At 25.9% G+C, this 144,179-nt stretch overlaps 20 protein-coding genes across 27 annotated transcripts in view; 9 read left to right on the forward strand and 11 right to left on the reverse strand.

Moving 5' to 3' along the window:
* Bma-kri-1 (Uncharacterized protein) overlaps positions 1-5,297 on the forward strand; it is a gene marked incomplete at both ends in the record, with an annotated part of 9,085 nt that extends 3,788 nt beyond the window's left edge. Inside the window, 9 exons of the mRNA XM_043080808.1 lie at positions 1-91; positions 414-545; positions 729-845; positions 1,161-1,314; positions 1,520-1,680; positions 2,438-2,586; positions 3,495-3,702; positions 4,302-4,490; positions 5,247-5,297. The exon at positions 1-91 is cut by the window's left edge and continues 9 nt beyond it. Of these exons, the coding sequence (XP_042936742.1) occupies positions 1-91; positions 414-545; positions 729-845; positions 1,161-1,314; positions 1,520-1,680; positions 2,438-2,586; positions 3,495-3,702; positions 4,302-4,490; positions 5,247-5,297 (1,252 nt within the window). The remainder of the gene's footprint in view (positions 92-413; positions 546-728; positions 846-1,160; positions 1,315-1,519; positions 1,681-2,437; positions 2,587-3,494; positions 3,703-4,301; positions 4,491-5,246) is intronic.
* A 5,417-nt stretch (positions 5,298-10,714) lies between these two features.
* Positions 10,715-12,003, reverse strand: Bm12800 (Uncharacterized protein; the record flags this gene model as incomplete). Its single annotated transcript, XM_001892673.2, has 4 exons — positions 10,715-10,901; positions 11,036-11,237; positions 11,436-11,535; positions 11,728-12,003. The coding sequence occupies 4 exons, from the start codon at positions 12,001-12,003 to the stop codon at positions 10,715-10,717; spliced, it is 765 nt and encodes a 254-aa protein (XP_001892708.2).
* A 363-nt stretch (positions 12,004-12,366) lies between these two features.
* Positions 12,367-14,003, reverse strand: Bma-rpl-24.1 (60S ribosomal protein L24 (L30), putative; the record flags this gene model as incomplete). The annotated part of the gene is made up of 4 exons (XM_001892672.2): positions 12,367-12,447; positions 12,627-12,845; positions 13,202-13,303; positions 13,923-14,003. The coding sequence occupies 4 exons, from the start codon at positions 14,001-14,003 to the stop codon at positions 12,367-12,369; spliced, it is 483 nt and encodes a 160-aa protein (XP_001892707.1).
* A 1,163-nt stretch (positions 14,004-15,166) lies between these two features.
* On the reverse strand, positions 15,167-17,720 carry Bm12799 (Papain family cysteine protease containing protein; the record flags this gene model as incomplete). The annotated part of the gene is made up of 8 exons (XM_001892671.1): positions 15,167-15,266; positions 15,617-15,671; positions 15,834-16,065; positions 16,166-16,324; positions 16,479-16,631; positions 16,891-17,033; positions 17,226-17,308; positions 17,572-17,720. The coding sequence occupies 8 exons, from the start codon at positions 17,718-17,720 to the stop codon at positions 15,167-15,169; spliced, it is 1,074 nt and encodes a 357-aa protein (XP_001892706.1).
* A 1,918-nt stretch (positions 17,721-19,638) lies between these two features.
* On the reverse strand, positions 19,639-22,035 carry Bm12798 (Papain family cysteine protease containing protein; the record flags this gene model as incomplete). Of its 2 annotated transcripts, XM_043080810.1 has the most annotated exons (8): positions 19,639-19,738; positions 19,958-20,071; positions 20,192-20,430; positions 20,534-20,692; positions 20,900-21,058; positions 21,306-21,448; positions 21,639-21,721; positions 21,965-22,035. In XM_043080810.1, the coding sequence occupies 8 exons, from the start codon at positions 22,033-22,035 to the stop codon at positions 19,639-19,641; spliced, it is 1,068 nt and encodes a 355-aa protein (XP_042936744.1). The 2 variants fall into 2 exon arrangements, with proteins under 2 accessions (XP_042936744.1, XP_042936743.1); XM_043080809.1 differs by lacking the exon at positions 19,958-20,071.
* Positions 22,036-22,955: 920 nt separating this feature from the next.
* On the forward strand, positions 22,956-26,299 carry Bm12797 (cathepsin L-like cysteine proteinase, identical; the record flags this gene model as incomplete). 2 transcript variants are annotated; one of them, XM_043080811.1, is made up of 8 exons in its annotated part: positions 22,956-23,047; positions 23,267-23,352; positions 23,737-23,879; positions 23,999-24,151; positions 24,524-24,676; positions 25,203-25,425; positions 25,697-25,787; positions 26,203-26,299. In XM_043080811.1, the coding sequence occupies 8 exons, from the start codon at positions 22,956-22,958 to the stop codon at positions 26,297-26,299; spliced, it is 1,038 nt and encodes a 345-aa protein (XP_042936745.1). The 2 variants fall into 2 exon arrangements, with proteins under 2 accessions (XP_042936745.1, XP_042936746.1); XM_043080812.1 differs by lacking the exon at positions 25,697-25,787 and having other exon boundaries at positions 26,203-26,249.
* A 4,001-nt stretch (positions 26,300-30,300) lies between these two features.
* On the forward strand, positions 30,301-38,748 carry Bma-nars-1.6 (Uncharacterized protein; the record flags this gene model as incomplete). Its single annotated transcript, XM_043080813.1, has 15 exons — positions 30,301-30,368; positions 30,502-30,670; positions 30,844-31,024; positions 31,167-31,237; positions 31,373-31,523; positions 32,011-32,198; positions 32,275-32,408; positions 32,858-33,032; positions 33,382-33,543; positions 33,803-33,946; positions 34,066-34,227; positions 37,666-37,824; positions 37,928-38,162; positions 38,308-38,383; positions 38,649-38,748. 15 exons carry the CDS (start codon positions 30,301-30,303, stop codon positions 38,746-38,748), a joined length of 2,175 nt encoding a protein of 724 aa, XP_042936747.1.
* A 5,319-nt stretch (positions 38,749-44,067) lies between these two features.
* On the reverse strand, positions 44,068-48,031 carry Bma-nars-1.4 (Asparaginyl-tRNA synthetase, cytoplasmic, putative; the record flags this gene model as incomplete). The annotated part of the gene is made up of 11 exons (XM_001898658.2): positions 44,068-44,271; positions 44,392-44,535; positions 44,795-44,956; positions 45,306-45,480; positions 45,930-46,063; positions 46,140-46,327; positions 46,815-46,965; positions 47,101-47,171; positions 47,308-47,488; positions 47,662-47,830; positions 47,964-48,031. 11 exons carry the CDS (start codon positions 48,029-48,031, stop codon positions 44,068-44,070), a joined length of 1,647 nt encoding a protein of 548 aa, XP_001898693.2.
* A 4,000-nt stretch (positions 48,032-52,031) lies between these two features.
* Bm99 (Uncharacterized protein) lies at positions 52,032-55,115 on the reverse strand (the record flags this gene model as incomplete). Its single annotated transcript, XM_043080814.1, has 9 exons — positions 52,032-52,128; positions 52,637-52,745; positions 53,011-53,042; positions 53,229-53,467; positions 53,571-53,729; positions 53,893-54,051; positions 54,299-54,441; positions 54,641-54,723; positions 54,967-55,115. 9 exons carry the CDS (start codon positions 55,113-55,115, stop codon positions 52,032-52,034), a joined length of 1,170 nt encoding a protein of 389 aa, XP_042936748.1.
* An 842-nt stretch (positions 55,116-55,957) lies between these two features.
* Positions 55,958-59,356, forward strand: Bm748 (cathepsin L-like cysteine proteinase, identical; the record flags this gene model as incomplete). The annotated part of the gene is made up of 8 exons (XM_043080815.1): positions 55,958-56,049; positions 56,270-56,355; positions 56,740-56,882; positions 57,002-57,157; positions 57,555-57,698; positions 58,193-58,415; positions 58,658-58,748; positions 59,260-59,356. The coding sequence occupies 8 exons, from the start codon at positions 55,958-55,960 to the stop codon at positions 59,354-59,356; spliced, it is 1,032 nt and encodes a 343-aa protein (XP_042936749.1).
* Positions 59,357-63,357: 4,001 nt separating this feature from the next.
* Bma-nars-1.7 (Uncharacterized protein) lies at positions 63,358-67,327 on the forward strand (the record flags this gene model as incomplete). Its single annotated transcript, XM_043080816.1, has 11 exons — positions 63,358-63,425; positions 63,559-63,727; positions 63,902-64,082; positions 64,225-64,295; positions 64,431-64,581; positions 65,069-65,256; positions 65,333-65,466; positions 65,916-66,090; positions 66,440-66,601; positions 66,861-67,004; positions 67,124-67,327. 11 exons carry the CDS (start codon positions 63,358-63,360, stop codon positions 67,325-67,327), a joined length of 1,647 nt encoding a protein of 548 aa, XP_042936750.1.
* Positions 67,328-74,379: 7,052 nt separating this feature from the next.
* On the reverse strand, positions 74,380-77,455 carry Bm8172 (Papain family cysteine protease containing protein; the record flags this gene model as incomplete). Of its 2 annotated transcripts, XM_043080818.1 has the most annotated exons (8): positions 74,994-75,093; positions 75,360-75,435; positions 75,582-75,816; positions 75,920-76,078; positions 76,242-76,400; positions 76,648-76,790; positions 76,981-77,063; positions 77,307-77,455. In XM_043080818.1, 8 exons carry the CDS (start codon positions 77,453-77,455, stop codon positions 74,994-74,996), a joined length of 1,104 nt encoding a protein of 367 aa, XP_042936752.1. The 2 variants fall into 2 exon arrangements, with proteins under 2 accessions (XP_042936751.1, XP_042936752.1); XM_043080817.1 differs by lacking the exons at positions 74,994-75,093; positions 76,242-76,400; positions 76,648-76,790; positions 76,981-77,063; positions 77,307-77,455 and adding an exon at positions 74,380-74,476 and having other exon boundaries at positions 75,920-76,030.
* An 842-nt stretch (positions 77,456-78,297) lies between these two features.
* On the forward strand, positions 78,298-81,698 carry Bm8207 (Uncharacterized protein; the record flags this gene model as incomplete). Its single annotated transcript, XM_043080819.1, has 8 exons — positions 78,298-78,389; positions 78,610-78,695; positions 79,080-79,222; positions 79,342-79,497; positions 79,897-80,014; positions 80,535-80,756; positions 80,999-81,089; positions 81,602-81,698. The coding sequence occupies 8 exons, from the start codon at positions 78,298-78,300 to the stop codon at positions 81,696-81,698; spliced, it is 1,005 nt and encodes a 334-aa protein (XP_042936753.1).
* Positions 81,699-95,592: 13,894 nt separating this feature from the next.
* Bm13210 (MGC82645 protein, putative) lies at positions 95,593-96,863 on the forward strand (the record flags this gene model as incomplete). The annotated part of the gene is made up of 4 exons (XM_001891508.2): positions 95,593-95,652; positions 95,980-96,078; positions 96,443-96,539; positions 96,856-96,863. The coding sequence occupies 4 exons, from the start codon at positions 95,593-95,595 to the stop codon at positions 96,861-96,863; spliced, it is 264 nt and encodes an 87-aa protein (XP_001891543.2).
* Positions 96,864-98,552: 1,689 nt separating this feature from the next.
* On the reverse strand, positions 98,553-100,534 carry Bm6092 (Uncharacterized protein; the record flags this gene model as incomplete). Of its 3 annotated transcripts, XM_043080820.1 has the most annotated exons (4): positions 98,553-98,654; positions 99,295-99,437; positions 99,774-99,870; positions 100,148-100,210. In XM_043080820.1, the coding sequence occupies 4 exons, from the start codon at positions 100,208-100,210 to the stop codon at positions 98,553-98,555; spliced, it is 405 nt and encodes a 134-aa protein (XP_042936754.1). The 3 variants fall into 3 exon arrangements, with proteins under 3 accessions (XP_042936754.1, XP_042936755.1, XP_042936756.1); XM_043080821.1 differs by lacking the exon at positions 100,148-100,210 and having other exon boundaries at positions 99,783-99,930; XM_043080822.1 differs by lacking the exons at positions 98,553-98,654; positions 99,295-99,437 and adding an exon at positions 100,491-100,534 and having other exon boundaries at positions 99,757-99,870; positions 100,148-100,226.
* Positions 100,535-101,310: 776 nt separating this feature from the next.
* Bma-plin-1 (Uncharacterized protein) lies at positions 101,311-104,745 on the forward strand (the record flags this gene model as incomplete). 2 transcript variants are annotated; one of them, XM_043080823.1, is made up of 8 exons in its annotated part: positions 101,311-101,424; positions 101,583-101,721; positions 101,880-102,043; positions 102,826-102,891; positions 103,248-103,487; positions 103,851-104,054; positions 104,343-104,450; positions 104,623-104,745. In XM_043080823.1, 8 exons carry the CDS (start codon positions 101,311-101,313, stop codon positions 104,743-104,745), a joined length of 1,158 nt encoding a protein of 385 aa, XP_042936757.1. The 2 variants fall into 2 exon arrangements, with proteins under 2 accessions (XP_042936757.1, XP_042936758.1); XM_043080824.1 differs by lacking the exon at positions 101,311-101,424 and having other exon boundaries at positions 101,592-101,721.
* Positions 104,746-106,334: 1,589 nt separating this feature from the next.
* On the reverse strand, positions 106,335-107,167 carry Bm6263 (RIKEN cDNA 1110057H19, putative; the record flags this gene model as incomplete). Its single annotated transcript, XM_001891998.2, has 3 exons — positions 106,335-106,390; positions 106,759-106,861; positions 107,078-107,167. 3 exons carry the CDS (start codon positions 107,165-107,167, stop codon positions 106,335-106,337), a joined length of 249 nt encoding a protein of 82 aa, XP_001892033.1.
* A 1,155-nt stretch (positions 107,168-108,322) lies between these two features.
* Positions 108,323-111,771, reverse strand: Bma-maea-1 (erythroblast macrophage protein EMP, putative; the record flags this gene model as incomplete). Of its 2 annotated transcripts, XM_001891999.2 has the most annotated exons (9): positions 108,323-108,506; positions 108,905-109,065; positions 109,264-109,386; positions 109,812-109,894; positions 110,106-110,244; positions 110,390-110,560; positions 110,940-111,065; positions 111,433-111,635; positions 111,738-111,771. In XM_001891999.2, 9 exons carry the CDS (start codon positions 111,769-111,771, stop codon positions 108,323-108,325), a joined length of 1,224 nt encoding a protein of 407 aa, XP_001892034.2. The 2 variants fall into 2 exon arrangements, with proteins under 2 accessions (XP_001892034.2, XP_042936759.1); XM_043080825.1 differs by lacking the exon at positions 111,738-111,771 and having other exon boundaries at positions 111,433-111,561.
* A 9,322-nt stretch (positions 111,772-121,093) lies between these two features.
* Positions 121,094-131,318, reverse strand: Bm8405 (Uncharacterized protein; the record flags this gene model as incomplete). Its single annotated transcript, XM_043080826.1, has 16 exons — positions 121,094-121,229; positions 121,870-122,018; positions 122,321-122,484; positions 122,767-122,932; positions 123,655-123,820; positions 124,472-124,682; positions 124,971-125,079; positions 125,752-125,879; positions 126,028-126,202; positions 126,399-126,625; positions 126,765-126,879; positions 127,096-127,214; positions 127,809-128,036; positions 128,387-128,521; positions 128,699-129,115; positions 129,815-131,318. The coding sequence occupies 16 exons, from the start codon at positions 131,316-131,318 to the stop codon at positions 121,094-121,096; spliced, it is 4,149 nt and encodes a 1,382-aa protein (XP_042936760.1).
* A 6,838-nt stretch (positions 131,319-138,156) lies between these two features.
* Bma-suro-1 (Zinc carboxypeptidase family protein) overlaps positions 138,157-144,179 on the forward strand; it is a gene marked incomplete at both ends in the record, with an annotated part of 11,498 nt that continues 5,475 nt past the window's right edge. Inside the window, 3 exons of the mRNA XM_043080827.1 lie at positions 138,157-138,201; positions 138,996-139,132; positions 143,485-143,624. Of these exons, the coding sequence (XP_042936761.1) occupies positions 138,157-138,201; positions 138,996-139,132; positions 143,485-143,624 (322 nt within the window). The remainder of the gene's footprint in view (positions 138,202-138,995; positions 139,133-143,484; positions 143,625-144,179) is intronic.

A 144,179-nucleotide genomic window follows, 5' to 3' on the forward strand; every position in this document is an offset into this window, starting at 1 on the left:
GATACAAGGAATGACAGCAAATGAAAAAGATAATGCATCATGGACACCATTGCATTATTGCGTTTTTTATAATAATTTACGAGCAACAGAGGTATTGCTTATATATAAATTGGTTTTTGAAAATTTTACAATTATTTGAAAATTTGAAATTTTAAAGAAAAAACGAATTAAAATTTTTTTTTTTGTTGTAATCAATAATTTCATTATAAATAATATACTTTAGTTATATGAAATATTTTCCTAATGTTTATGAAAAATATGAAATTAGTTAGTTTTGGAAATGATATTAGTTTATAACAATAAGCTATAAGCATACATTGTAAAATAAAATTTTTATCTAATTCTTTTTGTATTTAAACTTTAATTTAATAAAAGAATTAAATAGCTAAATCATTAATCAATATTTTTTTTAGGTATTACTATTGCATCAAGGTACAGATGTTAATGCTTCAAATAAAGTTGGTTCAACAGCATTACATTTTGCAGCATTACAGGGAAATGTTTATATGGTTGAATTATTGCTTTCACATTCAAAAATTGACGTAGTACGTGATTATATTTATTACGTAACACGTACGTTATAACATTTAGTCATATATTGTATGCATTTATTTCTTCACTTTACTTTTTTGTTTAAACAATATTTTGAAATTTTATTTATATAACACATCTTAAAATATTAATACTGTATATCTTATTACTTATTTATTGATTGATTTTAATTTGAGGATGCAAAAGATAATAGTGGACGACGTCCCATAGATATTTGCGCATGTGTACCTAAATTAGAATATCAAAAAGTGGCAAAATTATTACTCAATTGGAAACGACTTAATAAAATACAAGTAATTCAGTTCAATTCAATTCAATTTTTCCATTCATTTTACTCGTTTAGTAATTTTGCATTTGAAATTTATCATTCATTTATTCATGATATTTATAATTGAAACTTATCATTTTATTATCATTAAGTTATCATACTATCACTCTATCATTTTCATTTACCATGCTATAATCATCATTTCATTATCATTAATTTATCATACTATCATTTTATCATTATGCATCTGTTGTGTTATCATTTCATTATTATTATTATCATTAAATGATATTTTGCATTTTTTTTTCCTTGTGCTTCCTTCGTCTTTTTGTTTTTCCAGGTGGAATTAATGGACGGTGGTAATGCTCAATTACTATTAAAACATGGCCAAGATACAACAGCTGAAGAATTGCATGCGGAAATGTGCAAAGAATTGAAATTTAATAGTGATAGTGGGAAATTATTTGCAATGTGGATTTGTTCAGATCGTTTAAGTAAATTTAATTAAATCAAAAAAACATCAAAAAAAAAAAATGCTTCAAAAAGTTTCTTTTAAATTTGCACAAACTTTCAACTTTTACAAATTAATCTCATCAATTATTATAAACAAAAAATGTGAAATTTCAAATCCAAACAATTTTTTTTTCTTTTATTTTTCTAATTCTATCACAAAAAAAAAAATGAAAATGAAAATTTCAGGTTTACAATTAAAAGCAGATCATAAACCTATGTTGCATATGAATAAATGGAAAAGTAAAATAGCAAAATTTGGAAATGAAATACTTCAATCAAACGATGATGATGCACCGAAAATTTTCTTCCGTCGTGATGCTCGTTTAACATTACAAAAGGAAAAAATGGTAAAAATGCTTTTTATTATTATTATTCAATTTTATTTAAATTAAATTTATCAAAATTAAAATATGCTAAAATTATGTATCTCAAATGGAATACATGAAATTTTTTTCTTGCCATATTTATAATAATTTCTTATAAATTTAATTTATTTTGCTATCATTTGTTTAAAAATACATTTTGATCATTTTTTAATAGCAAAAAAAAAAAAAAAAAGAAAAAAGGATTCTTATTTTACATTTATCAAGATATAAAATAAATATCTATTAAAGTTAAAATTACATTTAGAATATGCTATTATTAATTATCATATTATTATTGTTTTTTTTTTGATTATCGAGATATAAAATAAAAAAAATGTCTATTAAAGTTAAAATTATATTTAGAATATGCTATTATTAATTATTGTATTATTATTATCGTTTATTTTGATATATTAAAGTTAAAATAATAGACATAGGAGGTGTATGCATATTTTAAGAAATTAAAAGGAAATTTGTATAAACTATCACCAATTAAAATCTCATTAATTTAATATCTTAATTTATAGATTATTATTTTTTTTTTTAATAATATTTTATAATAAGTTGGAAAAATGAAAAAAAAAAAGAAGCTGTAGAAATTATATTAAGCTTTTTAAAATGAATTAATCTAAATAATGTAATATTAAGTAGAATAATCTAAATTAAATTAACTAGAATATTTATTTCATTATTTATTGATTATTATTATTTATTTATTTATTTATTTTGATATATTAAGGCGATATTAACACCAATGGCACTTTCACTACTGTACGAAGAATGCCGTTTGAATTATTTAAAAGGATTATATCCATGTTCCGATCATGACCTCACATCACTTGCTGCTATTATGTTACATATTATTTATGGTGTTAATATTCAATTAAAGTAAAACTTTTTAAATTAATAACAAGTTAATAATTCAAAATAATTTAATAATTTAACAATTTAATAATTAAAAAAAAAAACTTTTCTATGGTTTTAATTTTAAAAGAATTCATTTAATTCTATCAATGAATTAATTCTATTAAATGCATTTAATTCTATTAATAAATAGTTTGATGAAAAGTTTTCTAAAATTTTTTTTTTAAATATAAGTAGATAGGAAGAATCATTATATTACTATATAATATACTAATTCAGATATTTCTCTTATTTTTTTTATACAAGTAAAATATATAAAAAATGAACAAAAAAAAGTGGAAAATTTTGGTATAATTGATAAGTTTTGGTGATATACTGATAAGTTTTAATGGTGTATTAGTGATAAGTTTTGGTGATATATTAATGATGTATTTTAATGGTATATTAACGATAGAGATTTGGTGATATACTGATGAGTATTAAGGTTATATTATTGATAAGATTTAATGATATGTTAATGATAAGTTTTGGTGATATATTAATGATGTATTTTAATGGTATATTAACGATAGAGATTTGGTGATATACTGATGAGTATTAAGGTTATATTATTGATAAGATTTAATGATATGTTAATGATAAGTTTTGGTGATATATTAATGATGTATTTTAATGGTATATTAACGATAGAGATTTGGTGATATACTGATGAGTATTAAGGTTATATTATTGATAAGATTTAATGATATGTTAATGATAAGTTTTGGTGATATATTAATGATATGATCTATTAATGATAAGTTTTAGTGATATATTAACGGTAAGATTCGATGATATATTAATGATAAGTTTTAATCTTTAAATGTTTCTTTTTTTTTTCATATTTTTTTTTTTTCTAAATGACTTTTTTTAAATGATATATTAATTTATAGTGATCAAATGCTAGCATCTGTAATACCCATACATCGATTACCGACAACAGCAAATACACTAAAACAAATGCGTTCACGAATTGAATTTGAGCACCAAACACGAAAACGAACTAATTTAATTAAATTACAACAAGAATTTCTACAAATTTGTTGGCGTTTCAGCGTTTATGGTGCAACATTTTTTGATGCTATCGCTTTTATGAATAAGGTTGTTATGCTGGAATAATAAATAATTATTTAAAGTTTTTAATTTTTAAAAATTATACAATACTGTTTTTTTTTTTAAACTTAGATATTTTATTTATTAAATAAGAATAATTTGAATATTTCAATATGAGATAATAGTATAATAGATGAAGAAATCACTTATTAATACCTACTCTTTATTAATTTTCATGTCAAAAAAAAATAAAAGTTGTTAAGTTAACAATATTTTTTGATTCATATGCATGTAAGTACTTTACGCACACTTATATTTACATAATTAATTTACTATATTAAGTAATTTGTAAAAAAAAAAAAAAAAAAGAGGTCACAAAATATTAATAATAATTAAGAATAAATAGTTGTAAACATTTCTTACCACAATAGCTATTTACTTTAAAACAATAATTTTTACATTTCCTTTTACTATTATTAATTATTATTAAATCAGAAGTTTTGTAATTTCTTTTTCCTATTATTATTATTAATTGTTATTAGATTTAAAGAAGTAAATGATATTTTTGATTTTTTGATATTTCTTTCTCGTTTCGTTATTTATAATTATTAATTAATTAATTAACTAATTAATACTATTATTTGCAGCCAGTGAAACTTAGTGTACCTGTACATGCCGGTGTAAATGATTATGGTTTACATTTGATCAATGCTCAGACGAAAAATCTCTTCCAGAGTTATTCGTTGAAAAATTTGAAATGGATGATGAAAACGGATCGACCATATATTCAAATATATGCAAAAACGGATGTCGACCTTACACTAAGTACACCTCAAGTTAATATTTTATTTTTTTTATTCAATTTTTTTTTTCTTGTTTACACTAAACAAATTTTTTTTTATATAAATTTTATTATTTATCAAAAAAAAAAAAAATAATTAAAATATTGAAAAAATATCAAAATGTTACATCATTTAAGCCTTCAATATAATAATAATAATAATAATAATAATAATAATAATAATAATAATAATAATAATAATAATAATAATAATAATAATAATAATAATAATAATAATAATAATAATAATAATAATAATAAATGGATTTTTTCTTTAAAAAGATTTTTTTGAATAGAATTTTTCTTTAAATAGATTTTTTGGATAGATTTTTCTTCGAAAAAAAAAATAAATAAATAAATAAATAAAATAAACTAATTGCTACTTACTAAAATTTACTTTAATCATTTTACACTGATTTTACTAGCTTTTTTCACAATTCTACAAGAATGCAAAAGAAAAGAAAATTTGAAAAATATCTTTTTTCTTCTTGCTATTTTATTAATAAATAAATTTGTTATGTAGCATATTTTAATGATTAAAAATAATTTTAATATAATCAAAAGTAAATTTTTTGCTAAATTTCAATAAATTTTCATAATTGTAAGCTAATCTTATCAAAAATTGAAAAATAATAAAATAAATAAATGCAATAATTAATAATCAATCTTATCAGCATATACTTATTTATCCTTTTTTTCTTTTTTTTTTTTAAATTTTTGTTTCACTCATTTATTATAAAATTATTTTTAGGCAAGTCATATTAATAGTCTATTAACAAGACTAAGAAATGCTGCTGAATGAAGAATGCAATCGTAAATTTATAAAAACTATTCCAATATTAAATCTCATTTTTTTTTTTTCTTAAAAAAAAGCACTATTGTTAGGAGTATAAATTTATGCTAAAAAAGTTTGTTTTCATTTTTTTTTTTTTGTTTTGTTTTTTACTTTAAATGAATAAAAAATATTTACTTTTAATATTTTGCAACAATAACGATTGTTTGTTTTCATTGCTTTTATAAATAATTCAGTGTATTATAATGTTAACAAATGTTTATTATTAATATTTTACAATGAACAATTTCACAATTAAGAATCAAATAATAATTTGTTTAAATTTTGAATTTAAATTATATTCATTTCTTTGTTGCCATTTTTAAACAAAAAATATTTTTGCTCCATTATTATTATTTTTATTATTATGAATGGTGAATTGATATGTCCTTTAATTCATTATTGTATTTAGAAATTGTAAGAAATTTAAAGAAAAAATATATATTAAAAAGTTTTAAAAAAAAGAGACGGACAAGGAGGAGAAAAAAATTTCTACCAAAATTTCAAAATTTTATACATCAATATTTGCATTAAATAAAAACAAAACTTATGAGCAAATGAATCATAAAATTTTGTGAGTAAATGACTTTTATATAAATGAATAATTTTTAATAAAATTAATTAATTAATTACTCAGCAAGAAATTCCTAAATTTCCTCCAAACTTAATTTATCAGCACTTGAAAATAGGATAAATTATAGTATTTGTTTTAATCATCCTTTTTGTTTTTTATGGAATAAATTATTAACTTTTAGATATATTCCTTTTTTTATCAACATTATCATCTGTAATCTGAAATTTTTTCTTCAAAATTTGATAGGAATTATTCAGATATTGAACAGTTATCCAGAAAAGACAGTAATACCTGCTGAACAAATATAAACCTGATATGATATGATATGATATGATATGATATGATATGATATAAACACAAAGAAAATGAAATGCAATTGAAGGGAAATATTTAAATCCAGAATACATTAAGTTTATTGTATCCTTTTAACTTAAATTTAAACTATGTTACTTTATATCTAAATGTCAACAAAATATGACCCATTTGACCTTTTGAAATTGTCAAAGTAATGTTATTATTCATTTTCTTCCTTTTTTTAAAGTCTATATATTTTTAGTAGGACGAACGTTTCCAATTATTCTTATTAATTAATTTAAAAAAAAAAAGAAAAAAATCAATATGTTAGAAAGTATTGTATAAAAATATTTGTAAACCTTTTTTGTGAAGTAAACAAATTTAATATTTATTTCAAAAAAGATAATCCTTAATGCATCATTAAATTACCGAAATTGCATGAATGAATAATTTCATTTTTATGTGAGAAATAAATTAAAAATAATTAATTATAATCGTTTTGTCTGCTATTATGGTACATTTCGTAAAAGTAAACCATAAAAGTAACCAATTTAATTGTGAAATATTAATTAGCCTATTTCACGTAACAATTATTGCTGTTACGTCGTTGTTACGTGAATTAATTGACGTCGTTGTTAATAGGAAAATGTATACTCGCAGCAGAAAGCATTAGATACGCCATGCAGCATATATAGCAATTCTTAATTCACATTTTTGCGTGAATTATGAACGAGTATTTTTACTCGTTCACGTACGATAACCACGTACACGTGCTTACTCGTACCATGCAAATATCTATGATAGATTCTACAAAAATATGCATATGCAAATATATTCTCGATATTTGACATTAAATGAAGTGACATTCTGATGATTTGTAGTGCAATCTGTAGTCGTTCAAAATAAAGTAACTATACGTCACGTCTATGCTATAATTTGAGACACGTAACTTACATTGAAAGTAAAAAATTACTCTATTCCACGTGTGAATATGAACATCAACTTTATTAATCAAAAATAAGCAAATGCAATTAATTATTAACAAATTTTAATTAATACTGATAAGAAACATTAACGTATGCATTTGAATATTAGTGTGACAAATTTGAATATCAATGTGACAATTTCATACAACGAGAGAAAAAAAAAGCGAGTGATTAAAGATAAACAAATGAATAATCTAAACAAATATCATTTTAATGAATTATTGAAAATTAATAACTTAAAAAAAAAAAAGAAAGGAATTGTTGTAGTACTGACCATTTAAATTATAATACTGACCATTACGAGTACAATGAATCTATCTTACCGCCATAGAACGCGCGCAATCGTCATTCTGAAAATATTTTAGTCAATTTTTTCTCTTCTTCACTTTTACTCTTTATGCTTTCTGATTTATTCTTGTAAAGAAATAAAATTGATAGATAGAATGAATTTATCTTTCATTTCAGGAAAGTATGATTATCAATGAGTATGAAATTAGGTTGAATTCTTGAGAAGTGGAAATATTGAAAAAAAAAAAAGTGAATATGACAAATGGTTAGTTAATATTACTTTTATATTAGTTTAATTTTTTATCATTTATTATTCAAATTTAGCTAAATAATTATATATTTAAAAAAGAAAAAGAAAAGAAATAAAATAATTTAGTAAATGAATGAAAAAAAAGAAAATAAAAACTTTTTTTAAATATTTCCAGTTCTCGATTAAGTAATTTGAAAGAATGAGTAAATAAGAATTCGATGTGATATAAATAACATATAAAATTATTAAGAACATTATGTCTACCACATATTTTTGGTCATTTATTGATATATTTTTGTTATTTGATGACACATTTTCCTTTTTTCTTTTTTAGATATTTTTGGTTATTTAAAAAAGAAACAAAGTTAATTTAGTCATTTGATTAATTTGTTTTGGTAAATTATTCAACAAATAATAAACATTTCTTATCATTGCTTTTGCAATTGTTTTATCACATTTAACTAATCAAAAAAGAAAAGAAGAAAAAATGTATTAAATGATTGTTCAGTAGTTATATCTTTTTTTTTTTATTCTTTATGCAGCATATAAAATAAAAGCTTGAAATTTAGAAAATTTTTTTTTTCTTTTTAATATCTCGAGAAAATTTTTTTTTTAATATCTCGAGAACAAAATGCATTTAATTTCTAAAAACTCTTAATAATAGCTACGGATTTCCTCGCTTTTTCTCCTTTTTTTTTTTTTTTTTTTTTGCTTTTTTTTTGAGTTAGGATAGAGAATAATTATATAAATGAAAAACAATCAAATATGTATTAAAATGACAAAAAAAAAAAATCTGTAAAATTTCCTAATGATTAATTATCTCTATAAAAATGTAAATGAAGATTAGTAATATTGCCTAACTTATTAATTTTTAATTTTATATTTCTTACTTACACTGACCAATTTTTTTTGTTTACCCATTTAATCTGATCCTTTTTGCAAAGCTATCATTTTGTACTCAATCAGATTAAATCATATAACCTTTGATCTTTCTATATCAAATTTAGTTTATGTTATAAAATTCTTTTGGTAAATTATATTTAAAAAGGAGGTAGAAATTATCAATATTATCTTTATTTCAATAAAAATTTATTTGATTTCTTTTTTTTTTTTTTTTTGCAATGAAGAAATTGCTACATTTATTATCCATCCAATATAAGTAAACAATTAGCTTTCAATTTCCTATTCACATTCAGTCATCAATGATTTGAATTATTTTAAAACTTTCTCGTCAACAAACATGATCTCAGTTTTATTACGTCTCAAAAATAACAATGTAAATGTGCAAAGTATACATTTACGTAAAATACATATTTACGTGTAGTAAACTTATCCTACGTTAAAAGATAAAATAAAGAATGCTATAAGCTAAAAGAAACTTCAACAAGAAATGAAGAATAATTCAAATCTGTCATCGAGAATGTCACACATTTTTAATAACGTCAAATTTTAACAAATAAAAGTATAAATGAAAAAGTATCGATGAAACTTTCGAAAATAATAAATTGTACATTAAACTCTTTGTTCTTCCAACCATGTTTATTATATATACTGTAAATTCCTCATATACTGTCCCCAATAATATTTATACCTCTTTGTTCCAATCAATCATTTGTTTCTACCGTAAACACATTCTCTCTTTCTTTGTTTAAATTTTATGATTGTGATTAATTATTCTTAAATGCTAACAATTTGTTGATTAACTGCTAGTATTTATTCTTATATGCTAATACTGAAACAAATAACTTTGCATAGAAAATATACATAATTGTGAACTGTAGAAAATTTTAAAAAATGAAGCAAAAATTCTAAAATATTTAGTCTATTCGTAGAACCAGAATATTTTTATTAAATAATCATAGTATTTTGCATTCCAGAAATAACACATAGTAACGATGTAAATATATGATTTGAAAATTTGTATCACAAAAATTGTTTTATTTAGTCAAATGTATTTATCACATAGAAATATTTCGATGTTTATTGTAATGAATCATTTTTTTTTTATTTCCGTTAAATCAGGTCTATCTTCATTGATTTAAAATATTTCGAATTAAATTATATATGTAAACACTTATAGTTTAATAACTTATTTTATATTCAATGATTAAATTTAAGCCTTTTTTTTTTTTTTAATTATAAGTATTTTCTTCGCCTTTTACATGGCTTATCTTTATTGTCAATAATATTTTATTAAAATATGCTTGTTATAAATCACTTTCAATACATGCATGAGAAGTTAGAATTATTCATTAAGTCACTTTTGGACTTCTGGGACTTTTTTGACTTCACGATTTATGATTTATTCACAATGCTTCATTTTTCATAAGTAGTCCCCTTTGGATTTATTGGCGTATTCAATTTTAAAAATTTGTTAATCGATAAAATAATTGGATTTTAGCATTGAACTCAAAAGTTACTTTCCATTTTTTGAAGTGAATTTTGATTGAATTAAATGATTAAATTTATATGAAAAATATTTTGTTAAACTTATGACTAATTAATTCATAAATATTTTGCTAATTAAGTTGTAAGTTTCATCTGAGTATGCGTATGCACAAGAAGAATTTAGTTCGTTAACATTTCTCGTTTGCATTTACTTAACCATCAATAATTGTAAATAATTTCATATTATCAAATAAATTTAAAATCATTTATTAATCTCTCACATAATTCTAATTATTTATCAATATTAATCATTAAACATAATTATTAAAAGTAATTATTGTTAATTTACTTTTCAATCAGTTGCTCATTTTTCATCAAATTTTGTTAAGTATAAAAAAGTTAATGAAATTTTTATTGATAATGGAAATATTTGTAATTTGAATTTCATTTCTAAACATTTATTTCTGCGAATATAAAAATACAAAATATTACATTAATCAAATCAGAGTATTGCTTTATTTAAAAAAGAAGAAACATCCTGATATCATATCAATTAATCAATTAATGTTTTTATTTCATTTCATTTGAAATGGACAATTTTATTTAGTTATCTGTTTTTTCGGATAACTAATATTGCTGAACAAATGAAAGCGAATATAAATCCATAAAAAAAGCTACGCATTGTAGCAGCTTCTTGCCAAAAATAATGATTAGAATTTGTACATTGACAATGATAGTCATTTTTCGAATCTGTTACAATTTCAGCATCAATATCTTTTGGCACTAATTGCTTCCTAAAATTGAAATTAACTAATTATTTCACTTTAACTATTTATAGATGAAATAAGCATTAAAAAAAAAAAAAAAAAAAGAAAATAGTGTTTAAAAAAATATTAATATCGCTTAGATAAATTATAGTACTGCTAACTTATAATATACTGGTGAATTTGACTCTGAATCATTTGAAGTTCGAGAATGATCAAGAAGAGCAGTATGTCGTCGAATTCGTTTAGCATATTCAGTCGATAATGAAACTTTCATGTCATTATCAATGCGATGCTGCTGTTTACGATGCGGTGATTCCATTTCTGGCTCCAAACATACAAATTGAGCTTCTTGAAGTAGATGAGCTATAAATTGAATTTTATTTATAAAGAAATTCAGAAGAGAAAAGAAAAGAAAAAAGATAAAATGAAAATTAGATCAATGACAAATAATCCTATTATCTAAATATATATAATTGAAATATATTTCTAACAACTTTTTTTTTTTCATATAAAAAATATTAATCGAAAAATTAACAATGATGTACATTCCGGCAAGCTAACCGTTATTTTCTGGTTGATTCTGCTCCCAGTACTGTATAGCTGATAATCCGAAACTTTCAGTGGGATTTAATGCTAAGACTTTATATGTGAAATCATGTTCCTGAATGATGAAAATTTTAGAATACAAAATAGCTCTGCTTTTTTTTTTTTCGATTTGATAAATTTTATTACATAATTTTCTGTTGATTAAATTAAATGTTATTATATATTTACTTTTAGAAAACGAAATAAAATAAATTTTCATTAAATTAGCGAATGTATAAAAATGTTTCAGACAAACAAAGGGAAGAACCTTTTTTGGTTTTGGTGTATCATTTATTGAAATACCAATAAGACGGCAACCATTTGGTGCCAAATAATCAATTTCTGGTTGAATCAAATAGTTGATATCTGTGGAATTTGGAACAATTTTAAAAATAAGTTTGTGAGGTGATGTATTGACGAGGATTAAATTTGCTGTTTGTTTGTTCAAATTTTCTTTTAGCGGACGTGGCGTAAACGTAGGAAATGGCGGTTCTAGTACGACTGGCATATCGGTAATTTTTGGCCTTGAACCATCAGCCGGCATTTTGATGGATACCAAAACGGCAAGATAAACAGCATAAGAATGACATGGATTAAGTAAACAGCTTCCTTTTATAATTCCTTGCAAATGAAAATAAAAATGCAAATTTGGATTTTGTTAAAAATTGTCCTTAAGATAATTTTACGTAAGGTTGTACTCTATGATGTGATGAACAGGCATTTGTTGCTACTGATAAAGAAGATATACGAATTCTGTAAAACAATTTGTGAAATAGAATTAAACCACAATACACGCATAGACTAATTAAATGAGGATTCTTTCATATTACTGTAAGAATGCTGTCAAACAATAACAAAATTATTTTTATACGATTAAATAACAAAAAGCGATTGAAAGGATTCGAAATCAGCGTTTGCCACCAACTCGTGGTTGCTGGGTTTTCGTCGGTTTTGGTATCTTCATCTTCTGTGGAGCAGCCTTCTTCTCCTAAAATTCAGCTTTGGTGTATAAAGCGATCTTTTTTTGGAAACAAATAAATTTCAACTGTTTCCGTAAAAACATTACTATTGAACATGTAGCCTAGTGATGAATGATATTTCCACTCTTAGTCAATAAAATCTTCAAAAATGATATTTAGGAATGTAAAAGCATTTATATGCCTCTACCTTCAATGCCTTATTTGCTGCTTTCTTCTCGCTCTTTGAAGCTCGCGCAGCTTCTTTCGCAGCTTTTATTGCTTGTTCACGTTGTTCACGTCGAAATTCTGGTTTCTGATTTCGTTTTGCAAGTATAGCTTCCAGTGAAACATTGCCAACTGCTCGAGACGCAATTTGTATAACGCGTCGTGTACGTTTCTTTTGTGCATTTTCTTCACCATGAACACCCTTCAAACAACATTGTTCATAAAATCCAACGCCAGTATTAATCTAACATCTCTCGATGTTCCAATCTAAACACTTACTGGATGGGACAATACGGAAGAAAAGTTTTAGCCAAGTCCAAGGAAAACACTAATCAGTAAAATCAATACGAATCAAAAATTAGCATAGTGGCTTAATATAGCACCAGCATGTTAAAATTTCAGTTACATCAGCAGCATCTTACCAGAAAATTTTGAGTAATCTTTGATATGCAAATTGCAAAAAACAATTTGACCCGAAAAACTAAGCAACTTTAGCTAATGCTGCAATCACCTAATATATTCTTTCATATATCTTATTAATTCAATTATATAACAAACCTTTTTGTGTTTACGGCGATACAACACTGTCCACGGTATGTCACGAGGATTTCGCTTCAATTTGTACGATCGTAGGCACTTTTTATTCAAAAATATTTGCACCTGCAACAGCAAAAAACACAACTGAAATAATTAAATATAATCAATGAAGACATAACACCTCATATTGCTTTATGAACTACAAGATTCAAGAGTAAGAAAGGATGACAGAATGAATAGAAAATGTTGAGACTTTCTACAAAAAAAAAAAAAAAACTGTGAAAATATTATCGTTGTTTATTCTAAATAATCCAATTCCTTCCTTTGCTTACTACTTCCGCCAAATCTTCCTCACTGCAGTTAATGATATTCACAACCGACTTATCGCAATCATTTATCATATGCTTACATATTGCTGATTCAACTCCCTCGCATATCACATTTTTATTTTCATGATATTATGTTTCTTCAGCTTATATAATATTTTCAAAAATAAGAACAAAAAAAAACCAATAATATCGAAACATTTATAAAAACCAAATAATAAATAAACTGATACCTAATTCCAGACGAACTAATTTCAAGCACAATTTACATATATTATCGATAGAATGATGCATACAAATAATGCAAGAAATGGGGAAAATACCAATAGCCCGAAGAAAATGACAACAAGCTACTGAAGTACAAATTGCTGATATCTTCCTATCATTCATTTACAGAATCCAAATACACTACTTACCTTTCCATCAGCACGAACCATCCTTTTCCCATGTCCTGGATAAATCTTATATCCTGAATATACACAAGTTTCCAACTTCATTTTCCAATTTTTCCTAAAAATTCAAAACATAGAAGACTGATGAAATTTAGGATAGAACGGTTATAGATTATTATCAAAAATAATATTTACGCGCAGTAATATTACACATGAAGCATATCAAAATCACAAAGTATATGAAATCTTCAATGCAAATTGCTTATCGTTAATATTAATAATCACAACAGAAATTATCAAAATCTGATGTAAAAAAATTCAAGATGCAGGACAAATTATGAACAAGTTTTAAAAAAAAGTTAAGATACATGAAATAAGCAAGTGCGTAAAAAAATATTATATCAAAATAGTTAAAACAAGCAACAATGCTTCTTTTGGAATGAGCAACCGAAATAAATAGGTAGCCTCAAGAGAATCGAATGATTCCTTAATATATACTCATCGCTTCCACTTACTATAACAAAATTACGTTTGTTAACAAACTGAACAAGAAGACAAAGGATTATAGTAGAATTATATATTTATGTGTATACATATATAAATTTGGAAAAACATGACGATCCTTAATTCGGGAAACCGGTACCAATAAGAAAACCAAAGAACCACAAAGCAACCACACGCAACATCAGTAAACTAAACCTACTCAATACACAAACTACTATATATTAAACTTCATTTTATGACCTCTGTTGTGTATTGCAACCATATTTCCATTTCCAAAAGTAATTAAAATTTTATTTCCACTAAAAAACATATTGTTGCAATTTAATAAGTAGTTGCAGGTGTCAAATAGAACGGATAAACGTGGAACTATTTATAACAATGAAATTTCAGCAGAAGAAAGTGCTATGACTTACAGAAAATTAATTCTTAACTAATAAAACTTTATAAAATAGAAATTTTTCGAACATAAATAAATTATTTTTCATTAGAATTTATTTAAAAATTTTATTTATTTATTGTGTAAATCGTTTTCTTTTCACTATTTTATCGTATTGATTATTTATACAATCTTATGAAATAGTATTTGTAGAATAGCATGCAATGATGATTAAAATAAAAAAAAAGAAATTTTGAGACAAATATTCATTTAAATACACAATTTATGCAACTATTAATTGATAACAGATAAGAATTATGAATTATTTCACTTCTAATAATACTATCAAAAAAAAAAACTATCGACAGCAAAATTTCACATTATTCTCTCATTTGAAGATTGGTACGTTCGAAAAACGACCAATACCGCACATAAATACCCCAGCGCGAATACGACCGTATCCTTTTTGACCCCATGTAGGGCCCCAACTATAAAATTAGTAATAATAGTTAGCAAATAAATTAAATTAAATTAAATATAGCTTTTGATACAACAAAAAGTTATTTGAATTTATCTGTCTTGAGTAATTAAGACACATAATAGTATGAATTCTTCTTTTATTATCGTCATTCCCATTTATCTTCCTAATTTCCATTTTTACCTTTTTTTTTTTAAAAACCTTTTGCTTTTATATTAATCAAAATTTTCATTATTATTTATATGTGTTTTTGACACACGATAAGATCATTATTATTTTTCATTATTGGAATATATTCAAAGAAAAGAAAAAAGAAAACAAAATCCTCAGTCCTAAAAATTTTGCTAAAATTTGTCATACCTATTTCTGATGATAAAATATTCCGTATTATTTTCGACACCATAACCAACTGCTACTACAGCATGATTTACTTTTTTTGCATCAGTTGGACATTTTGGATCATTATAAATACCGGAAAATTTTTTAATATTAAAATTATCAAATTGATTCAAATTATCACTTTCAAAATTTCTTACCATTTTTTTTTTTTTTTTCATCTTTCCTATAAATTACTTACCACTTCGATAAGCGACAAAACTTGGTGATGACGAATACAATGATACACTAATTGGTCCATACAATGCCAATACCCTCTTGAGAATTTCTTCTTTGTTAGGCGGCAAATAAACGGCATCAACTAATCCATACTTTTCTCGTCCAGTCTTCTTCTTTGGGCAAGAAGAATCATTCTCTTTATATGGATAATCTTTTTCTTTCTTTACACCATTCTTAGCAATCCAACGAAAAACCTAAAAATCATTTTTGCTATTAATTATGTCATTTTTCACTTATATTTATAATTCATGGATAATTAATTAATTAATAATAAAATAACAAATTTTCACATACCGCAGGTCCATTTCCGCCTATTCCTTTACATTTGGACACTCCACTACAATCCATTACATCCTGTACTGATAGTTCTATGGGAGCTTTTTTAGTCCTGAGCGCCACATACATTTCAAGCGCTCCTAATGCTGAGAAAATAAAACACGCGCCGCAACGACCCTAAAATTTGATTAATTTCAATTTATATAATATATAAATTATTGTTTCATGGACACAACAAAGAAATGAAAAGGAATAAGAAAAAATGAAAGAAAAAGACAATTATTTAAGTTGGAACTGTTGAAATAAAGAAAGGAAAAAAATATTCACTCACTTGACGTCGTACCGGTAGTGCAGCTATTTCTTTTGTGTAATCACGCGAAGCTGGTATTGACGTATTTCCACGGATTATTTTAGTCAAATTTCCTTCCACTTTTGCAGTCAAATCTGGATAATATCCGTGAAGTCTTTCTTTCTCTTCTTCCGTCTGAATAGAAACAAGAAATAAAAAGCAAGAAATAAATCGAAATTAGAATAGGAAAAGGTATGAAATTAAAAACGAAAGGAAAGGAAAAGAAACAATGAAATGTAATGCATAGCGGTTTTATTATTATTAATATTAATATTATTATCATTATTGTTATTATTATTGCTATTATTATTGTTATTACTATTACTATTATTATTGTTATTATTATTATATGCTTGATCCGAATTTTCCAATTTTTTCTTCAGTTATGACCCACCCAATCGCTCATTTCGTTCAGATCTACTTTGTATGTTTCCAATCCTTTACTGTAACGCTGGTTATGTTCATCAATCATTTTCAAAGATTGTACAAATTTAAGTAATCGAATTGGTTCCGGAACAGATGGATCATGTTTTTTGCCTGTAGAAGATAATAAAATGTATGAGAAATCCTGATTGATAAAGAAGCTTCAGCTTTTTTTCAGGTTAGCTAAAATTTGAAGTTTCTTTTTAAGTTAACACTTTCATACCATTTTGTTTTTTTTGTTTTTTTTTTTTAGAATGAAAAATGAATTGAAAATGAAAGAAATGAAAAAAAAACCAATTAACTTACCCATTTTTTTCAGATATGTTTTATACTTCGAATAATGCTGCTGATACAAGGTATGAATTTTACCTGACAACTCATCATGGTCCCTGCAAATTAGTGATTTGAAATATTTTAAAAATAAGAACAAAAAAGCCAAGAAAAAAGAAATTATAAAGATTGCAGAAAGAAAACAATAGCATATGACATAATTTTTTTTTTAATTCAGTTGGATCAGTGATGTAATCATTACGACTGTATGCTTTGCCTGTTTGCCTTTGCCTCAAATTTCATATTATATTAGCAGTTTTAGCATTTTTTTTTTTAACTTAAATTTTATTCTATTCTAAAATTAAGACGAAATAGGACTTACAGTTCATTAAGTGGATTTGCATAAGTAAGCAAGAGAAAACTGGCTAAATGTAGAATAAAAAACGCCTTCATCAAGTTAGTTAACAATCGGTAAAAATTTTTTTCTTCCTTCAAGGTTCGACCAGCAGAAATTGTCGTTTGGTGTAGCATTAATGTCAAATTATTGATAAAAGCAATTTTTAAGTAATTATCATTTGCTAATCTTTGATGTTAAAAATATTTTTGATATATTCTTTGCATAACTTTGCTCAGTTTTCTTATAAATAACTTTTTTTTCCCTTTTGTATAATTTGTCCCAAATTGTTTACAATTTCTGTTGCACAATAATACCAATATTTGTGGTGTACTGTAGTTTTTCGTTGTTTGACTGATAAGGGTATTCATTTCAATTTTGAATTTCTGCAGTGATGTAAATATATTTTTAGTAATCAACAATTGCTAAGTTCTTTTTTTAGCATAAAAATATTACTGATATTTCTGCATTGCAATTTTTGAATCAACCTATCACATGAATTTGCATAATCTTTTTTTTAGTGATAACGAAGAAAAGTGATGCGGTTTACAATAATTATTCGTTATCAAGAGAAGAGAAAAGCGGGACATTTTTAAAAGCGAATTTTGTAAGAAGTAGAAATTTAAATTAACCAAATTTGATTTTTCATGCAAGAGTTTTGTCAATAAATTACAAGAGTAATGTAATTATTTCCTTTATTTTTATCAATTTTTACATTCATTATCAAGTTTTAAATAGGAGTCCTCCAGTTTTTTATTTTCTGACTCAGTTTATTTTCGCTTTTATTTTATCGCTGTTATATGAACTTGTATAATAGCACTCCAAGAATACCTTACAATGATGTAAAGATAAGCCAAAAAAAAGGTCATTAACTGTAATAGGGTCAAGGAATATTAGGAATGTTAGTAGGGTCAAATACTTTCAGCTAGCTTAATAGGGTCAAACAGCTAGCTGAAAATGTAAGTGTGTACGGTTATACTTCTTTTACACGTAATTCACACGTAAATACAATAGGATTAATCAATCGTGAAATATTCCGTTGCACAATTCAACAAGAGCTAAATTGCAACGCCATTGAAAGATTTTAATTGTGCAGTAGCATACATATATTTTCGATTGTTTCTACTAATTCCATACCTTTTTTACTGCCAGCATCCATGCAGTAAGTTTTTTTGTATTTTATTAATTGCATCTTTTTTCTCATTTACCATTAATTTCCTTAAAACGTTCGTTCGGTCAGCAAAACAAAGGTTACACGGAACTGACCTGGAGATGAAGTTCATATCAAAGAAGTGAGAGATACAGTGTGGAGGGGTTTGATTTACTAATTTTGATATATTCCATTAAATATTTAATGGGAATTTAACATTAATGCTACACCAAACGACAATTTCTGCTGGTCGAACTTTGAAAAAAGAAAAAAATTTTTATCGATTGTTCACTAACTTAATGAAGGCGTTTTTTATTCTACATTTATTCTACGCCAGTTTTCTCTTGCTTACTTATGCAAATCCACTTAATGAACTGTAAGTCCTATTTCGTCTTAATTTTAGAATAGAATAAAATTTAAGAAGTTAAAAAAAAAATGCTAAAATTACTAATATAATATGAAATGCAAAGTGAGGTATATAGCCAACGAATTGAATCAAAAAATTTTCGCAATTTATAAATTCTTTTTTTCGGTCTTCTGGTTTCATTCTCTTGTTGAATTATTCAATAGTTTTTTTTTTTTTTTTTTCGACAGATTCGATTTCGATTCGGACATTGTAAAAACATGATAATTGAGCATTCGAATGAATTTTTGATATAATTTTATTGCAATTAGAAGATATCTTACAAAAATCAATAAAGATATTATCGACGTTGTATTGTTATGGCAATAACAAAAGCATATCATTAAATCTTTTCACAAATGATGATTGAAATGAGATTAGTAACATTTAAGGATAAGTAGCAAAACTTTCTGACAAACTTGCTATTCAAGCATATAATTTTCGCAGCATATGAGTGGTAGATAAAAATGACAAAATATTTGTTCAATTTCATATTGTTGTCTTATATGAAAACTGGTACATTCGAAGAATGACCAATACCGCACATAAATACCCCAGCGCGAATACGACCGTATCCTTTTTCGCCCCATGTAGGACCCCAGCTATAAAATTAATGATAATAGGTTAGCAAATAAATTCAATTATTTCAATAATCTATCTCGAACAATAACAACGACTCATTTCAACTTTTCAACCTTATCACCTATGCTATTTTAAATTAATCAAAATTTCATTATTTTCCATTAGTTCATTAATAACATCTTTTCATAAAGAGAATTAAAAAAATCTCGTGACTGGAAATTAATTAAAATTTGATATACCTATTTCTGATGATAAAATATTTCATTCCATTTTCGACACCATAACCAACAGCCAAGACCGCATGATTTACATAGTCCTCATCAGATGGGCAATTTGGATCATTATAAATACCGAAAATTTTTTAATACTAGAATTATTAAAAAATAAAAAAAAAAAAAGTCTATCAATTTCAAAACTACTTATCAATTATCTATATGATCAGTTTTTTTTAAATAAGTTTTTCTACAAATTACTTACCACTTCGATAAGCTCTAAAGCTTGGCGATGAAGCATGTAATGATACACTAACTGGTCCATAGAACGCCAATACCTTTCTAAGAACTTCTTCATTGTCAAAAGGTAAATAAATAGCGCCAGCTAATCTATACTTTAATCGTCCCGATGTCGTTCTCGGGCATGAAATACTATCAGCCTCCTTATATGGGTAACTTTTATCGGTTTTTACACCGTGCTCAGCAACCCAACGAAAAACCTAAAAATCATTTTTGCTATTAATTATATCATTTTTTACTTATATTTATATTTTATGGATAATAATTAACTAATTAATAATAAAATAACAAATTTCCGCATACCGCAGGTTCATTTCCGCCTCTTCCTTTGCATTTTTCCATTCCACTACAATCCATTACATCCTGTACTGATAGTTTTACCGGCGGTTTTTTAGTCCTGAGCGCCACATACATTTCAACAGCTCCTAATGCTGAGAAAATAAAACACACACCACAACCACCCTAAAATTGATTTCATTTCACAATAATAATAATAATAATAATAAATAAATAAATAAATAAAAACAACAATAAATAAATGACAATATTTCACAATAAATAATAATACATTAACACTCTGTGCACATAACGACAAAAATAAGAATTAAAAACAAGAAGGTTAATGAAAATTGAAAGAAAAAATTGATTTAAATTAGTGAAAAAACTTACTTGATTTTTTACTGGTAGTGCAGCTATTTTCTTTCTGTAATCAATAGAATTTGGTACAGAACTGGATAATTTTTTTCCAATTATTTTACTCATATTTCCTTCCACTTTTGCAGTCAAATTTGGATAATATCCGTGAAGTCTTTCTTTCTCTTCTTCGGTCTGAATAGAAACAACAAATAAAAAGCAAGAAATAAATCGAAATTAGAATAGGAAAAGGTATGAAATTAAAAACGAAAGGAAAGGAAAAGAAACAATGAAATGTAATGCATAGCGGTTTTATTATTATTAATATTAATATTATTATCATTATTGTTATTATTATTGCTATTATTATTGTTATTATTATTACTATTATTATTATATGCTTGATCCGAATTTTCCAATTTTTTCTTCAGTTATGACCCACCCAATCGCTCATTTCGTTCAGATCTACTTTGTATGTTTCCAATCCTTTACTGTAACGCTGGTTATGTTCATCAATCATTTTCAAAGATTGTACAAATTTAAGTAATCGAATTGGTTCCGGAACAGATGGATCATGTTTTTTGCCTGTAGAAGATAATAAAATGTATGAGAAATCCTGATTGATAAAGAAGCTTCAGCTTTTTTTCAGGTTAGCTAAAATTTGAAGTTTCTTTTTAAGTTAACACTTTCATACCATTTTGTTTTTTTTGTTTTTTTTTTAGAATGAAAAATGAATTGAAAATGAAAGAAATGAAAAAAAAACCAATTAACTTACCCATTTTTTTCAGATATGTTTTATACTTCGAATAATGCTGCTGATACAAGGTATGAATTTTACCTGGTGTGTCATCATTATCCCTGCAGTAAGAATTTGAGATATTTGAAATAATATTCGAATTCATTAAATTTAAAAATTTTCTGAGAATGAAACCAGAAGACCGAAAAAAAGAATTTATAAAGATTGCAAGAAGAAGGCAGAAACATTAATGAAAATTTTTTAATTCAATTCGTATACCTCACTTTGCATTTCATTTATATTAGCAATTTTAGCATTTTTTTTAACTTCTTAAATTTTATTCTATTCCAAAATTAAGGACTTACAGTTCATTAAGTGGATTTGCATAAGTAAGCAAGAGAAAACTGGCTAAATGTAGAATAAAAAACGCCTTCATCAAGTTAGTTAACAATCGGTAAAAATTTTTTTCTTCCTTCAAGGTTCGACCAGCAGAAATTGTCGTTTGGTGTAGCATTAATGTCAAATTATTGATAAAAGCAATTTTTAAGTAATTATCATTTGCTAATCTTTGATGTTAAAAATATTTTTGATATATTCTTTGCATAACTTTGCTCAGTTTTCTTATAAATAACTTTTTTTTTCCTTTTGTATAATTTGTCCCAAATTGTTTACAATTTCTGTTGCACAATAATACCAATATTTGTGGTGTACTGTAGTTTTTCGTTGTTTGACTGATTAGGGTATTCATTTCAATTTTGAATTTCTGCAGTGATGTAAATATATTTTTAGTAATCAACAATTGTTAAAAAATTCTTTTTTAAAAATTTTATATATTCATGTAGCGATTTTTAAACTAACTTATTTCAGAAATGGGAAATGTTGAACATTTTTGGAAATTCAAAAATAAGAGATGCAAAAATTTAGGATAACCAGATTTGGTTTTTCATGCATGAGCTTGGCTAAGGGAATTTTTGAAATATAATTTATTGTCAAATATAATTTTGCTTATACTTCTTTTTTCGTTTCTTTCAAATTAAAATTCCCTAATGGAATTGTTAATTGAAGAATGGATCAAATCAGTTTTTGTATTATTCATCGTTAGAAGCAAATTTTATGATTAGAAAATTTTTGTGATGATTTATGGTCTCTAAATGTATAAAAAATATTGTTAATTAGTTACTTTTGTTTTGCAGGAAATAGGAAACAGTCAGATCTCAAATTAAGTGATAAGAAATTTTTGGGTTAAATAATACCTTATCAATTACAGACAGAAGTGTCAACAGGAATTGTTTTCCAACCAAAAATCAACAGAAGTTGGCAACTTCAAAGGACTTTTTGGGCTTTGCATATTGCAAAATGAGACATTATCTTCTATCACCGCTAAAAGCTTTTCTATTCCTTTCATTTTTACAAATTTCCATCTTAAGCTGTAGCAGTCTAATTTATCAGTATGTTTTTTTTTTTTTCTTTTTTTTTTTCTTAAATTATTATTTTAACAAATTATTAAAATCTGAATTGTTAATATTAAAATTAAAAATAGCTTTTTGTATTCAATTTGCTACACTAAAATTTTCATTGAAAAATTTTTTCTGGTCAGCTTCAGCCATTTAATACTTGGTTTGATAAATTTCACAGTTTGCAATCTTCTAGTGACATTTATTTTGCAGGCAATTCAAAGCATTAAGTCACTCAAAGTTACGTGCATTGTATTCGAAACATTATGATGATTATGTGAAATTTGTAACAGAATACAGTAAGTAATTAAAAATTTCATTAGCGGTTTTCTTAATATTTCTTATTTTTATTCGACTGGTTTAATTTACTTCACTCATCTCATTTGTAATTTTCAGAATCGTTAATCCGAAGCATTATCACTTTAATTAAAATATGAATTGAATAAGTTGAATCGACTGCAGATAGTTTTCCTGACCGCTTAAATGATATTATATATTTAAATTTATTAATTATCGTGCAAATTTCACGCATTAATTTTTATTATAATTTGATTAATTATATTTGAAATGGCTACGTGTCAGCTGCCAAACAGCGCTTTACGTAATTTCCAGCAAAACCACGCATTATTTTAGATTTATCCAAAAAATTCAAAACTTATTTCCAATTTCCGCTTTCGTTGTAGAACAAGGAGTTAAGGATAATCGACCGGAACCACATCGCTTGTTGGCTTATGCTAAAAATGTGGAAGAAATTCAAAAGCATAATGAGTTGTATAAACAAGGCAAATCATCGTTTATGCTTGGCTTAACTGTAATGAGTGATATGGTAAGATGAAAATTTCCATTCCTTAAAATATGAAAAAAGAATTTTAATTACAAGTGGTATAAATTATGGTAAATAACATTAAGAAAAGTAATTGCAGTAGATTAATGAATTAATTACAGGCAGAGGAAGATATGCAGGACGAATTTCCGGTGATCAAATTTAATGATACGGATGATAGCCATATTCCGCAAAATTTAACTCATTTAGTGAAAGCTGTTAATTGGGTAACTAATAAATATGTCACCGCAGTTAGAAATCTCAAAATCGATCGGGTCGGGTAATTTATTCTTTCTGTGGCTTTTTCTTATTAATTCATTATACTTACAGTGAAAATTGCAAGTTGAAAAAAAATTTGTTTTTAATACTTGATTTTTAATGTAATTTAAAAGAAAGATTTTTCTTTTATTGCTTTTAATGTCAAAAAAAAAAAAAAAAAATACAGTAAAGATTTCAGAGAATGATAGAGGGAGAGAGGTAGAAGGAGGAAAAAAGAAAAAGAAGAAAATAAAAAATTGAAATATTGTCAAAAATCAATTTAAAAAATTAAGAAATAAAAATTCGTTGAGAAAACTAATTTTACCAATAATTTTGATATTTTTCAAATTTTTATTTTATTATTATTGAAAATCGCGTTCGAATTAAAGCGGTTTTGCCCTGGTGCTAGTTCAGCTAGTGCAGTAGCAGATGTCGTAGAAGCGCTAGCTAAATCACAAACCAAAAAATTGCGCAAACTTTCCATTCAAGAATTATTGGACTGTAGCGGTTCCGGATGCCGATCATATGGAGATTTTGACAAGGTGGTATACTGCTTTAGAATGCTAATAACTAAATATACATATACATACATATATATATATATATATATATATATATATATATATATATATAACATACTTATTTAACAAAATATATATAAAATTAAATGTAACGGGAACAAATAATTTTTATCATAATATAGTGGTAATGAATAAACAAGAATTAATGATTAGTAATAAACAACAATAATTAATGATAACTTCTTGAATCAAATAATTAATTAATTAAACAATAAGTCCCATCATCACCAATAGTCAAAAAAAGAAAATAAATAAATAAAAATAAGAATATGAACAGCAAAAACTTCCCATCAAATAATATAAACTCCCCACTGACACACAAAAATTAACAAAACTTAAAAACAATATAAAACAAAAAATAATAGAAATAGTTCAAAATTGGTTAAGAAAACTAAATTGCAATAATTATTGTAATTTAGTGTTCTTAATTAATTATCAATATTAATTATTAATATTAAGTGCTCCAATTTTAATGTTAGTTCTTTAGTATTCCATATATCTCATGGAAAAGAGGGGATTGGTGTGTGAGAACAATTATCCATATGTGAGGGCGGAGAAAACATGCTTGGTCAAAGGTCAAAGACATGGAAAGGTTAGTAATATGCTACATGCGCGTCAGGGTCATCAGACGTTGTTCAAAGCGTTGCTATCAAAAGGACCGGTTGCTACAAGGGTTTTAGTGACGCCAAATTTCATAAATTATAAAGAAGGTTGGAAAATTCATTTCATTAATTTTAAAGTTTAAAAAAGAGAAGTAACAGAATATAGATAGATGAATAAATGGATGAAAGTGAGAAGAAAAAAGAAGAATCAATAAATTAGAGATATGAAAAAAATAAAGTTTTTAAAGGAATCTTTTGTATAAATTATAAGGATAGCAAAGTGAATTCATAATTATGTATTTAACTTAATTCATATTCGCTTCCCATTATAATTAACAAATTTGAATTATAAATGTTTATTAAAATTTAAATTTTGAAGGAATATTTCGACATAATTGCCAACCAAATGCTTACTCTCATACAGTTTTAGCGGTTGGATTTACAGATACTTATGTTTTAATTAAAAACAGGCAAATCTTTCCTCTTTTATATTTTTCAATAAAATTTCAAACAATTTATTGCGCTACCTGATTTTATTCAAGACAAAAATTTAATAATTTCTCGTTGCATGTTTAAACATATTAATCGATCAAAAATTGAAATTCCATGACCCAAAATACACTGCATTTGTTAAATTTTTGTATTATTCCTATTGAATGATCCATTTATACGGTTATTATATTATTCGCCAATAGAATTAATCTAATCACAAACTAATAAATTATATATCGCTGATATTATTATAGAAACTTGCACAAAAAAAAGAAAAAAAAGCTAATTGCATTGTAAATGTTGGATAGTTCATTATCAAATATGCTGCAATTTTTTTTTTAAATCAATGAAAAAATTAAACTAATGAATAAATTGATAATAATTAATTTTCAGTTGGGGCACCGATTGGGGCGAAAAAGGATATATGCGTATTTCGATAAATCCAAAAGAAAATTGTAATTTATATCTTGAATCACTTGCTGCAATGTGAAAAAAAAGAACAATTCGACTATTCATTTTATTATTATTTGAATTATTATGAAATATCGAAATATCCGAATTTGACTGTAACAAATATAACAAATTAATGCATTCAGTGGTGCGATTACACAATAAAAACATTCATCAGATTAATCATAACTTATTGGAATAAAATGAAAGAAAAATTAAATTAGCAGAGAAAAAATAATTATTGAAGCTAGTTTATAGGAGTTGTTAATGAAATGTCAAAAAAATATTTCTCGATAAATATTAAAAATTCAAATTCTGTAGTGGAGCTAATAAAAAGGTTCTGAATAACACAATTTTACTTCACTTTTTTTTTCACAGTTGGTCACATATCTTTGTCATACGACTTTATATATATGGATGCCTACAAAATAAATTTCTCAAATATTTCGAGTTAAAAAATCTTAACGTGAAGACATCAAACGTAAAAAGAGCTATCGCAGACGTAAAAAAAACGAATTTCCATGCTTTTTTCCTATTTTCGACATTGCACATATTTTCGATACATTTAGAATATTTGAAAGAAATCAAAAATAATCATAATGATTGATGAAAAAAGAATGAAACCATTCACAATTCAGGATTAAAAAAAATTCTAAACTTTATTTATTGGATAGAACTGGAATCTGCAACAACAACAAAAAAAATTGTAACCAATAATTTGCAATTTCAACAAACGCATTATGCTGCACTTTCACATATGCATATATTATTATTAATTCAAACTTTTTCAACAATATCTCTAAACTATTTCCTTTTAAATTTTAATATTTAAACAAATTTTCTCTTCTGCTAAAGCAAACGCTTTCGCCATTCCTTTGTCCTGTTTAAACATGTTCAATCAATAAATGGTTAAACTTTTAGCATATAATTTACACTGGAAAAAATTTTCCCTTTTCTTTTCAAAAATGCATGCGGTAAAGGGCTTTGCTCGTTCGAAAGCTCCTCGGTGACAGTCTTAATCCATAACAATCTGTCCTGAATGATTAAGTTGTGAAATATGGCAAAATTTTGCAGGATTTTTAGCCTATGGTTAAGAGTGATTTTCAGTTGGTTGAGATAAAAATTATCATTAATCGAAGTTATTGAACAGTACTAGAAAAATTGAGGAAGTAGATTCGAGGGAGCAGTGATCGCGAACCAATTTCCCACCTCTTTTAAGCGCGTGATTACCCGTAAATAAAGAGTTGTACCCTAATGGATGACCTTTACTCTTTTTACAGTTAAAGTTAGATTTTAATGCTACATCAATTATTTATAAAAGTAAATGCCACACTGGAAGACCTTTACAATTCTCAAAGCAAAGGATGAAATAAAGAGTAGACAACTTACCTGTCAACAATCAAATCTGTATTTGGCTATCAAGTCGAGAAGACTTTACCAATAATTAATAATTTTGATAATGTATGTAGTTCGTACATTTTTTTCCTTAATTAGAAAAAATTTTCCATTAAAAATTAAGAGCAATTTTCAACACATAATCAATGTAGAGCAATTCAACACATTCTTTGTTGCAAATGAATATTGAGAACGGATTTCTCAATTGAAACGGAGAGAGATCTAGAAAAGGTGACCTAATCAAAGCATACCTCCACTTTCCACCTGGTTGACTAATCGCAGCAATAGACATTTTCTGATCGAATAGAAAAAAAAAAAAAAACTCATGGGCTCTACTCTAACTGTCCACGTAACTTATCACGACTCAACATCAACAGTGCTGCCTTCATGAAATTTGTCGCCATGAAGAAGCCAATAACTTATAATGCTTGCGTAGAAGATTTAAAAAAATTTATATTTGAGAGAGGTTATATATGGGGTAATAGGAATATAATAATTCCTTTATCAACAGAAGCAGTATTGCAATAAATTATTGGTTGAGAAAAATTGAAGCAAAAGTAGTGGAAGTCCCTTTTTGTGGGATCGAATTGTCTCTTCGGTTGAATTCTCCTGATTTCCGATGAAATCCTTTGCTCCACTCAATGACCTCTCCTTATATAGCAAGCAATATATGCAAACAAAGTATATGATCTACAATAAGTTGAACTGCCGAAAAAATAATAGGTTTGAAAAAGAGCTGTTGACCACCTGGTTTAGAAGCAAATCTAATCACTAGCTGATAAGCCCTTAAAACAAAAGTTGTTAACCTCGTAGATTCCAACATAATTTACATAACAATGGTGTCAACTAAATGAGGAGCTGATACCGTGTCAACAATATATGAAAGATTTACAGCCTAAACATAAGATGGGAACAAAGTGAAGTAACTTTTTGGTCAGAAGAGTAGATGATCTAGTTATGTTCACTTGACTTACTTTAGGTTTGTAGAACTTGAACTGAATTCTTGTCTACGAGCAAGATCAACCCAGATATCGTTTATTTTCTTTATAAATGTGAATCGATATAACATACAGTTGAATAATTGAAAGAATGACAGAATAAATGGTACTGTTGAGTAGGAGGACGAGAAGACTGCCATCGATCGTTTCTTTGTTATTAACTGATTAGAGAAGATTTTTAAGGGTGTAGGAAGTGGGTTTGGCTAACATTTACAATGAAGAACAAAGAAGACAGATGTACATTTACTATTTGAGGTTTAGATAAAGCATTCATTGTTTCAAAAAAATGGGATATAACAAAGGAATAACGAATTTGGTTTATAGGATGAATCATTAGCATTATTCTTGGTGTGTAATACTTTTTAGGTTTTTTGATAATAGTTGCCAGTATATTCACTTATAAATCAGAGATATAGTTTTGAAATGATTGCAAGTGAAAGATTGCAGTCAAGTTTTATCAATATCTGTTATCTCCGATACCTCGGAAACCAGAAAGCTATCTCTTGTAGTTTTATAAACATACCTGCAAACAAGGTCCAAGTAGTGTCACCACCAAATATAAGCATTTTTTATAGATGTCTTTATCTTCATATGTACAGAAATGCGTCCTTTTTCGTTCATTCGCTAATTTAAGCACTTAAATTTCCATTTTTAGCTATAATCATTTATGTTAACAAGCAAGAGAGAGAGAAAGAGAGAGAAGTCAAAGTATATTATCCTATCAAAAATAATGTGCATTGTGAATAATTCCACTATTTGCAAACATAATCTGAATATGATGGTGTGCTGAAAGCTTAGAAATGTAGAAAACTACAGTTCCGTTCAGTTAAAAATAACAGTTAAACAGTTAAAAATAACAGTTAACAGTAAACATTAGCAGAAATTTATCTTTCTTTAAAGCTAACAAGCTTACTTTAACTTTCTCCTTTAAGCTTTCTGTTTTTAATGCTTTCATAAATTTCGTTTCCCCTTGATTCCTGCAAAGTAAAATTGCTGTAATTTGAGGGATTGTGAAGTAAATAATTACAAGAAAGAATGTCGATGAATTTTCATAAACCTTATAAACTGATACAAAACCGCCCTCGCCAAGTTTTACAACAACAATCCATGTCCACTACCCGATCCTTTTCATAAAGATATAGTAAATAATAACGAACTTTGCTAGAATGACTTTCTCCTTATTACTTTATTGTGGAGAGAAATATTATCAATAATATTAATTATTTATATGAATTATTAATTACAGGGTATGTTCTTGGTACAATTCAACTGATACCATTTTGTTCTAACTCAATACTACTGTTACAACCTGTACTGAAGAGATTGCAATTTGCGTAGCATGCAACGTGGTTTTCCGCAATAAAAGTGACATCAAATGTTGGTTGGTCTGTGTAGGGAAGATATGTACATGTGACCTACATGTGACCTACATGTGACGTTTTGGTAGCTAGAAATTAAGTCGGTCTGAGCTGTTAGAAAGGAGGAACTGTTGATAAATGATTTGTAATGATTAAGACAGTTCATTGAAATGTGCACTTCTTCTCGAATTATTGCGTAACACTGTAAACATTTGTTTTTATTGCTTTTGAATGATTAGTTATTTAAATATGCTATTTTTTAAGGTAATTAATTGAAGAAGGTTGTTGTAATGACTGTTTACATTTGTCCAGAAACTGGAGATGATGGTAATGATGGTAGCGAGCTGAAACCTTTAAGGTAATTTTGGTACTTTTGTCTAGTTATTCATAGATGAAAAGTTTCGAAGAAGCAAGATTAAGAAGACTATGATAAATTGGTATAAACTTCTGGAGTTTTTTGCGTTAAATTAAATTTCGATAATTGACTGCAGGACGCTTTATCAGGCAATGATAATTACTAAGTCTTCCAAAGGTGACTTCTTAATAAGGACAAAGAAAGATGGAAAACAAATATGGGAAGCTGCTTCAAAGACGGCATTGAAGAAAAGTTGGAAACATTACGAGCAAGAAATGTTGAAGAATGAAAAAGTTGCTGCAAAGGTGAGATTTGTTTTTTTTTTTTTTTTGAAAATATGAATTGAGTAGTTTACTTGTTAGAAAAGATGGTGAGGCGAGGTGTTACTTTAATTTATTAGCGAAAAATGAATTAAAAAATAGCTTCGTATAACAAATATTTAATGAGTAGCGTTGAATAAGTTGTTCGTATTTTTTAGATGTTAGAGAAGGATGCGACAGAAGTGGGAGTAAAAGCAGCCCTTGAAGAAGCCAAAAAAGTGCAAATAGAACTGGACACGAGTCTGTCATATATCACTGGTGTGAAGATTCGTGATCTAGTTAAGCACCGTAATGAACGTGTTTGCATCAAAGGATGGATTCATAGAATGCGTCGACAAGGTATTTTACAATTATTATTCGTTGATTATCACAACTGGTTGTTCAGTGAAATAGATTATTGTTTGAGATATTTCTTTTTTTTTTTTTTTTTTTTGTAAAGATTACATATACATTCATAATATGTTCGTTTTTGTGTATTTAGGAAAGTCACTGATGTTTTTCATCCTTCGAGATGGGACTGGTTTCCTTCAAGTACTACTCATGGATAAATTGGTTAGTTATTTTTTATGCGGTCTAGGATTGATAGAAAAATTTTGATAAAAACCAGAAAATAATAATGAGCTATTGATTATATAGATGATACCATTCCCTGTAGAACAAAGAGTTTATTAATTAAACTTTTTTTAGTGCCAGACGTATGACGCTCTCACTGTGAATACTGAATGCACGGTTGAGATATACGGCGCAATAAAGGAAGTTCCGGAAGGTAAAGAGGCACCGAACGGGCACGAGTTAATAGCTGATTTTTGGAAAATAATAGGAAATGCACCTCCTGGAGGTAATGTCCAATTATTTCGTTCATTTTTTTATTTATTTTATCCTATGGTATTGTATTTTTATTTTTTGTAATTGTAATCCATGTGCCGTAAATTAATTTTTAAAATAGAATAATTGAGACTGCATATGAAGTACTTTAAACAATATATATGCTTACGTTGGTGATATTTTGAAATATTTTTTTAGATAATCATAGAACTTTTCAGAAAAGAAGTAGAAATTCTTGGTGAATATCTGAAAGGACTTAGAGAATGTGTTTATGGGGAAAAGTTGACAGTTATCCATCCATTCTGAGAGCCATCCATATTGCGTACTGTTAGATTTAATCGAGCATAAAGAATATGAAACTTGCTACGTCTGGTCATGATATATTTCATCATATACTGATGTATAGTTAGCTTATTTCACCGTACTATTAAGTTACATTGTTATACACTAATAGAAATAGATAAGAAAATTCTAATTTCGATAGTTTATATTCATTGTAGGCATTGATAATGTGTTAAACGAAGAAGCAAGTGTCGACAAAATGTTGGACAATAGACATTTGGTTATTCGAGGTGAAAATGCTGCTGCATTGCTACGTTTGAGAGCAGCTGCTACTCGAGCAATGCGGGAACATTTCTATAATGCTGGCTATTTGGAAGTTGCACCACCGACTTTAGTGCAAACGCAGGTTACATATTTGATGAAATGTTGTTTAGGACAATATATGTATATCAATAAAATAATTGAAAATTATCTTTTTCTAGGTAGAAGGTGGATCAACGTTATTTAATCTGGATTATTTTGGTGAGCAATCTTTTCTTACGCAGTCATCACAGCTCTATCTAGAAACTTGTATTCCCACTCTTGGTGATGTCTTCTGCATTGCTCAGTCTTACAGGTTTGTATGCATTATTCTCATTTTTATACAGGAATGATTTCAAAAAGGCAAAATTTTTAGCGAACATACATTTTTTATGTGTCACCATAATGCGGCGGCGCCAGTTGGTTTCTAGTAATCATAATCATTGTGAAATTTTTTGGCGTTAACGATTAGCAAAATTTTAGAGTGATATTGCCATATAATAATTAAAAGCTTAATAATAATGCTTTATTGTAACTGAAATATAATAATATATTGTGTTAATGTTGTTTTAAGTAGTAGTTTTATTGCTACTTAAACTGCTCGTTAAGACTACTAGTAAGGAAGAGAGAGAGAAAGATGAGATTTATTTTATGAATGGAAAACACTAGTTGATAAATTAGAAAAAATTGCAGACTTTATGTGAATATTATTCGGTTTTTATCAATATTTTTAATCATTCCTATTATTGAGAATGCTTTTTTAAGGGCGGAAAAATCTCGCACTCGTCGACACTTGGCGGAATATGCACATGTTGAAGCCGAGTGTCCTTTCATAACGCTGGATGATTTGATGGAGAAAATTGAAGAACTCGTTTGCGACACAGTGGATCGACTTTTAGCTGACGAGGAGGCAAAAAAATTATTGGAACACATTAATCCGGTTATTTTTTCTCTCGTTTTTGATTTTTTTTAGATGATATGCTACATTTTTAGCGTATATTTTCAGTACTTGTTTCTATGCTTTAAAAAAGTCAGTTATAATAGGAAAAAAGTTTAAAACATTCGATGAGTATAAACTTCTGTCTTTTGTTTCGATATATTCTTACTTCACAAGATTAATTTTTTCTCAAAGATCAGTAATTATTCTAAAAAACATATAGTTAATAAGGTTGTTCTTTATTAGAGTTATTATAAGAGTTATAATATATACACGAGGAGTTTTCTTTCACTGATACTTTACGTTTTCCTTTGTTTATCAATGATAATTGCCTTTTATCCTCTTTTTGCAGAAATTTCAACCGCCAGAAAGACCATTTTTAAGAATGGAATACAAGGATGCTATTAAATGGTTGCAAGAACACAATGTTGAGAATGAATTTGGTAATACTTTTACTTATGGGGAAGATATTGCTGAAGCAGCGGAACGTTTCATGACTGATACCATCAATAAGGTGAGTATTTGCGGGATTATTTTTGGGTACATTTAAATTAGGCGCTGCCGTTTGGAGTTAGAATTTGTAACTAGTTTTAAGAAATTGCCTTTAATGCTTGTGTCCAATGTGAAAAATGATTTATTCATTTTTTTGACTATAGCGAGAATATAATAAGAAAGGTATATATTTTGAATAAAATTTGATAGTTCCAGAGATTCGAATTAACAGAAATAATTTTTACTCCTCTTTTTGTTTGTATTTGTGAATTATTTTATAGCCTATTCTACTGAATCGTTTCCCGAGCGAAATTAAGGCATTTTATATGCAGAGGGATGCACAGGATAATACCTTAACAGAATCTGTTGATCTTCTTATGCCTGGCGTTGGCGAAATTGTTGGTGGCAGTATGAGAATTTGGAAGGTATATTACTCTCAAAACTTCATTAATAGACATTTCAAAAAAAGGAATTTTCTAGAGTTTTCTTATTCATTTTCTTCGTTTTTTTTTTCTCTCTTTAACAATTTCTTCGTATATTTTAGTTCGATGAACTATCGAAAGCTTTTAAAAATGTGGAAATTGACCCGAAACCGTATTACTGGTACTTGGATCAACGTTTATATGGCACCTGTCCTCATGGTGGCTATGGACTTGGTTTGGAACGTTTTATTTGTTGGTTAACAAACACCAATCATATTCGCGATGTGTGTCTTTACCCACGCTTTGTTGGTCGATGTGTCCCATAAATATCACTTGGAAACTTACTTTCTCGTGATCAAGTGAAAGAAAAGGGAATGACATCGTTTAATTGTTATGGTCTGTATATCGTTTTCTGCTTCTCACTGATTGTGATAAGCTGTGTTGTTGAAAAATATTTTATATAAATTATATAAGTTATTGCAGGAGTTGCTTTTGTTGTTATCGCGAAGTTTTTTGCTTAACTTTTGTTTCTCTTGCTTTTTATAATGCAATAAACATATTACATTATATGCTTGTACTTCAGCATATATATAAGAAATGATGGATGTTGCAGAAGTACAAAAAAAAGAACCCTTAACTTCTGCTTACGCTGTTATATGTATGCATGAGAATATTTAATTCATACAACAAAATGCAACGATACGCTTAGTTATATAAACCATATTTAAGGTAAAAATGTGCAACTTAGTGCTTCCATTCTGATGTCATTTTTATAAGTAATAATCGTTAAGCTGATCTAATAATTGTTGAGATGTCATTTATACAATTTAGCTTAAGTACTCTTGATGTCTCGTTCCGAACACAATGAATACTATGAAACCAACAAGAAGTTCAGCATAGTCGTTGTTGATATTCAATCAAGAATCTTTTTCCTGAACAGCCAGATTAAAAAAAAAAAAAAACGAATTGTAAACAATTCTCCTTTCGGACTTAAAATTTCAGGAAGGAAATCAGCAAGAGAAATTGCTTTCTAACCTATCTTCCACTCCTTTACTCCTCACTCCCACTTACAAAACACAAATTTCCGTTTACGGTGAAAAAATGAAATCTAATCCGGAAATATATGTGGAACACATTTGAAGATCTCTTCGTCTATTTTTTCGCATCATTTTATAATTTTGGAGCTACAACATTCCTCCTCGATCAAAAGACCAAGAATTTTTCGCAACTTCCAAAGCCAAAGTCAGCCAATGATGTTTACTTTGCTGTATGTTGTAAATGCAGTGGTAAAGTCCGTTGGTAGATTTACCCATGTTAGAAATGTTACACTGTAGTAGTACTACACAGTAAACATTTCTATCCTATCTATGTACTTACTCAAACTGCACTCTTCCGTAATATCACGTAGATTCACTTATATACGTGTTTAAAAGTCAAAGATAATTGCAGAGACAATGGAAATCTTCAATACTACAGTAAAATTTATATCAGCATTAAAGGATATGATCAACAAATACATTATTCATTGCAAAATTTCCAGCTGGCTGTCAACAGATTGACATTCTTCGTACTGCAACACTCCTTTGAATGCTTCAACGATGTAATCATTCATCAACAGAAGAAAAATTTGAATTTTCATTATTGAAATTTCCAGGCTAATAAAATCCTTTGTTATTAATAAGCAATATAATTTTTCCTGGAAACGAAAGTTCAATACTCAAGTGATGCAGAAATTGAAGAAATTATCAAATTCATTATGCAATCTAATTGAAAATTATATCAACCAAAAACTTTAGACATTGGAAAGCTAATTAATAAGTAAATTCACTTTTTGTACTACAAATATTTTTAATTACATGGATTTATAGCTTGATTTAGGTTGATAATACTTTTATTTTATCACTTCGTTATCATTTGCAATTGATATTCAACGTAATTTATAATAATATTGTGGCAAAATTCTTGCCGGAAATTTGAAGATCATATCGATTATCAAATAAAATGCTCAAAAAATTCAAAATACTTTTGTAATTTAATGATGATTCGGTTTTACTACCATTTAAGCGCCCTAAAATTATCAAATTCATTATGCAAACTAATCGAAAATCACATCAAGCGAGAATTTAAAAGTACTGGAAAGCTAAAATTAGTGATCAAATTCATTTTTTTGCCAGAAATATGTTTAATTTCATCGATTTTTCGCTTAATGAAGTTCGTATTTTATCATTTAGTTACTGTTTAATCATTTATGATTAATATTTGACGTATTTATGACTATATTGTGGTAAAATCCTTGCCAGAAATTAAAAAATGGTTAGAGAATTCAATATTTTTCTATAATTCAATCAAATTTCGATTTTGCTACTATTTAAGCACCTTAAACTAAAAGCTAAAATTAATAAGCAAATTCATTTTTGTGTTAAAAATATTTTTAATTACATAGATTATTGCTTGACTTAGATGTAAAAAAAATCGTACTGCATCATTTCGTTAACATTTTATAATTTATAATCGATATTTCAAGTAATTCATAGCATTATTGCTTATCGACTGTCAAGCAAAATCCCAGATAAATTTAAATATTTATAATTCTCATTGAACTTTCCAAATACATTAATTTTAGATCGAAAAAAAACTGATATGAATAAACAAATTCACTTTTTTATTTGAAATATATTTACTTACATCGACTTATCGCTTCATTTAAGATTTAAAAATTTGTGATTTATCATTTTGCTGTAAACTTTCGAAAAAGGCATTAATAATATAACAGTTAAACGATAAAAAGCTCAAATTTAAAATTGAAAAATTATTTATGCACCAATCAATGCAATTTTTTGTTTTTGTAAAACTTTGTAAATTTATTTTTCAAATTCGATGAAAAGAAATTGCAGTCCAATTGTCAGACCTGCCTGATTCATTGGCATGTGATATATATGCATGTCGGGCTGATAATTCTGTGTTAAAGAAATATTTGGCTAAATTTTTATGTTAAACATATTCTTGGCCAATTTGTACGGAAATTATGGGCCGGAAATATTCCAAATTTTTACCTGTTTTAATTTTGGTTTTCTTTACTTTTTTTTTTGCTCCATGTGGAGTCAAACAAGTCAAGTTATTTGTATTTTTCATATTTTTCGTTCTAAATTTTTGATTTCTAAATTTAGGTATTTCTGAACCAAGATTTTTTTCTTCCTGTTTCACCTTCTTTTTATGGACGATTTATTTTTGCTTTCTGTTACTAATTTTTCGTGACTTCATATTCATTGTGCCAAAGCATCAATTTCTTTAAACGTTGTAAATAACCAAAATTACAAACGATTAACTCGTTGAAAACAGGTTAATATCATTTAAATATTTCCCATACAACAACTACTTATCAATTGTATTTAAATCAGAAATGTTCGTAAAAGATAAACTATTCAAGTAATGGAAGGATTTCTCAATATATAAAAAGTATTTCAATTTTATTAAATTGAAATGCAAAGTATTACTGTTCAAAACGTATAAAGTAATTAAAAAACAAGAAAACTATGTTACCCATCTTATTGTTATTACAAGAATTCATATAAAAAATGAAGAATACTTTTTTTTTTTTTTTAGATAAACGTGACAAATCGTTTTCCTTATTCCTTTTATTTCTTTGTTTGCTTCTTTTCTTCTTTTTGTTATTTGCATGAAACAATAATTTACATGTTATTATGAATTGAAATCAATTTTAGGGTCGTTGTGGTGTGTGTTTTATTTTCTCAGCATTAGGAGCGCTTGAAATGTATGTGGCGCTCAGGACTAAAAAACGGCCGGTAAAACTATCAGTACAGGATGTAATGGATTGTAGTGGAATGGAAAAATGCAAAGGAAGAGGCGGAAATGAACCTGCGGTATGCGGAAATTTGTTATTTTATTATTAATTAGTTAATTATTATCCATAAAATATAAATATAAGTAAAAAATGATATAATTAATAGCAAAAATGATTTTTAGGTTTTTCGTTGGGTTGCTGAGCACGGTGTAAAGACCGATAAGAGTTACCCATATAAGGAAAATGATAGTGTTTCATGCCCGAGAAATACCCCACAACGACGAAAGTATGGTTTAGCTGATGCATTCTATTTACCTCCTAGCAATGAACAAATTCTCAAGAAGATACTAGCACTATATGGACCAGTTTGTGTATCGTTACATTCGTCATTACAAAGTTTTGTAGCTTATCGAAGTGGTAAGTAATTTACAGGAAAAATTATGAAAAAAAAAAAAAAAATGGTAAGAAATTTTGAAATTGATAATTTTGAACCAGTTTGATAATTTTAATACTAAAAAATTTTCCGGTATTTATAATGATCCAAAATGTCCAACTAATGCAGAAAAAGTAAATCATGCGGTAATAGCGGTTGGTTATGGTGTCCAGAATGGGATGGAATATTTTATCATCAAAAACAGGTATGAAAAATTTTGAATTTATTTTAATAATGAAAAAATAATAGCAAACTTATGGTGTCTTGATTAATATAAGTTAAAAGCAAAAGGCCAAAAAGAAAAATAAAAATGGATTGACGACAATAAAAGAAGAATTGTTATTGTTATATTTTAATTATTTGTCGTAATATTGCTCAAGACAGATAAATTGAAATAATTTTTTGTTGTATCAAAAGCTATATTTAATTTAATTTAATTTATTTGCTAACTATTATTACTAATTTTATAGTTGGGGCCCTACATGGGGTCAAAAAGGATACGGTCGTATTCGCGCTGGGGTATTTATGTGCGGTATTGGTCATTTTTCGAACGTACCAATCTTCAAATGAGAGAATAATGTGAAATTTTGCTGTCGATAGTTTTTTTTTTGATAGTATTATTAGAAGTGAAATAATTCATCATTCTTATCTGTTATCAATTAATAGTTGCAGAAATTGTGTATTTAAATAAATATTTATCATAAATTTTAATCATTATTTCTCAAATAATACTAATATTATTTTCCTATGAACACCATTTCATAAAACTTACAAAACAAAGATAGACAAACGTCACAAGAAAATTTGAAAGAAATAAAGGCATCGATAAATAAATCATCAATTCGATTCATTTCAATTAATTAACTCAAGAAAAAAAAAAAATAATAATAATAATAAAAGAAAATCAAAGCAAACGATCAGCAAAAAAGTGAAGGAAAGAAAGCACAAAAACTCTGATTCTCATCTCAAACAGTTCGACTAACAAATGCATAAACGCACTAATTGTCACGTCCTACCCGTACTCTCTAAAAGGATAAATGCGCCCCACCCATTGATTGCCCGACTTGTAGGGGAAGAAACTACAACCCAGTTTGCCTCTCAAATAGTAATAATAAGATATGCACGAATAACACTAATTGTTACATAATCCACATACTTGGAGTACTCTTTGAGTCTTGATGCCATCGTACGTGCAGTTTTAGTGAAATGAAAGAGTAACTGCGCCCTAACCGTTTGTTTACCTGTTGAAAACAAAATGAATAGTTATTGCAATATAATCAGAAAATACAAAATTAAAGGAAGAGCAGTACTTGACTTATTAAAAGAGAAATAACTGATTGTGAATCATAATGATTTATTCACATTTTGTCGTACTCATTTGACAACTTAAATGACAAAAAAAAAAAAAAAAAAACTTTATAAAATTAACCGTGGAATAAAATTTAAACAGCGACAAAAATTGTAATTAATAATAGTTTTAGTTCTTTTATGCCATTAAAAATTAATTTTATTGTAAATTTAAGTATGGATCATTATGAAAACTTACAGTTTTTATCAGTTCCTGTAATATATAATTTAAACAAGGAAATAAATTTTAATTTTGCTAAATCACTGAAATTATAAATGATAGGATATGTTTCAAGAAAGTTTGTGACACTCGAATAGAAAAGTTAAAGTTTTAAACAAGATAACGAAAGAGAATACAAAAATTCAAATTTTGATGTTGCTGCTATCATCAATAAATTTAAAACAAATCTGTTATGTATGATCCCATACAAAGTGTTGTTGAAATTACTTCGCCATACTAAGTTTTAAACTTGTATTCTTCCGTCCAAAAAAAAAGGAAAAAAAAAGTGATAAAAACAAGCAAAGAGAAAAAGGAATGTCTGAAAGCTTTTTGGGAGATCAATCGTACCACATTATCAAATTTCAATGTTTTCGAAAAATTCGAACATTAAATTAAAAGGTATCAAACAGAAATTCCTTTTTTGAATTAATTTGAAGCAAAATTAAAAATAAGAACAGTGTTTAATTAAAAGCCAATTTTTTTTTTCAAAAAAAATTTAAAAAAAACTGCTGTTGTCGGGAAAACACGAAATTTTTATTACACACTAAATGTTTAGAATAATTCTAATGATTCATCACTATAAACCAATTCGTTGTTATTCCTTTGTTATATCCCATTTTTTTGAAACAATGAATGCTTTATCTAAACCTCAAATAGCAAATGTACATCTGTCTTCTTTGTTCTTCACTGCAAATGTTAATCTGCAAGTTAAGCCCACTTCCTACACCCTTAAAAATCTTCTCTAATCAGTTAATAACAAAGGAACAATCAATGGCAGTCTTCTCGTCCTCCTACTCAACAGTACCATTTATTCCTTCGTTCTTTCAATTATTCGGCTGTGTATTATATCGATTCACATTTATAAAGAAAATAAACGATATCTGGGTTGATCTTGCTCGTAGACAAGAAACAAAAGGTTTCAATTCAAGTTCTACATACCTAAAGTAAGTCGAGTAAATTTAACTAACGTAAATCATCTACTCTTCTGACCAAAAAGTTAATTCAAATTCATCACAGCTTTTTTACGATTTGTCACGTTTATCTAAAAAAAAAAAAAAAAAAGTATTCTTCATTTTTTATATGAATTCTTGTAATAACAATAAGATGGGTAACATAGTTTTCTTGTTTTTTAATTACTTTATACGTTTTGAACAGTAATACTTTGCATTTCAATTTAATAAAATTGAAATACTTTTTATATATTGAGAAATCCTTCCATTACTTGAATAGTTTATCTTTTACGAACATTTCTGGTTTAAATACAATTGATAAGTAGTTGTTGTATGGGAAATATTTAAATGATATTAACCTGTTTTCAACGAGTTAATCGTTTGTAATTTTGGTTATTTACAACGTTTAAAGAAATTGATGCTTTGGCACAATGAATATGAAGTCACGAAAAATTAGTAACAGAAAGCAAAAATAAATCGTCCATAAAAAGAAGGTGAAACAGGAAGAAAAAAATCTTGGTTCAGAAATACCTAAATTTAGAAATCAAAAATTTAGAACGAAAAATATGAAAAATACAAATAACTTGACTTGTTTGACTCCACATGGAGCAAAAAAAAAAGTAAAGAAAACCAAAATTAAAACAGGTAAAAATTTGGAATATTTCCGGCCCATAATTTCCGTACAAATTGGCCAAGAATATGTTTAACATAAAAATTTAGCCAAATATTTCTTTAACACAGAATTATCAGCCCGACATGCATATATATCACATGCCAATGAATCAGGCAGGTCTGACAATTGGACTGCAATTTCTTTTCATCGAATTTGAAAAATAAATTTACAAAGTTTTACAAAAACAAAAAATTGCATTGATTGGTGCATAAATAATTTTTCAATTTTAAATTTGAGCTTTTTATCGTTTAACTGTTATATTATTAATGCCTTTTTCGAAAGTTTACAGCAAAATGATAAATCACAAATTTTTAAATCTTAAATGAAGCGATAAGTCGATGTAAGTAAATATATTTCAAATAAAAAAGTGAATTTGTTTATTCATATCAGTTTTTTTTCGATCTAAAATTAATGTATTTGGAAAGTTCAATGAGAATTATAAATATTTAAATTTATCTGGGATTTTGCTTGACAGTCGATAAGCAATAATGCTATGAATTACTTGAAATATCGATTATAAATTATAAAATGTTAACGAAATGATGCAGTACGATTTTTTTTACATCTAAGTCAAGCAATAATCTATGTAATTAAAAATATTTTTAACACAAAAATGAATTTGCTTATTAATTTTAGCTTTTAGTTTAAGGTGCTTAAATAGTAGCAAAATCGAAATTTGATTGAATTATAGAAAAATATTGAATTCTCTAACCATTTTTTAATTTCTGGCAAGGATTTTACCACAATATAGTCATAAATACGTCAAATATTAATCATAAATGATTAAACAGTAACTAAATGATAAAATACGAACTTCATTAAGCGAAAAATCGATGAAATTAAACATATTTCTGGCAAAAAAATGAATTTGATCACTAATTTTAGCTTTCCAGTACTTTTAAATTCTCGCTTGATGTGATTTTCGATTAGTTTGCATAATGAATTTGATAATTTTAGGGCGCTTAAATGGTAGTAAAACCGAATCATCATTAAATTACAAAAGTATTTTGAATTTTTTGAGCATTTTATTTGATAATCGATATGATCTTCAAATTTCCGGCAAGAATTTTGCCACAATATTATTATAAATTACGTTGAATATCAATTGCAAATGATAACGAAGTGATAAAATAAAAGTATTATCAACCTAAATCAAGCTATAAATCCATGTAATTAAAAATATTTGTAGTACAAAAAGTGAATTTACTTATTAATTAGCTTTCCAATGTCTAAAGTTTTTGGTTGATATAATTTTCAATTAGATTGCATAATGAATTTGATAATTTCTTCAATTTCTGCATCACTTGAGTATTGAACTTTCGTTTCCAGGAAAAATTATATTGCTTATTAATAACAAAGGATTTTATTAGCCTGGAAATTTCAATAATGAAAATTCAAATTTTTCTTCTGTTGATGAATGATTACATCGTTGAAGCATTCAAAGGAGTGTTGCAGTACGAAGAATGTCAATCTGTTGACAGCCAGCTGGAAATTTTGCAATGAATAATGTATTTGTTGATCATATCCTTTAATGCTGATATAAATTTTACTGTAGTATTGAAGATTTCCATTGTCTCTGCAATTATCTTTGACTTTTAAACACGTATATAAGTGAATCTACGTGATATTACGGAAGAGTGCAGTTTGAGTAAGTACATAGATAGGATAGAAATGTTTACTGTGTAGTACTACTACAGTGTAACATTTCTAACATGGGTAAATCTACCAACGGACTTTACCACTGCATTTACAACATACAGCAAAGTAAACATCATTGGCTGACTTTGGCTTTGGAAGTTGCGAAAAATTCTTGGTCTTTTGATCGAGGAGGAATGTTGTAGCTCCAAAATTATAAAATGATGCGAAAAAATAGACGAAGAGATCTTCAAATGTGTTCCACATATATTTCCGGATTAGATTTCATTTTTTCACCGTAAACGGAAATTTGTGTTTTGTAAGTGGGAGTGAGGAGTAAAGGAGTGGAAGATAGGTTAGAAAGCAATTTCTCTTGCTGATTTCCTTCCTGAAATTTTAAGTCCGAAAGGAGAATTGTTTACAATTCGTTTTTTTTTTTTTTTAATCTGGCTGTTCAGGAAAAAGATTCTTGATTGAATATCAACAACGACTATGCTGAACTTCTTGTTGGTTTCATAGTATTCATTGTGTTCGGAACGAGACATCAAGAGTACTTAAGCTAAATTGTATAAATGACATCTCAACAATTATTAGATCAGCTTAACGATTATTACTTATAAAAATGACATCAGAATGGAAGCACTAAGTTGCACATTTTTACCTTAAATATGGTTTATATAACTAAGCGTATCGTTGCATTTTGTTGTATGAATTAAATATTCTCATGCATACATATAACAGCGTAAGCAGAAGTTAAGGGTTCTTTTTTTTGTACTTCTGCAACATCCATCATTTCTTATATATATGCTGAAGTACAAGCATATAATGTAATATGTTTATTGCATTATAAAAAGCAAGAGAAACAAAAGTTAAGCAAAAAACTTCGCGATAACAACAAAAGCAACTCCTGCAATAACTTATATAATTTATATAAAATATTTTTCAACAACACAGCTTATCACAATCAGTGAGAAGCAGAAAACGATATACAGACCATAACAATTAAACGATGTCATTCCCTTTTCTTTCACTTGATCACGAGAAAGTAAGTTTCCAAGTGATATTTATGGGACACATCGACCAACAAAGCGTGGGTAAAGACACACATCGCGAATATGATTGGTGTTTGTTAACCAACAAATAAAACGTTCCAAACCAAGTCCATAGCCACCATGAGGACAGGTGCCATATAAACGTTGATCCAAGTACCAGTAATACGGTTTCGGGTCAATTTCCACATTTTTAAAAGCTTTCGATAGTTCATCGAACTAAAATATACGAAGAAATTGTTAAAGAGAGAAAAAAAAAAACGAAGAAAATGAATAAGAAAACTCTAGAAAATTCCTTTTTTTGAAATGTCTATTAATGAAGTTTTGAGAGTAATATACCTTCCAAATTCTCATACTGCCACCAACAATTTCGCCAACGCCAGGCATAAGAAGATCAACAGATTCTGTTAAGGTATTATCCTGTGCATCCCTCTGCATATAAAATGCCTTAATTTCGCTCGGGAAACGATTCAGTAGAATAGGCTATAAAATAATTCACAAATACAAACAAAAAGAGGAGTAAAAATTATTTCTGTTAATTCGAATCTCTGGAACTATCAAATTTTATTCAAAATATATACCTTTCTTATTATATTCTCGCTATAGTCAAAAAAATGAATAAATCATTTTTCACATTGGACACAAGCATTAAAGGCAATTTCTTAAAACTAGTTACAAATTCTAACTCCAAACGGCAGCGCCTAATTTAAATGTACCCAAAAATAATCCCGCAAATACTCACCTTATTGATGGTATCAGTCATGAAACGTTCCGCTGCTTCAGCAATATCTTCCCCATAAGTAAAAGTATTACCAAATTCATTCTCAACATTGTGTTCTTGCAACCATTTAATAGCATCCTTGTATTCCATTCTTAAAAATGGTCTTTCTGGCGGTTGAAATTTCTGCAAAAAGAGGATAAAAGGCAATTATCATTGATAAACAAAGGAAAACGTAAAGTATCAGTGAAAGAAAACTCCTCGTGTATATATTATAACTCTTATAATAACTCTAATAAAGAACAACCTTATTAACTATATGTTTTTTAGAATAATTACTGATCTTTGAGAAAAAATTAATCTTGTGAAGTAAGAATATATCGAAACAAAAGACAGAAGTTTATACTCATCGAATGTTTTAAACTTTTTTCCTATTATAACTGACTTTTTTAAAGCATAGAAACAAGTACTGAAAATATACGCTAAAAATGTAGCATATCATCTAAAAAAAATCAAAAACGAGAGAAAAAATAACCGGATTAATGTGTTCCAATAATTTTTTTGCCTCCTCGTCAGCTAAAAGTCGATCCACTGTGTCGCAAACGAGTTCTTCAATTTTCTCCATCAAATCATCCAGCGTTATGAAAGGACACTCGGCTTCAACATGTGCATATTCCGCCAAGTGTCGACGAGTGCGAGATTTTTCCGCCCTTAAAAAAGCATTCTCAATAATAGGAATGATTAAAAATATTGATAAAAACCGAATAATATTCACATAAAGTCTGCAATTTTTTCTAATTTATCAACTAGTGTTTTCCATTCATAAAATAAATCTCATCTTTCTCTCTCTCTTCCTTACTAGTAGTCTTAACGAGCAGTTTAAGTAGCAATAAAACTACTACTTAAAACAACATTAACACAATATATTATTATATTTCAGTTACAATAAAGCATTATTATTAAGCTTTTAATTATTATATGGCAATATCACTCTAAAATTTTGCTAATCGTTAACGCCAAAAAATTTCACAATGATTATGATTACTAGAAACCAACTGGCGCCGCCGCATTATGGTGACACATAAAAAATGTATGTTCGCTAAAAATTTTGCCTTTTTGAAATCATTCCTGTATAAAAATGAGAATAATGCATACAAACCTGTAAGACTGAGCAATGCAGAAGACATCACCAAGAGTGGGAATACAAGTTTCTAGATAGAGCTGTGATGACTGCGTAAGAAAAGATTGCTCACCAAAATAATCCAGATTAAATAACGTTGATCCACCTTCTACCTAGAAAAAGATAATTTTCAATTATTTTATTGATATACATATATTGTCCTAAACAACATTTCATCAAATATGTAACCTGCGTTTGCACTAAAGTCGGTGGTGCAACTTCCAAATAGCCAGCATTATAGAAATGTTCCCGCATTGCTCGAGTAGCAGCTGCTCTCAAACGTAGCAATGCAGCAGCATTTTCACCTCGAATAACCAAATGTCTATTGTCCAACATTTTGTCGACACTTGCTTCTTCGTTTAACACATTATCAATGCCTACAATGAATATAAACTATCGAAATTAGAATTTTCTTATCTATTTCTATTAGTGTATAACAATGTAACTTAATAGTACGGTGAAATAAGCTAACTATACATCAGTATATGATGAAATATATCATGACCAGACGTAGCAAGTTTCATATTCTTTATGCTCGATTAAATCTAACAGTACGCAATATGGATGGCTCTCAGAATGGATGGATAACTGTCAACTTTTCCCCATAAACACATTCTCTAAGTCCTTTCAGATATTCACCAAGAATTTCTACTTCTTTTCTGAAAAGTTCTATGATTATCTAAAAAAATATTTCAAAATATCACCAACGTAAGCATATATATTGTTTAAAGTACTTCATATACAGTCTCAATTATTCTATTTTAAAAATTAATTTACGGCACATGGATTACAATTACAAAAAATAAAAATACAATACCATAGGATAAAATAAATAAAAAAATGAACGAAATAATTGGACATTACCTCCAGGAGGTGCATTTCCTATTATTTTCCAAAAATCAGCTATTAACTCGTGCCCGTTCGGTGCCTCTTTACCTTCCGGAACTTCCTTTATTGCGCCGTATATCTCAACCGTGCATTCAGTATTCACAGTGAGAGCGTCATACGTCTGGCACTAAAAAAAGTTTAATTAATAAACTCTTTGTTCTACAGGGAATGGTATCATCTATATAATCAATAGCTCATTATTATTTTCTGGTTTTTATCAAAATTTTTCTATCAATCCTAGACCGCATAAAAAATAACTAACCAATTTATCCATGAGTAGTACTTGAAGGAAACCAGTCCCATCTCGAAGGATGAAAAACATCAGTGACTTTCCTAAATACACAAAAACGAACATATTATGAATGTATATGTAATCTTTACAAAAAAAAAAAAAAAAAATATCTCAAACAATAATCTATTTCACTGAACAACCAGTTGTGATAATCAACGAATAATAATTGTAAAATACCTTGTCGACGCATTCTATGAATCCATCCTTTGATGCAAACACGTTCATTACGGTGCTTAACTAGATCACGAATCTTCACACCAGTGATATATGACAGACTCGTGTCCAGTTCTATTTGCACTTTTTTGGCTTCTTCAAGGGCTGCTTTTACTCCCACTTCTGTCGCATCCTTCTCTAACATCTAAAAAATACGAACAACTTATTCAACGCTACTCATTAAATATTTGTTATACGAAGCTATTTTTTAATTCATTTTTCGCTAATAAATTAAAGTAACACCTCGCCTCACCATCTTTTCTAACAAGTAAACTACTCAATTCATATTTTCAAAAAAAAAAAAAAAACAAATCTCACCTTTGCAGCAACTTTTTCATTCTTCAACATTTCTTGCTCGTAATGTTTCCAACTTTTCTTCAATGCCGTCTTTGAAGCAGCTTCCCATATTTGTTTTCCATCTTTCTTTGTCCTTATTAAGAAGTCACCTTTGGAAGACTTAGTAATTATCATTGCCTGATAAAGCGTCCTGCAGTCAATTATCGAAATTTAATTTAACGCAAAAAACTCCAGAAGTTTATACCAATTTATCATAGTCTTCTTAATCTTGCTTCTTCGAAACTTTTCATCTATGAATAACTAGACAAAAGTACCAAAATTACCTTAAAGGTTTCAGCTCGCTACCATCATTACCATCATCTCCAGTTTCTGGACAAATGTAAACAGTCATTACAACAACCTTCTTCAATTAATTACCTTAAAAAATAGCATATTTAAATAACTAATCATTCAAAAGCAATAAAAACAAATGTTTACAGTGTTACGCAATAATTCGAGAAGAAGTGCACATTTCAATGAACTGTCTTAATCATTACAAATCATTTATCAACAGTTCCTCCTTTCTAACAGCTCAGACCGACTTAATTTCTAGCTACCAAAACGTCACATGTAGGTCACATGTAGGTCACATGTACATATCTTCCCTACACAGACCAACCAACATTTGATGTCACTTTTATTGCGGAAAACCACGTTGCATGCTACGCAAATTGCAATCTCTTCAGTACAGGTTGTAACAGTAGTATTGAGTTAGAACAAAATGGTATCAGTTGAATTGTACCAAGAACATACCCTGTAATTAATAATTCATATAAATAATTAATATTATTGATAATATTTCTCTCCACAATAAAGTAATAAGGAGAAAGTCATTCTAGCAAAGTTCGTTATTATTTACTATATCTTTATGAAAAGGATCGGGTAGTGGACATGGATTGTTGTTGTAAAACTTGGCGAGGGCGGTTTTGTATCAGTTTATAAGGTTTATGAAAATTCATCGACATTCTTTCTTGTAATTATTTACTTCACAATCCCTCAAATTACAGCAATTTTACTTTGCAGGAATCAAGGGGAAACGAAATTTATGAAAGCATTAAAAACAGAAAGCTTAAAGGAGAAAGTTAAAGTAAGCTTGTTAGCTTTAAAGAAAGATAAATTTCTGCTAATGTTTACTGTTAACTGTTATTTTAACTGTTTAACTGTTATTTTTAACTGAACGGAACTGTAGTTTTCTACATTTCTAAGCTTTCAGCACACCATCATATTCAGATTATGTTTGCAAATAGTGGAATTATTCACAATGCACATTATTTTTGATAGGATAATATACTTTGACTTCTCTCTCTTTCTCTCTCTCTTGCTTGTTAACATAAATGATTATAGCTAAAAATGGAAATTTAAGTGCTTAAATTAGCGAATGAACGAAAAAGGACGCATTTCTGTACATATGAAGATAAAGACATCTATAAAAAATGCTTATATTTGGTGGTGACACTACTTGGACCTTGTTTGCAGGTATGTTTATAAAACTACAAGAGATAGCTTTCTGGTTTCCGAGGTATCGGAGATAACAGATATTGATAAAACTTGACTGCAATCTTTCACTTGCAATCATTTCAAAACTATATCTCTGATTTATAAGTGAATATACTGGCAACTATTATCAAAAAACCTAAAAAGTATTACACACCAAGAATAATGCTAATGATTCATCCTATAAACCAAATTCGTTATTCCTTTGTTATATCCCATTTTTTTGAAACAATGAATGCTTTATCTAAACCTCAAATAGTAAATGTACATCTGTCTTCTTTGTTCTTCATTGTAAATGTTAGCCAAACCCACTTCCTACACCCTTAAAAATCTTCTCTAATCAGTTAATAACAAAGAAACGATCGATGGCAGTCTTCTCGTCCTCCTACTCAACAGTACCATTTATTCTGTCATTCTTTCAATTATTCAACTGTATGTTATATCGATTCACATTTATAAAGAAAATAAACGATATCTGGGTTGATCTTGCTCGTAGACAAGAATTCAGTTCAAGTTCTACAAACCTAAAGTAAGTCAAGTGAACATAACTAGATCATCTACTCTTCTGACCAAAAAGTTACTTCACTTTGTTCCCATCTTATGTTTAGGCTGTAAATCTTTCATATATTGTTGACACGGTATCAGCTCCTCATTTAGTTGACACCATTGTTATGTAAATTATGTTGGAATCTACGAGGTTAACAACTTTTGTTTTAAGGGCTTATCAGCTAGTGATTAGATTTGCTTCTAAACCAGGTGGTCAACAGCTCTTTTTCAAACCTATTATTTTTTCGGCAGTTCAACTTATTGTAGATCATATACTTTGTTTGCATATATTGCTTGCTATATAAGGAGAGGTCATTGAGTGGAGCAAAGGATTTCATCGGAAATCAGGAGAATTCAACCGAAGAGACAATTCGATCCCACAAAAAGGGACTTCCACTACTTTTGCTTCAATTTTTCTCAACCAATAATTTATTGCAATACTGCTTCTGTTGATAAAGGAATTATTATATTCCTATTACCCCATATATAACCTCTCTCAAATATAAATTTTTTTAAATCTTCTACGCAAGCATTATAAGTTATTGGCTTCTTCATGGCGACAAATTTCATGAAGGCAGCACTGTTGATGTTGAGTCGTGATAAGTTACGTGGACAGTTAGAGTAGAGCCCATGAGTTTTTTTTTTTTTTTCTATTCGATCAGAAAATGTCTATTGCTGCGATTAGTCAACCAGGTGGAAAGTGGAGGTATGCTTTGATTAGGTCACCTTTTCTAGATCTCTCTCCGTTTCAATTGAGAAATCCGTTCTCAATATTCATTTGCAACAAAGAATGTGTTGAATTGCTCTACATTGATTATGTGTTGAAAATTGCTCTTAATTTTTAATGGAAAATTTTTTCTAATTAAGGAAAAAAATGTACGAACTACATACATTATCAAAATTATTAATTATTGGTAAAGTCTTCTCGACTTGATAGCCAAATACAGATTTGATTGTTGACAGGTAAGTTGTCTACTCTTTATTTCATCCTTTGCTTTGAGAATTGTAAAGGTCTTCCAGTGTGGCATTTACTTTTATAAATAATTGATGTAGCATTAAAATCTAACTTTAACTGTAAAAAGAGTAAAGGTCATCCATTAGGGTACAACTCTTTATTTACGGGTAATCACGCGCTTAAAAGAGGTGGGAAATTGGTTCGCGATCACTGCTCCCTCGAATCTACTTCCTCAATTTTTCTAGTACTGTTCAATAACTTCGATTAATGATAATTTTTATCTCAACCAACTGAAAATCACTCTTAACCATAGGCTAAAAATCCTGCAAAATTTTGCCATATTTCACAACTTAATCATTCAGGACAGATTGTTATGGATTAAGACTGTCACCGAGGAGCTTTCGAACGAGCAAAGCCCTTTACCGCATGCATTTTTGAAAAGAAAAGGGAAAATTTTTTCCAGTGTAAATTATATGCTAAAAGTTTAACCATTTATTGATTGAACATGTTTAAACAGGACAAAGGAATGGCGAAAGCGTTTGCTTTAGCAGAAGAGAAAATTTGTTTAAATATTAAAATTTAAAAGGAAATAGTTTAGAGATATTGTTGAAAAAGTTTGAATTAATAATAATATATGCATATGTGAAAGTGCAGCATAATGCGTTTGTTGAAATTGCAAATTATTGGTTACAATTTTTTTTGTTGTTGTTGCAGATTCCAGTTCTATCCAATAAATAAAGTTTAGAATTTTTTTTAATCCTGAATTGTGAATGGTTTCATTCTTTTTTCATCAATCATTATGATTATTTTTGATTTCTTTCAAATATTCTAAATGTATCGAAAATATGTGCAATGTCGAAAATAGGAAAAAAGCATGGAAATTCGTTTTTTTTACGTCTGCGATAGCTCTTTTTACGTTTGATGTCTTCACGTTAAGATTTTTTAACTCGAAATATTTGAGAAATTTATTTTGTAGGCATCCATATATATAAAGTCGTATGACAAAGATATGTGACCAACTGTGAAAAAAAAAGTGAAGTAAAATTGTGTTATTCAGAACCTTTTTATTAGCTCCACTACAGAATTTGAATTTTTAATATTTATCGAGAAATATTTTTTTGACATTTCATTAACAACTCCTATAAACTAGCTTCAATAATTATTTTTTCTCTGCTAATTTAATTTTTCTTTCATTTTATTCCAATAAGTTATGATTAATCTGATGAATGTTTTTATTGTGTAATCGCACCACTGAATGCATTAATTTGTTATATTTGTTACAGTCAAATTCGGATATTTCGATATTTCATAATAATTCAAATAATAATAAAATGAATAGTCGAATTGTTCTTTTTTTTCACATTGCAGCAAGTGATTCAAGATATAAATTACAATTTTCTTTTGGATTTATCGAAATACGCATATATCCTTTTTCGCCCCAATCGGTGCCCCAACTGAAAATTAATTATTATCAATTTATTCATTAGTTTAATTTTTTCATTGATTTAAAAAAAAAAAAAAAAGATTGTAGTATATTTTAAAAATGAACTATCCAACATATATAACGCAATTAGCTTTCCTTTTCTTTCTTTTTGCCGCAAGTCTATATAATACTATCAAAATGATGTATAACTTATCAATTTTATAAACAATTTCTTTGATTTAAAGGAAGAAGAAATTAATAACATTATAAATGATTTATTCATTTAAAATAATGATGTTAATATAAAATTGCTATCAATTTTTTCATTGTTGTAAATATTTCATTAATTAAAAAATTGAGAATGCAAAGTGAACGCATTATCTTGGCTAACAATTTCAATTTACCATAGGTTTTAAATAAATAGAAATAGAAAGACGACAAAAAAGCAAAATATGTTTTAAGATAACAGATAAGAATGATGAATTATTTCACTTCTAATAATACTATCAAAAAAAAAACTATCGACAGCAAAATTTCACATTATTCTCTCATTTGAAGATTGGTACGTTCGAAAAACGACCAATACCGCACATAAATACCCCAGCGCGAATACGACCGTATCCTTTTTGACCCCATGTAGGGCCCCAACTATAAAATTAGTAATAATAGTTAGCAAATAAATTAAATTAAATTAAATATAGCTTTTGATACAACAAAAAATTATTTCAATTTATCTGTCTTGAGCAATATTACGACAAATAATTAAAATATAACAATAACAATTCTTCTTTTATTGTCGTCAATCCATTTTTATTTTTTTTTTTAGCCTTTTGCTTTTAACTTATATTAATCAAGACACCATAAGTTTACTATTATTTTTTCATTATTAAAATAAATTCAAAATTTTTCATACCTGTTTTTGATGATAAAATATTCCATCCCATTCTGGACACCATAACCAACCGCTATTACCGCATGATTTACTTTTTCTGCATTAGTTGGACATTTTGGATCATTATAAATACCGGAAAATTTTTTAGTATTAAAATTATCAAACTGGTTCGAAATTATCAATTTCAAAATTTCTTACCATTTTTTTTTTTTTTTTTCATAATTTTTCCTGTAAATTACTTACCACTTCGATAAGCTACAAAACTTTGTAATGACGAATGTAACGATACACAAACTGGTCCATATAGTGCTAGTATCTTCTTGAGAATTTGTTCATTGCTAGGAGGTAAATAGAATGCATCAGCTAAACCATACTTTCGTCGTTGTGGGGTATTTCTCGGGCATGAAACACTATCATTTTCCTTATATGGGTAACTCTTATCGGTCTTTACACCGTGCTCAGCAACCCAACGAAAAACCTAAAAATCATTTTTGCTATTAATTATATCATTTTTTACTTATATTTATATTTTATGGATAATAATTAACTAATTAATAATAAAATAACAAATTTCCGCATACCGCAGGTTCATTTCCGCCTCTTCCTTTGCATTTTTCCATTCCACTACAATCCATTACATCCTGTACTGATAGTTTTACCGGCCGTTTTTTAGTCCTGAGCGCCACATACATTTCAAGCGCTCCTAATGCTGAGAAAATAAAACACACACCACAACGACCCTAAAATTGATTTCAATTCATAATAACATGTAAATTATTGTTTCATGCAAATAACAAAAAGAAGAAAAGAAACAAACAAAGAAATAAAAGGAATAAGGAAAATGAGAGAAAAAGATATTAATTTCAATTGGAATTGTTGAAATGAAAAAAATACTTCACTTACTTGATCTGATGCTGGTAGTACAGTTATTTTCTTTCTATAATCAAAAGACTTTGGTATTGTTGTTGTTATATTTCCTCGGATTATTCTACTTAAATCTCCTTCCGCATATTCAGTCAAATTTGGATAATATCCCCGAAGTCTTTCTTTCTCTTCTTCGGTCTGAATAGAAACAACAAATAAAAAGCAAGAAATAAATCGAAATTAGAATAGGAAAAGGTATGAAATTAAAAATGAAAGGAAAGGAAAAGAAACAATGAAATGTAATGCATAGCGGTTTTATTATTATTAATATTAATATTATTATCATTATTGTTATTATTATTGCTATTATTATTGTTATTATTATTACTATTATTATTATATGCTTGATCCGAATTTTCCAATTTTTTCTTCAGTTATGACCCACCCAATCGCTCATTTTGTTCAGATCTACTTTGTATGTTTCCAATCCTTTACTGTAACGCTGGTTATGTTCATCAATCATTTTCAAAGATTGTACAAATTTAAGTAATCGAATTGGTTCCGGAACAGATGGATCATGTTTTTTGCCTGTAGAAGATAATAAAATGTATGAGAAATCCTGATTGATAAAGAAGCTTCAGCTTTTTTTCAGGTTAGCTAAAATTTGAAGTTTCTTTTTAAGTTAACATTTTCATACTATTTTGTTTTTTTTGTTTTTTTTGTTTTTTTTTTAGAATGAAAAATGAATTGAAAATGAAAGAAATGAAAAAAAAACCAATTAACTTACCCATTTTTTTCAGATATGTTTTATACTTCGAATAATGCTGCTGATACAAGGTATGAATTTTACCTGGTGTGTCATCATTATCCCTGCAGTAAGAATTTGAGATATTTGAAATAATATTCGAATTCATTAAATTTAAAAATTTTCTGAGAATGAAACCAGAAGACCGAAAAAAAGAATTTATAAAGATTGCAAGAAGAAGGCAGAAACATTAATGAAAATTTTTTAATTCAATTCGTATACCTCACTTTGCATTTCATTTATATTAGCAATTTTAGCATTTTTTTTAACTTCTTAAATTTTATTCTATTCCAAAATTAAGGACTTACAGTTCATTAAGTGGATTTGCATAAGTAAGCAAGAGAAAACTGGCTAAATGTAGAATAAAAAACGCCTTCATCAAGTTAGTTAACAATCGGTAAAAATTTTTTTCTTCCTTCAAGGTTCGACCAGCAGAAATTGTCGTTTGGTGTAGCATTAATGTCAAATTATTGATAAAAGCAATTTTTAAGTAATTATCATTTGCTAATCTTTGATGTTAAAAATATTTTTGATATATTCTTTGCATAACTTTGCTCAGTTTTCTTATAAATAACTTTTTTTTTCCTTTTGTATAATTTGTCCCAAATTGTTTACAATTTCTGTTGCACAATAATACCAATATTTGTGGTGTACTGTAGTTTTTCGTTGTTTGACTGATTAGGGTATTCATTTCAATTTTGAATTTCTGCAGTGATGTAAATATATTTTTAGTAATCAACAATTGTTAAAAAATTCTTTTTTAAAAATTTTATATATTCATGTAGCGATTTTTAAACTAACTTATTTCAGAAATGGGAAATGTTGAACATTTTTGGAAATTCAAAAATAAGAGATGCAAAAATTTAGGATAACCAGATTTGGTTTTTCATGCATGAGCTTGGCTAAGGGAATTTTTGAAATATAATTTATTGTCAAATATAATTTTGCTTATACTTCTTTTTTCGTTTCTTTCAAATTAAAATTCCCTAATGGAATTGTTAATTGAAGAATGGATCAAATCAGTTTTTGTATTATTCATCGTTAGAAGCAAATTTTATGATTAGAAAATTTTTGTGATGATTTATGGTCTCTAAATGTATAAAAAATATTGTTAATTAGTTACTTTTGTTTTGCAGGAAATAGGAAACAGTCAGATCTCAAATTAAGTGATAAGAAATTTTTGGGTTAAATAATACCTTATCAATTACAGACAGAAGTGTCAACAGGAATTGTTTTCCAACCAAAAATCAACAGAAGTTGGCAACTTCAAAGGACTTTTTGGGCTTTGCATATTGCAAAATGAGACATTATCTTCTATCACCGCTAAAAGCTTTTCTATTCCTTTCATTTTTACAAATTTCCATCTTAAGCTGTAGCAGTCTAATTTATCAGTATGTTTTTTTTTTTTTTCTTTTTTTTTTTCTTAAATTATTATTTTAACAAATTATTAAAATCTGAATTGTTAATATTAAAATTAAAAATAGCTTTTTGTATTCAATTTGCTACACTAAAATTTTCATTGAAAAATTTTTTCTGGTCAGCTTCAGCCATTTAATACTTGGTTTGATAAATTTCACAGTTTGCAATCTTCTAGTGACATTTATTTTGCAGGCAATTCAAAGCATTAAGTCACTCAAAGTTACGTGCATTGTATTCGAAACATTATGATGATTATGTGAAATTTGTAACAGAATACAGTAAGTAATTAAAAATTTCATTAGCGGTTTTCTTAATATTTCTTATTTTTATTCGACTGGTTTAATTTACTTCACTCATCTCATTTGTAATTTTCAGAATCGTTAATCCGAAGCATTATCACTTTAATTAAAATATGAATTGAATAAGTTGAATCGACTGCAGATAGTTTTCCTGACCGCTTAAATGATATTATATATTTAAATTTATTAATTATCGTGCAAATTTCACGCATTAATTTTTATTATAATTTGATTAATTATATTTGAAATGGCTACGTGTCAGCTGCCAAACAGCGCTTTACGTAATTTCCAGCAAAACCACGCATTATTTTAGATTTATCCAAAAAATTCAAAACTTATTTCCAATTTCCGCTTTCGTTGTAGAACAAGGAGTTAAGGATAATCGACCGGAACCACATCGCTTGTTGGCTTATGCTAAAAATGTGGAAGAAATTCAAAAGCATAATGAGTTGTATAAACAAGGCAAATCATCGTTTATGCTTGGCTTAACTGTAATGAGTGATATGGTAAGATGAAAATTTCCATTCCTTAAAATATGAAAAAAGAATTTTAATTACAAGTGGTATAAATTATGGTAAATAACATTAAGAAAAGTAATTGCAGTAGATTAATGAATTAATTACAGGCAGAGGAAGATATGCAGGACGAATTTCCGGTGATCAAATTTAATGATACGGATGATAGCCATATTCCGCAAAATTTAACTGATGAAAAATTGAAAGCTGTTAATTGGGTAACTAAAAAATATGTCACCGCAGTTAGAAATCTCAAAACCAATCGGGTCAGTCTTTTGTTGAATAATCTTTTATACCTGATAGGAATTTAGTAGTTTAAAAAAAAAAAAAAAAAAAAAAAATGAAAAAAGAAATCAGCAATGATAAAATTATGCTTACAAAAAAGTGTTCTTTATCCAATAAAAGAAGAATGGCAAATGAGCATTTGAAAATCTTTTTCTACTATTCTTTCTAAAAAAATTTGGGAGAATTTAATTTGACATATGTAAGTAAATTATGGAATATATTATCTTATGAGAAGCAAAAAATGCGCGCTTTTTTCTTTATCTTCTCTTTTATTTTTTTTCAAATAATTCAGATCGTGTAGAAATTTGTTCTAAATAAAACAATAATTTTGCTAATATTCAAATTCTCATTCGTTTATTAATGAAATATTACTTTAAGGGATGTGGTGAAGCTGCTGCCGATGCATTTGTAGGTGTTTTTGAAGCATTAGCTAAATCACAAACCAAGAAATTGCGCAAGCTTTCGGTTCAGGAATTAGTCGATTGCAGTGGTCCATGTTCGTTGTTTGGAAGATTCGGAAATGTAATACAGCTTTTAGACTCACATAATCAGATAGATATAATAAAATCTATCGAAATGAAATGAATTATCTCTGTTCATTTCTGGAGGAAATAAACAGAAAACCGATTAATACATATGAATAATAATTAGTAATTTAATAATAGCAACAACATTGACAATAATGATAATAAAAATATTAGTAATAGTAATAGTAACAATAAACAATAGAGTAGTATTAAATTTAAGCTGTATGAAATTTTAACAGTGACACAACGCTAATTTTTATTATTTCTTTGCAAAATTATTTCCATATGTATAAAATGATAGCATTTTATTTTCATTAAATCAAATTGTTTGGTGATGATCATAAGCAATGAAAACGTTTTATGATAACATTATTATTAATGATAATAAATGATGATAAAATTAATAGTAATACTAATAATAACAAAGGCTAATTCAAATTATGCAAATATACTATTTCTTTAATATAATTTAAAAGCATAATTCTTCAGTTTTCCGCATATGTTATGAAAAAGAATGGATTAGTAAGCGAAAAGAGCTATCCATATGGAAAAAAGCATGGGTCATGTGAAATGAAAAGTGCACGATTTGGAAAACCTGTTGCCACCTTTACAGTAAGCCGTGTTACACCTTTATTATTTAAAGCACTTCTGGCAAAAGGACCGGTGGTTACAAGAATTTTATTGTCAACTAAATTCAGAAATTATAAAGAAGGTAAGAAAATTTGTTTAATTAAATTTAAAATTTGAAAGAGACGAATGAACAAAAATTGTAAAAAGACGAAAAGTTGAATAAATAAGGTAAAGAAAAATGATTAAATTTGTAATAATTTAATGCAAATTAAAGAATAATAAAATTTAAGAAGTTTATCTATTATTTTATTATTTAATTAATTTATACCATTTTCAACTAAAATTACAAATTTTAGGCATCAATTAGATGTGAATAATTTGCAGGAATATTTAGTGATCAATGCGACGAAGGTTTTTATTCACATACGGTATTAGCGGTTGGATTTACAAATAATTATATTTTAATTAAAAACAGGCAAAAATTTTCTCTTATTTAAATTTTTTGACTGAATTTTGAACAATTTATTGTGCTATTTTATTTTATTTAAATTAGAAGCTTAAAACATATTTTGCTTTTTTGTCGTCTTTCTATTTCTATTTATTTAAAACCTATGGTAAATTGAAATTGTTAGCCAAGATAATGCGTTCACTTTGCATTCTCAATTTTTTAATTAATGAAATATTTACAACAATGAAAAAATTGATAGCAATTTTATATTAACATCATTATTTTAAATGAATAAATCATTTATAATGTTATTAATTTCTTCTTCCTTTAAATCAAAGAAATTGTTTATAAAATTGATAAGTTATACATCATTTTGATAGTATTATATAGACTTGCGGCAAAAAGAAAGAAAAGGAAAGCTAATTGCGTTATATATGTTGGATAGTTCATTTTTAAAATATACTACAATCTTTTTTTTTTTTTTTAAATCAATGAAAAAATTAAACTAATGAATAAATTGATAATAATTAATTTTCAGTTGGGGCACCGATTGGGGCGAAAAAGGATATATGCGTATTTCGATAAATCCAAAAGAAAATTGTAATTTATATCTTGAATCACTTGCTGCAATGTGAAAAAAAAGAACAATTCGACTATTCATTTTATTATTATTTGAATTATTATGAAATATCGAAATATCCGAATTTGACTGTAACAAATATAACAAATTAATGCATTCAGTGGTGCGATTACACAATAAAAACATTCATCAGATTAATCATAACTTATTGGAATAAAATGAAAGAAAAATTAAATTAGCAGAGAAAAAATAATTATTGAAGCTAGTTTATAGGAGTTGTTAATGAAATGTCAAAAAAATATTTCTCGATAAATATTAAAAATTCAAATTCTGTAGTGGAGCTAATAAAAAGGTTCTGAATAACACAATTTTACTTCACTTTTTTTTTCACAGTTGGTCACATATCTTTGTCATACGACTTTATATATATGGATGCCTACAAAATAAATTTCTCAAATATTTCGAGTTAAAAAATCTTAACGTGAAGACATCAAACGTAAAAAGAGCTATCGCAGACGTAAAAAAAACGAATTTCCATGCTTTTTTCCTATTTTCGACATTGCACATATTTTCGATACATTTAGAATATTTGAAAGAAATCAAAAATAATCATAATGATTGATGAAAAAAGAATGAAACCATTCACAATTCAGGATTAAAAAAAATTCTAAACTTTATTTATTGGATAGAACTGGAATCTGCAACAACAACAAAAAAAATTGTAACCAATAATTTGCAATTTCAACAAACGCATTATGCTGCACTTTCACATATGCATATATTATTATTAATTCAAACTTTTTCAACAATATCTCTAAACTATTTCCTTTTAAATTTTAATATTTAAACAAATTTTCTCTTCTGCTAAAGCAAACGCTTTCGCCATTCCTTTGTCCTGTTTAAACATGTTCAATCAATAAATGGTTAAACTTTTAGCATATAATTTACACTGGAAAAAATTTTCCCTTTTCTTTTCAAAAATGCATGCGGTAAAGGGCTTTGCTCGTTCGAAAGCTCCTCGGTGACAGTCTTAATCCATAACAATCTGTCCTGAATGATTAAGTTGTGAAATATGGCAAAATTTTGCAGGATTTTTAGCCTATGGTTAAGAGTGATTTTCAGTTGGTTGAGATAAAAATTATCATTAATCGAAGTTATTGAACAGTACTAGAAAAATTGAGGAAGTAGATTCGAGGGAGCAGTGATCGCGAACCAATTTCCCACCTCTTTTAAGCGCGTGATTACCCGTAAATAAAGAGTTGTACCCTAATGGATGACCTTTACTCTTTTTACAGTTAAAGTTAGATTTTAATGCTACATCAATTATTTATAAAAGTAAATGCCACACTGGAAGACCTTTACAATTCTCAAAGCAAAGGATGAAATAAAGAGTAGACAACTTACCTGTCAACAATCAAATCTGTATTTGGCTATCAAGTCGAGAAGACTTTACCAATAATTAATAATTTTGATAATGTATGTAGTTCGTACATTTTTTTCCTTAATTAGAAAAAATTTTCCATTAAAAATTAAGAGCAATTTTCAACACATAATCAATGTAGAGCAATTCAACACATTCTTTGTTGCAAATGAATATTGAGAACGGATTTCTCAATTGAAACGGAGAGAGATCTAGAAAAGGTGACCTAATCAAAGCATACCTCCACTTTCCACCTGGTTGACTAATCGCAGCAATAGACATTTTCTGATCGAATAGAAAAAAAAAAAAAAACTCATGGGCTCTACTCTAACTGTCCACGTAACTTATCACGACTCAACATCAACAGTGCTGCCTTCATGAAATTTGTCGCCATGAAGAAGCCAATAACTTATAATGCTTGCGTAGAAGATTTAAAAAAATTTATATTTGAGAGAGGTTATATATGGGGTAATAGGAATATAATAATTCCTTTATCAACAGAAGCAGTATTGCAATAAATTATTGGTTGAGAAAAATTGAAGCAAAAGTAGTGGAAGTCCCTTTTTGTGGGATCGAATTGTCTCTTCGGTTGAATTCTCCTGATTTCCGATGAAATCCTTTGCTCCACTCAATGACCTCTCCTTATATAGCAAGCAATATATGCAAACAAAGTATATGATCTACAATAAGTTGAACTGCCGAAAAAATAATAGGTTTGAAAAAGAGCTGTTGACCACCTGGTTTAGAAGCAAATCTAATCACTAGCTGATAAGCCCTTAAAACAAAAGTTGTTAACCTCGTAGATTCCAACATAATTTACATAACAATGGTGTCAACTAAATGAGGAGCTGATACCGTGTCAACAATATATGAAAGATTTACAGCCTAAACATAAGATGGGAACAAAGTGAAGTAACTTTTTGGTCAGAAGAGTAGATGATCTAGTTATGTTCACTTGACTTACTTTAGGTTTGTAGAACTTGAACTGAATTCTTGTCTACGAGCAAGATCAACCCAGATATCGTTTATTTTCTTTATAAATGTGAATCGATATAACATACAGTTGAATAATTGAAAGAATGACAGAATAAATGGTACTGTTGAGTAGGAGGACGAGAAGACTGCCATCGATCGTTTCTTTGTTATTAACTGATTAGAGAAGATTTTTAAGGGTGTAGGAAGTGGGTTTGGCTAACATTTACAATGAAGAACAAAGAAGACAGATGTACATTTACTATTTGAGGTTTAGATAAAGCATTCATTGTTTCAAAAAAATGGGATATAACAAAGGAATAACGAATTTGGTTTATAGGATGAATCATTAGCATTATTCTTGGTGTGTAATACTTTTTAGGTTTTTTGATAATAGTTGCCAGTATATTCACTTATAAATCAGAGATATAGTTTTGAAATGATTGCAAGTGAAAGATTGCAGTCAAGTTTTATCAATATCTGTTATCTCCGATACCTCGGAAACCAGAAAGCTATCTCTTGTAGTTTTATAAACATACCTGCAAACAAGGTCCAAGTAGTGTCACCACCAAATATAAGCATTTTTTATAGATGTCTTTATCTTCATATGTACAGAAATGCGTCCTTTTTCGTTCATTCGCTAATTTAAGCACTTAAATTTCCATTTTTAGCTATAATCATTTATGTTAACAAGCAAGAGAGAGAGAAAGAGAGAGAAGTCAAAGTATATTATCCTATCAAAAATAATGTGCATTGTGAATAATTCCACTATTTGCAAACATAATCTGAATATGATGGTGTGCTGAAAGCTTAGAAATGTAGAAAACTACAGTTCCGTTCAGTTAAAAATAACAGTTAAACAGTTAAAAATAACAGTTAACAGTAAACATTAGCAGAAATTTATCTTTCTTTAAAGCTAACAAGCTTACTTTAACTTTCTCCTTTAAGCTTTCTGTTTTTAATGCTTTCATAAATTTCGTTTCCCCTTGATTCCTGCAAAGTAAAATTGCTGTAATTTGAGGGATTGTGAAGTAAATAATTACAAGAAAGAATGTCGATGAATTTTCATAAACCTTATAAACTGATACAAAACCGCCCTCGCCAAGTTTTACAACAACAATCCATGTCCACTACCCGATCCTTTTCATAAAGATATAGTAAATAATAACGAACTTTGCTAGAATGACTTTCTCCTTATTACTTTATTGTGGAGAGAAATATTATCAATAATATTAATTATTTATATGAATTATTAATTACAGGGTATGTTCTTGGTACAATTCAACTGATACCATTTTGTTCTAACTCAATACTACTGTTACAACCTGTACTGAAGAGATTGCAATTTGCGTAGCATGCAACGTGGTTTTCCGCAATAAAAGTGACATCAAATGTTGGTTGGTCTGTGTAGGGAAGATATGTACATGTGACCTACATGTGACCTACATGTGACGTTTTGGTAGCTAGAAATTAAGTCGGTCTGAGCTGTTAGAAAGGAGGAACTGTTGATAAATGATTTGTAATGATTAAGACAGTTCATTGAAATGTGCACTTCTTCTCGAATTATTGCGTAACACTGTAAACATTTGTTTTTATTGCTTTTGAATGATTAGTTATTTAAATATGCTATTTTTTAAGGTAATTAATTGAAGAAGGTTGTTGTAATGACTGTTTACATTTGTCCAGAAACTGGAGATGATGGTAATGATGGTAGCGAGCTGAAACCTTTAAGGTAATTTTGGTACTTTTGTCTAGTTATTCATAGATGAAAAGTTTCGAAGAAGCAAGATTAAGAAGACTATGATAAATTGGTATAAACTTCTGGAGTTTTTTGCGTTAAATTAAATTTCGATAATTGACTGCAGGACGCTTTATCAGGCAATGATAATTACTAAGTCTTCCAAAGGTGACTTCTTAATAAGGACAAAGAAAGATGGAAAACAAATATGGGAAGCTGCTTCAAAGACGGCATTGAAGAAAAGTTGGAAACATTACGAGCAAGAAATGTTGAAGAATGAAAAAGTTGCTGCAAAGGTGAGATTTGTTTTTTTTTTTTTTTTTGAAAATATGAATTGAGTAGTTTACTTGTTAGAAAAGATGGTGAGGCGAGGTGTTACTTTAATTTATTAGCGAAAAATGAATTAAAAAATAGCTTCGTATAACAAATATTTAATGAGTAGCGTTGAATAAGTTGTTCGTATTTTTTAGATGTTAGAGAAGGATGCGACAGAAGTGGGAGTAAAAGCAGCCCTTGAAGAAGCCAAAAAAGTGCAAATAGAACTGGACACGAGTCTGTCATATATCACTGGTGTGAAGATTCGTGATCTAGTTAAGCACCGTAATGAACGTGTTTGCATCAAAGGATGGATTCATAGAATGCGTCGACAAGGTATTTTACAATTATTATTCGTTGATTATCACAACTGGTTGTTCAGTGAAATAGATTATTGTTTGAGATATTTCTTTTTTTTTTTTTTTTTTTTGTAAAGATTACATATACATTCATAATATGTTCGTTTTTGTGTATTTAGGAAAGTCACTGATGTTTTTCATCCTTCGAGATGGGACTGGTTTCCTTCAAGTACTACTCATGGATAAATTGGTTAGTTATTTTTTATGCGGTCTAGGATTGATAGAAAAATTTTGATAAAAACCAGAAAATAATAATGAGCTATTGATTATATAGATGATACCATTCCCTGTAGAACAAAGAGTTTATTAATTAAACTTTTTTTAGTGCCAGACGTATGACGCTCTCACTGTGAATACTGAATGCACGGTTGAGATATACGGCGCAATAAAGGAAGTTCCGGAAGGTAAAGAGGCACCGAACGGGCACGAGTTAATAGCTGATTTTTGGAAAATAATAGGAAATGCACCTCCTGGAGGTAATGTCCAATTATTTCGTTCATTTTTTTATTTATTTTATCCTATGGTATTGTATTTTTATTTTTTGTAATTGTAATCCATGTGCCGTAAATTAATTTTTAAAATAGAATAATTGAGACTGCATATGAAGTACTTTAAACAATATATATGCTTACGTTGGTGATATTTTGAAATATTTTTTTAGATAATCATAGAACTTTTCAGAAAAGAAGTAGAAATTCTTGGTGAATATCTGAAAGGACTTAGAGAATGTGTTTATGGGGAAAAGTTGACAGTTATCCATCCATTCTGAGAGCCATCCATATTGCGTACTGTTAGATTTAATCGAGCATAAAGAATATGAAACTTGCTACGTCTGGTCATGATATATTTCATCATATACTGATGTATAGTTAGCTTATTTCACCGTACTATTAAGTTACATTGTTATACACTAATAGAAATAGATAAGAAAATTCTAATTTCGATAGTTTATATTCATTGTAGGCATTGATAATGTGTTAAACGAAGAAGCAAGTGTCGACAAAATGTTGGACAATAGACATTTGGTTATTCGAGGTGAAAATGCTGCTGCATTGCTACGTTTGAGAGCAGCTGCTACTCGAGCAATGCGGGAACATTTCTATAATGCTGGCTATTTGGAAGTTGCACCACCGACTTTAGTGCAAACGCAGGTTACATATTTGATGAAATGTTGTTTAGGACAATATATGTATATCAATAAAATAATTGAAAATTATCTTTTTCTAGGTAGAAGGTGGATCAACGTTATTTAATCTGGATTATTTTGGTGAGCAATCTTTTCTTACGCAGTCATCACAGCTCTATCTAGAAACTTGTATTCCCACTCTTGGTGATGTCTTCTGCATTGCTCAGTCTTACAGGTTTGTATGCATTATTCTCATTTTTATACAGGAATGATTTCAAAAAGGCAAAATTTTTAGCGAACATACATTTTTTATGTGTCACCATAATGCGGCGGCGCCAGTTGGTTTCTAGTAATCATAATCATTGTGAAATTTTTTGGCGTTAACGATTAGCAAAATTTTAGAGTGATATTGCCATATAATAATTAAAAGCTTAATAATAATGCTTTATTGTAACTGAAATATAATAATATATTGTGTTAATGTTGTTTTAAGTAGTAGTTTTATTGCTACTTAAACTGCTCGTTAAGACTACTAGTAAGGAAGAGAGAGAGAAAGATGAGATTTATTTTATGAATGGAAAACACTAGTTGATAAATTAGAAAAAATTGCAGACTTTATGTGAATATTATTCGGTTTTTATCAATATTTTTAATCATTCCTATTATTGAGAATGCTTTTTTAAGGGCGGAAAAATCTCGCACTCGTCGACACTTGGCGGAATATGCACATGTTGAAGCCGAGTGTCCTTTCATAACGCTGGATGATTTGATGGAGAAAATTGAAGAACTCGTTTGCGACACAGTGGATCGACTTTTAGCTGACGAGGAGGCAAAAAAATTATTGGAACACATTAATCCGGTTATTTTTTCTCTCGTTTTTGATTTTTTTTAGATGATATGCTACATTTTTAGCGTATATTTTCAGTACTTGTTTCTATGCTTTAAAAAAGTCAGTTATAATAGGAAAAAAGTTTAAAACATTCGATGAGTATAAACTTCTGTCTTTTGTTTCGATATATTCTTACTTCACAAGATTAATTTTTTCTCAAAGATCAGTAATTATTCTAAAAAACATATAGTTAATAAGGTTGTTCTTTATTAGAGTTATTATAAGAGTTATAATATATACACGAGGAGTTTTCTTTCACTGATACTTTACGTTTTCCTTTGTTTATCAATGATAATTGCCTTTTATCCTCTTTTTGCAGAAATTTCAACCGCCAGAAAGACCATTTTTAAGAATGGAATACAAGGATGCTATTAAATGGTTGCAAGAACACAATGTTGAGAATGAATTTGGTAATACTTTTACTTATGGGGAAGATATTGCTGAAGCAGCGGAACGTTTCATGACTGATACCATCAATAAGGTGAGTATTTGCGGGATTATTTTTGGGTACATTTAAATTAGGCGCTGCCGTTTGGAGTTAGAATTTGTAACTAGTTTTAAGAAATTGCCTTTAATGCTTGTGTCCAATGTGAAAAATGATTTATTCATTTTTTTGACTATAGCGAGAATATAATAAGAAAGGTATATATTTTGAATAAAATTTGATAGTTCCAGAGATTCGAATTAACAGAAATAATTTTTACTCCTCTTTTTGTTTGTATTTGTGAATTATTTTATAGCCTATTCTACTGAATCGTTTCCCGAGCGAAATTAAGGCATTTTATATGCAGAGGGATGCACAGGATAATACCTTAACAGAATCTGTTGATCTTCTTATGCCTGGCGTTGGCGAAATTGTTGGTGGCAGTATGAGAATTTGGAAGGTATATTACTCTCAAAACTTCATTAATAGACATTTCAAAAAAAGGAATTTTCTAGAGTTTTCTTATTCATTTTCTTCGTTTTTTTTTTCTCTCTTTAACAATTTCTTCGTATATTTTAGTTCGATGAACTATCGAAAGCTTTTAAAAATGTGGAAATTGACCCGAAACCGTATTACTGGTACTTGGATCAACGTTTATATGGCACCTGTCCTCATGGTGGCTATGGACTTGGTTTGGAACGTTTTATTTGTTGGTTAACAAACACCAATCATATTCGCGATGTGTGTCTTTACCCACGCTTTGTTGGTCGATGTGTCCCATAAATATCACTTGGAAACTTACTTTCTCGTGATCAAGTGAAAGAAAAGGGAATGACATCGTTTAATTGTTATGGTCTGTATATCGTTTTCTGCTTCTCACTGATTGTGATAAGCTGTGTTGTTGAAAAATATTTTATATAAATTATATAAGTTATTGCAGGAGTTGCTTTTGTTGTTATCGCGAAGTTTTTTGCTTAACTTTTGTTTCTCTTGCTTTTTATAATGCAATAAACATATTACATTATATGCTTGTACTTCAGCATATATATAAGAAATGATGGATGTTGCAGAAGTACAAAAAAAAGAACCCTTAACTTCTGCTTACGCTGTTATATGTATGCATGAGAATATTTAATTCATACAACAAAATGCAACGATACGCTTAGTTATATAAACCATATTTAAGGTAAAAATGTGCAACTTAGTGCTTCCATTCTGATGTCATTTTTATAAGTAATAATCGTTAAGCTGATCTAATAATTGTTGAGATGTCATTTATACAATTTAGCTTAAGTACTCTTGATGTCTCGTTCCGAACACAATGAATACTATGAAACCAACAAGAAGTTCAGCATAGTCGTTGTTGATATTCAATCAAGAATCTTTTTCCTGAACAGCCAGATTAAAAAAAAAAAAAAAACGAATTGTAAACAATTCTCCTTTCGGACTTAAAATTTCAGGAAGGAAATCAGCAAGAGAAATTGCTTTCTAACCTATCTTCCACTCCTTTACTCCTCACTCCCACTTACAAAACACAAATTTCCGTTTACGGTGAAAAAATGAAATCTAATCCGGAAATATATGTGGAACACATTTGAAGATCTCTTCGTCTATTTTTTCGCATCATTTTATAATTTTGGAGCTACAACATTCCTCCTCGATCAAAAGACCAAGAATTTTTCGCAACTTCCAAAGCCAAAGTCAGCCAATGATGTTTACTTTGCTGTATGTTGTAAATGCAGTGGTAAAGTCCGTTGGTAGATTTACCCATGTTAGAAATGTTACACTGTAGTAGTACTACACAGTAAACATTTCTATCCTATCTATGTACTTACTCAAACTGCACTCTTCCGTAATATCACGTAGATTCACTTATATACGTGTTTAAAAGTCAAAGATAATTGCAGAGACAATGGAAATCTTCAATACTACAGTAAAATTTATATCAGCATTAAAGGATATGATCAACAAATACATTATTCATTGCAAAATTTCCAGCTGGCTGTCAACAGATTGACATTCTTCGTACTGCAACACTCCTTTGAATGCTTCAACGATGTAATCATTCATCAACAGAAGAAAAATTTGAATTTTCATTATTGAAATTTCCAGGCTAATAAAATCCTTTGTTATTAATAAGCAATATAATTTTTCCTGGAAACGAAAGTTCAATACTCAAGTGATGCAGAAATTGAAGAAATTATCAAATTCATTATGCAATCTAATTGAAAATTATATCAACCAAAAACTTTAGACATTGGAAAGCTAATTAATAAGTAAATTCACTTTTTGTACTACAAATATTTTTAATTACATGGATTTATAGCTTGATTTAGGTTGATAATACTTTTATTTTATCACTTCGTTATCATTTGCAATTGATATTCAACGTAATTTATAATAATATTGTGGCAAAATTCTTGCCGGAAATTTGAAGATCATATCGATTATCAAATAAAATGCTCAAAAAATTCAAAATACTTTTGTAATTTAATGATGATTCGGTTTTACTACCATTTAAGCGCCCTAAAATTATCAAATTCATTATGCAAACTAATCGAAAATCACATCAAGCGAGAATTTAAAAGTACTGGAAAGCTAAAATTAGTGATCAAATTCATTTTTTTGCCAGAAATATGTTTAATTTCATCGATTTTTCGCTTAATGAAGTTCGTATTTTATCATTTAGTTACTGTTTAATCATTTATGATTAATATTTGACGTATTTATGACTATATTGTGGTAAAATCCTTGCCAGAAATTAAAAAATGGTTAGAGAATTCAATATTTTTCTATAATTCAATCAAATTTCGATTTTGCTACTATTTAAGCACCTTAAACTAAAAGCTAAAATTAATAAGCAAATTCATTTTTGTGTTAAAAATATTTTTAATTACATAGATTATTGCTTGACTTAGATGTAAAAAAAATCGTACTGCATCATTTCGTTAACATTTTATAATTTATAATCGATATTTCAAGTAATTTATAGCATTATTGCTTATCGACTGTCAAGCAAAATCCCAGATAAATTTAAATATTTATAATTCTCATTGAACTTTCCAAATACATTAATTTTAGATCGAAAAAAAACTGATATGAATAAACAAATTCACTTTTTTATTTGAAATATATTTACTTACATCGACTTATCGCTTCATTTAAGATTTAAAAATTTGTGATTTATCATTTTGCTGTAAACTTTCGAAAAAGGCATTAATAATATAACAGTTAAACGATAAAAAGCTCAAATTTAAAATTGAAAAATTATTTATGCACCAATCAATGCAATTTTTTGTTTTTGTAAAACTTTGTAAATTTATTTTTCAAATTCGATGAAAAGAAATTGCAGTCCAATTGTCAGACCTGCCTGATTCATTGGCATGTGATATATATGCATGTCGGGCTGATAATTCTGTGTTAAAGAAATATTTGGCTAAATTTTTATGTTAAACATATTCTTGGCCAATTTGTACGGAAATTATGGGCCGGAAATATTCCAAATTTTTACCTGTTTTAATTTTGGTTTTCTTTACTTTTTTTTTTGCTCCATGTGGAGTCAAACAAGTCAAGTTATTTGTATTTTTCATATTTTTCGTTCTAAATTTTTGATTTCTAAATTTAGGTATTTCTGAACCAAGATTTTTTTCTTCCTGTTTCACCTTCTTTTTATGGACGATTTATTTTTGCTTTCTGTTACTAATTTTTCGTGACTTCATATTCATTGTGCCAAAGCATCAATTTCTTTAAACGTTGTAAATAACCAAAATTACAAACGATTAACTCGTTGAAAACAGGTTAATATCATTTAAATATTTCCCATACAACAACTACTTATCAATTGTATTTAAACCAGAAATGTTCGTAAAAGATAAACTATTCAAGTAATGGAAGGATTTCTCAATATATAAAAAGTATTTCAATTTTATTAAATTGAAATGCAAAGTATTACTGTTCAAAACGTATAAAAGGTATCAACAAAAAACGTATCAACAGTTCCTCCTTTCTAACAGCTCAGACCGACTTAATTTCTAGCTACCAAAACGTCACATGTAGGTCACATGTAGGTCACATGTACATATCTTCCCTACACAGACCAACCAACATTTGATGTCACTTTTATTGCGGAAAACCACGTTGCATGCTACGCAAATTGCAATCTCTTCAGTACAGGTTGTAACAGTAGTATTGAGTTAGAACAAAATGGTATCAGTTGAATTGTACCAAGAACATACCCTGTAATTAATAATTCATATAAATAATTAATATTATTGATAATATTTCTCTCCACAATAAAGTAATAAGGAGAAAGTCATTCTAGCAAAGTTCGTTATTATTTACTATATCTTTATGAAAAGGATCGGGTAGTGGACATGGATTGTTGTTGTAAAACTTGGCGAGGGCGGTTTTGTATCAGTTTATAAGGTTTATGAAAATTCATCGACATTCTTTCTTGTAATTATTTACTTCACAATCCCTCAAATTACAGCAATTTTACTTTGCAGGAATCAAGGGGAAACGAAATTTATGAAAGCATTAAAAACAGAAAGCTTAAAGGAGAAAGTTAAAGTAAGCTTGTTAGCTTTAAAGAAAGATAAATTTCTGCTAATGTTTACTGTTAACTGTTATTTTTAACTGTTTAACTGTTATTTTTAACTGAACGGAACTGTAGTTTTCTACATTTCTAAGCTTTCAGCACACCATCATATTCAGATTATGTTTGCAAATAGTGGAATTATTCACAATGCACATTATTTTTGATAGGATAATATACTTTGACTTCTCTCTCTTTCTCTCTCTCTTGCTTGTTAACATAAATGATTATAGCTAAAAATGGAAATTTAAGTGCTTAAATTAGCGAATGAACGAAAAAGGACGCATTTCTGTACATATGAAGATAAAGACATCTATAAAAAATGCTTATATTTGGTGGTGACACTACTTGGACCTTGTTTGCAGGTATGTTTATAAAACTACAAGAGATAGCTTTCTGGTTTCCGAGGTATCGGAGATAACAGATATTGATAAAACTTGACTGCAATCTTTCACTTGCAATCATTTCAAAACTATATCTCTGATTTATAAGTGAATATACTGGCAACTATTATCAAAAAACCTAAAAAGTATTACACACCAAGAATAATGCTAATGATTCATCCTATAAACCAAATTCGTTATTCCTTTGTTATATCCCATTTTTTTGAAACAATGAATGCTTTATCTAAACCTCAAATAGTAAATGTACATCTGTCTTCTTTGTTCTTCATTGTAAATGTTAGCCAAACCCACTTCCTACACCCTTAAAAATCTTCTCTAATCAGTTAATAACAAAGAAACGATCGATGGCAGTCTTCTCGTCCTCCTACTCAACAGTACCATTTATTCTGTCATTCTTTCAATTATTCAACTGTATGTTATATCGATTCACATTTATAAAGAAAATAAACGATATCTGGGTTGATCTTGCTCGTAGACAAGAATTCAGTTCAAGTTCTACAAACCTAAAGTAAGTCAAGTGAACATAACTAGATCATCTACTCTTCTGACCAAAAAGTTACTTCACTTTGTTCCCATCTTATGTTTAGGCTGTAAATCTTTCATATATTGTTGACACGGTATCAGCTCCTCATTTAGTTGACACCATTGTTATGTAAATTATGTTGGAATCTACGAGGTTAACAACTTTTGTTTTAAGGGCTTATCAGCTAGTGATTAGATTTGCTTCTAAACCAGGTGGTCAACAGCTCTTTTTCAAACCTATTATTTTTTCGGCAGTTCAACTTATTGTAGATCATATACTTTGTTTGCATATATTGCTTGCTATATAAGGAGAGGTCATTGAGTGGAGCAAAGGATTTCATCGGAAATCAGGAGAATTCAACCGAAGAGACAATTCGATCCCACAAAAAGGGACTTCCACTACTTTTGCTTCAATTTTTCTCAACCAATAATTTATTGCAATACTGCTTCTGTTGATAAAGGAATTATTATATTCCTATTACCCCATATATAACCTCTCTCAAATATAAATTTTTTTAAATCTTCTACGCAAGCATTATAAGTTATTGGCTTCTTCATGGCGACAAATTTCATGAAGGCAGCACTGTTGATGTTGAGTCGTGATAAGTTACGTGGACAGTTAGAGTAGAGCCCATGAGTTTTTTTTTTTTTTTCTATTCGATCAGAAAATGTCTATTGCTGCGATTAGTCAACCAGGTGGAAAGTGGAGGTATGCTTTGATTAGGTCACCTTTTCTAGATCTCTCTCCGTTTCAATTGAGAAATCCGTTCTCAATATTCATTTGCAACAAAGAATGTGTTGAATTGCTCTACATTGATTATGTGTTGAAAATTGCTCTTAATTTTTAATGGAAAATTTTTTCTAATTAAGGAAAAAAATGTACGAACTACATACATTATCAAAATTATTAATTATTGGTAAAGTCTTCTCGACTTGATAGCCAAATACAGATTTGATTGTTGACAGGTAAGTTGTCTACTCTTTATTTCATCCTTTGCTTTGAGAATTGTAAAGGTCTTCCAGTGTGGCATTTACTTTTATAAATAATTGATGTAGCATTAAAATCTAACTTTAACTGTAAAAAGAGTAAAGGTCATCCATTAGGGTACAACTCTTTATTTACGGGTAATCACGCGCTTAAAAGAGGTGGGAAATTGGTTCGCGATCACTGCTCCCTCGAATCTACTTCCTCAATTTTTCTAGTACTGTTCAATAACTTCGATTAATGATAATTTTTATCTCAACCAACTGAAAATCACTCTTAACCATAGGCTAAAAATCCTGCAAAATTTTGCCATATTTCACAACTTAATCATTCAGGACAGATTGTTATGGATTAAGACTGTCACCGAGGAGCTTTCGAACGAGCAAAGCCCTTTACCGCATGCATTTTTGAAAAGAAAAGGGAAAATTTTTTCCAGTGTAAATTATATGCTAAAAGTTTAACCATTTATTGATTGAACATGTTTAAACAGGACAAAGGAATGGCGAAAGCGTTTGCTTTAGCAGAAGAGAAAATTTGTTTAAATATTAAAATTTAAAAGGAAATAGTTTAGAGATATTGTTGAAAAAGTTTGAATTAATAATAATATATGCATATGTGAAAGTGCAGCATAATGCGTTTGTTGAAATTGCAAATTATTGGTTACAATTTTTTTTGTTGTTGTTGCAGATTCCAGTTCTATCCAATAAATAAAGTTTAGAATTTTTTTTAATCCTGAATTGTGAATGGTTTCATTCTTTTTTCATCAATCATTATGATTATTTTTGATTTCTTTCAAATATTCTAAATGTATCGAAAATATGTGCAATGTCGAAAATAGGAAAAAAGCATGGAAATTCGTTTTTTTTACGTCTGCGATAGCTCTTTTTACGTTTGATGTCTTCACGTTAAGATTTTTTAACTCGAAATATTTGAGAAATTTATTTTGTAGGCATCCATATATATAAAGTCGTATGACAAAGATATGTGACCAACTGTGAAAAAAAAAGTGAAGTAAAATTGTGTTATTCAGAACCTTTTTATTAGCTCCACTACAGAATTTGAATTTTTAATATTTATCGAGAAATATTTTTTTGACATTTCATTAACAACTCCTATAAACTAGCTTCAATAATTATTTTTTCTCTGCTAATTTAATTTTTCTTTCATTTTATTCCAATAAGTTATGATTAATCTGATGAATGTTTTTATTGTGTAATCGCACCACTGAATGCATTAATTTGTTATATTTGTTACAGTCAAATTCGGATATTTCGATATTTCATAATAATTCAAATAATAATAAAATGAATAGTCGAATTGTTCTTTTTTTTCACATTGCAGCAAGTGATTCAAGATATAAATTACAATTTTCTTTTGGATTTATCGAAATACGCATATATCCTTTTTCGCCCCAATCGGTGCCCCAACTGAAAATTAATTATTATCAATTTATTCATTAGTTTAATTTTTTCATTGATTTAAAAAAAAAAAAAAAAGATTGTAGTATATTTTAAAAATGAACTATCCAACATATATAACGCAATTAGCTTTCCTTTTCTTTCTTTTTGCCGCAAGTCTATATAATACTATCAAAATGATGTATAACTTATCAATTTTATAAACAATTTCTTTGATTTAAAGGAAGAAGAAATTAATAACATTATAAATGATTTATTCATTTAAAATAATGATGTTAATATAAAATTGCTATCAATTTTTTCATTGTTGTAAATATTTCATTAATTAAAAAATTGAGAATGCAAAGTGAACGCATTATCTTGGCTAACAATTTCAATTTACCATAGGTTTTAAATAAATAGAAATAGAAAGACGACAAAAAAGCAAAATATGTTTTAAGATAACAGATAAGAATGATGAATTATTTCACTTCTAATAATACTATCAAAAAAAAAACTATCGACAGCAAAATTTCACATTATTCTCTCATTTGAAGATTGGTACGTTCGAAAAACGACCAATACCGCACATAAATACCCCAGCGCGAATACGACCGTATCCTTTTTGACCCCATGTAGGGCCCCAACTATAAAATTAGTAATAATAGTTAGCAAATAAATTAAATTAAATTAAATATAGCTTTTGATACAACAAAAAATTATTTCAATTTATCTGTCTTGAGCAATATTACGACAAATAATTAAAATATAACAATAACAATTCTTCTTTTATTGTCGTCAATCCATTTTTATTTTTTTTTTTTAGCCTTTTGCTTTTAACTTATATTAATCAAGACACCATAAGTTTACTATTATTTTTTCATTATTAAAATAAATTCAAAATTTTTCATACCTGTTTTTGATGATAAAATATTCCATCCCATTCTGGACACCATAACCAACCGCTATTACCGCATGATTTACTTTTTCTGCATTAGTTGGACATTTTGGATCATTATAAATACCGGAAAATTTTTTAGTATTAAAATTATCAAACTGGTTCGAAATTATCAATTTCAAAATTTCTTACCATTTTTTTTTTTTTTTTTCATAATTTTTCCTGTAAATTACTTACCACTTCGATAAGCTACAAAACTTTGTAATGACGAATGTAACGATACACAAACTGGTCCATATAGTGCTAGTATCTTCTTGAGAATTTGTTCATTGCTAGGAGGTAAATAGAATGCATCAGCTAAACCATACTTTCGTCGTTGTGGGGTATTTCTCGGGCATGAAACACTATCATTTTCCTTATATGGGTAACTCTTATCGGTCTTTACACCGTGCTCAGCAACCCAACGAAAAACCTAAAAATCATTTTTGCTATTAATTATATCATTTTTTACTTATATTTATATTTTATGGATAATAATTAACTAATTAATAATAAAATAACAAATTTCCGCATACCGCAGGTTCATTTCCGCCTCTTCCTTTGCATTTTTCCATTCCACTACAATCCATTACATCCTGTACTGATAGTTTTACCGGCCGTTTTTTAGTCCTGAGCGCCACATACATTTCAAGCGCTCCTAATGCTGAGAAAATAAAACACACACCACAACGACCCTAAAATTGATTTCAATTCATAATAACATGTAAATTATTGTTTCATGCAAATAACAAAAAGAAGAAAAGAAGCAAACAAAGAAATAAAAGGAATAAGGAAAATGAGAGAAAAAGATATTAATTTCAATTGGAATTGTTGAAATGAAAAAAATACTTCACTTACTTGATCTGATGCTGGTAGTACAGTTATTTTCTTTCTATAATCAAAAGACTTTGGTATTGTTGTTGTTATATTTCCTCGGATTATTCTACTTAAATCTCCTTCCGCATATTCAGTCAAATTTGGATAATATCCCCGAAGTCTTTCTTTCTCTTCTTCGGTCTGAATAGAAACAACAAATAAAAAGCAAGAAATAAATCGAAATTAGAATAGGAAAAGGTATGAAATTAAAAATGAAAGGAAAGGAAAAGAAACAATGAAATGTAATGCATAGCGGTTTTATTATTATTAATATTAATATTATTATCATTATTGTTATTATTATTGCTATTATTATTGTTATTATTATTACTATTATTATTATATGCTTGATCCGAATTTTCCAATTTTTTCTTCAGTTATGACCCACCCAATCGCTCATTTCGTTCAGATCTACTTTGTATGTTTCCAATCCTTTACTGTAACGCTGGTTATGTTCATCAATCATTTTCAAAGATTGTACAAATTTAAGTAATCGAATTGGTTCCGGAACAGATGGATCATGTTTTTTGCCTGTAGAAGATAATAAAATGTATGAGAAATCCTGATTGATAAAGAAGCTTCAGCTTTTTCTCAGGTTAGCTAGAATTTGAAGTTTCTTTTTAAGTTAACACTTTCATACCATTTTGTTTTTTTTGTTTTTTTTTTAGAATGAAAAATGAATTGAAAATGAAAGAAATGAAAAAAAAACCAATTAACTTACCCATTTTTTTCAGATATGTTTTATACTTCGAATAATGCTGCTGATACAAGGTATGAATTTTACCTGGTGTGTCATCATTATCCCTGCAGTAAGAATTTGAGATATTTGAAATAATATTCGAATTCATTAAATTTAAAAATTTTCTGAGAATGAAACCAGAAGACCGAAAAAAAGAATTTATAAAGATTGCAAGAAGAAGGCAGAAACATTAATGAAAATTTTTTAATTCAATTCGTATACCTCACTTTGCATTTCATTTATATTAGCAATTTTAGCATTTTTTTTAACTTCTTAAATTTTATTCTATTCCAAAATTAAGGACTTACAGTTCATTAAGTGGATTTGCATAAGTAAGCAAGAGAAAACTGGCTAAATGTAGAATAAAAAACGCCTTCATCAAGTTAGTTAACAATCGGTAAAAATTTTTTTCTTCCTTCAAGGTTCGACCAGCAGAAATTGTCGTTTGGTGTAGCATTAATGTCAAATTATTGATAAAAGCAATTTTTAAGTAATTATCATTTGCTAATCTTTGATGTTAAAAATATTTTTGATATATTCTTTGCATAACTTTGCTCAGTTTTCTTATAAATAACTTTTTTTTTCCTTTTGTATAATTTGTCCCAAATTGTTTACAATTTCTGTTGCACAATAATACCAATATTTGTGGTGTACTGTAGTTTTTCGTTGTTTGACTGATTAGGGTATTCATTTCAATTTTGAATTTCTGCAGTGATGTAAATATATTTTTAGTAATCAACAATTGTTAAAAAATTCTTTTTTAAAAATTTTATATATTCATGTAGCGATTTTTAAACTAACTTATTTCAGAAATGGGAAATGTTGAACATTTTTGGAAATTCAAAAATAAGAGATGCAAAAATTTAGGATAACCAGATTTGGTTTTTCATGCATGAGCTTGGCTAAGGGAATTTTTGAAATATAATTTATTGTCAAATATAATTTTGCTTATACTTCTTTTTTCGTTTCTTTCAAATTAAAATTCCCTAATGGAATTGTTAATTGAAGAATGGATCAAATCAGTTTTTGTATTATTCATCGTTAGAAGCAAATTTTATGATTAGAAAATTTTTGTGATGATTTATGGTCTCTAAATGTATAAAAAATATTGTTAATTAGTTACTTTTGTTTTGCAGGAAATAGGAAACAGTCAGATCTCAAATTAAGTGATAAGAAATTTTTGGGTTAAATAATACCTTATCAATTACAGACAGAAGTGTCAACAGGAATTGTTTTCCAACCAAAAATCAACAGAAGTTGGCAACTTCAAAGGACTTTTTGGGCTTTGCATATTGCAAAATGAGACATTATCTTCTATCACCGCTAAAAGCTTTTCTATTCCTTTCATTTTTACAAATTTCCATCTTAAGCTGTAGCAGTCTAATTTATCAGTATGTTTTTTTTTTTTTTCTTTTTTTTTTTCTTAAATTATTATTTTAACAAATTATTAAAATCTGAATTGTTAATATTAAAATTAAAAATAGCTTTTTGTATTCAATTTGCTACACTAAAATTTTCATTGAAAAATTTTTTCTGGTCAGCTTCAGCCATTTAATACTTGGTTTGATAAATTTCACAGTTTGCAATCTTCTAGTGACATTTATTTTGCAGGCAATTCAAAGCATTAAGTCACTCAAAGTTACGTGCATTGTATTCGAAACATTATGATGATTATGTGAAATTTGTAACAGAATACAGTAAGTAATTAAAAATTTCATTAGCGGTTTTCTTAATATTTCTTATTTTTATTCGACTGGTTTAATTTACTTCACTCATCTCATTTGTAATTTTCAGAATCGTTAATCCGAAGCATTATCACTTTAATTAAAATATGAATTGAATAAGTTGAATCGACTGCAGATAGTTTTCCTGACCGCTTAAATGATATTATATATTTAAATTTATTAATTATCGTGCAAATTTCACGCATTAATTTTTATTATAATTTGATTAATTATATTTGAAATGGCTACGTGTCAGCTGCCAAACAGCGCTTTACGTAATTTCCAGCAAAACCACGCATTATTTTAGATTTATCCAAAAAATTCAAAACTTATTTCCAATTTCCGCTTTCGTTGTAGAACAAGGAGTTAAGGATAATCGACCGGAACCACATCGCTTGTTGGCTTATGCTAAAAATGTGGAAGAAATTCAAAAGCATAATGAGTTGTATAAACAAGGCAAATCATCGTTTATGCTTGGCTTAACTGTAATGAGTGATATGGTAAGATGAAAATTTCCATTCCTTAAAATATGAAAAAAGAATTTTAATTACAAGTGGTATAAATTATGGTAAATAACATTAAGAAAAGTAATTGCAGTAGATTAATGAATTAATTACAGGCAGAGGAAGATATGCAGGACGAATTTCCGGTGATCAAATTTAATGATACGGATGATAGCCATATTCCGCAAAATTTAACTGATGAAAAATTGAAAGCTGTTAATTGGGTAACTAAAAAATATGTCACCGCAGTTAGAAATCTCAAAACCAATCGGGTCAGTCTTTTGTTGAATAATCTTTTATACCTGATAGGAATTTAGTAGTTTAAAAAAAAAAAAAAAAAAAAAAAAAATGAAAAAAGAAATCAGCAATGATAAAATTATGCTTACAAAAAAGTGTTCTTTATCCAATAAAAGAAGAATGGCAAATGAGCATTTGAAAATCTTTTTCTACTATTCTTTCTAAAAAAATTTGGGAGAATTTAATTTGACATATGTAAGTAAATTATGGAATATATTATCTTATGAGAAGCAAAAAATGCGCGCTTTTTTCTTTATCTTCTCTTTTATTTTTTTTCAAATAATTCAGATCGTGTAGAAATTTGTTCTAAATAAAACAATAATTTTGCTAATATTCAAATTCTCATTCGTTTATTAATGAAATATTACTTTAAGGGATGTGGTGAAGCTGCTGCCGATGCATTTGTAGGTGTTTTTGAAGCATTAGCTAAATCACAAACCAAGAAATTGCGCAAGCTTTCGGTTCAGGAATTAGTCGATTGCAGTGGTCCATGTTCGTTGTTTGGAAGATTCGGAAATGTAATACAGCTTTTAGACTCACATAATCAGATAGATATAATAAAATCTATCGAAATGAAATGAATTATCTCTGTTCATTTCTGGAGGAAATAAACAGAAAACCGATTAATACATATGAATAATAATTAGTAATTTAATAATAGCAACAACATTGACAATAATGATAATAAAAATATTAGTAATAGTAATAGTAACAATAAACAATAGAGTAGTATTAAATTTAAGCTGTATGAAATTTTAACAGTGACACAACGCTAATTTTTATTATTTCTTTGCAAAATTATTTCCATATGTATAAAATGATAGCATTTTATTTTCATTAAATCAAATTGTTTGGTGATGATCATAAGCAATGAAAACGTTTTATGATAACATTATTATTAATGATAATAAATGATGATAAAATTAATAGTAATACTAATAATAACAAAGGCTAATTCAAATTATGCAAATATACTATTTCTTTAATATAATTTAAAAGCATAATTCTTCAGTTTTCCGCATATGTTATGAAAAAGAATGGATTAGTAAGCGAAAAGAGCTATCCATATGGAAAAAGCATGGGTCATGTGAAATGAAAAGTGCACGATTTGGAAAACCTGTTGCCACCTTTACAGTAAGCCGTGTTACACCTTTATTATTTAAAGCACTTCTGGCAAAAGGACCGGTGGTTACAAGAATTTTATTGTCAACTAAATTCAGAAATTATAAAGAAGGTAAGAAAATTTGTTTAATTAAATTTAAAATTTGAAAGAGACGAATGAACAAAAATTGTAAAAAGACGAAAAGTTGAATAAATAAGGTAAAGAAAAATGATTAAATTTGTAATAATTTAATGCAAATTAAAGAATAATAAAATTTAAGAAGTTTATCTATTATTTTATTATTTAATTAATTTATACCATTTTCAACTAAAATTACAAATTTTAGGCATCAATTAGATGTGAATAATTTGCAGGAATATTTAGTGATCAATGCGACGAAGGTTTTTATTCACATACGGTATTAGCGGTTGGATTTACAAATAATTATATTTTAATTAAAAACAGGCAAAAATTTTCTCTTATTTAAATTTTTTGACTGAATTTTGAACAATTTATTGTGCTATTTTATTTTATTTAAATTAGAAGCTTAAAACATATTTTGCTTTTTTGTCGTCTTTCTATTTCTATTTATTTAAAACCTATGGTAAATTGAAATTGTTAGCCAAGATAATGCGTTCACTTTGCATTCTCAATTTTTTAATTAATGAAATATTTACAACAATGAAAAAATTGATAGCAATTTTATATTAACATCATTATTTTAAATGAATAAATCATTTATAATGTTATTAATTTCTTCTTCCTTTAAATCAAAGAAATTGTTTATAAAATTGATAAGTTATACATCATTTTGATAGTATTATATAGACTTGCGGCAAAAAGAAAGAAAAGGAAAGCTAATTGCGTTATATATGTTGGATAGTTCATTTTTAAAATATACTACAATCTTTTTTTTTTTTTTTTAAATCAATGAAAAAATTAAACTAATGAATAAATTGATAATAATTAATTTTCAGTTGGGGCACCGATTGGGGCGAAAAAGGATATATGCGTATTTCGATAAATCCAAAAGAAAATTGTAATTTATATCTTGAATCACTTGCTGCAATGTGAAAAAAAAGAACAATTCGACTATTCATTTTATTATTATTTGAATTATTATGAAATATCGAAATATCCGAATTTGACTGTAACAAATATAACAAATTAATGCATTCAGTGGTGCGATTACACAATAAAAACATTCATCAGATTAATCATAACTTATTGGAATAAAATGAAAGAAAAATTAAATTAGCAGAGAAAAAATAATTATTGAAGCTAGTTTATAGGAGTTGTTAATGAAATGTCAAAAAAATATTTCTCGATAAATATTAAAAATTCAAATTCTGTAGTGGAGCTAATAAAAAGGTTCTGAATAACACAATTTTACTTCACTTTTTTTTTTCACAGTTGGTCACATATCTTTGTCATACGACTTTATATATATGGATGCCTACAAAATAAATTTCTCAAATATTTCGAGTTAAAAAATCTTAACGTGAAGACATCAAACGTAAAAAGAGCTATCGCAGACGTAAAAAAAACGAATTTCCATGCTTTTTTCCTATTTTCGACATTGCACATATTTTCGATACATTTAGAATATTTGAAAGAAATCAAAAATAATCATAATGATTGATGAAAAAAGAATGAAACCATTCACAATTCAGGATTAAAAAAAATTCTAAACTTTATTTATTGGATAGAACTGGAATCTGCAACAACAACAAAAAAAATTGTAACCAATAATTTGCAATTTCAACAAACGCATTATGCTGCACTTTCACATATGCATATATTATTATTAATTCAAACTTTTTCAACAATATCTCTAAACTATTTCCTTTTAAATTTTAATATTTAAACAAATTTTCTCTTCTGCTAAAGCAAACGCTTTCGCCATTCCTTTGTCCTGTTTAAACATGTTCAATCAATAAATGGTTAAACTTTTAGCATATAATTTACACTGGAAAAAATTTTCCCTTTTCTTTTCAAAAATGCATGCGGTAAAGGGCTTTGCTCGTTCGAAAGCTCCTCGGTGACAGTCTTAATCCATAACAATCTGTCCTGAATGATTAAGTTGTGAAATATGGCAAAATTTTGCAGGATTTTTAGCCTATGGTTAAGAGTGATTTTCAGTTGGTTGAGATAAAAATTATCATTAATCGAAGTTATTGAACAGTACTAGAAAAATTGAGGAAGTAGATTCGAGGGAGCAGTGATCGCGAACCAATTTCCCACCTCTTTTAAGCGCGTGATTACCCGTAAATAAAGAGTTGTACCCTAATGGATGACCTTTACTCTTTTTACAGTTAAAGTTAGATTTTAATGCTACATCAATTATTTATAAAAGTAAATGCCACACTGGAAGACCTTTACAATTCTCAAAGCAAAGGATGAAATAAAGAGTAGACAACTTACCTGTCAACAATCAAATCTGTATTTGGCTATCAAGTCGAGAAGACTTTACCAATAATTAATAATTTTGATAATGTATGTAGTTCGTACATTTTTTTCCTTAGTTAGAAAAAATTTTCCATTAAAAATTAAGAGCAATTTTCAACACATAATCAATGTAGAGCAATTCAACACATTCTTTGTTGCAAATGAATATTGAGAACGGATTTCTCAATTGAAACGGAGATGGTTAAACTTTTAGCATATAATTTTTTTCTTTTAGCATATAATTTTTAATGCTACATCAATTATTTATAAAAGTAAATGCCACACTGGAAGACCTTTACAATTCTCAAAGCAAAGGATGAAATAAAGAGTAGACAACTTACCTGTCAACAATCAAATCTGTATTTGGTTAATGAAATAAAGTTAATTAATGAAATAAAGAGTAGACAACCTACCTGTCAACAGCTAAATGTGAGTTTGGCTATCAAGTCGAGAAGACTTTGACCAATAATTAATAATTTTTTATTATACAAAAAAAGAAAAAAATGATACTGTAAAAAAGGCTACAAAAAAGGCGGAGTGACCAGTAATTAGCTAGGAGCTCATTAATTGGTATGATTTAAAGTTTCTTTCGGTTATTTCTCGTTCACCAAACCAATTACCAATAAATATAGAATTTATCGCTAGAATAAAAAAATTGGCACAAAATTTCACGAATCTCTAGCAAATGTAAAAATATTAAGCTATAATTAATCTTTTTGTTTTAAGAAATAAATTTAAATTAAAAAAAAAGAATAATTAATCAGTAATTATTTCCGCTTCTTTTACTAATGAAAAAATATTCATTACTAGGGAAAGGAATAACTATTATTATTACAAACTAAAGTTTCTACATTCAATTTTTTATTATTAATGGAGAATTGACCACTGATAATGTATGTAGTTCGTACAATTTTTTTCTTAATTAGAAAAAATTTTTCATTAAAAATTAAGAGCAATTTTCAACACATAATCAATGTACACTTTTTTGCAATCAATTTACATTCTTTGTTGCAAATAAGTATTGGATAACGGAATTCTCAATTGAAACATTTATTTAAGGTTTAGTCTTCGACACATTATACTTGTTTTTCTGACATAAGCAATCTTTTTCAAGGGCATCATCTTCGGAGAGAGATCTAGAAAAGGGACCTAATCAAAGCTTACCTCCATTTCCCAACTGGTTGACTAATCACAGCAGTGGACATCTTATCGAATAGAAAAAAAAAAAAAAAAAAAAAAAAACAAACTCTCTACTCTAACTGTCCACGAACTTATCATGACTCAATATCACTATGAAGAAGGAGCAGGCTCAAAGAATATGGTGCTAGTTGCATACTTTTCTGGACAGACAAAATTCAAAACTGATTCCTGGACAAAGCATTCAGGAATTGAATCAATGATCAAAAATTCAATTGCCTCCAAATTTATTAATTTGTCATTCTGATTGAATTGTCACCTTATGCAGTATGTTGTTCATCATGTCTGCCTCAACTTTGCAAGCCAATCCCGCAGAAAAACACATATTCCTCACTGACCTTCGCTTCTCATCCTAAAAGTTGTTGCTTTTGATAAGATCATTATGCTTCAATACTAAAGCAAAAAAAAAATGCCTCTAAAGTTTGAAAAGGAATACCAAACAAACATGTTGCGAATTCAATATCAACAACACTCCAACAATAATATAAATCTATTAGTCATATGCTGAAATTTGTTATCAAATGTTAACATTTTGTCCTCACATTCAACTAATCTATCTGCTATTATGTATGCAAATGAACATCCGATGTCATATCTATGGAATTCATTGTAATTATATTATAAACCACTCCCAACTTTTAACATATATAAACCTAAGCCTAAATAACAACGGCGCCTTTAAATCATGATCGAAGAGGAGTTATTATCGTCCACAAATGTCTTATTTTTCTTCTCAAGTGTTACATATTCCTGCTTCCATACAACCAACCAACTTTTACGACAAAATTTTAGTGCCATGGGATCATGTTCAGATATATTTTTTAATATTGAACATCGAACTAGCTAAAGAAAGATTAGTCAATCTTCAAAAAGAAATAAATGCCATATATTTGTCATCTCCAGAATTAAATACGATAATAAATAATAATATAAAAATATTATTACTTATATAAAAATATTATTTAATTGTATAAAGACATATTATTACTCCATAGCGCTACGCTGACGTACCTCCAGGATTGTATTGTTATTGTTTTTGCCCATATTTGGTCGTTGTCGATCTGCTGTCGATATAGTTAAATGAACGTTGGCAATTTTTTACTTGTTCATATACATTAATCAAATGCGATAGGAATTCTCTTAGCTTTGCAACTGTCCAAGGTTTATTTATCCTCTTTTGACTATGCACTTTACTTAATATCCATTGTGGGAGTCTACATTCAAGAAAAGGTTCCATACTTACATTCATAGTATTTCTGACAGATAAGTTATCTCCTAAGGCTTCTAATTGACGTAATACCTGCTCAATATTTTCTATAGTTACAATCCAATTGTCATCATTTTTCTTAGTGGACTGAAGTAATGTCCTTACGGTCGAGGAGTCACCATATTTTTCTTTGAGTAGACGTTGTATTACTTTATAATTTTCAGAGGCGATTTCATATCAAGATATTGTTCGTTAGGTATTTCCTTTAAGGCATGAATATAAATAATTTAATTTTTCGATTTCTGGAATTACTTGTGGATGGACAGCAGCATCAAAGCTACTCCAAAATTGTCGCCATTGTCTTAGGTCACCATTAAAGATAGACAGAGACAATTGCGGCAGGTTGACTGTTGATTTAACGAGATTTTTAATTTTTCCTTTTCTTTATTTAACTTATGTAACAGTTGTTTCAGCCTTTGATTAGTCTCCTTCTTGAGCATTGATAATGTTATAACGACCTCCTTTCCCTCATGTAATACTCGGAATATTTGTTGATCGCCTTTAGTGATTGCCTTTAGTGTATATTTAGCGATTGTATTTTGGTGGAATTAGTCATGGATTTAATTCATTTTTACAATTAAAATTAATTTTTATTTCAAAATTAAAAATTCATTTTTATGGAACGGAAATCGTACCACTTGTAAGATTTTTTGTATGTTAAACTGGAAATAAGTTCTAATAATATCAAATGTCATTCATTTAAGTGCTAATACTATTTAGAAATATTAATTTATTAAAAAAAAAGAGGGATATTTTCAACTTTAATGATAATTTCATACGCATTTTTTGGGGAATGGTTATGTTCGGTTTGGTCACTTCATAATAATAATAATGAAATAAGATTTAAAAAAAAACTTTATTATTAAAGTTTTAACAATATTTCAGTAGCGAAATTAATAATTGCTCACGGTCTCAATTCATTTTTACAATTAAAATTAAAATTTAAAAAAAATTTAAATTTTGAAAATATTACAATTTGTATGATTTGTATGTTAAACTGGGAAATAAGTTCTAATAATGTTAAATTTTATTTTCATTCAATGCTAATACTATTTAAAAATATAAATTCATTAAAAAAATTAGATATTTTCAACTTTATTGATTATTTTGCATGCATTTTTTTGGGATGGCCATATTTCCTAGTTTAACATACCAAAAATCTAATAAATAGTAATATTTTCAAGAAGTATAAAATTTAAATTTTCTTTGAAATTTTAATTTTAATAGTAAAAATAAATTGGGGCCATGACCAATTAAAAATTTTATTAGTTTCGCCACTGAAATATTGTTAAAACTTTAGTAATTAAGTTTTTGTAAAAGTTTATTTCATCATTATTACTGTGAAGTGACCAAACGCAACATGACCATTCCCCAAAAATGCGTATAAAATAATCAATAAAGTTGAAAATATCTGGTTTTTTTAATGAATTAATATACATAAATAATTTTAACACCTAAATAAAATAAAATTTGACATTAGTAGAACTTACTTTTTTTTAAAATTTAATTTTAATTGTAAAAATGAGTTGGTGCCGTGACCAATTAAAAATTTTATTAATTTCGCTACTGAATTTATATGATTTTTTGTATGTAAAACTAAGAAATATTAATTCATTTAAAAAAAAAAACAGATATTTTCAACTTTATTGATTATTTTGCATGCATTTTTTGGGGGATGGTCATGTTCCGTTTGGTCACTTCACAGTAATAATAATGAAATAAAATTTTAAAAAAAACCTAATTATCAAAGTTTTAACAATATTTCAGTAGCGAAATTAATAAAATTTTTAATTGGTCATGGCTCCAATTCATTTTTACAATTAAAATTAATTTTTTAAAAAAACTTTAAATTTTGCATTTTTTGAAAATCTTACAATTTGTAAGATTTTTTGTATGTTAAACTGGAAAAAAATTTTTATAATATTTAAATTGTAATTATACATTATTCTTATTACTTTTTGTTTGTTATTATCATTATTTTCGTCACTACTATTTCTACTATTAGTTCTAACCAAAAAGCTAAATTTATTTATCATCACATATTAATTAGTTTTTTTTTTTTTTTTTTTTTTTTTTGTGAATTCTTTATATTTAACAGCTTTTTAAAATGTTTTGCATGAATTATTTTTTAAGGAAATGATGCAAATATGTTTTCGCATTAAAAAGAGAGACAAAATTAATTTTTGTCACACTGACCTAATTTTGTGGAAAAAACATTACGAAAAAAAATTTATTCGCTTTTCATTAATATTTTAAGTTGTGCAGTTAGCTATGTTGATCATCTTGCATGCCCTCAACTGCAGTGTGCTATGATAATTGTTATTGTAATCTCCGTATTTTTTTTTAGAAAACTTTTTTCTGGTTGTTTTTTTTTTCCTGTTCTAATTTCCAGTTGACAATGTTTAATTATCTTAATGGATGGAGAACGAGATAAAAATGGATGTCATATGTTTTATCATTTATCACATTTTAATAAAAATTATCCTATTTTAGAGTAATCATAAATATTTAACCCAAATGAAATGACAAGATTAGATGACATTCTTGCAGTGATTGCTACCATTAAATAAAACTCAATAAGTGTGCATAATGTTAATGTAATAAAAATAATTATTGCATTTAATTCAGAATTCATACAAATGACCTACCTGGTCAATGAACGATTTAAGTGCAACGGTTCCTTTTTCCCTCTCTCCCTCTCCCTCTCTCTCTCTCTCTCTCCATATTTTATCTTATTTATGTCATCACGAGAAAATATGCTATGTTTAAATGGTCGAGAAAGAAAAGCAAAAAAAAAAAAAAAAAAAAAAAAACTGCTTATAATGAAAGATGCTGATGTTGTCATTTGAACAGATTATTTTGTCTGCTTTTTGTAGAAATAATTATTACAAATCATTATTTATTATTTTATATCAAAAAAAAAAAAACAATAAATACTGATAATTTTTATTGTAAAAAATTTTTTTAATATAATTTTTTGTTTTTTAAATTGTACAATTATTTTTTATCATAGAATTAAAAATTGATAAATTTTATTGTATAGACTATCAATTGGATTAAAAATGTTTACAGTCAGGAAGCCAAAAGTTGAAGTTATCATTGCTGAATATTTTTTAATTGCTGTTTATTGTTGAAGAATAGAATTTTATACTCTCGGAAATTCCTAGAAGATTTTTACTAAAAAAAAAAAGCTTATTGTAAGAAATCAACCGTCAATTTTTTTTTTTTTTTGTTTGTTTTTCGATTTATAATTATAGATAATTTCAAATTTTATTAATAAATCTGTAACATTATATGAAATTATGTTGATTAAACCTATTCTAATATTCTAAAAAATGTTTGTAACAATAGATATATTGATTGATTTCCCTGAGATCATATTGATCGAGAATAAATTTAATGCATTAGTTACAAATGTGTCAGTGTATGATATCAATGACATTGCTGTTCGATCAATGTCAGCATGCCAGCATTTCTTTTATTGTCATTGTCACCTGTCAACAACAACGAAAGGTCATTTCATCTGGTCATTGTAAATAAAAACAAAAAAACAAAACAAAAAAGCAGTTGACTTTCCCAATTTGACAATAGTGTGAATATAAAGTGGATGGATTCCGGATAGTTCCGGTTAATTCCGGATTGCTGAATTGCATACAAAAAGTATTTATTACTTCATTTAAGTCTTATATTTAGACATATGCTTAGACTTAACTTTATCCCTTCTCAACAAACCATCATATTTTTGGATTTCTTTTCTTTCTGAAAAAAAAAAAAAACGCTTAGAATTAACTTTTTGATTATTTTTGCATTAAATATTTAACATTTAACAAATTTCACTAATAATGATAGTGAAGCAATAATGTCAGCTTTGATATAACTGAAACTATCATTATCATTTAATTTGATCTAATACATTATTTGATTTTAGATTTATCCTAGAAATAAGTATGCAAACACTTTCCTCTAAATTTCCATTTATTGAATGATATATTAGGTGTTTACCTGGAATTAATTCATTATCAGTTGTTAATCATTCTTTATCAGTCGTTGATATTCAACAATAATGCAATATTAATACATTCCTTGTTGATCAATATTCAAGCAATTGATTTTAAAAATTCATCAAAAATGGCACAAAAATGTAGATAAGATAGATTAGAATTCGATTTTACAACTTAACTTTATTCCACAAGGATAAAACTTGACAAGTTGCTTGTTAGATATCACAGTGATTATCAGTGTAGCTTCAGGTGATATCATCCGAACGGTATTTAGTTCAAAAAAGCGAATTATGCTGAAGTTAAAATAAGAGTTATTTCAATTTGCCCAGATAATAGTTTAAAAAAAAAAAAAAAAAACGATTTGCTTGAATAAATTGTTTGAACACTAAATTTCAGCAAATTTTTATTCAACTTCAACCGTCTGATTTTTTTAATTTCAATAAAACAATTCTCAAAAATTTTATCACATAAACTTTTAGTTGATCTGTTCTTCTAAAAGTATTATATTTCTGGCTTTTTTTTTCTTTCACATTGGGTTCACTTTTTTTCAAGAAATATTTACATTGCAATTTTTCAGTTAATTAATTAATATGAATTTCTATCCCCCCATGATATAAAGATTACATTTAAATAATGCATAAATTAATCTCTTATAGAACGATGTTTGTTAAAAGATTTATAAATATTATCCTGAAATTTGAAAATTTCATTTCTCATTAATTATTTTAAACAGTTTTCATTGAACCAAAAAACTGTCAGTTCCTTATTTTTTTCAATCATTTGTATTTTTTTTCAATCAGTTGAAAGAATTTATAAATAAATACTGGTTTTCCTTCTTTTTTTTTTTTTTTAAACATTATTATCAGTTCAATGAAATTATGTCAATACAAAAAGAGCAATAACTGCTCAGATTTAGCTTTTAATACAAAATTATTTTGATATTCAACCAGGATATTAATACTAAAGACAAGTTTAAATTCAACTTTTTTTTTGTAATAATTAACTTTTTTTGACAAAATAAATTTAAATCTAACACTTAAAAATAAATGATTGGTAATAATATTTTTGACTGATTGAACAGATAGTTAATATGCATATCACTGATAAAAAAAAATAGGTTATCAATTGAGTTAACCCATGACAAAGAGTGAAAATTAACTGATGTCTCTGAAGTTATACATCAATTTTGTCACCATATGTTCTAATTAATAATTAATTAATTTGTTTCGTTTTGGATTATTAAATTAGAGTTGCATTGTGTACTTTTGCTATTTTGTTTAAAATTCATTGAAAAGTTTTACTTTTTTTCCTCTCTTAATACATATGAAATAAAATATGCTTTTTCTTTATTATGAAAAAGAAAATTGAAATTTATTGTTAATTTTTAATTTTAATATTGCACGAAGAGCAATTTAATTTTTGGTTTGTTTATTAATATTCCAATTTTAATTCCAAAAGTATAAAGTTGAATTATTTTTGATATTTAATAATAGCCATAATTATTTACTATTCATTAATAAGCTACCGTTTTAATAAGCTATCAAATGCCATTCTACTTATTCATCAAATTACAACTACACAATAAATAATAACAAAGTAATTTTCATATTATGCATCCCAATTTATTTCACATCAAATTCCATCTATTTTATTTTTAATAACGAATACAAAAAAATTGTGATTTAAAATGAAACAAATTGAATTTTTTTAAATGAACTAATATTTGCTCAGTTATAACAATCACAACAAATGAGAAATTCATTATAATTGAATGTCAGTGTTTTGTGTATTTAAATTTCTAATCATATTTTTACTATATTGTTGTTCTGGTAGTTCTATCAGGAATTTGCAGTATTTCCACTTTTTTTTTCTTTTATTCCAGTTTTTAAACAATATCAAAAATTTCACCTTGAATTTCGGACTGAAATTTGCATTTTTTATATTTTATTTATGATCTCTTGTTCAAAATTTGAAAAACGAATTCAACATTTGAATCAGAAAAATATTATCTTTATTTTAAAATTTTTTTCATTTTTCATATGGGAATACATACAACCATGTTTATATTTTTATTTATTCATTTATTTAGTATAAAATTATTTAAAATATCATTCAGAGCAATCCGTTTGATATTTATCTGCTAGATGATAAATACAAAAATTTTTCATTTTCAAAAGAGCTAAATTTATAATTAATCATTTTACGCATATAATTTGAATGTTAATTTTCTCTTTGAATAATTTATTGGGTTATAAATCATTGGAAATTTAAATTCATTAACTTTTGCTTATGTATGATTGAATTATAAATGATCAATGAATTTAAAGAAAATGTTAAACACTGTAAAATTTCATTTCTTTTCTTCTTTTTCTTGTCCATCCATTAATCAACAAATAATGGCGAAAAGCAACTGTCCAATTCAATTTTCCTCCATTCACTACCATTTGGCTGCAGAAACCAATTCAACATGAAACCCAATTCTATTCCACAAAAAAAGAAAAAATTTTTAGTTTTCTAAAAAAAAAAAAAGGAAACGAACAATTTCAAAATTCTTTCGTAAATTCTTTCGATATTACATATGTACTTTTTTTTTTTTTCTTTATTATTACCAATGGTCTAATTAAAATTAAACAACTATTCGACTTGTCTTCTTCTGAAGCCGAAAATAATTTGATTGAAATCAATGAGGTCAAATTTGTTTTATGTATGAATACATCTTAAATAATAATTTAAAAGAATGCAAATGAATTTCATGATTTTTTGCTTTTTATTTTCAGTAAATAGATATTTTCATTTTAATAAAAAAACAAAAAAAAATGTTTGAAAAAAAAGTTGGCTAACATTTGAATACATTTATACTTATTTGTTTAATTCCTTAAAAATAGTACCTTTTGAAATATATCTTTAAACCAAAAAAACAAAAAACAAAAACGAGAAATCTACGAAATTTTTTGTCAAATTGATATTAGCGTAATTTATTTTTAGCACTTTCGTCTCTTTTACATTTTGCCAATTAGTCACTTTACCAGCCATTCGTTAGTTTGTATGTATATGTATAGCAAGAATTTTTAATGAAATAAAAGTGAGATATTAGAATTTACAAATTTAAAAATTTTCTTTAAGGTTAAGGTATCGAATTTTAGTAGCAAATTTAATTATTTAAATGTCTTTTTTTTTTGATGATATCTATATTCTTCCTCCTAGATTCTCAATCTTCCCCTTATTCACATAAAATTTAATCAAGACAACATTCATTTTTGCTAATTTACTCATTTTCCATAATAAGAGTTGAAACAATAATAATAATAATAGTAATAATAATATTAATAGTAGTAATAATATTAATAATAATGGCAATAATAATAATAATAATGATAACAATAGTAATAATAATAAACTATTAAAATAATTATAATTACTGTTACCATCACTATTATAATTACTGTTATTGTTAATTATTTTCTTAAAATATTATTGAATATTTTATCACCTATACTGTTTATCAGCTAATATTTCTCATTTCGCTAAAAAGCAAATTTGAAATTCAATTCATCATTTGTTCAATTCATTTCATATATTCTTTAAATTGATTTCAATGTGATATATATATATATATGTACATTCAATGTCAACGAAGGAAGGAGTTGTCCTCTCTATTTTCCTCAATACTGCTGCTGCATGTTTATATTTGTCACATCAGCGACTAAAGTGCGATTTTATTCATTGCGAATCATTTCTTCGTCTTTTCGTATGGCTGAATGAGTTGAATAAGCCAACAATGTCTCTGTCTCATTCTCGGGATTATTTCTAAGTTCATTTTAGCAACTGAGAATTGTTACTGATGCTACTGATACTACTATTATTCATTTATTACTATCATCATTTTTTATTGTCCATTATTATTGTTATTATCATTATCATTATTACTGCTTATTCTTGTTATTATTTATTATTATTCTCTTTTATATTTGTTTTTTATTATCATTATTGTTTATTATTATTATTATTAATCATTTTCCATTATATTTTTATCAGATGTGTGATAGAAGTGATGTTGCTATTGCTAATACGAAAGTATTTTTATTAATGTCAAATGTTAAAATACTTATTGTTTGTTCTTGTTATTATTTACTATTATTCTCTTTTATATTTGTTATTTATTAATTGTGATGATTAATTTATTAATTGCACACGAAAATTAACATAAGTATATTTAAGTGAAATATTCCTAAAATCCTCTCCTAAATATAATAATTATGATGATTAATTTATTAATTGCATAAACCTTAAAATTAAATAGTATCTTTCTAAATTGCAAAAATTAATCACAATTTGTTCATTTTTGATTACTAATAAATTATAAAAGTTGTTGCAATTTAAAATTTCAATAATTTTCGAACAATAATATTTTGAAATATTCAAAAATATTATTTTAATAATTTTTTTTTTTCATTGATTAATACTTTTGAAAAAAAAATTATTGATTAATGTTTTCTTTTTTTTTTTTTTGAAAAAAAAGTTTGAAAAAATTTTTTTCACTGACTAATATATTTCTCTTATTCACTGTTTACATTTAAAATCAAAATTATTTCCTAATTTTTTTCATTTTTTTATGAATGTTCAATTATAATTTTTATTCATTCTTATCATTCCTCTCTCTCTCTCTCTTCCTCTTCCTCTTTTTCCCTCTTTGTCTCTTTCTCTCTTTCACTTCCTCTCGTTTCATATTTGACTTACTATAAATCACTCTTAATTACTACTAACATTGCAGAAGTAACTATTTGTAAATTTTTCTCCATCCATCTGTCATTGTCACTTCTATCAATTTCATGTAATATTTTTTTTATTATTATCGCTTCTTTTTCTATAATGTTTTGTAAATCTTACCGATCTCAAATTCTCTTTCAAATTGTTTTATTTCTTATTTACTGTCGCGAAAAGTTTTCAATTGGGACATTATGAAAAAGCGCTTGCATGTCATTTCTGCATTTTAAATGTCTGTTAAAAGTCGTTGTCTTGTATTGCGTTGTGTTCGTTGTCAGTGTTTTTCATACTTCACATCTTTTCTTTTATTGATTAATTTATACTTAAATTTGCTTTTTATATATTTGTGCTCTTTTTTTTCTTTGTTTATTCAAAAATTCAACATTATATTTTCATATATCACTGACATGCTAAATTGTTTGCCAATGTTAACATAGGTAGATAATAATATTACTTTATTAACACTTGTAACTTGTAAGTATGGATGAGCTTGCTTACATACTTTCTTATCGGTTGACTCAATTTTATGGATGAGTTTCATGTTTTGCTTACTACTCTCTTTACATATTGACTGAAAGTGATTTACAAGCTAAATTTAAAGCTAAATTAAAATATGTTCATTGACATGCTAAATTGTTTGCCAGTCTCTCTCTCCCTCTCTCTCTCTCTCTCCCTTATTTACTAATCCATTTATGCAATGAATCATTTGCTAACTTACTCACTTACTGGTTAATTTGTATGTTGATTATTCACTTGTTTTTTTTTTTTTTTTTCTTTTTATTTTCTTCGTCATCCATCTGTCTCATAGGAATTTGTTAGAAATAAGATATTAATTCGGAACTTTTTGATTCACCAATTCTGTTTATTCAATCACAATAGCAATGGTAATGTTATGGTAGTAGCAATAATGAATGATCATGATGGTTATGTTATTGATAATAGCACTGTAATAAGTATTAGCTTTGGATGTAGTGTTGCTTTGTTGTCACATATTAATAGTTTTGTTGAACTGTGATTTTTTCAAAATTTTCGCATTTTTTGTAGCTTGTTGAGTTTTTCCATTCTTTTTCACTTTCAGAGTGGTAACACAAAAAGCGAATAGCAAGCAGTCATCCTATCAATCATCACCTTCTTTTGGTGTTGTGTGCTGACCAGGCATCATCCTGCTAGTCAGTATATAATTATTTTGTTCAACGATAATAACGATAGCGACAGCAACAGCGACAACAAGCTAGCTGTTTTTCGATTTATATTAGCCGGTTTTAATTCTTTTTTGTCTTCTTTCAAAACTATGATTCGAAGAGGTCCACGATTTTGGTTTCTCAACTGTTGCATTTCACCGCAATCAGAAGTATGTTTATTGTAACTTATATATTTTTGTACAGCTGTTGGCTTGCATTACGGATACCGTTGCATTCCACTACTTTTTTGTTTTGTTTCTTTTTCGGTTGCTAATGACTGCAGCCTTGTAACTTTCAAATATGCATATGAAATATTGTAAAAATTATCAACAAAATTAACCAAAAAGTGGTCTTTCAAAAATACGAATTGATATTTAGAAATGAAAGATTTAGGCAAAATCCATATTATTTTCTTATTTGAATTCCACCTTTCCATTTCCAAAATGAAGGAGTTTAATTACTGACTATTCAGTTAGCGTGAAGTGAAAAATTTTCAGATAGCCCGAATAAGGATAGATAGTTCGATGATTGGCGGCCCTACGAATTTCCGCCACATTGGACATATGGGTGCGAGTGATCTCAATGCTACATTCAATGTGATGTGTTTATTCAGTTTTTTGCACTTTTTTGTGAACAAACAAAAGTTCAAATGCGCACTACATATTATCCAGCATATTTTTATTGCTGTTTGATTTAGATTCAAAGAAGCATTATTCTCCCTATTTTTTCAAAACTTTATTGCTCATCAATTAAAATATATTTCATGTATTTTATTTATATATCAGTTAGTTAATAGTTTCTGCAACTAAATAGAATACTATTGCACAAATAAAGTACAACATTTTCGGGCAATCTTGAGATATAGGGTTAGATGTTGCTTCAATCTTTGAATATTGATATTTTAATTTTTGTTTACTGAAAGATTTAAGCAATGCTTTTAATTCGAGGTTTCAGTTTCAGGTCGATGCAATAAGTTGCTTGCTTAGGTCAAAAGGTGATGATTCTTATTCATTACCAGTACCACAGCATCTTCGGGCAAATGATGTACCTGTTAGAGGTAGTTTTTGAACATTCAGTTATTTAAATATTTCTTATTATCCTGTGCAAAAATGCAGAAATATAATTACATGTTAAGAGGTTGGATAAGCATCGGTATATTTAGGTCTCAAGATACAGAAATATTCAGTTGTAGAGGAGTTGGTATAAAGAGTTCAAATTCCGAATGGAAACAAATGAAGAAGTAGAGTCCGTTACTATTATTAGAAGGCAAGGAGTGTTTTTCAAAGAATGGAATAGGACAGTTTTCAGTTGTAAGTCTGAAATTCGGAAAACTTAGGAATTTCGAGAAGCAAGTAATTTTGGTTCTTTTTTAGCACTGTAATATCTTGGAATATTTGTTTTATTAATGGGTCAAACATTTTATCAGCGAAGGAATTTATTATTGGTTCAAATGGTTGATCAGTGGATAAAGAAGCATATCAAGATCGACTTATATTACATTTATTAGTATTCTATCCCTGAAAGTTTTGTTCAAGTTTCTGTACAAGTCCCAAAAAACCACTGCTGTTATTGATTTTGCACTTTCTTATTTGCCATTCTGATTTGTCTTAATACTGTCAAAAAAAAAAAAAAAAAAAAAAAAAAGAAAGAAAAACCAAAAATACATAGAGGAAAGATAATGGATTTGGTGAAACTTACTTTTGTTTTCATTTATACGTCTTTTATCGTCTTACCCAAAATGGTTTTTACTAACGGTTTTTTAGTTCACTCTGTTTACTTCGCTTATATGTTATTGTAAATATTTGCATGTAATTTTCTAGCTGTGAACCACTGTATGCCTTTATTGTCATATTCCTGATTTTAAGTCTGAACAGATAGATGATACCTGAAAGATATTTGTTTTGTTGGTGCTCGGGTGTAGACCTTTATGTTGGTGGAAGTTATTTGGTTTGGTTTATTCTATTTTGTTTTTATCTATACTTTTTTACTTTTCCTACCAAACGGTAGCAAAAGATTTTTTTTGTAAAACTCTACTTGCGATGCACCAAAATACTACATTTTAGAAAGAGTAAATTAGTTTCAGTTCCATTTCGTTATGTATATTCCAAATGTGAGAGCTTTTCTTTTCTTTGGGATAACAGCAAAGATGTAAATTTGTATTAGAAAATTTATTTGAAATATGTTCCTTAACTTCATGTATTTACACGACTGCCTGCATTCTGCACTTTGCGTCCCGGTAGTATGATTATAATGAGAGGAGTAGTAGTAGTACTAATAGTATGATTTGATGTTTTAATCTTTTCATTTTTTCGAGTTTCTCATTGAAACATATCATCACCCTGCTGTGTTGTATATTTTCTGTTAATCAAAGTGCTTTCCTTCCTTCCATCCTTCCTTCCCTTCCATCCTCCTACATCCGTGCAACAAATTATCTTTGTTCGTGTATTCCTATCATAATATTTTTCACTGATTCATATCACTGTGTATTTTAGCAATTATTTTTATGCGAATAAAAATATATGATCGATTTACTCTTTTAGCTTCTTTGTATTTCCTGTCGACAAAATCGGTATTACTGTTGGAATCGTATAATACAATTCTTTTCCATAGCGGTTCCAAGAATAGGTGGGTACTTAAATATTTTCTATATTTAAGGATCCAAAAATAATTCCGAATCCAGCAAGGTGGTTTTTTTTTTTTTGTGAGCAACTTATTTTCTAATATCATAAGAGATGCAAATTTTGCCTGAATTCTTTAGAAAAGTTGTAAATTATCATTTGTTTTTTTTTTTTTTTCTTGTAGATTGTATCAGTTTAGCCAGTTTATCTTAAAATTTTACTTTTTTTTTTTTTTTTCTCCTGACATATCGTATCGTAAATCATATGGTGAAGGAAAAAAAAAAATCCTTTCAAAACATTTTTTGAGCATAAATGTAATACGGTTTGAAAATTTTGAGATGTAAATATAAGTTAGAAGTATAAAGTTCAAAGTAGAAATAAAGTAAACAGTTCAGTTTTTTTTTTTTGTATCCACAAATATAGATTAATAGCTATACAATCAAATTTATATTTTATCCCTTTTCGATGATATGTCTTTTCAATTTTTCCTGTACTTCTTGTAAAGTGATACGTCTGCTAGTTATTCGTAATATCTTTGATCTTGATCGAATACCCTGCAAAATACTTCATCTAAAAAATTATAAGAAAGTTTTTGGTTACGAAAAAAAAAAAATGATGCAACAATTTTTTTTTCAATTTCTTTTTACAGTAATACTAGTGGATCAAAGATTATGTGAAATGCATATCTGTTGTACATAGATATACGAAAGCTATTATTTACGTATCGGAGAATTTAATGATGAATTTTGAACAAAACTTTGGACTTTCTTTTCATGTTTATTCCTAGTAAACTTTAAACATTGCTTTCTGATTTCTTACATACATCGAATATTTTAAAAATTAATTATGTTGACTTTTTTTTTTCTCTAAAATTACAAATATTTTTGAAAATTTTCAAAATTTTTGATTATTTCCAAAAACACATAAGCTTGTCTATTTATAATGATTGTCACTATTTAAGATATCACTGTTTATTATGCTTAAAATATAGGTGTTATTATTATTTATTTGCTTTTTAATTTTTTTAATTTGATTCAATCTATCTCGTTGTAATTTTATTTATTTATTTTTTTTTCATTCTTTTTTTTTTTTTGTTATCTTATCTATAAAACTATTTCGACTATTTTTATTAATTTAGTTTTCTTTTTTGCTATTATAAATAATTTTTCTTTTAAAAAAACGGATTTAATTTACCGTATGAAATGTAATTTCGTTTTTATGCAATTCTAGAATATCCATCATAGCATTGATCAATGTTTCATTTGCTTGACCATCATGTGGAGGTGACGCAATTGCAAGTTCAATTTGATTCGTACCAATATATAAAATAAAAAATACTTATCATCACACTGTCTTTAGTTAAGAAAAAAAAAATCATTCCAATGATTGCTTTACAAAATAACTTTAATGAAATTTCAGTTTTAATTATATATAAGTTATGATAAGTCAGGATAAAAATGAACACATTGAGAATATTTTCTTTTTGGATTTAATAATTTAATAATTATTTATCAATTAATGATATATTTATAAGTAATGATATTTATAATTTAATATATATAATGATATTTATAATTTAATAATTATTTATAAATTAATGATATTTATAATTAATAAAATTAATGATTATAAGTAATAAATAATATTCATCTATAGTTAATAAATTATTGCACCTATAATACGTGTTGTTTTTGCATTTGGTTTTGCATGAATTCTGAGTATAATTTCACCATTTTTACTCATCGATATGGCACTATCTTTCGATTCTTCCTGAAAATTCTGAAGTTTGTTATTTTTCAAAATTATCTCATCGTTAAATAAATTACGCATCAAAAAAATGCATCAAACTTCTACAGTTAACCTTGGCAATATAATTTTAAATACTTCGTTTTTTGAACTTTTTATCATTTACATCCTATAACATTTTACTCTTAGCCTGTAAATATCGAAGAGGAAATATTTTCCTTTTTTTACAAATTTCAAATCAATATTTTTTAAACGGATTTAATTTTTCAATAGTAAATAGTATCAAAATTATTAAACAAACCTTATTTGATGTGTTCATTGTTTTAGCAACTATTTTTCCTACTTTGCCTTTATTTTTGCTCATTTTTCCAGTTATAATTCTGTAAAATTCACCTGTCATTATTTAAAAAAAAAAGAAAAAAAAAATGAAAATGAAAATAATTAAAAACACTTACTAGTACCTCTACTGTTTTATTTATTTATTTGTTTTCCCGCATATATAATAAGTCTTTTTTATTATCTTCTTATACTTTAGATTATCATTCCTTTTATCATATTTAATTTTTAATTTTTATATATAATCGTGAATAAATTCATTGAGCTTCACATTTTAACTTTGACTTTTGTTACTTAGAGAAACTTACTTACTGTAAACCCGATAAGTGTTCAGATATATTCGAGTAAGCATTTATTCAGAAAAGAATTTGTCTATTGTTCAGAATTTATATATCTTTTTGAACGCTTTCCTTTTATATTCAGCGATAGAGCGAATAATTGTTTTGCTGTCGAAAAGTTCCTGAAAATCAATCATATCTAAAATAAACGACTTATAAAATTTCATTCGCATATAATTTGTTCAAACAGTAAGCAAATTGATGTTATATTTATTTATTTCAATATGACACTTTTTTTTTTTCAAATTTTATTTCAATATGAAACTTTTTTTTTCTTTCAATTTCTTAGACATAACCACATTTGACTCATTTGGCTATTTCATGTATATTCTTATGTCTATTATTCTTACCATATTTTAAAATCTTTTCTTTTCTTCTTCTATAATAGAATCATTTTTTCAATTGCCAATTTAGTTTTATTCAAGAAAAAAGCTGAACTATAAAAAAAAAAAAGATGAATGAGTCACAAATTTTGACTTTTGTGATTCATTCATTATGAATAAATGAGTCACAGAATAAAAGTTGAAGAAGTATTAAAAGATATCACATTCCTAGAAAGATGAATTTTAAACAGGAAGAAAGAAATCATTTCGATAGTTTAATGATTACGGAATTCTTCTTTTCTATTTTCTTGATGATTTCTACTAATTGAGAAATGTTAAATAATCAATAGTTATTGTTCGCATATATTATGTTTTTAAACTGGATTGAAAAAGGTTTTTTTTTTTTTTTTTCTTTCAGATTAGCTTAATATTTCTGTTGTTTAGAATAACAAATAACGAAAGTGAAAATGAATGATCAAGAGAAGCCAAAAAGAAAAGATCATCCAAATTCTGGTGAAAAAGTACACATTATATTCGATCAATTTATTCAATACCTATATTCTCTTGCAATTGTACAACAGGTAATAATGATCTCTTAATTGATTACGAAAGTATTTAGTTGATAAGTTGATATTTGATAAGCATATTGTATCTTACATTTTGTTTATTATAATTATATTCTAATGTATGTATATTTGTACAATTTCATCTAGACATACTTTAGTTTATTCTATTTTAGATTCTTTACATGTATAATGGAGTGAAATATAGTAGTAAAAATGTGGAGAAAACACTTGACAGAGTTGAAGAAGGATTCAAAGTAGCTTATATTCATTCATTGGATCTTTATAATCGATACCGACAGACTAATATGAATGGTATTTTTTCTTCTTTTTTTTTTGTCATTTAAATTCAGAATTTAGTTTGAGTATTGTGAGAATAAAAATAGGTGTAATATCTCTGATGATAAATGAAATTATTGAAAAAAAAAAAAACACGAATCTTTTTTCCAAAATGATAGAATTATAAATTTCAGATCAAGCAAAACATATACTGGAAACTGTGCTTACATTCGGACTAAGCATTATTGTGATAATGATACAGCTTAACTTAACAATTTTAATTGCTATAATTACTATGCTTTTCAATGCTATACTTAATGGAAAAGAAGCACTGGAACATGCTTCCAAAACAACATCGGTTCTTACTTCTATTTCTTTATCACTCTATTTTCTAAAGAATAGCAATTAATGTATACATATCTAGAAACTTCTGGCACTTAAATCTTTATTTGGAAATTAATCCTTAACATACGTAACATTTAGCATGGCTTACCGAAAATTTCTTTAACCTTGAAATATAATCTTCTAAAATAAGAAGCCTATATGTTTAGTGAATCATTAAGTTAATGTATCGTTTGAGGAATGAAAGAATGAATTTGATAATTAAGTTGCAAAAAGGGATCTTCTAGAAATAATTATTTGATCGAATAAAGCCAACTCTTAGTCTATTCATTGCTGCAGCTTAAATTATTAATAAAAAAGAAAGCTATCCATACTGAATGAGCGGTGAAACAATCGAAATTGAGATGTGACCAGTCTTCCTATGATTGCAAATTGCTATCTACAATGCATCAGCTTCATAATTTAAATGAACTATCACAGTCAGAACATAACGTCCACCGATTTTATTCCTAATATCATAATTAGCAATAAAATTAAAGTAAGTAATTAATTCGCAGTATGAGTTTCTTTAGGATATTGATAATTGGTCTTATCTTCACGTAGTTACACCTATTAAAATGGCAATATTAATACTTTAACACTAATTTATCACATTCTATCGTAACATTTCCTTAATAAGTGTAAAATTTTAATGAACCTTCTTTTCAAATGCAAATATTTAAATTAAAACACAATTTATGATAGTGATTCAAAGATATATACAAGATGAGAGTTAAAATTTAAGTGGAATTTTTACAGAATGCACAAGCAACAGCTCGACAAATGGTAACCGATTTGTCTGAAAAGGTGCAGCAGATTTCACGAGTAAGTTATTTGTAATGATAATAGAGATATAAATTATATATCTTTAAGAAATATGTGAAATTCTTTTTAAACCAAACACTATCACTAGATTATGGACTTATTTTCTAATTGATTATTCCCTCTAATTGATTATTAGAGATTTTATCTTGATTTTGTGATATTATTTCATGATTTACAGTAACTCAATTATTTAAAGGAACATATGCTGTATGACAAGAATAATCAGGAAGAATAATACAGAAAATAAAAAGTAGATGAAAATAGACTTGAGTGCTTACGATTACTATAACAGTGCTTCAAGGAAGTAAAAAATTGAGACATTAATCTATTTTAGAAAAAATAAATATCATTTTAAGGCTTCTACGGAAAAAGCTGAGGAACAGGCGAATCGTATTTTAGATGGAGCTAATAGAGTAGCTCATTTAACGATGGGTATATCAGACGAAAGTGATGATATTGAGAAAACACCTTGGAGTCGTTTCCAAGATCTTAGTCATCGTATTTTGGAAAATTCGAAGAGTCGTGTTGAAGGACTTTATTGGACACAATTTGATGCACAAAGCATTGTGGAATGTTTACGTAATTCCATTTCACTGGTATGGTTTTTATTTTGGTATGGACGAAAATAATATAGTGTTGAGACCGTTGTAAGTAATATATTATCATAATCCTGAAACTGCCACTAAATGTATCCAAAATTTTCTATAAAACTGAATGCTGTGAACCTGCTATCATAAACTTAAGGGAATGATTTTGTGAAACATGAATTTTGCAAGTTTTTGCTTGAATTGATATATTAACGAAGGAAATGACTAAAAAGAGAAATTGATATATTACAAGGAGGAAATGAAATACCACCTCAAAAGAAATGTTGATATATCGATATATTGCAAGAAATTGATATATTGTTTCCAAGAAATACTAAAAAAAAAGTGAATTTTTATTGTTCCAAATTTCAGGCTGACATGGTACGTAAGAATAAATCGTGGGTTGCTGGTAAAGTTGGAGAGTTGTGGACATCATTAGATGAGTTAAAGGTATCTCTGGAGATGGAAGGAGAACGTCTGAAGAAAAATCCCGAGGAAATGCTGATGCGCTATTTGCAACGAACTTCATCTATTTTACCTGAACGACTTCGGATATTGGAAGAAACAACTGGAAAAGTATTTTTTGTACTATGTGATTATATGGATTTATGTGCTTAAAACTGATTAAAGATAGAAATTTTATTTATTTTATGAAGCTTTCCTTGCTCCTATATTTCCACTTATTGTTGCTTTCCCTCTACTATTACTACTTTCCCTAAAACTTGTAGTTATTACCTTTTACTTATAATTATTTTTCGTTAAGTTCTCCTACAGCTAATATGTTGTTTTGTTTGACCATTATGATGAGAGGAGAAAATGAACAATATAGTGTCGTAATTGCAATACTAATTACTATTACTTTAGGTGTTGAATGAACAGGCTACGAGTAAACTGGTTGCTCTAATATCTTATATCGAAAAACTTAATGAAAAACTGATGGAAGCTGATAATGTACACGAATTGAAAGATGAAGTAAGATTTTTTTTTTTCTGAGATTATGTTTGAAAATTTCCCTCGACTTTAACGATAGCAATGATTTGTGATAGCTTTTATCTTTTGAAAAAAAAAAAAAAATCTTTTTTTTGAGAAACTTTTCATTCCAAACTTTTCAAGCAATGAAAGAAAAAGAAATCGTAATTTATAGGTTCTCAAGGAGGCACATGACCGTTTGGTTGATTTGCTGCAATGGTTAACAGATCATATAGACTTCAGTGACAGTACTCATACAGAAAATTTGGGATCGGTCAATGATGGGTCAACTAATTGAAATGACTTTTGATTATTATTATTATTAAAGAATTGTCCCAATTTAACATCACTTTATACTCTCTCATTTCTATTTAGGTAAATCAAATTAAATCATCTCCTTAACAATAATATGTTACTCAAAAAATAGCATGGAAGCTTAACAAAATTAAAAATTTCATGTCAGATATCATTCTTTGAAAATCTATAGCAGTAAAAGTTGTAATAAAGGGAACTAACTTCTGATCTACCCATCAATTTAAACTACTGATTGTGTAGTATGTGAAGTTATACTGCTTACCACACAGAGGGTGAATTCAGAGAGACTACAGATAATAATGAATTGAGAATATTTAGATCTTAATAGTAAATGGTCTATGAATTTCAAAACTCCAAGAAATTCTTCTCCCTCCACCAAATTACTCCAATTTATGGTAGAACAAAGAGACAGGGAAGAGAGAGAGAGACAGTTATATCACATTTTTTCTTTCTTTTTTTTTTTCTAGTTGCATCTCGATATGTCCATACCTAATTAAATGTTTATTTCAGGTAGCACAACATTACAATGTAGTTTACGTGTGCGCTGAATGTTATTTTCGTGCTGCATCTAATTACTTTATCATCATCTTAGTTCTTGTAATTTTCTTTTATATTTTGGATTTAATCATTATTTACTACTTTTTTTTTTTTATTCTTGCGATAAAAAATAAGAGATATTTGTTCCATTCAGCTTTTGTCCACTTTATTCATTTAAGAATATATCTGTAAGATTAGAAACTAAATGAATTTAGTAGGCTGTAGTAATTAAATGAAGATAAGAAAATTATTGGGATCTATAGCTAAAATCATCTACATGAATAACTATACAAAAATAACCAGGGCAGCAGTTTCTGATTCTACACAAATGATTAAAAAATCATATACAATTAGCAACTGAGGCTTAAGAGAATAATTTATATAGCACTAATGAAATATTAGCTGAGTTCTAATTCCATGAATTTAAATGGAAGATGAAAGAACAGACAAACAGCATAACTATACTCGAAAAATCTGATACCAATATTTTAAAATATATACATGTTGACTCAAAAATAAATAGTATTACTTAAAAAGCTAAAAAACTGTGGAAATTGAAAATGCCTTATGAAAACCGGGTAATCCTATGTTATTGGGAATTCCGGAGGAAAAAATGAAAAAAAAAAGTAATGAATAAAATATTTATTGATATACAACAATTTCAATCAGCAACTAATAAACACAATAAAAACAGCACCAACAATAATGCATCAAAATGACCAAATATTGAAAACCAAAAGAACAAATCCATCTACAGTTTCTGATAACAACAAGTTTGTTATCAGAAATTATACATATTTAGCATGAACATGTTAAAATTCCATAATTCTCTTGAGAAAATCAAATTGATCATAAGATAGTATAAGTAAGAATTTGGGAAATAACTTCAAATAATCTAACAACAGTTTTCACATTCAATATTTCAATAACTCTTTAGTCACAAACCGCTGCACAAATATCACAGTGTTTATGGAAATTTTTGAACTGATCCATTTCTGATCAGAGAATGTGATTGCAATCTATATATCCGGAAGATCATCCAAATAAAAGTTTTGCAACTATGACGACGATATTGATAGCAATAAGAGGCACTTTAAAAAAAAAATGCTTTTATTTGAATATAAACCTATTGAAAAAATTATACTATCTAGTATCCTAATTAAATAATTTCTAAAATACAGAAAGGAAATTCCAAAAAGAGAACAAATGACTTCAAAAAAAATATATAATAATAACAACTCATACTTTGACATTTATATAACTTGAAATTTTCGCTGCCATATTGCAATGACTTTAGTTTGAATACAAAAGAGATATTTCATGAAAAAGTATCAAATTACACTACGCTATATATCTATTACGATCATCTTATGATCTGTTCCGATACTTCATCAACTAAACAGTTGTAATTAACGAAAGATTAATTAGTCATTTGTTAATTACACACATACACACTAACCTCGCATAACTGTTTGTACTGCAGCAATAAGGTTCACAAGTTGCATTTTAAAAGATGATGGGTTCGTAACTTCGAACGAATTGCTTGGTACCGAAAGACCAACCTTGAAATATATTTTCCACTTCAATTTCATTTTATAAATTACCAACGATCAAAACAGTTCAGTCTCTTCACAAAGATATCATACATTTATCCCAGCAATATTTACAACTCTCACATTCACAACTAAGTTATTAACTATAAATATCAGAATAAATTCATTCTTGCTAGAAATAAAGAGAATGTGAAGGATTGAAGAAAAAAAAGAAAAAAACTCTACCTTATTTAAAAAACGTTCCTTATTGAGCACAGCAATTCCATTCAAAATAAGTAAGCCTGCTTCTAACAAACCATAAAATGAAACAAACATATTCGTCCACTTCTAAACAAGAAGAAACTGTAAACAGAGCATCTTATTATGATTTCTTATTTGTTTAGCTAATAAGTTCAGAATATTAAAGTACGAGAAAAAATATTTACTTATTTACTAATCTTTATGCAACAGATACCGATGACCAAATATTAAAATGTTTACTTTAATATATGTTAACCAGATAATTTCCAGATATATAATATTTATTTGGGATGCATATCATTTTTATCTATGTTTCTATATGCTAATTAGTAATATTACAAAAGTTGATAAATATCAACATTATTCAAGTGTTATAAATATTGGTGCAGTGGACATTAATTTGAGTCTAATTTTTATTGTGCATTGAAATTTGATGCTGAACAAGCAGTACAAATCAACAAAATTTGAGAAACTGAAAAGAAACTTATGGTCATAAAAAGAAATACAAAGACGACATTGAATGTGAAACACAAGAGAAAAGTAATCCACAGATTAACACTAAATGACTCATAATTACATCAGCACACAGCATATCACGAATGTTAGATGAAAAAGATAACACTGTTTCTTTTAAACCATATTATTCAAGATTAGTTTTAAAAATGAGTACATCATTAAAGCGATCAATCATTCCTAAACTCATAAACTATTCCTCATTTCTATAGTATCAAGATTAAGTAAAATTATACTATAAAAAATAAAAAAAAAGAAAAAAAAAAACAACTCCAACTACCAATCAGTAAATAATTGAAAATCCTTTAATTCTATAAAAAATTAATTAAAGAGTGAAAATAAAGGAAATAATAATGTGTACGAGATTTAACTTAATAAAACTACACGAAATTCAATATATTTCTCACTGAATTAATGATTTAACATGCACTATCATTTTTTCCTAATAACTCAACTCAACATGGTAGAGATATATTGTTAATGTGTCAAATATATGGTAATTGGTATACGTAAATATTGCTTGATAAAAAATAATCAGCACCAAGAAATATCCTAGAATAAAGTCGTTATGAGTCTGAAATAACTGAAATAACATCATCCCCTAGAAATATCACAAAACGATTCATGTGAATAGACGTAGGGAAAAAAAAAATGAAAGACAATATAAAAAGGATATATTATGTGTAAAGAAATCAAAAAAAAAAAAAAAAAAATGGATCAAAGGACAAAAACACGCAAAAGTTGATTAGCGGGGTAAATTTCTCCCGTTCTAGGACAAACAATTTCATCTGATGCATTAAGCAATTTTTCAATCGAATTTGCACCGTAAACATAACCATTTGGTAGCATAAATGGTTCATTATCATCATCCATTGGTTCTCCCGAATAAGCACACATCAATCTGTAAATAAAAAATGCTTGACAAAATCTTTTCTAAGACATTCTGAAACACGATCACCCGGTTTTCCAGAAAGTTTTCTAGAAATCAATATAATGCTGCCATATCTTAATACAATAGAAAAATTAAATTAAATCAAAAAATGAATCAGCAAAAAAAAAGTAATGAGTTGAAAACCGCTCCCTTTAAAAATTACAAATACCATGAGAGAATAATTTCCACTAAATGATGATCCGTACCAACTATTTTTTGAAATTCACTAAATCGTATGCATATATCATATAATCCAGTATGGTAATTCAAATCAACTATTATTTCATAAAAAACAAATAGAAAATGGGAATAAATTAGCAAAAGTTATTTGTAAATACATTTAGAAATCGAATACACTATTAATTTACCTTGAATTAGAAACATGGGAGTGGGGTAAATCTTCCGCAAGTTCATGCATATCAGGACGACAAGTTGGACAACGAGAATCTGGATCCGGATGACACTGTGGACTTTTGTAAGCTGACAATCCCATACATAGACAAGCGTTAAAAGATGAATACTCCATAAGCTAAATGAATAAAATATGATCATGCTATAATTTATATAATAATAAATAAAATGAGACCATGCATAATTTAATCACCAAGCATTATTGAGTACAGCAACAGTTGAATAAACTAATCCTATCAATAATACACATTTTAAATATGAATCTAATATCAGCAGCATAACTATTATGTTATGGATATTATTTTCAATAATTAACCTTATAGACACGAGCATTTTCTTGTTTAAACAGTTCAATAAGCTGATCCCAGCGCTTTTCACTAAAATATTCGTTGTAAGCACGACTTTTAGAGGGAATTCCAAAGCCAATGAGACCCATAACCTTCAAAAAAGAAAGCTGAAACTATAAAACAAGCAACGGTTTCGTGCGTATACAACAGAAGAATCAGTCGACTGATTTGAAAACAGTTTCATGCAACATTTCACTTTGAAATGGTGTAAACATGGCTTCAAAAATTTTTAATCACAATAATGTGAGTTGATTAAAAAAAAAAAAAAAAAATGAATCTCGTATTACTTTAAGCAAAAAATCAAAGATTATAGGAACTAAATATTCAAAAAGATGAGCTGCAAGAGTTACAGTTCAATTGAATACACTGAACACTTCACCGTTCGCCAATGAACCATTCTTCAAAAATTTCTACCCAAAAGTTTTGCTGATGTTAATGTTTAACCTATGCTCCTCTCCCATTTTCTTTCAGTTTATGTAAGCATAGAAGTCTGCAACGGAAGCAGAAAGTGGATTACTTTCACAACTTGTTCGCTCCACTGATCTTTCGGCAAGTTGGCCAAAAATTTTCTGGCATAATGCACAGCCTCTAAACGATCGCCTGAAAAATCAGTTTCTTTTTTTTTCATAGTACTTATCATATTATAAACATATGAAAGAATTCAATACCTAATTTTATATTAATACAATGTCTAATTTTCACAGCAGGCAAATTTCTATTCCCCTAAAAGATTTTGCATATTCTCACTCTAAGTAGAATCTATAAATGAAGCCGGCAAAAAAAGATATTTGTGAGCTATAAAGAAGCTTACCTCGTCGTACCAATTCAATACAGTCCTGCAAGCGAACCGTGGTTTCCAGGGTGCTTTTCAGGCGACGTAACTTTGACTTGTTATCAGCAATCCATTCTAAACATCGGTCGGTCTCATGGCGCGATAAGCTATCTTCTACCTGTAAAATTTCCCAGGAAATTCATCCAATACCAGTTTCACAACGCACTAAATTACTCTTATCTGGAAAACCAAACCAAATATCATTAATCAAAAAGTATAAATTTCAGCAAATTGGGTCGGAAATTGAAATGAGTTCCACTTACCTGCTTCGCAATCATGAAAACAGTTTTGTTACACATGTCTTCCACATTCGCTTGTTCCGCTAACTTTTGTGCAGTTTCGAAATAACCTGAACGTAACAAATAATCGATAATCAAGCGACTAATGCGCTGACTACGCCAAGTTTCCTGCTTCAAAGCATCCGTCGTGTTAGCCTGAAAATATTACCAAGCCTCTTAGTTTAGAACTTCTACTAACTGATTCATCACAATCTATCCAACATCGAGTGCAAAACAACTGCAAATGTCATTATTCATCCCATAATTATTTCATTTTTGAATGTCTGTTTTTTTTTTTACTGTATTCACTAAGATTATCTCAGCGTTTTTATGTATATTCAAAAACTCGTAAACTCACAGCATTAAAATAAATTATGCACGTGTTTTAACACATGGATGATTTCGAATAAAAAACAGAAACCATGAAGTAATCTAACCCTTGTCTTCGATCCATATCGTGCCTCATCTCATCCTTTTCAACTGAACCATTTTCAGTATTGAACAAAAAAGAATAATATCATATGAATTAATGAACCTGCTGCAGATATTTGACTCGCGTATCCAAGAGATCAATCAATTCCATTTCCTCATCAGTGATTTGCTTAAATGTACCAAAGAGTTCATCAAAGCGTCCAAAGTAAAGATCCATTTTTTCTTTAATCTGTAATTTTAAAAATCCGGATCAAACTTAAATGTATAGCCAACGTCACAAAATATTAACAAAAAATAAAGCATTGTATGCTGCATTGTAATAAGTAAATTTGAAAAAAATATTTTATCACCCTTCAATTTACCTCCGTAACTAAGTCACGTTCATTTGCTTGCCTTTAATCTTATTTCTGTAAAAAACCAAAAAAAAAAAAAACTTCTCAGCGCTAAAGACATGTGTCAGAATACGAGAATTAAATTAAAAATCAGAAGGCTCATTAAAAAGTCTAATTGCTGAATTATTCCAGCAAAAATGCTATATTTTACATAAAAATGAAATATATATAAGTTATGAACATATCAAAGAATTAGAAGCTTACATCACGTTTATAAATAGGCTTAGTTCCATCACCTTTCATAGCTTTTGCTACCAAATCAGCAGTTTCCTTCAAAAAATAATTATTTTTTTCCATTGTTTTTTGTGATGAACGAAATCGTTTATTGAACATTTCATACGGTACTTTCAGTGATGTGTACTCGAGCGCTGTGATTTCATCTGGCTTTAATGGTTCCGAACTTTGTGCTAAATATGCAAATTGTTATTTTGAAATTAGAAAATATGAAATAAACGTCTTTCTATATTATTTATATATCATGACAATAAATCAGTAACTATTATACGAACTTGAATCCTGTGATGGTGAACTAGAGGACATCATGAACTTATACACTTTCTTTTCTTTCAATTCTAATCGAAAATACCAATACCTGTAAACAGATGTTAACACTATAAACTTGCAGTGTACCTTGCCAAACATAATCTGAATATATCAAAAGCACCAAAAATTTCAAATCAACTATCATTCTATTTGATATAGAAATATAAATATTATATCTTTACACTCAGATATTACATTCAATATAACACAGCCAAAAAAAAAAAAAAGAAAAAAAAAACTGGCGGAAAAGAATACAATGAACAACAAATTATAAAGATATTATTATCCTTTTTTACTCGACTATCGAAAACATTCACAAATAATCAATGAAATCGATCTAACAATTGTGTTACAAAGTAATATTTCCACAAAGAATCGCGTAATAGTTTTTTCACGTAACAGAAACGTAACGTAGTAAGTTCACGTATAAAACTAAATTTAAAAAAAAAAAATAATACGCATCTAAAAAAAAAAACTGAAAACCAGGAATACTTTAATAACATCGATATCCGGTCAATAACAAATCCGCGTAAAATAAACAAAACACTAAACGCTAACTTTTGTTTTAAGAGTTATGCTATTTGTTGCAGCGTAATAGTTCTAATTACTAATAAACATACTCGTACGTAATAAACGTACGATAATACATCTACACGTGATAGCATATCTCAGGGATATTACTATAATAACTATTGAATATGTATATCCTAACAAAAAACGTTAAAAATAAATCGAAATTATGGGATAACGTTGTGATAAAACATAAATAATTTTTACACGTATCGCTCAACACGTAAGAATTACGTCAATTGTCTAATATTTCAGATTTTACACTTTCATTTTTCTTTCCTCTTTCTCTCTTCTTCCCTCTCTCTCTTCATCTCTGTTTCTTCTTTTCTTTACATGTAATTTGCTGTATATTTTTAATAATTTTTAATTTACTATGTATTTTTAATTCAAATATGTACGCTTTCTTACAAGAAAAAAGAAATATTAAAATTAAATTTTAGAAAAATATTAAAAATTTAATAAAATTAACAAAAAACGTATGAAAAATTTTTATTTAATATATAAAATATGTATAAATTTTTATTTCAGAAATCTTTAAAATATTGTAACTTTTAAAATTAAGTTATTATAATAACTTACTGATTAAAATTATCAGTTGTTGATATACTGATTAACTGCTTCTTCATAGATAAATTCTGTATTTATATATGAGAAATAAAAAGATTGATTTTACTTTGTTGTTTTATTCTTATACCAGTAACTATGAGTAACAATTTGAAATATTGCTTAAAAGATATTATAATATCTTTGGTATTTACCTTTTAATTTAATTTATTGTATTAAACTTACCATAACATCTTTTGATTTATGAGGTCACATTTTAATTTTTTTAAGTTTTCTTTTGATTAACCAAGTCATTTTTTTTAACTAATCAAATCATTTTTTGATTCACCAAGTCATCCTTCAATTTATCAAATCATCTTTTGATTAATGAAGTCATTTTTTAATCTATCAAGTCATTTTTTTAATTCACCAAGTCATCCTTCAATTTATCAAATCATCTTTTGATTAATGAAGTCATTTTTTAATCTATCAAGTCATTTTTTTAATTCACCAAGTCATCCTTCAATTTATCAAATCATCTTTTGATTAATGAAGTCATTTTTTAATCTATCAAGTCATTTTTTTAATTCACCAAGTCATCCTTCAATTTATCAAATCATCTTTTGATTAATGAAGTCATTTTTTAATCTATCAAGTCATTTTTTTAATTCACCAAGTCATCCTTCAATTTATCAAATCATCTTTTGATTAATGAAGTCATTTTTTAATCTATCAAGTTATTTTTTTAATTCACCAAGTCATTCTTCAATTTATCAAATCATCTTTTGATTAATGAAGTCATTTTTTAATCTATCAAGTCATTTTTTTAATTCACCAAGTCATTCTTCAATTTATCAAATCATCTTTTGATTAATGAAGTCATTTTTTAATCTATCAAGTCATTTTTTTAATTCACCAAGTCATCCTTCAATTTATCAAATCATCTTTTGATTAATGAAGTCATTTTTTAATCTATCAAGTCATTTTTTTAATTCACCAAGTCATTCTTCAATTTATCAAATCATCTTTTGATTAATGAAGTCATTTTTTAATCTATCAAGTTATTTTTTTAATTCACCAAGTCATTCTTCAATTTATCAAATCATCTTTTGATTAATGAAGTCATTTTTTAATCTATCAAGTTATTTTTTTAATTCACCAAGTCATTCTTCAATTTATCAAATCATCTTTTGATTAATCAAATCATTTTTTGATTCACCAAGTCGTCCTTCAATTTATCAAATCATCTTTTGATTAATCAAATCATTTTTTGATTCACCAAGCCGTCCTTCAATTTATCAAATCATCTTTTGATTAATCAAATCATTTTTTGATTCACCAAGCCGTCCTTCAATTTATCAAATCATCTTTTGATTAATCAAATCATTTTTTGATTCACCAAGTCGTCCTTCAATTTATCAAATCATCTTTTGATTAATCAAATCATTTTTTGATTCACCAAGCCGTCCTTCAATTTATCAAATCATCTTTTGATTAATCAAATCATTTTTTGATTCACCAAGTCATCCTTCAATTTATCAAATCATCTTTTGATTTATTAAATCTACATCTACCATATTTGAAAATACTGAATTAAAACGAATTCTGCAACCAAAATAATTCGCTTTGAAAAAAAAAAAAAAAAAAAAAAATAAATAAAATTCAGTTGACCATTATCCTTTACTATTTACTGTTTACTATTATTTTGAGAACTCATTTGACCGTTATCTTTTATTAATCATTTTTTGAATTTAATTTAATTGTTATGTCTTATTTTTAGATTTGAAATTTCATTTGACTCTTATCATCTTACTGTTCAAATAATCAGTGATTACATATTATAATATTTATGAATTGTGTACTTTGTAATCTATATGAAAACAAAAAATGTGCATAGTTGAATATAATTATAAGATATTAAAAGTAAAATAATAAAAAGTAAAACAAGTATAATATAAAAAACATCATTTGAAGTCATTTTTTAATTTATTTAAATAATTTAAATGAAGACAGTAATGAAAGAATTTATAATTTTATAGTAAAATAACTAGAAGAAATTACAAATTATTATTAAATGTTTTATTTGTAACCATGGTAACCAATTTTAGCAACGAAGTATTCTTCCATCTATTAGAACTATATTCTTTGTAAATATTATTCTTTTATAAAAATTTAATTCATTCATTCATTCTCTCATTATTATATTTTTAGAAATTTCCTTGCTATTTTTGTCATTTTTCTTTTTTTTTTTTTTTTTTTTTTTTTTTTAATTTTAGGATAAGTAATTTACAAATGAAATACATTCTATTAGATAATACCGGAATTGATAATATGCTTAATGGTGCTAGAAATACTAAATTACAAACAACAACAATCATTGTAATTGGATTATTTGCTTTTTTTTCCACTCTACTTAACCTTATTCTGTTAATTACAATACTTTTAAGGTAATTTTAATTTATATTGTAAAATTTTCCAACAAAATTGACAAAAATTATTTGAAATTCGAATGATAAATTTGCTATATAAAAGTGAAAAATCACTTTTTTTCTCTTTTTTTTTTATATAAAAATTTACATGAATTAATGAGAAAATCACATGAATATTTATTAAAATGACTTTTAATATATTATTTCCATCGTTATTCAGGCTTATTTCTATAAGCTAAAAACGAAAAATTAAACTTATTAATTTAGTTTAGGAAAAAAATAGTAATATTTTAAGTATAATTGATTTTTTAATTTTTTTTTTTTTTAAAAAGTTACTGTCATTTTTTGGCGCTATTGATTAGTTATTTTTGTAGTCGAAAGCTTCGCTCAATTCAACTTTTCATATTGTTTTGCAATTTTGCTATATTAAATATATTTGATATACTATCCGGTATGTTTATTCCAATTTTGTTTATTTTCAATGATAATTGGCTTTCTGATATGACAATATGTCGTTTGAGTGTCACCCTTGAACAGGTATATTTCATTATATTTTAAAAAAGAAAAAAATGGAAAATAATGAGAGTATATGCGGAATATATTCCGGAACCTTTCACATACGTTTAAATAATATTATTAATATTCCATTTATTGATTGCTAAAGTTATTGAAATTATCTTAAATGATTAGAATTAATAACTAGGTGTAATTTAAAGGTTTTTAAAACTTATTATATTTCAATATTTGATAAATATTTGATAAACTGTATGATAAGAAAATTTGTAAATTTGATAGTGAGAATAGAACTTAATTTTTCATCATACTCATCTATTATTGATTCATTTTCGTTAATCATTACATAACAATTGTCACTAACCCAAATATTTCGAAAAAAAGTTAAAATTAAATTATTATTATGCAGTAGAATGCAGTAATATAATCCAATTAAATACAATATAGTAATATGATAAGAGAAATAAAATAATAATAATAATATATAATTTTTACTGCTATATCACTTTTAATTGCTTCAAATTTTTTTTTAAAATATTTCAGCATTATTAAATTTCAGTATTTTAAATTTTAAAAAAAAATTTTTTTTTTAGTGTTTTTAAAAATTTCCAAAGTTATTTTGATGCATTACATTGTTTAAATATTTGAACTATTGTATCTCTAGATCACCTATATTTACTACAAATCATTTCTAGTTGAACTGACATAACAAATACTAAAATATAATTACCTATAAATATACCTGTGTGTTTATTTGGATAATTATTATCAGTTCATATCAAAATATCAATAATATGAATTTACAGTTTGTTGATATGGAATTATTAATGAGTATAATGCTAATGGCTATTGTACAAGCTATTCTATCATACTTTCCAAATCAATTTATATTTAACAATTGGCGAATACTAACATTTATTATTGTTTTATGGCTAATAAGTATTTGTTTAGTTTTACCTATATTTACACATCACATACCTGTCATACCCTCTGAATTTTGGTATAATTGCAACATTGACAAGTTAGCTTCTTTTTGAATTAATTTATAATTTTAATATAACAAAAAAAAAAATAATAATAATAGCAAACGATATTTGCTTGTAGACTTTTTAAACTAATACTACATTAAAATATTTCAAGTACTTAAGCCTTGCTGCAGTATCGTATTCTTTGCGCACTATAAGACATTACCGCCAATCAAATCACATGAATTCAACATTTAGCAGACATATACTTGAGATTTTTAGTCTTTATTAGGAGACAATAGAACAATAAGTAATATTTTAAGCTTTTATGAATCTAGCAGATATCGTTTCTTGAATTGATATTAGAAAGATGAAAATGAGGGATAGAAGAAAGTTTTCAAATTTTAGAGGACAAAATGGGAACTTCAAGTAATAATTATAAACATTTCAACAATGACATTTTAGCCTTGAAATTGACATTTGACTGACAAATCAGATCAGTTCAATTAAATCAGATCAGTCATTTTATTTGCTACTGAATTAAGAAAAATGTTTGTAAAATATTAAAAAAAAAAAAAAAAAATAAAAAAAGCTTAAATAACAGTCTATCTGTTGCATTTCTCGACTAATTTGACAGTTGCAAAATAATTTCTACTATTATCAAAATCATCATTTATAAAATATATCAAAAATTATGATTAAAATATATCATCGAATTAATTGAAATTTTTGTTGCAACAAAATTTTGAATATTTTGAAATTGATGTAGATCTATAGTTTAAATTAGAACTGTTTCAAATTTTTGTTTCTTCAAAAGTTTACAAATGAAAATTGAAATTATTTTAATTCATTTAAATTACTTAATAGCAGCATATATTATGATTATTAAAAGGAAAAGGAAAAAATAAAAATGAAAAATAAAAATAAAATAAACAATAAACAATAAACAAATGAGCTCAATTATTTGATATAAATGTAAAATTGCAGGAATGTTCCAATTTTATATCCAATTGTATGCATATTGATTTATAGCATTTGTCTCATTATTATACTAATTTGTCTGGCAGCGCTTTTGTCGCGTAATAATCAATACAAAGATCAATTAGTATCGATCAGATCAAATGAAAATTTATCATTCAATAGACATAATTCTTCGTTTGATTATGATTACTTGAATCATTTAAAACTTATTCTAATTCTTATCATTTTATTTATCATATTTGATGGACCATATATTATGCTAAATTTTTTCATACAGGTATTTCTCAAATTTTTTATTGATATTTTAGAATTTTAATTGCATAATGAAATGTTATATTTGTAGTAAATTTTGCCCATGTATATTTTATTTTTGAATTTAAATAAAATTTTATCATTTCTATTTTATTTATTGTTTTTTCTAACCTTAATAACTTTTCTTTTTGCTTTAAAAAAAAAAAAAAGATTTTTTTTTTTTTGAGTATATTGAATAATTTAAATAATTTTTTCTCGTTTTGTCTTTTCTATTTTTTTCTAGTAAATATTTATTTTCATAATATTTTTCAACTTTAATAATTATTTTAAAAAAAAAAAAACATTAATTTTTTAGTATAAAGTGTAAATTTTAGCATAAAAAGTTAAAATTTCAAAAAATAAAACTAAACTGAAAATTTTTGAAATTTGCAAAAAATTTAAGAATTTCTGATTAAAATGATTAAAATGTATTAAAGTGATAACAACAAAATCAAATAAATAAATGATATACAAATGGATTATTTATTTATTTATTTGCTTATTTTATGATAGATAAATGTCATTAAATTGTAATTGAATCATTCATTTCTCAATTACTGATTATAAATGAGTAAAAATGATGTATTCAAGTTATTAATTTTAGATACGAAATAGTAATGTGTTACTGACAAGTGATAATGCTTTTATGGTACCACAAGATGCTTATATAATACTAAATTGGTTACGTTTGATGTATCCGTTACTAGCACCAATTTTGGTAAATAAATTTTATTTTATTTAATTACTTTAAAAAAAAAGAAAAAACAAAATAAAATTTATTTTAAAAATTATTTTAAAATGATTTTATCAATAATTACATGTTTTTTAATTTACTTTTTAAAATAATTTTTATCAATAATTATAGATTTATGCAGTATCTGATAAAATTTGGCTTAATATAAAACAATGTATATTTTGTGACAGATCGGAGACAATTTCAATTCGAGATTATTCAAATAGACAAGGCAATTTACCGTTGTTCATTAAATAATTTAAATATTTTGCTTTTTTTTTTTTTGTTTTATTAAATTTACTTCCATAATATTTTTTCAATTTCTAATAATTATTTTTTCCTGTAAAAATTAAAATTTTATAAAAAGAAAAAATTCGTATTTTACAAAAAAAAAGTATTAAAATCAGAATTTTTGATTAAAATAATTAAAATATATTAAAAGTAATAATAATAATAAAATATTATATAAATCTTCGATGACAATAATTATTAAACGTTTAGTTGTTAAAATAAATAGCATAACAAATAATGTAAATACTGATTTCTTTATTATTTTTTCATTTGCAATATATAACAGAAATTAAATTATAAACAATCAATGATTTAAAAATATTTTGAGAGAAAAAAAAAAAAGAAAACAAAAAAATGAAAAATTCTTAAAAATTATCGACAAAATTTAGAAAAAAAAAATAGTTTTAGCAAGAATTCATATTAATTACACATTTTCTTTTCGTTTCTTTTTTTTTTTTTTTTTTTTCGAATGTAATTTTTTACAGATTCAAAAGAAAAAGCTACTGATAAAAGCGCCAAGTGATCAACAAATATCGGAACGTATACAAATCAATAATGTTTGCTTCAATTTCTTTGATCTAATTAATAAGAAAAAATGAAAGATAGCAATAATTTATAAAAAATGTACATTAATTAATAAACATAATTAATTTTCATGCATGCGACAAATGTGCCATTAAAATGACAAAAACAAAAAAAAAACAAAAATAATAATAACGACAAATCTATCGAATATAATACAATAGAGGAATGATATTAACTACAAATAACTGATATGATATGATAAGACATAATCAGAGTAGTTTTGCTTACTTATGTCTTTGAAATTGTGTGCATCTAAGAAAAAAAAAAAGATGTAGCGGTAGACTGAAATATTAAATAGTTGAAAAATTAAAAACTTTGTGATTTATATCATTTCTTTTTTTAATTTTTTAATTTAATAATAATGTTTCACAATATTGATAATTTACAATAAGTGCAATTTAAATGAAATAATTTGATAAAAAATTTTTGAAATTTCTTCCTTTAAAACTATTTTCTCTTTTTTTTCATTTACAAATTGAAGTAATTAAATAGTGAATTTAAATGAAATAATTTGATAAAAAATTTTTGAAATTTCTTTTTTTAAAACTATTTTCTCCTTTATTTTTTTTATTTACAATATTTGAATGTGAGAGAATCGATGAGATTTGCATTCTTATTTATTACTCAATAATGTAAGATATCAAAATTTTTGCTTACTTTTATTATTGTTTGGTTATAAATTATCTTAAAAAAATTTTAATGTTTGTTTTATAAATTATTCACAAAAATTTTTTCATGCTTAAATTAAAAATTTAATAAAAAATAGATAGCAAAAAAAAAAATTGAAATTTTTATTTAATATAGAAAAAATATGCACACTTCGGGACAGTTTATCTGTTTGAGAATTTAATATTTTTTTAAAAATTAAATGCATGAAATTTTAATAGTGAAAATATTAAGAGAGAAATTCTATGATTATTTTATTATAAATTGAAAAAATTATTGATAATTCTTATTATCAGTAAAATACAAGAAAAGATGATAATTCTATTAATTTAAGATTAATTCTAATTTTTAAGAATATTATTTATAAAAAAAATGATAGTATTGATTTTGATTTTGAAAATTATAAGTACAGAGATTAAAGCAATGCATATGTTATTTCAATTTTTTTTCAGATAAAAATTAATTAATGCAAAACTGTTAATGAAAAAAAAAAAAAAAAAAAAAAACAATTACTAATTATTAATTCATAAATTTTAATTTTGATTTTTTTCTGATATTTCCGATAATATTTGCTTACATAAAGAATTTCATTCGTTTTTTTTTTTTTTTTTTCACTTTTCATGATTTTTCGTTTTTTTTTTTTTTATTTAACTATTTTTTATAGAGTTTTGATTACAATAAATTCTTATTATGATTGATTAAAAATTTCAAAAAATTTTCTGACAAATAAAACTTAAAATATATGTTAATTAAAATTAATTACTAATAAGATAAGTGCGAACATTTTTTAATTGATCACAATTAAATACAGCAACAATTTTCCTTTCATTTAAATTTGTCTTTCTTATTGCGCTTGTTGTAATCGTTAAAGTATTGTAAGCTTCAATAGATCTAAAAATTTCTTTATTTTATTTCTTTTTTGATCACAAAAATTATTTAGGAATTTAATTGATAAATAATTTTAGTTATTATAAGCTAAGAAGAAGATAGAATTATTTGATAATATAAATTAATATCTAAAATAATGCATTGGGATATTAATTTATTTTGCGCTATCAATAATTTATTTTGCTCTATCAATAATTTATTTTACTCTATCAATAATTTATTTTACTCTTTCAATAATTTATTTTACTCTTCAATAATTTATTTTACTCTATATATTTATTTTGCTCTATCAATATCTATTTTACTCTATCAATAATTTATTTTGTTCTATCAATAATTTATTTTATTCATTCAATAATTTATTTTACTCCATAATAATTTATTTTACTCCATAATAATTTATTTTGCTTTATCAATAATTTATTTTACTCTGTCGATAATTTACGTTACTCTATCAATAATTTATTTTGTTCTATCAACAATAATCATCAAAATATTTTAAACAATAAATATTTCAGGAATGATTTCACTGAAATATTTAAATTTCTTACTCACTTAATAGTCTTTTTCTAACATTTGATAATTACTCCTTTATCATTCTTCAAAGTATTTAAATTCTAAAATTAAATAATATATGACTAACCCACATAATATTGGTGAATCATTAAATGTCAATCCGGTACCATCAATTCTAATTTCACAATTTGTTAATAAAATATTTAATGAATTTGCTAACGAAATTTGAAACTCTTCTTTATCAGTACTCGTTGATATCAAATCTTTTTGTAAAAGCTAAAATTTGTTCTGTAAAAAAAATAACAAAAAAAAAAAAAAAAAATGGAAAGAAAACTTTTGCTAAATTGCATTAATAATTACAAATAATGAAAAATAATTTATTGGTAAAGGGCAAATTTAAAATTTACTAATCTAATAATTTTACATTTTAATTCATTAATTTTTAAAAGTATTTAAAACTTAAGTCATGCTGACAAACTATAAATTTTATTGATAAGCAAATTTTTTATTATATTATTATCTCATTTTTATAAAAATTTTATTTTAAATGATTTAAAAAGAAAAAAAAAAAAACTAACTTTTTTGATTGATAATATAGGTTTGAGAAGTGTAAGTATTTGTTGAGCATAAAATCGTTCATTGTTATGTAAAACTTTTGCAAATGCTATTATAGAAATATTCCAATCTTCCATAAACATATTACAAAAGTATTCAGATGGAATACTAAATTCTATCTTTTGGCCTAAATAAGTTAACAAATTAATAATTCAAAAGTAAATTTTAATTAAATAAAAAGGATAACTTAAAATTTTTAATTATCAAAATTGTTTTCAGTTTCGTTGTTATCTTCACAGTGTTATTAATTTATGAAATTATTGCTATTAAATTATTTATCATTTGTTTCCTCATTAATTTAATACAATATAATAAAAATACATTAAAAATTTAATTTTATTAATAAAATTTCATAGGAATAAAAATAATTAAAGCAAAAAAGGAAATAATTATCATATGATTATCATACATTGCTTTGATCGGATGATAAGCATTTTCTCGTAGAGATAAACATGTGTGATAACCAATCCTGTATAACTTGTTAAGTCAACCTGGATTTGTGCATTAACTGTTTGTTCAATTTGTGATTTGTTTATGACTGTTAATGATCCATTAATTGGCTTATCAATACTGATCTATAAAGCGCTCTTTGATAAGTGATAATTAAATAGGATAATTAAGAAATGTATGAGAGGGAGAAAAGAAAAGTGATAAAAATGAAGAAACCATATAATTTATAAATCAATCTTTTCAACTCTTTTTCGAACTAAAAATTAAGTAAATTTGAGCTTATTTGTTTCTAATATTATTATTTTTTTATTAAACTGATAGTTGATCTATAATAATTAATAATAATAATAATAGTACTAATAATAAAAATAGTAGTATTAATAATAATAATAATAATAGTAGTACTAATAATAAAAATAATAGTACTAATAATAATAATATAGTATAATAATAATAATAATAGTAATAATAATAGTAGTAGTAGTAGTAATAATAATAATAATAGTAGTAATAATAATAACAATAATAATAGTAGTAATAATAATAATAACAATAATAATAATAATAATAGTAATAATAATAATAGTAGTAGTAACAGTAATAATAATAATAATAATAATAATAACGTAGCAATAATTTTTCAGCAAAATTTGTGATTAAAATATTTTTTTTTTTTCTGCTTCTTCATTGGGAATAAATAAAATTGAAAAAATCCTCTTAAAAGTTTGTTTTAATAGGAATAAATAAAATTATTAATAGTATTTAAATATTATTTTTCAAAATATTTTAAGAAAAATTGTCAACAATTCTAACGTCTCGTCATTATCAATTCTAATCAAAAACTAACATTTTGAAAATTGCTTAAATTTAATTCAATACTGCCAATTCCTTCATCATTTAACAACGATAAGTACTCAGTTTGGTGACAATTACTATCTTCCAATGATCCTTTGTAATTCATTGTCACATCAGTATCACTGGTTATCGTTGCTATGATAAGTTTATTTGATATCCTGAATAAATTATTGAAGTACATACAATAAGCAAATATATAAGTAAATAAATTAATCAAATAAGTAAGTTTTACTTTTGTTTTTTGTCACTTTAAAAGTTTTATACAAAATAAAATAAAAAATAATTTAAAGTAAAAAAGAACAAGAAACAGAAGAAGTAATCAATTTTATTATAAATTACTTTTTTTTTCTCTTCAATTTTAAAATTATTTTAAAGTTTTTTTTTTTTTCTACAAAAACGAAATTTTTTTTGAGTTTTTTTTCCTTTTATTGGGAATAAATGAAAGTGAACTTCATCTAACTTTAAAATAAATTTAATTTCATTCTTTATTATTACTTTTTTTATAATTGTTTTTTCTCCCATACTTATACAGCACTACTATTATTATCAAATAATTAAAATAATCAAAAATTATTATAACTTTTATCCTAATTAATAATTAATATTACCATAATTTGATTATTTTAGTGTTATCATTTTGAAAATTGTTGCAAAAAATTAATTTGTTTTAATATTTTAGAGCCATTTTTTTTTTCAGAAATACTTCAGATTTAGTAATTTTAAAATGTATTCATTTTTTTTAAAAAAATTATTTAAACATATTCAAAATGAAAAAATTAAAGAATAAAATTAACAATTAAAAATTTTACTTCTTTCCATGTTTTTTAGAATATGCAAAAATTGGATTATATGTTATTGGATCACGATAGTAATAATTGCAAATAATAGTAGCATTTAGCATTTTATAAAGTTGCTTTCCGTAATATTCATTCTCATTTTCCGGTTCTATTTTTTCACTATCCGTTTTAATTTGTCGTACCGGAAATAATCCTTTCCTTTCATTTAATAAACTATCCTCCTCTGAAATTCAACTTAGCTAAATGACCTTTGCTGACTTTGTTATTCTCCTCAATAAAATAAAATATGAAATTAAAAAAAAAAAAGATTACAAAATTTTTTTGAAATTTAAATAAAATTTTAATATACAGTTGGAATTTTTGATAATTTAAACGAAATTTGAATTTAACCATATATTTAACTAATATCTAATCAAAATAAGATGCTAAATTGAGATGCTAAAATAAAAATAAAAAAAGAAGAATAAAGTTAAATTTTAAAAATAACTTTTTTTTTTTTTTTGTAAACAACCTTTTATAATTGGAGTAGCATCACAAATATGCCATTCACTTTTATTGTAATCATTTCTCAGAATTTTTGATTGAAGCCATAATTCATTCCAAATATGATAATGCCATATCTGTATTTAAATGATGAAAATTTAAAAAAAAAAACAAAATGAATTGTTTATTAAATTTAAAATTTGTCAATTATATAATTTCTAATAATTTAAATGCTAATTTGTCATCAAATTATAATTTATTGCAGTTTATTTTGAAAATTAATTATTGGGAGAATATCTAAGTTTGTGTTTTTTTGTCTAATTATTAATGAAATAATTAAGGAAAACAAACAAACTTTCTTCTTTCTAATTGATAATAATTCATTATCATTCTTAATTATCATATCGTAAGCATTTTTATAATAATTTTTGGGAAAATTTAGTATTTGACAAAACTTTTTAAAATTTCATTTCTACTTTTTGCTGTACTAATTAACTTTTACCTTGCCATTACTAAAAATATTAATGCAATTTATGCTAATATATGCTTTATTAATTACCACTCATTTATAATAGAAGTATTACTTAAAACAATTTGTAATTAATTAATTTAGTCGATAATAAATTAATTAAAGCTAATTTAGGCATATTGTAATGTCACGTTAGTGTCACATTAATTAAGTATCACAAAATTGTGTTTTTTGCTATAAAATGAAATCCCAGCATAAATTATAAAATTACTGTATCACACTGCAGAATCACATTATCATCTTATCATAACTATGATAAAAGCATCAATGAAAAACATACGGTATCTTTGCTTTTTTCAGCAAGCAAATCATCAATAATATCTAATTTTATCAATGCGTCATTATCAATTTGTGGCGCAAAATTATAAATCGTTACCATACGACATGGAATTCCAACACATCGGCAAACTATAATTTTTCACTTTTTTTTCAAATAAAAAAAAAGAAAAAAAATTGAAATAACTAAACAAAACAATTTTCTCTAAACTTTAGCTTAAAATATACTAAAGAAAATTCAAAAAAAAAAAAAAATAAAAGTTAAAATAAATAAGCGTACTTGACGTAAGAAGACCAGCGTAACACCATGACTGTCCGTAACCTATTTTAACACCAAATCTCTTATACAATGCCATAATTTCTTTACTGCCACTCCATGCACTCGGTATAATTTCATTTTTACAATCGTTTTGTTGAAAATCACTCCATTTAACTTCTAATATAAATTTACTAATCTGTAAAATTTTAATTGAAATTAAAAGATTTAAAAATTTAACAAAATAAGGAAAATAATAAATTAATCTGAAAATAAATAAAATTATATAATTTAACATTTCTAATTTCAATCTGATTGCTAATTTCAATTTTATTTTAAGCTAATTTAACAATGAAATTACTAATCTATTAAACTTATATAAACTTTACACTTACAGCTATAGCAATTGCTTTTGCAATTGCAAAAGCTGATCCAAGTTCATCCATTTTTAACAAATTATTTTTCACGCATAATTCCAACAATTGCAATATTGTATTTATGCAAATGGCGCTAAATTGCCCTAAAAGCCATGCATCCCTTTGATTCCATTTGCGCATCACAGCTAATTCATTCAGTACATATTCATTTAATTCTATTTCATTTGGATAATATGTTTCGTCATCTATAAAAAATAAATAAATAAACAATTTTTGTTTACAAATTTAATCAGCATAATAAAAAATATTGAAATGTTAAAAATTATTGATTAATTATAAATATACAAAAAATAAATGAAAAAAAAAAAAACCACAAATTTAAACCTTTATGCCATGGGTTAAACAGAATGCATAAATTCATAGTGTATAAATTTGATCTTTCATTATTTTGCATAATCATTTGCCAAAGACCAATCGGAATATTAGATGGAATTATAATCTAAATATTTATCATTTTGATAAAACTTTTGATTGTAAACAAAAAAACAAAACAAATAATTTAAAAACGAAAAAAAAAAAAAAAATAGAAAAAATCAAAAAATAATAATAATGAAAAGGTAAAAATTTTTGTTGAAATTAAATCAATAATTCGTACCTTTTACTATTATTGAATAAAAAATAAAATTTATAAAAATTAAAACAAAATAAAATTCACTTCAAATAATGCATCATCTATTGTTAAAATTTTATATGTTACATGCCAATTTTTTATTGATTGATCAGTTGAATAATTATTTTTTACTGCCGAAATTGTTGTTTTATAATTTGCCAATTCTGAAATTTCTTCAAAAATGAATTATCAAAATGATATCAGTAACAAAATTAAAATTACTGCAACATAATTTGTATCATTCATAAATTTTATAGCATAAAATATTGAATGATAGCAATTATTGATTGATCATAAAATTGAAATGATTAGACGCGTTGATTTGAATCTCTCACAGAACACTGATACCAACGAAAACTTTGTAAATTTCAATAATACTTTTTAAATTTTAATCCTAGTCAAGAGTTTTTGACACCAATTAAAATCTAATATCAATGGAAATTTTTTAGCTAATTTTTTAGTTTTTAGTCTTACCAAAAAAAAAAAAAAATTTGAAGTAGATTGAATTATATAAAATATTTTAAAATTATTATTCATGCAATTTCCAATAAATGATTTTTATCATCAATTAAAACATTATCAATTCTTGATGATTAAGAACTTGTTAAAAAAAATAAGAAAATTTTGAAAAAAATTGTGAAATATTTATTGGTATAAATTTTCACTTAATAGTCATAAAAAGATTAATATTTTAATAATTAAATTAATTCTAAAAATGAGTAGTGAAAAAATTAAATAGTGATTAAATCAGTGGATACCATTTTTAAAAAGAATTGAAAGATTATGCAAAATCTGCGGTTTGTTATTGTAATGAAAGATGAAAAATATTGAAAAACCACGTCGACAAATTTCCATTGGTTCATTATCAGTTGTTATCAGTGGTTCAAATGCTATGGTATGGTGAGTTTTGCAAATTTCATCCGTTTTCATTGTTACTAAAGTTTGAAAATCATTCGATAAAGCATCCTTGATATCTGAGATTTTTGCTAAAAATTAAGCGCATTTGTCGTAGTGAAAAAAAAAAAAAAAAAAAACCATTTGCAATATAAAATGATCAAAATTTTTTTATCAAATAAATTTTTTAAATATTTTTTTGTGCCTTAAAGATTTCACAAATATATTAAACAATAAAAAAAAAATGTCTCTCTGGAAAAAGAAAAAAATTTAATAATATTTCAAAAAAAAAATTTTTTTTTTTTACTTGATTTTATGATAATATTAATAAGTTATATGAAAATTTTTTTAACAATTTTTAAATTAACATTATTAAGTTTTTTTCTACAATTCAAATAATACTTTTAAATTATAATTTCGTCAAACAAACTGAAATACTTACATTTAGTGACAATTTGTGATTGAATTGTTGTATCAATTTCAGTTTTAATTATATGATCACTTTTTGATTCTAATTTAGAATCAAATGAAATTGAAATTTTTGCATTATTTCGTTCAGATAATTTCTGTTTCATTTCTGGAATATTATTAATATTTGAATTAATACTACATCCTATTTCTGAAGTACTTATAGTTTCCAATTTACAATCCATTTTTTCAACTTTTTCATCTGACATTTGTAATGGATTAGATCCAACTTGAACAGTTGCTTTATCAAAAGTTTTTCTTAAAATATTATTTCGATCAATTGTACCAGGCGGTGACTCATATGTATTTAATACCATCCAATATGGTTTCTTCATTTTTTCATCGCTTGTTGAAATATTAATTATTGTTGGTTTCAAATTCATCGGATTTCGAATGTACACTTCAGCAGTGATTGTTTCATATTTTCGTCCATTGTACATCGATGATAATTTACATTTCGATGAATCATCATCATCAAAAGTTGAAGTAATAATTGCGGTAGCAGTTGGCGCAGTTGGTAATGCTGTATTATGTGGTTTACTTTCTGTTTTACCAGTAATATGAAAAGTTGGTGCAAGTTTAGATAGTTTAAAATTTTTATCAATTCCACTACGATTATCAGCAATTGATTGTTGTGCTGAATAAGTTGAACTGAAAATTTCATGCGAATTTGGTGATAATTCTTTTGCGCCAATTTTACTCTCTGAAAATTAGCTCATTTATTTAATAAATATTATGTAAAAATTGTTTTGTTCATAATAATTTACATTTACATTTTTTTAATTTTTTTAAATAAAATTTAATATAATTTTTAATAATTTACATTTAATAATTTACAAAATCATTTTAAACTATCAATGTATAAAAGATATGATTAATATAAATGAGTAAAGAAAGTAAACATTTTATAATTTTTTAAAAAAAAAAAAATCAACGTTTTACTTTAATTAGCTATTAAATTATATTTAAATGTAACAGCAAATAATTGAAGAAAAATAAATAAATATATTTGTTTATTTATTTAAATAATTTATTTTATCACTTATACTTTAGAAATTTTATTCGAAAAAAAAAATGCTAAATTATGAAAGTAAAATTACTTTATTCAATATTTCTAAAATTAATTTGCATAATACATCGGTTTATATTAGTTATGTATATTAGTTATGTAACTTATCATAATAAAAGGTTTCTTTGCAATAAAATTTATTATAATTTATTAAAATAAATGTGTCACAACAAAGAAAAAAAAATAAAAAATTGATTTCAAAAATATTAGCATAACAAAATTGAAATGAATTTATTTAAAAAAAAATTACTACATGCTAAATTTAATAAGTATAAAAATTAAATTGAAAAAAAAAATTAGAAAAAAGTGAGAAAAAGAAAATTAAATAATTACCTTCATTAATTGATGTTATATCATTCTTTGTTCCATTTTTATTATCAACAATCAGTGTAGAATTATCAGATATTTTTCGTAATTTCTCGCGTACTTGACGTATTTCCGTGATAAATTCTGATTGATTACTATCATCATTATTATCATTATCAGTAGTAGAATTATCAATAATAGCATTAGATGTGGTATTTTCAACATTTTTTGATTTTATTTTCATTATATCAGTGTGAATTTTTTGCTTATCAATGCTCACTAATGGATGTAATTTTTGTGAAAATTTTTCCATTTGTTCATTTTTTTTAAATGTTTTTTTATACCAATAATTTGCAATTTTTTTTATTGCAAATTGTTGCATTTTTTCATGCAAATATTCTCGAATTTCGGAATTTTTTTTTGAATATAATTTCATTTCATTATTTTGATGCGATAATGTTAATCGTTTTTCGTGTTCTTTCATTCGATATTTTAGCAATGCCAATCCTTCCATTAATGCTTCACGTCCATTTGCATAATTATTTTCATCCATAATTGTATTTCTTCCTGTTATTTGCTCAAATTTATCAATGCTTATCAATGGTGATAAATTTGTTGCTGATAATGAATTCATTTCATTGTTAATGTTAGAATTTTTTGTTGCATATAATGGTATTTCATCAAATTCACTGCATATATGTTTGGTGATAATATTCGGAGATGCATCAGATATCGCTGATTTGTTGTTTGTTGTTGTCACATCTGATAAATGTTTGATAACATTATCACATTGATCATTTGTTTTAATTTCATTGAAATATTTTCGTTCCGATGAATAGCATTCATGAAATGATCGTGTTTTTTCAATTAATGCTGGTGTAATTCTTATTTTACGAGCCAAAAATGGCCCATAATAAGGTGTTGTTGTTGTTGTTGTCGTCATTGTTGTCGTCGTTGTTGTCATCGTTGTTGTCGTCGTTGTTGTCGTCGTTGTTGTCATCGTTGTTGTCATCGTTATTGGTATTGAATTATCGTCGAGATTGATCGTATTATTTGCTTGAAAATTTGATGATTTTTTTGTGGATAATGTTGGAGTATATCGCATTGGAATAATGGGAATTGTTCGAAGATTTTCTGAGCTTTTCATAAATTGACCTGAATGTTGATGCATTGAATCAGAAGCATTCCAACGTTTGCGACGATTATGAATTGCTTCACTGCGACTTTTACGACAGCGTTGTTGATTGCGACAATAGCAATCGCAGAAATTGCAACAATTATTTGAATTTTGACAATATCGTTGTCTACTGCGTCCTCTGAGATCGTTTTGAAACCAAAGATTTGACGGATGTATGGTAGCATAATCGTTGTATCCAGCGCAATAATCTGTTGATTTTCGCCAATCTTGCGACGTTGATGATCGTAATGAAGTGTCGCAATTGCAAATATCTTCATGCGTCACACGTCGCCGATATTCGCTACAGCCCAAATCATCTGTTTCCTTCCATTGTTCCTCATTTTGTGTATACATCTGCAAAATGGCAATATTTAGCAAATTTGAAATTTGCTAATTTAAATTAATTTAAATCAATGAGCCTTTATTTATTTTTATTTTTTTATTTTTTTTTAGAAAAAATTTCGATTTAAAAATTATAAAGAAAAAATAAAAGTTATATTTAAAAATTACTATAACAATTTTAATAACAATGTGAAAATTTTATCATTTTTGAAAATTTTGCTCTAAAATTTTAATACAAATTATCAAACCAATGAATTGATTAGAATAAAATATTAGTTGACTGATTTCATCATAAATTTCATTCCATTTGAAGCCAAGCTAATTATATATCTTTCCTGGAATAATCCAAGAAAAACCGAAAAAAAATTTTTGTAGCTAAATCATACATATTCAAAATAACATTAATTAATTATTGCATAATTAAAATTTTAACTTAATTTAACTGTCATTTTAACCTAACTCTGTTAATAAAATACTGAAAATGAAAAAGAAAAAAATTATTGAAAAATGGGAGTAAATTTTGTGATTTATTATACAAATATTAACCAAAAATAATTAGCTCTAAATAAAATAAAATCTAATAAAAAATTTCAATATCTTTCTTTTATTCATAAAAAAAAAAAAAGAATGAATGAAAAATTACAATAATAAAATAAAATAATTTAGCAATAAAAAAATTTTTAATTCAAAAAGAGAAAAAGCAAAATTTGCAAAATTTCACTTAAAAGTCATTTGTATACATTTCAAAAATGTTACTAAAGCGATAACAACCAATGAATAATTTGTCATTATAAGTTATGCATATAATTGTGTATGTATGTATGTATTGTATGTATGTGTATGTATGTATGTATGTGTATGTTTAAGTATGTGTCTGTGTCTGCCAGTCTGTTTGTTTTGTAAATAAATTTTGTTTGGGTGTTTTTGCATCGTTTAAATGTTTAAATTTTTTGCTAAAGTTTCTATAAATGCAAATATGAATCATTCAGAAATAATTTTCAATAGCAATTCTTTCACTACCATAATGCATGCATAAAACATTTTATAATTTATTTAAAAATTCAAATTATTATCAATCAATCAATCAATCAATCAATTGGATTATCGATTGATCAATCAACCGGATCATCAATCAATAATCAATAAATGAATTTTATGCATACATTTTTGATTTTTAAGAAATCTTAATCGATTAAATTATTAATGTTGCAATGAATGAAAAAAAAAAAAATGGAATTAGTTGCAAATAAGATTTAATGTGTATATTATTTATTAGTAATAATAATAATAATTATAATAAAAATAATAATAGTATTAATGACAACGACAATTGTAATAATATGGATGATAAAAATTAATAATTAATAATATTTCATTAATAATAACAATGAAATTAATAAAAACAAATCATTGTGATAATAATGATAAATAATGATAATAAAAAAACGATATAATAATAAAATTGAATCATAGCAATAATAAAAAAAAATAATATTTAAAAATAAATATTTAAAAAAAAAGTTCTGTTAAAAGTATAAATGAAAATTGACATTACGGAGAAGAAGAATGGAACGGTGGAAAAAGAAAAAAGGAATTATTTTAAAAGTATATTTCAGAAAATATTGTTCGCATCTTTTGGGAATGAAATTTTGAAATAATAAAAAATTAATCAATTTTCAATTTCTTTTTTCTTTTTGCCTAAAAATTTTTATTTTTATAATTAGAAAAAAAAAAAAAAAGAGAACAAAGAACTAAAAAAGTTAAACAAATTAAAAAATTTTTTCATATAAAATAAAGTAATAAAATTATTTTTTTTAACATATAATTTAATCGTTAAAATGTCACACAAACGAATGAAAAGTTATAAATAAACTGTCAAATGTTTCTGATAACAAATTTTCATCGTTCGATTTCTAAATTGTCCGAGTACTAATTAGATGGAATTAATTAGTAAAAGAATGATTTAAACTCGTTTCTAATACAAACAATATTTTAAGGGAATTACTATGCGAGAAAGAGAAAAGAGAAAGGAAGAAAACATCCAGGATTATTTATGTTTAAATTTTATTACACCAATAATTTATGTTTCAATTTAATTTTGTTAATCGTTTAGATCCGGTTAGTTACTCCGTGTAATTATGGAAGTAGCAAATAAAATGTTGCATAATTTTGAAGTGTTATAATGTTGATATGTATTTCTCTTCCGGAATACCGGATTAATCACCGATATATCAAATACTATAAATTCGTTGAAAAAAAAAGTTTCAAATTTATTCAATCTCAGATGTAAACATATTCATTTCATTATTGTTAGCACTGATATTTGGAAAACAGTTATCAAATTTTTACTCAAAAAATATTTATTTATCCATTTTAATTTAAATGCATTTCGTTTAGAAGAAAAATATAAAAGAATTTTTTTTAGAAATAGCTGATTTTTTTTTTTTTTTTTTTTTACAAAAAGCCAAGATAACAAATCCTTATTTAAAAATTTAGAATCTAAAAAAAAAAAAAAAAATTCTATTTTACTACTATTTGCTTAAAACAACAAAGAAAAAATTTTTTTAAATATAAATTAAGTGAAGAAAGAAAACTAAACTGAAAGCTAAATATGCAAATTTACAAAATTTAAAATATGCTAATATTTCTTAAAATATTCAATTCCATCATTTATTGGTTATTAGATATTATTATACAACAACACTACTCTATTTTTTTACTATCGTTATTATTTTCATTAAATGTTAGCATCCTTATTAATATTATCATTAATCGTCATTGTTATTATTATTATCATTATTTGTATCATTGTTATTATCATTACCATCATAATCACAACGTCAATTTGATTAGTCAGCATCACAATTGTAATTATAATCATAATTATGATTATTTTTCACTATTGTTATTGTTTATCAACCACTATTGTTATTACTATTATTTTTAGCATTAATATTAATATTATCGCTGTTATTATTGCTATTATTATTAGTATTATTACTATTATTGTTAGCATTAGTATTAATATTATTATCATTGTTATCATTCAAATTAAAGTAAATATTTTCAAGTGCATAGATTATCTCTTTCTTTCCATTCTTAATTATTGTCATTTTTTTCTAAACAAAATTTTCTTTCACTGCTTAAATAATACTTTCGTTCTTTGTTAAATAAAAGAGAATAGTAAAAAGATACGGCGAAAACGTGATTGAAGAGATTTCAATTCCGGATTTCCTTTTTTATCCGTGCATCATTAATTGCATAAAATTAATCTGATTCATCAGGTATCTTTCGTTTTTTATCAGTACTATTCGTGATTTGATTAATTAATGATTTCAAAGAAAGAAAAAGATTTGAAAGGAAAAAAAAAGAGAAAAGAACAAAACTATTGGATGTAATTAATTGAAGAACATGAAGATAAAGCTGAATTGATATACTAATTTAAGAGAAGCTGTTGATGAAATTTGTTAAATTCTTATTTTAATATAATAAAAAAAAAAAAGTTAATGGACAAAAAGTAAGATTATCTTTTACTTAAAATTTGCATTAAAATAAGTTAAATTTATAATAATCAATGTATTAAATCATTAAAATTAAATATAAATCTAACTGTGTGATAGTTATCAATCATCTAATAATAATGATAGTAATTATAAATGTATATTTCATAGTTATTAAAAATTTATCGCTAAAAGAAAATTAATTGCTGAATAAAATTGTAATTCCATTCATACAGTTATAATTTTCAAATCCTTAGTTGAATAAAAATTATAAGTTGAAAGTATAATGATTTGTAACAATCTTTTCTCAAAAATCTCACAATTTATTACCGATTCAATTTGAAATTTGTTGTTGAACAAGTTTCATACAATTTTAATTTTCTTTTTGTTCAAAATTTTCATGCAGCACATTTAATATCACTTTTATTCATTTACTTTTTGATTAGTATATATTTCGGAAAATTTATTGCTAAAAAAAAGATAATTCAATGAAAATTATTATTACTATAAAGTTATAAATTAATTCTTATCATTATAATTTGCAATTCATTATTAAATAAATTTAATTTATTAAATAAATAAATTTTAAATTAATAAATAGTCCTTTTTTTGATCATTGTTTAATAGCAATGCATTTATGGTGATAATTTTTGGTAAATTTTATCAGTGATAATAATAAAATACATTATACATACATACATTTTTAGTATTCTTGAAATTTATTGCTAAAAAAAAGAAAAAGTTTCATTGAAATTATCATTGCATTTTCTAAATCTTCTATTAAGTAAATTCAATCCAAAAATAAAAACAATAACATTGTTATGTTATTTATTAACTAATACATCTATGATACTACTGATAACAGTTATCACTGTTATCAGTATTACTATTACTAGTATAACTGTATCAATTGTAACGATGATAGTAGTTAACAGTGGGAATAAAAACAGGATTTATGTTTTATCGTCTCAGTAAATCCTGTCCTGTCCAATAATATCAATGAATCGTATCTTTCATTCTTTAATTCCTCTCCAACCCCCTCTCTTTCTCCTCTCCTATTACTTCCCCTCCTTTTCTCCTCCCTCCATTTTTCCCTTATTGTACTACTTGGATATTTAATAGACAAACAACTATTTTCCGTCCATATTAACCGTTCACATGGATGTGTTCAATTAAATTAAATTAAGTTTTTTGAAATTTTCGAACTAATTTTTATTTTTACCATCAATGCCAGTTAGTTTTCTTTTTCTCTTTATTCTTTTTCATTCTTTTCTTTTTATATTATTACTTCATCACTTTTGAAAGAATGATAAATAATATATTCAATTTCTTATATTATATTTTCATTCTTTTCTTTTCTTTCCTTCCTATTATCCTTTTCATTTCTTTTCATTCTTTTCCTTTCGTTTCATTTTCATTCCTTTTCTTTCCTTCCTTTCCCTATTAAATTATTTGTAAAAATTGAAATATTTATTATTGTTATTGCTCATTTCATTCATTTAATCCTTCTTTTTCCATATATTCGTAACGATTCCTTCTTCTTCCAAATATTTACATTCTTATTCGTTTTATTATAATCCATAAAATGGCCATTTTAATATCCTAAAATAAAACATTCATTGTTCAATTTCATTTACTCATTCATTCATTCATTCATTCATTCATTCATTCCATTCATTCATTCATTCATTCATTCATTCCATTCATTCATTCATTCCATTCATTCATTCACTCATTCACTCATTAAAATAATAGAATTCAATTTTAATTAATTAATTAATCATATTTCAGTGTTTCATTTCTTATAGCAAAAGGAGAAAAGAAAAGGAAAGAAAGAAAAAGAAATTTTCAATTATTAAATTAATAAAAATTAGTCCTTTCTTTTTGTCTTTTAAATGAATTATATTCTTTTTTTTTTTTTTTATTTGTATTATTTGTTGCTGATTTTCTCTCTTTTTCCTTTTTAAAAGAAAGTAAGAATTATTCATAATTCATTTTTATACAATTATTTCTAAAAAAATATATATTTATTATTATTATATATAAAAATATGTATTTATTATTATAATCTATTAAAACGAATAATGCTGAAATTTTATCAATATTTTTAAAATTTAAAAAAAAATTTAAAAAAAAATGGAAAAAAAAATTAGAAAAAAAGTAAATATTATACAAAAATGAAAGACTAAAAGAATCATATATTAACTTCCATAAGTAAAATATATAAATGAGAAGAAAGCAAAAAAAAAAAAAATTTATTTTTTTGATTATATTTTATAAATTTAAATTACAATTACTACGAACTTCTTTAGTATTATTTCATCTTAACAGCGAGTCGAATTTATTTTTACTTTTTTAATTTTTATTTTTTTTACTTTTCAGTACAATTCAAAGGCAATAATATTCAATGTTCTTTCTAATTTACATTATAATATTTATTACACAACAAGTTTTAACAATTTCTATTAAAAGGTTTGCAATAACTTTTTTTTTTTGTTCGATTTTTACTATTATTTTAAAATTTTAATATTATTCCAACAAATAATTATTTCAGATATCAAAATTTTTGATATAATATCGCATGGAAAAAATTCAAAAATGATAAAATTTTAGAAATGGATAGATTAATTATAATAATAATAATAATTAATAATTATTATTAATAATATTATTATTTTATTATTCTTATTTTATCATTATTATCATTGTCATTATCATTACTATTATTGGCGTTGTTAGTTTGCTATTCTTATTTTATTATGATTACAAGACATCGTTATTCTTACTACTACAATAACAATAATTATAGTTATTATTATTATTAATCATGATGCTCAGTTTATGACAATAACAATTATTGAAAACGAGAAATATTATTGTCGAAATAAATAAAAAATATAAAAAAAAGTAAGAAGCAAACGAGAAGGACCAGAATTTAATTAACATTTAACAATTATTTGCATAATTTTTTTTTTTAAAAAAAAGAAAGGAAAAAATATAAAATAAATAAATTATGTGATATCATTAAAAAGTGTAAAATTTTTTACATTAATATAGCAAAAATTTTTGCTAAATGTTTTTTTGAAATAAATAAAAGAAAGAAGAAAAAATGAATGGCAAAAAAAAAATGACCGATATTTTGATGAAACAATGAATAAAAAATAAAAATAAAAAATGAAAAATGAAAGCAATTTATTGTTTATAAAAATAAAAACATCGAAATAATAATTTTATTTGAAAAATTAAAAAATGTTAATTAAATTTTTTAATGAATAATTTACATTATTTTGAGTAATTTTGATAATGGCGCATATAAAGTGTATCGAATAATACCACAAAATATTATTCAAATGGATGTTCTCAAATGGTTACGCAATAATGCAGTTGAATATGAGGTATTATTATTATTATTATTATTATTATTATTATTATTATTGTTATTATTATTATTATTGTTATTATTATTATTATTATTATTATTATTATTATTATTATTATTATTATTATTATTATTATTATTATTATTATTATTATTATTATTATTATCATTGTCATTGTCATTGTCACAAATTATAATTCATTTAAAAAATAAAATAAATAAAATAAAATAAACAACATAAACAGAAAAAATTTAAGTTGTTTTTTTTTTTTTTTTTTCTTAACTTCTTGTGTTGTTGTTCTAAAAATTTGAAAAGAAAAAAAAAAGGAAAAGAAATTGAAATATCACTTTTAAATTAAAATTTTGATGAAAATTTGACATGGAAAATAAATTGTACAATTTCACTGATTGATTATATCATTATTTTCAACCTTAAATAAATTATTAAAATATAATTTTCATTGTTAGGACAACAATATTTGCTAATTAATAATATATGAATAATTATTTATTTAACAAATTACGTCGCATTATTATTATTATTATTATCATTATTATCATTATTATCATTATTATTAGTTAAATTAAATTACTATTATTTCTAACACAATAATGGTCAATAAATGCAAATAATTTTCTTAGTAATAAATACTTTTTTGATGAATAATTTTTATTTTTATAAAAATTGTAAATAAATATATTATTTTTAGTATTTTTTCAAATTTTTTTCTTTTTTTTTTGAGCAAAATAAAACTAAAATGGAAGTAATTTTCTTTGTTTATCTTAAATTAATGAAAAATTTAATTTAAGTTGGATATTTGGAAGGAAACAAGTGGTTTGGGTAATTTTATGGATATTATGGTACCACCAAATATGATTGCTATCATTGAAGAATTATTTCGCAAAGAAGGAATCGAATATATTATCACAATTCCAGATGTTAGGAAGTTTGTTTTTATTATTCTTATTTTAAAATTCATTTAAATAATTAAACAATTAAATATTATCCAATGTTTGCAATGCTCAGATTTCATCTCATAATTTAATAAATTTTAAATTGCAATTGCTTTTAGAATATGTTTGGAACTGAAATTCAATTTTAATATTTCCTCTATTTTCATTTTTTCAATTTTTTTTAAAAATATTATCAATAAAAGATGTAACATTGAAATAAAATAATTTAAATAACATAATTAAAATTTTATGAATTAGTTGAAAAGTTAAAAAATAATTAAAAAGAAAATATAATTAAAAAAATAATATTAATCAAAAACTAAAAAAAAAAATTTAGAAAAACAAAATTTTATTATATTTTAATAAACTAAACAAATAGTTTTGCAATAATAAATGCTTAATTATGTCGCAAATGCAAATATTTTTTTTTCCGAGAATTATCAAAAAGTCTAATTAAAAAAAGAAAAAAAAAATTAATTAGCTTTTTGCTTTGTTCTCTCTTCTCAAAGCTTTAAAATAAAGCAATATGGAATATTTGATAATTTAATTTACAATGAAATAATTACTATCGTAACAATTGCTATCAATTTTACACAAAATAATTCAATGCCAAATAAAAATAATTATTTTCAACAATATTTCTGCAATATTATCATTATTATCTTTTTGCTATATTATTTGGAACAAGTAAATTTGTAATAGCAAAAATTATAATTACACTAATAAACATACAATTTTTATATATAATAAATATAAATATTAATAGAAACATTTTTTTACAACAAATATGTATAAATAAATTTTTGTGCAATAATTTTATTCCTAAAAATCTTGGAAAAAATTTAAAGCAAATTTATAGATGTATTGAAAAAAAAAAAAGATTTAAAATTTATTCGAATTAAAAAAAGATTTAAATTTTATTCAAATCCTTAGCAATAAAAAGAGTTAGGAAGGCAAAATTAATTTTGCTAATTTTGACTAATTAATGCTAATTAATAGCATTAATTATTTTTATTTATCATAGCACTTCTACTAATTAGCAACAGTTTAATTTTTGTTATTCTAACTATTATTTTTCATTCAATGTAAAATTGGTAAGACCTAAATTTTAATTAATTGAAACAATTTCTCTTCAACAATTAAAAAAACAATTTAACTTTAATAACTCTCTCATATTATTAGTAATAATATTTGGTATCTTTTTTTTCTTCACCTAATTACTTGAATGAAATTTTAAATAGTAAGGGAAGTACTTTGTTCGTTTTTTTTTTTTTTTTACTGAAATTTTAATTTTAACAATTGTTAACTATTTAGAATAATAATTAAAGTAAAAATAAAGTAACAGCGAGAAAAATTATTCTGATTAAAATACTACTCATTATTATTTGTATTAGTAGTAGTAGCGAAAAAAGGTATATCAGAAAAAAAGGAGAAAAAAATTAAGTAAATAGGAAGTATGAAAATAAAAAAGTAAGTCATTAAGTGAGTAGAAATAGTAATAGTAGGCTAATTAAAGTGTAACAACAAACACTACTAGTAAGTACAAATAATAATAATAATATTTATTGTTATAATAATGATAATAATAATAATGAGAGTAATAATAATAATAATAATAGTGATAATATAATACAATAATAATAATGATAATAATAATAGCGATGATAATAACAGTAATAACATTAACAATAATGTTTATAATAATAAATGTTATAATAATGATAATAATAATAATAATAATATTATTATAATGATAATAATGATAGTAGCAACAATAATAATAATAATAATAATGATAATATAATACAATAATAATGATAATAATAATAATAGTGATATAATAACAGTAATAACATTAACAATAATGTTTATAATAATAATAATAATAATGGCGAAATAATAATAACAATAATATTAACAACAGTAATAATTATTATAATAATAATAATAATAATAATAATAATAATAATAATAACAATGAAAAGATAGAAATAATGGAATGACAATAATAGTAATAAATAACATTAATGAAGCTTTCGGAAGAATGATTAAAATATTAAATCCATTCATCATTTTTGTTAATGACATATATTTATGTCAAATAGTAGGCCATTTTAGGACTAAAAAAACAAGTCATCCTGAAATTAAAATTTTAATCAAAATTTCTCCCAAATATTTATCCGGTCTATTTTCTTTCATTCATTCCATCTTTTCTTTTGTCCATTTTCTTCTTCTTTTTTTTTTTCAGTTTAATTGAATTTAAATTCTTTTTTTTTTCTTTCATTCAACCAAAATTTGATCACAAAATATTTCTGCGCCAAAATGACATACATTCCCTCTTTTTTTAAAAACTGTATATAAACGTCATCATTCTTATTATTAAAAATTAATCAAGCAGAAAATAATTTCATTTATTAAATTCTTCAATAATAATTATCAGTAAAGCATTTCTAGTTATCAGTTTTTATCAAGTTATTATTTTAATTAATTACACAGCTGGAGTTTGTTTATTTATCTTTATATTATTTAGTTAGAATAAATTGCATTTAAATATTTGAAAAATTATATATAAAATTAACTTCCATTATTGATTATTGGTATTATTATTTAATTTAACAAAACAAAGTTAAACACTAATAAAATGCTATGTTTTATTATATTTTATTATGATTTATTATTATTTTGTAATTACAAATTAATTTATGAAAAATGATAATAAATTTAATAATATTTAGAGTATAGTATTCCTACCTGTTCAATATATTTTAAAGAAAATAGTAATCACAAGAAAACACTGATTACTGATATACTAAATATGCGATTTAATTATTAAATATGCCATTTTAATTTTGCATTGTTAAACAAAAAAAAAGCGAGTAGAAAAGATAAAATTTTATTGCATTCAATAATATTTTCAATAAATTCAATTTACTTAATTATGAATTTATTTTTTTTTTTTTATAACATAAAATATTTAAAGTTTCATTTTATTTACTGATAAGCTATTCACATTTTCCCTCTCTTCCCTCTCCTCTTTTATCACCAATAATCACTCTATCACTATCAAAGAGAATAGAAAAAAGCTTCAAATAATCTTATCATCTCATTTGGTTGTTATCATCACTGAAGAAGGTAGAGTTATGCCTTTCACTATTTTAGGAAAATAATGATCGTATCACTTTATCAACCTGTTATCACTTCTGGAAAGGAACTAAGGAACAAATTTCATTTGTGTTGATATAATTTAAAATTAATTAAAATTTAAAAACTTCGGTTAACATTGTGTTATTTTAGAGAAGGTCTTACATTCCTTTTTCTTTCAACATTTAATTGTTTATGGAATTAGTTAATTAATCACTACTAATTAATTACCAAATAACAAAGAAAATAAGTGTGAATCACTTTTGATTAGAAATTAAAATTAATTAATTAATACATTCTGGATGACAATAATTTCAATAAATATCGATATATATTGAAATAATAGATTATTGCATTCGGACAAACCGTAAATATTGAATGGAATTTTTTTCGTGATAATTTTCCAAAAAAAAAAAAAAAACTTTAATTCATTTAATTCAACAATCTTAAATTAATAATAACAAATTTAAATTATATATATAATATTATTCATTAAATGATAAATGTGATACTTTATTTTAAAATCTTGAAAGAATAAAATAAGCGAAAATGAAAGTAAGAAAGAAGAAAAACGATGAATTAATTCTAATATTAAAATTATTGACGTGATCTTACGTTGTTCTCTCCACGTGTATATGTACACGTGTCTATTTCAAAAAAAAAAAAAAAAAAGAAGGAAGAAAGAGTAATTGAATAATGTCAAAATAGCATCAGGAAATGAAAGTGCGCAAATTGCAGAAGTTTAAAGCAAACTGAAACAGATAACCTATCACATTAATTGATCAATTTTAGATCAATCAATATTTGATTGATCAGTTATTATCTAGATCAATCAATATTTTCGCTATATTGTTCACTTATGCTGCCTTAAATAATTAAGCAACTTCATTCATAATTATTTCATAAGCAAACAAAACATTAAGTAATTAAAAAAAAAAAAAAAACTGAAAATAAATTTAAACCTTCTCTGAATTGAATATTTTAACAATTTTACATCAATTTCGAGATTTTGCATTTTCAAATTAAATTATAAACTTCGCTGATAAAATATTTTACAATTTCAAAGTAAATTTGATTTCCTATAGTTTCAGTTCAAATTAAACAATTTCAAAATAAATGAAATGAATGTGTGAATATATTAATTGAAAAAGAAAACGAATATTGTAAATGAGATAAAATTAAATTAAATCATAAATGATTTCAGTTTGATCGAGCGGAATGAGATATATCCAAGAGGCGCAAATAATATCACAAGGACAGCAAAGCAGCATGACACATTATTAGAATCATTTTTTGCTCGTTTAAAAGATGACCCAATTTTGGATGAGAAAGCTGATGAATCGGGTATTCTTGATGATATTTTAATTTTAATTCAAATCTTTCGCTATATGAGAATGATTTTAAAACGAAAAAAAAGAACAGCATTGAACTATATAATAAGGTAAAAAGTTTTTAGTTAATCAAAATATATTGATGAAAATTTTTAATATTCAATTTTAATGAAAACACATAAAATAATCTAAATTAAATTTAAATTTTTATTGAAATTAAAGTTAATTTTCGTCACTCGTTCTTTGATTAATAGGCTTTGACATTTATTTATTTAATAAATTAATTAATGCACCTTAATAATTCGTTAATATCAATTAATTCTCCAACGAGAATCTTTCAAAACAATGAAAATTTTTTCCACATATGGAAAAAAATTTGATATGAACATTTGAAATCAAATTTATTATTATTATTATTATTATTATTTTATTATTATTATTATTATTATTATTGTTACTGCCAACTACCACCACATTTGTTAAATTGAATGTCAAAATAGTTAATTTAAAAATTAATTTATTATTATTATCAACTATTATTATTATTGTTATTATCTATTACTACTGT

Source organism: Brugia malayi (assembly GCF_000002995.4).
Source record: "Brugia malayi strain FR3 genome assembly, contig: Bm_v4_Chr3_scaffold_001, whole genome shotgun sequence".
In the NCBI taxonomy this organism is placed as follows: domain Eukaryota; kingdom Metazoa; phylum Nematoda; class Chromadorea; order Rhabditida; family Onchocercidae; genus Brugia; species Brugia malayi.